The sequence below is a fragment of the Prionailurus bengalensis genome, chromosome B1 (genome assembly GCF_016509475.1).
Source record: "Prionailurus bengalensis isolate Pbe53 chromosome B1, Fcat_Pben_1.1_paternal_pri, whole genome shotgun sequence".
In the NCBI taxonomy this organism is placed as follows: Eukaryota; Metazoa; Chordata; class Mammalia; order Carnivora; family Felidae; genus Prionailurus; species Prionailurus bengalensis.
Genome location: NC_057344.1, coordinates 150,429,783 through 150,547,312, shown reverse-complemented (window position 1 = coordinate 150,547,312; position 117,530 = coordinate 150,429,783). Strand labels below are relative to the sequence as shown.

The 117,530-nt window shown below is 35.9% G+C and overlaps 1 protein-coding gene across 2 annotated transcripts; it reads right to left on the bottom strand.

Moving 5' to 3' along the window:
* Positions 1–16,528: 16,528 nt before the first annotated feature.
* On the bottom strand, positions 16,529–110,852 carry LOC122478843 (transmembrane protease serine 11F). 2 transcript variants are annotated; one of them, XM_043572567.1, is made up of 11 exons: positions 110,539–110,852; positions 92,036–92,116; positions 58,068–58,219; positions 50,564–50,682; positions 36,893–36,960; positions 35,177–35,340; positions 32,943–32,981; positions 27,740–27,941; positions 25,567–25,826; positions 23,245–23,387; positions 16,529–19,384 (listed from the first exon to the last, which is right to left on the bottom strand). In XM_043572567.1, exons 2-11 carry the CDS (start codon positions 92,044–92,046, stop codon positions 19,226–19,228), a joined length of 1,317 nt encoding a protein of 438 aa, XP_043428502.1. In that variant the 5' UTR covers positions 92,047–92,116; positions 110,539–110,852; the 3' UTR covers positions 16,529–19,225. The 2 variants fall into 2 exon arrangements, with proteins under 2 accessions (XP_043428502.1, XP_043428503.1); XM_043572568.1 differs by lacking the exon at positions 110,539–110,852 and having other exon boundaries at positions 92,036–92,306.
* Between the last annotated feature and the right edge of the window lie 6,678 nt (positions 110,853–117,530).

The following is a 117,530-nucleotide window of genomic DNA, read 5'->3' as shown; positions in this document are numbered from 1 at the left end:
GTCATGATCTCGCAGTTTGTGAATTCGAGCCCTGCATTGGGCTCTGTGCTGACAGCTCAGAGCCTGGAGCCTGCTTCGGATTCTGTGTCTCCCTCTCTCTCTGCTCCTCCCCTGCTTACATTCTGTCTCTGTCTGTCTGTCTATCTGTCTCTCTCTCTGAAAAATATTTAAAAAACAACAACAAACCTTGACAGAGTCTTTTTATGCCTATTGTTATAAAACCCAAACTTGATTTTTACAATCAATGTGGGAAAGAACTTAAAATCCATTGGTGGGTGTTACTACATGAAAAGAGACTCTAGGTGGTTGCCAGAGGCAGTAAGGGAGGGCAGAAGAAATGAATGAAGTTGGTCAAAAGTGGTCAAACTTCCAGTTATAAAATAAATAAGTCTTGGAGATGTAATGTATAGCAAGGAGACTATATTGCCTATTTGGAAGGTGCTAAGAGAGTAGATCTTAAAAGTTCTTATCACAAGAAAAAAAATTGTAACTGTATGGTGATGGATGTTTACTAGACTTATTGTGATCACTTCACAATATAGACAAATATCAAATCATTATGTTATACACCTGAAACTAATGTAATATTGTATGTTAATTATGTCTTAATTTAAAAAAAAAGAAAAGAGACTCTTATATGTCTGTGAGGCAAAGAGAAATGTAAAATTATTCAGAACCTCATTGTAGGAATGTGATAATCCAAGGAATCTATTTCATAGTTACTCAGTTTTAGGAAAGAAAATAAGGACTAAAAATTATAAATCTATTTACACCTGTTTATACCACTATATCTAAATACAGAGTGGCTTACTAGAAAAGTAAACAAAATTTTCAGTGTGAAAGAGTCTTTGAAAGTGATATGAAATCCAGCTAAGTCAAATGGAGAAGTTCCAAATAACCAAACCTGATAAATTGTTAGTCCCATATAAATTTGAAGAACAATCAAACAGCTCAATTCACATATTACATGCCAAGAATTCTACTAAGTGCTAACATGTACAACAAAGAATAGGTATATTTTCTTCACATTACCCACAGGTGACAAAAACTAATCGACATTTACCTGTATATTTCAAATGGAGAAAATCTTCTGAGATTTAACTACACTGAGGCATGGATTTCCAAAGGGAAGAACAGAGATAGTTTTTCAATACCTCCCCCACCCATCCAAACACCCGTACCCCTTATTACTCCTGGGAGCCACAAAACTAAGAAAAACCAAAACCAATATGGCAAAAATCTATACAGTAGATATAATCATTTATCTGAATATGGATAGGGGCAATAGAATTTGTAAGGATTTTGGACTTGGAGGGAAAATTTTGAAAATCTTAAGAATATAAAATAATAGGAATGGAGAGGTCTACATGGTTTCCTGGTCAATTGAGCAGAGGTAGGTCTTATGCTTTTCCTAGATTTTTACTTCAGCTTGTTGTTCCTGTCTCTATCCCTTTATGTCACTTTCATTTCTTTATGGTAGGTTTCTTTAACCAGCCCTAATACACAATTGACATTTACATAACCCTTAAAAGAAGCAATTAAAACTGTGTGTTTATTCATCCCTATGCCTCTGATGTCCCAAATGGTGACTAGTACATAGTAATTCTTGAATAAATTGAGGACTATTAATTGAATAGCATATTGAAGAGCAAAAATAATAATAATAATAATTAATTAATTAATTGGATTATCTTTATCATATGGAGTCACCACTTTTCCCCCTACAGAATGGAGAAAATTTTAAGTAAAAATAAAAATAATATTAATAATGATCATCGTCCCACTTCTATTACATTCCATTTAAAAAGTGAATCCTAATGTGTGCCAGTTCTAGAAATAAGATCAATTAAGTGTGAAAAGTTGTTTTTGTTCATTTCATGTTGTCTTTTAACAACCTAAAGTTATTAATGTGTAGCTCTATGGGGAGCAGGCAGAAAGATGAACATTTTGAATGGCTATTGAGAATTAAATCTGTTGGGAGACTGTGATCCAGAAGTCCATGTGTGCTTAATTGAGTTTTATACACAATATTCAATTATTACCAACAAAGGAAATAGTGCAACTCTAGAAAAACAGTATTAGGAAAGATATTTGTAATTCCCTCATTATTTTGAGTAATTTGTACTAATTGACTCATATTTGCAAATAAATAATTAATGTTAAAAATAGAAAAATGCCGAATGGATTAGACAGGGGAGTGGGAACTAAAAAACGTCTAAGATTTATTTTCCATAGACTTCCTTTCAAATCTATTAAATACAAAAATTTTAGGATTATTTTTTTGCTCTTATTTTATATTCTTGTGTATACATTATTCTTATATTGTTCTTTAACTTTTTATTTTAAAAAGCAAAAAAAAAGTCTCAAAAGGACGTTGTTTCCTTTTTTTTTTTTTGAGTTTCAATGATGTTGATCAATTTCAGAATGGGGGTAAAATACAATACTTGCTCTACAACTTGTATATTTCCTGTATCTTCAAGGTGTCAACTGAATGCATGATTTGGAAAGATCACAAACAGCATTAGATATTCTAGAATCTGGATACATGCAAGAATTGCCCCATCCTTTCACTCATACAAATTTACACAATGTTACCCCAGACTCTGTTTCTCCTTCCTGTCTCTGTGACTATCTCATTTTCACATTAAAATTTCCAATAAAAATCCAACTTGTTAAACCTTTCAAATCCTAAATATGAAATTGTTAGCATGGTTTCCTGAAATAAAAAACACTAACACGACCGTATTGTCTTCAACAACAGCCAAGGAAAAGAAAAACCTATTCAATTTCCAGTTCGCGATAATTTTCAGAAGTAGAAACGACAACCTGAAACAAATCTGTCAAACATGAAATAAAGTTAAACTTACTGATACATCATACTCTGCTGAGAACACAAACTTCTCCACCTCCGTGTTTCTTAAGATTTCTTGTCAAATGAGTAGCATCCTGGGCATTCTTTCAGACTTGTAAGCTAACTAAAGAAAGAATGCTTAAGGATTTAGAATAAACTAGTTTAACAAGTTGGGATGGGTACATTGTAGCCAATAGTAGGGTTTGAAGTGAAGAATCGCTTGATAAGTCTTTGTTGCAGGAAGTAAGAATTTCCTGGCTTTGGCTAATGAAAATAAATGAGAAACAGTATCGCCTACAAAACCTAAGCAACACCCTTGAAAACTTGGAGAAGTTTTGTATTTGTCTTTCAAGAGGTGTCACTCTTCCTTCTGAGTCACTACAGGTCTAGTCCTCAGGCCCTGCTCTTCCTCTCTTTCAGAAGCAATCGTGAAACAAGACCAAAGGTTTTCTTTTTTTTTTTTTTTTAATTTTTTTTTCAACATTTTTATTTATTTTTGGGACAGAGAGAGACAGAGCATGAGTGGGGGAGGGGCAGAGAGAGAGGGAGACACAGAATCGGAAACAGGCTCCAGACTCCGAGCCATCAGCCCAGAGCCTGACGCGGGGCTCGAACTCACAGACCGCGAGATCGTGAGATCGTGACCTGGCTGAAGTCAGACGCTTAACCGACTGCGCCACCCAGGCGCCCCCAAAGGTTTTCGTAAAACATTTGATAGCCCTTGACTTTTTTTTTTCTCAGGGCAATGGTACCTGTACTCGTTATGCCTGGCCCAGTGGTTAATTTGTGTGTATTCTAAAGGGGAATCCAGCTTCAAGGTAGAAAAATGAAAATATATTTGTGCCAACCGCCATTTTAAAAGGCTTCACCAGCTGATCATACTCTCTTTCATATGCTCTTTGTAGCTACGGCTGCATCTGCCTTCTTTGACTTTGAGTTTTCGTTTCTGTTTATCAAGTCCTTTTTTTTTTCCTATTGTGTCTTTGCCCACGTGCCTAAAATATCCTTTCCCTTCTTTCTTGCACAGTTCTCAATTCAAAATCCACCTCACTGTAAGATTCAAGTAATTTAATTAGAATCCGTCTACACAGAGTCCCGAGACTTTGAAAGCCTACATTCTCGGATGACTCCTCCAGATTTCCCTGGCTCTCACACTATCTGAGCAACCCCTCACCCATGCTTTCCCTTCAAGCTGGCATCTAGTTTTACTTTTTCTTATTTTCACGTCTATGGATCCATCTCTCCTGTTAAAGAGTGAAACATTTGAGGCTAGAAACTTTGATATCTTTGAATGAAAATGCACTTATCAGCACCTCTGCAAACACTTGAACATGTGGTACTGTCTTTCTTTTATAACGTTGATTTGACAATCCACATTCACTCACATTTCCATCCCTCTTTTGTTTTGAAAAAAAGTTTTTGGCAAGACAGGAACACACAATAATTACAATTGATAAGTGATATATGGACAAAATGTTCAAATTAGCTAATAAATAAAAATTCTATATCTTTGCCAATTTTTATATTAATGAGTAACAAATTCCTATAAACTTAACCACTTAAAACAACAGCCATTTGTTATCTGTTTTTATTCTGCTGATCAGAAGTCTGGGCAAGTTCAACTTTGTTCTCTGCTTTCTGTCTCATAGGTGGAAAGCAAGGTATGAGCTCAGCTAGGTTCTTTTGTGGAAGCTATGGAGGTAAATCATGTTCTGGCTCATTCCAGTCATTGGCAGAATTAAGTTCCTTGCAGAAAGGCTAAGTTCCTTTGCTGCCTGTCAGCTAAGACTGCTCTGCTCCTAAATGCTATCTGCAATTGATACACAGTTCTTTCCGTCTTCAAGCAAGAAATAGTGTGTCTTCTCATACTTAGAATCTCTGACTTTTCTTCTACCAGAAAGAGAAATTCTCTACTTCTAAAAGATTAGATTAAACCTACCTGGAAAACCTCCTTTTTTATTAATTCAAAGTCAACTGATTAGTAATCTTAATCATATTACAAAGTTCCTTTTGCCATGTAATGTAACATTATCATGGACATGTGTATCTCATTTTATTTACAATGAGATTAGGACAGAAGATCTTGGAGGACCATTTCAGAATTCTGCCTGCCTACCACAACATTAAAAGAAAATATTATTTTCTATCCTTTAACCTATATGTTTAATAATGTTAGTAGATTTTAGTGAAAATTTAACATCATATACTCTGGGAATATGGTCAGTTGGTATAACAGTTTCAGAAAGCACACTTGCTAAAATGATGGGGGTAGGGAAGCTTCTATGCAAAAGGGTTCATTTACGATGCAACATTACAGTGTACTTAAAGGACTAGCGGTACCTTTTTAAAAACTGAAGTGAAGAATGGCAAAAGGAAGAAGCCAAGATGGGAGATTAAAATGGAAAATAGGAAGAGTATAATCATGAAATTTTTTAACATCAAGAAAATGGATTTTGTTTTTTACTCTATAGGTCAAGGTCTCTTAATTTCTTTTAATGCCATGTCTATCTTTGGCTGTGGATCCCTTCTCCTAAAAATGTGTGGTTTTTTTAGATGCATAAAATAGAATACACAGAATTATAGGGAAACCAATATATAGTAGTATAGTTAGGGAAAAATTTTAAATTTGTAACAGAGTAATAAATATGTTTTTCCATTAACATATTAAATCACAGGATTTAGCAATGTTGAATAACATAGTTTCAAAGCTACAATGAGCATAAACATATTTTGATAAGTATGTAACAACTGTTAAGTGAAGTAAAAATATCTATAATCTCTCTTGGTGACAAAGTCACTGATATAACTTATGTTACTATTTTTATTTTTGTTTTTTGGGTTTTTTATGCCTATTTTATAATAGAAAGAAATAGCAAATTTCTGTTAAAAGTTAGTGAAAATAAAGTTAAGATTTTTTTTCTATCCAAGTTGTTGGGCTCTAAATTAAGTATCTCTTCTGTAGGAGATGGAGAAATTAGAGGTAATTGAAACATAAGTGCAGGAGAATGGACTAGAGGACATCAAGTTGGAGAAGGAAGATCATTTTGGAGTTCTTCCAAAAATCTAGGCAGGGGATTATGGAGGCGGGGTCATTTGGAAGTTAGAGTCATTTGGGTTTATGAGTTCAAAGAATTGAAACTAAGTGTGGATTATCCACTTGGCTGTTGAAATTGACTACAATGAAGACAGAAGTTAGGGGGGAGATCTATTTTGAGCAGACACCTAGTAAGTCAATAATTGTGAGGAGTGATCAAGAGGTTGGCAGTAATTAGGAGGCACAATGTGTGGAATAGATAGAGGTATGAGCCTATATACTAAAAATACTACATGTTTATATTTTATTTTATTTTATTTTATTTTATTTTTTTTATGAAATTTATTGACAAATTGGTTTCCATACAACACCCAGTGCTCATCCTAAAAGGTGCCCTCCTCAATACCCATCACCCACCCTCTCCTCCCTCCCACCCCCCATCAACCCTCAGTTTGTTCTCAGTTTTGTTTTTTTTTTTTTTAATTTTTTTTTTCAACGTTTATTTATTTATTTGGGACAGAGAGAGACAGAGCATGAACGGGGGAGGGGCAGAGAGAGAGGGAGACACAGATTCGGAAACAGGCTCCAGGCTCTGAGCCATCAGCCCAGAGCCTGACGTGGGGCTCGAACTCCCGGACCGCGAGATCGTGCCCTGGCTGAAGTCGGACGCTTAACCGACTGTGCCACCCAGGCGCCCCTGTTCTCAGTTTTTAACAGTCTCTTATGCTTTGGCTCTCTCCCATTCTAACCTCTTTTTTTTTTTTTTCTCTTCCCCTCCCCATGGGTTCCTGTTAAGTTTCTCAGGATCCACATAAGAGTGAAACCATATGGTATCTGTCTTTCTCTGTATGGCTTATTTCACTTAGCATCACACTCTCCAGTTCCATCCACGTTGCTACAAAAGGCCATATTTCATTTTTTCTCATTGCCACGTAATATTCCATTGTGTATATAAACCACAATTTCTTTATCCATTCATCAGTTGATGGACATTTAGGCTCTTTCCATAATTTGGCTATTGTGGAGAGTGCTGCTATGAACATTGGGGTACAAGTGGCCCTATGCATCAGTGCTCCTGTATCCCTTGGATAAATTCCTAGCAGTGCTATTGCTGGGTCATAGGGTAGGTCTATTTTTAATTTTCTGAGGAACCTCCACACTGCTTTCCAGCGCGGCTGCACCAATTTGCATTCCCACCAACAGTGCAAGAGGGTTCCCGTTTCTCCACATCCTCTCCAGCATCTATAGTCTCCTGATTTGTTCATTTTGGCCACTCTGACTGGCGTGAGGTGATACCTGAGTGTGGTTTTGATTTGTATTTCCCTGATAAGGAGCGACGCTGAACATCTTTTCATGTGCCTGTTGGCCATCCGGATGTCTTCTTTAGAGAAGTGTCTATTCATGTTTTCTGCCCATTTCTTCACTGGGTTATTTGTTTTTCAGGTGTGGAGTTTGGTGAGCTCTTTATAGATTTTGGATACTAGCCCTTTGTCCGATATGTCATTTGCGAATATCTTTTCCCATTCCGTTGGTTGCCTTTTACTTTTGTTGGTTGTTTCCTTTGCTGTGCAGAAGCTTTTTATCTTCATAAGGTTCCAGTAATTCACTTTTGCTTTTAATTCCCTTGCCTTTGGGGATGTGTCGAGGAAGAGATTGCTACGGCTGAGGTCAGAGAGGTCTTTTCCTGCTTTCTCCTCTAAGGTTTTGATGGTTTCCTGTCTCACATTTAGGTCCTTTATCCATTTTGAGTTTATTTTTGTGAATGGTGTGAGAAACTGGTCTAGTTTCAACCTTCTGCATGCTGCTGTCCAGTTCTCCCAGCACCATTTGTTAAAGAGGCTGTCTTTTTTCCATTGGATGTTCTTTCCTGCTTTGTCAAAGATGAGTTGGCCATACGTTTGTGGGTCTAGTTCTGGGGTTTCTATTCTATTCCATTGGTCTATGTGTCTGTTTTGGTGCCAATACCATGCTGTCTTGATGATGACAGCTTTGTAGTAGAGGCTAAAGTCTGGGATTGTGATGCCTCCTGCTTTGGTCTTCTTCTTCAAAATTCCTTTGGCTATTCGGGGCCTTTTGTGGTTCCATATGAATTTTAGGATTGCTTGTTCTAGTTTCGAAAAGAATGCTGGTGCAATTTTGATTGGGATTGCATTGAATGTGTAGATAGCTTTGGGTAGTATTGACATTTTGACAATATTTATTTTTCCAATCCATGAGCAGGGAATGTCTTTCCATTTCTTTAAATCTTCTTCAATTTCCTTCAGAAGCTTTCTATAGTTTTCAGCATACAGATCCTTTACATCTTTGGTTAGATTTATTCCTAGGTATTTTATGCTTCTTGGTGCAATTGTGAATGGGATCAGTTTCTTTATTTGTCTTTCTGTTGCTTCATTGTTAGTGTATAAGAATGCAACTGATTTCTGTACATTGATTTTGTATCCTGCAACTTTGCTGAATTCCTGTATCAGTTCTAGCAGACTTTTGGTGGAGTCTATCGGATTTTCCATGTATAATATCATGTTATTTGCAAAAAGCGAAAGCTTGACTTCATCTTTGCCAATTTTGATGCCTTTGATTTCCTTTTGTTGTCTGATTGCTGATGCTAGAACTTCCAGCACTATGTTAAACAGCAGCGGTGAGAGTGGGCATCCTTGTCATGTTCCTGATCTCAGGGAAAAAGCTCTCAGTTTTTCCCCATTGAGGATGATGTTAGCTGTGGGCTTTTCATAAATGGCTTTTATGATCTTTAGGTATGTTCCTTCTATCCCGACTTTCTCAAGGGTTTTTATTAAGAAAGGGTGCTGGATTTTGTCAAAGGCCTTTTCTGCATCGATTGACAGGATCATATGGTTCTTCTCTTTTTTTTTGTTAATGTGATGTATCACGTTGATTGATTTGCGAATCTTGAACCAGCCCTGCATCCCAGGAATGAATCCCACTTGATCATGGTGAATAATTCTTTTTATATGCCGTTGAATTCGATTTGCTAGTATCTTATTGAGAATTTTTGCATCCATATTCATCAGGGATATTGGCCTGTAGTTCTCTTTTTTTACTGGGTCTCTGTCTGGTTTAGGAATCAAAGTAATACTGGCTTCATAGAATGAGTCTGGAAGTTTTCCTTCCCTTTCTATTTCTTGGAATAGCTTGAGAAGGATAGGTATGATCTCTGCTTTAAACGTCTGGTAGAACTCCCCTGGGAAGCCATCTGGTCCTGGACTCTTATTTGTTGGGAGATTTTTGATAACCGATTCAATTTCTTCACTGGTTATGGGTCTGTTCAAGCTTTCTATTTCCTCCTGATTGAGTTTTGGAAGCGTGTGGGTGTTTAGGAATTTGTCCATTTCTTCCAGGTTGTCCAATTTGTTGGCATATAATTTTTCATAGTATTCCCTGATAATTGTTTGTATCTCTGAGGGATTGGTTGTAATAATTCCATTTTCATTCATGATTTTATCTATTTGGGTCATCTCCCTTTTCTTTTTGAGAAGCCTGGCTAGAGGTTTGTCAATTTTGTTTATTTTTTCAAAAAACCAACTCTTGGTTTCGTTGATCTGCTCTACAGTTTTTTTAGTTTCTATATTGTTTATTTCTGCTCTGATCTTTATTATTTCTCTTCTTCTGCTGGGCTTAGGCTGCCTTTGCTGTTCTGCTTCTAGTTCCTTTAGGTGTGCTGTTAGATTTTGTATTTGGGATTTTTCTTGTTTCTTGAGATAGGCCTGGATTGCAATGTATTTTCCTCTCAGGACTGCCTTTGCTGCGTCCCAAAGCGTTTGGATTGTTGTATTTTCATTTTTGTTTGTTTCCATATATTTTTTAATTTCTTCTCTAATTGTCTGGTTGACCCACTCATTCGTTAGTAGGGTGTTCTTTAACCTCCATGCTTTTGGAGGTTTTCCAGACTTTTTTCTGTGGTTGATTTCAAGCTTCATAGCATTGTGGTCTGAAAGTAAGCATGGTATAATTTCAATTCTTGTAAACTTATGAAGGGCTGTTTTGTGACCCAGTATATGATCTATCTTGGAGAATGTTCCATGTGCACTCGAGAAGAAAGTATATTCTGTTGCTTTGGGATGCAGAGTTCTAAATATATCTGTCAAGTCCATCTGATCCAATGTCTCATTCAGGGCCCTTGTTTCTTTATTGACCGTGTGTCTAGATGATCTATCCATTTCTGTAAGTGGTGTATTAAAGTCCCCTGCAATTACCACATTCTTATCTATAAGGTTGCTTATGTTTATGAGTAATTGTTTTATATATTTGGGGGCTCCGGTATTCGGCGCATAGACATTTATAATTGTTAGCTCTTCCTGATGGATAGACCCTGTAACTATTATATAATGTCCTTCTTCATCTCTTGTTACAGCCTTTAATTTAAAGTCAGTTTGTCTGATATAAGTATGGCTACTCCAGCTTTCTTTTGGCTTCCAGTCGCATGATAAATAGTTCTCCATCCCCTCACTCTCAATCTAAAGGTGTCCTCAGGTCTAAAATGAGTCTCTTGTAGACAGCAAATCGATGGGTCTTGTTTTTTTATCCATTCTGATACCCTATGTCTTTTGGTTGGCGCATTTAATCCATTTACATTCAGTGTTATTATAGAAAGATACGGGTTTAGAGTCATTGTGATGTCTGTATGTTTTATGCTTATAGTGATGTCTCTGGGACTTTGTCTCACAGGGTCCCCCTTAGGATCTCTTGTAGGGCTGGTTTAGTGGTGACAAATTCCTTCAGTTTTTGTTTGTTTGGGAAGACCTTTATCTCTCCTTCTATTCTAAATGACAGACTTGCTGGATAAAGGATTCTCGGCTGCATATTTTTTCTGTCTAGCTCCCTGAAAATCTCGTGCCAATTCTTTCTGGCCTGCCAAGTTTCAAAAGAGAGATCAGTCACGAGTCTTATAGGTCTCCCTTTATATGTGAGGGCACGTTTACCCCTTGCTGCTTTCAGAATTTTCTCTTTATCCTTGTATTTTGCCAGTTTCACTATGATATGTCATGCAGAAGATCGATTCAAGTTACGTCTGAAGGGAGTTCTCTGTGCCTCTTGGATTTCAATGCCTTTTTCCTTCCCCAGTTCAGGGAAGTTCTCAGCTATGATTTCTTCAAGTACCCCTTCAGCACCTTTCCCTCTCTCTTCCTCCTCTGGGATACCAATTATGCGTATATTATTTCTTTTTAGTGTATCACTTAATTCTCTAATTTTCCCCTCATACTCCTGGATTTTTTTATCTCTCTTTTTCTCAGCTTCCTCTTTTTCCATAACTTTATCTTCTAGTTCACCTATTCTCTCCTCTGCCTCTTCAAGCCGAGCTGTGGTGGTTTCCATTTTGTTATGCATTTCGTTTAAAGCGTTTTTCAGCTCCTCGTGACTGTTCCTTAGTCCCTTGATCTCTGTAGCAAGAGATTCTCTGCTGTCCTGTATACTGTTTTCAAGCCCAGCGATTAATTTTATGACTATTATTCTAAATTCACTTTCTGTTATGTTATTTAAGTCCTTTTTGATCAGCTCATTAGCTGTTGTTATTTCCTGGAGATTCTTCTGAGGGGAATTCTTCCGCTTGGTCATTTTGGACAGTCCCTGGCGTGGTGAGGACCTGCAGGGCACTTCTCCTGTGCTGTGGTGTATAACTGGAGTTGGTGGGCGGGGCCGCAGTCAGACCTGATGTCTGCCCCCAGCCCACCGCTGGGGCCACAGTCAGACTGGTGTGTGCCTTCTCTTCCCCTCTCCTAGGGGTGGGATTCACTGTGGGGTGGCGTGGCTCGTCTGGGCTACTTGCACCCTGCCAGGCTTGTGATGCTGGGGATCTGGCGTATTAGCTGGGGTGGGTAGTCAAGGTGCTCGGGGGCAGGAGGGGCAGGCTTAGATCGCTTCTCCTTAGGTGATCCACTTCAGGAGGGGCCCTGTGGCAGCGGGAGGGAGTCAGATCCGCTGCCGGAGGTTTGGCTCCGCAGAAGCACAGAGTTGGGTGTTTGCGCTGAGCGAGCAAGTTCCCTGGCTGGAACCGGTTCCCTTTGGGATTTCGGCTGGGGGATGGGCGGGGGAGATGGCGCTGGCGAGCGCCTTTGTTCCCCACCAAACTGAGCTCTGTTGTCAGGGGGCTCAGCAGCTCTCCCTCCCTTTGTCCTCCAGCCTTCCCGCTTTCCGAGCAGAGCTGTTCACTTATGACTTCCCAGACGCTAAGTCGCGCTTGTTGTGGGAACACAGTCCGTCAGGCCCCTCCGCTTTTGCCAGCCAGACTCGGGGGCTCTGCTTGGCCGGCGAGCCGCCCCTCCGCCCCGGCTCCCTCCCGCCAGTCCATGGAGCGCGCACCGCCTCGCCGCCCTTCCTACCCTCTTCCGTGGGCCTCTCGTCTGCGTTTGGCTCCGGCGACTCCGTTCTGCTAATCCTCTGGCGGTTTTCTGGGTTATTTAGGCAGGTGTAGATGGAATCTAAGTGATCAGCAGGACGTGCGGTGAGCCCAGCGTCCTCCTAAGCCGCCATCTTGCCGCAACTCCCTCATTCTTTTATTTCTAAAAATACTACATGTTTTATACTAGTGTGTAGCAGTAATTGTTGGAAGACTACACAAGTATTTAGAAGCTTGTAATTAAGAGTTGGAGGAATTCTGACTGAATAGTACACTCAGAGAAAAAGGACAATCACTTGGAAAGCCTAAAATGAAGGGATATGTTAGATAGGGGCATCCAGATTTTGGTAAGCTCTGGGGAGCATTCTGTGAAAAGGTTGAGGGTCTAGGAATATTTTAATAAAAAGAAGCAAGGAAGACTCAGTGGAATCAGCTGAGAAAGAGTGTAGTAAAGAGGTTTTAAACCAAGGAGGGAAGAAAAAGAACAGTATGAGGAGGAAAAGAAACCATAAGCATAACGGGAAAGAAGCAAAGGTGGAAAGGGTAGGTGATTACAGGGCTCTTCATTTGGTGCAGGGCTAGGGGATTCATGGAGTGAGGAAGGGAAGGATGCCTAGGTTATAGCTCATGACCCTAGTATAAAATTTGGTTGACAGTAGACTAACCTGTCATTCTGGGCAAGGTCTGTGTAATATAACAATTTGATGTAGCAACTCAAAGGTAGCCCTGAAAAAATAATTATACCAAACACATAGTCATTGAAAAATATATAATATGATCTCAGAAAAAAACCCCATAATTTTATATATGCTTTAACGTCAACTTTGTAAAATATACATAAGGATTAGAAGATAAAAACAGAAATAGTTAAGCCAATACAATTGTGTGCACTCTCTCAAAAAGTATAGTTATAATGTTCCTATAGTATTTTTTCAAGAGATAAATCAATCATCCCTTTACTTTAAAAAAATATTTTATTCAGTAGTCCAACTATTTTATTTTCTCTGAAACTTTTATTAAGTAGCTGGTACTTAATATTTGTCTTTCCAATGGCTTCCTTTTTACTTTCAGATTCTTTTGATCTCTCCTCTTCATTTTTAAATTCTTTTCTCCATAGTGCACTTCAGCCTAAGTTCATTTGGTCTTCTAATTCTCTTTCCCTGAGGATTATCACTTGTAGGACAAACACTAGTGGAGTGAATCCCAGGAGTTCAGTAATCTCCACTTACATCTAAACAAGAGGACACAGGTTTGAGGTTCGGCAAAAAGTGCTTGTTTTGAATACTGTGAAAGATTTCAAAGGTAAAGTAAGCATTGCTAAGAGAGTCATTCAAAATAGGGTTGGGAAGACCCTGAGGAAGCAGTTTATGCATGCCTCTTTCCATTTTTGGAGCACCACGGGTTTTTTACTTTTGTCAGCGGCAACTTGTCCATTACATGTGGACCGCCTTCTGGAACACATCCTGTACTTCGGACTAAAATAGAGATAAGGTCCCACCTATTAGCTAAGTAGCCAACAAGTGTGTTAGATAGTTTAACTCTGTCAGCACCAATCATAATTCCATTGAAACAAGTTGTGTCACCTTGTGGTTTTTGCCTTGATAACTCTGCACTCCCCGCTTGCACCTCCAGAGCACACTTTTTAATTTCTGTCCACTCTGTCTCCTGGATTGCAATCCTTAAGACCCCAAGTCAACACTTCTGGTTGCTTTACAGCCGCTTTTCCTTGGTTGACAATACAGACAAAGGGGGTTATTAAAACCATTAGGAAGGCAATCCCATGCATTTATGAAATTTCTCTTCCTGGAAATATTTAAAAGGGGGACATCTGAGCATCTCTTACAGACAATACCATGGGATGATCTCCTTATTTATGAAACTACATTTTTTAAATAAAAGTAGGGATATAGATTCTGACAATGGACCAAAATATATAAAAATAGAACTTCAAGGAAAGCTATGACAACTGGTTAGCTTACTCTTTATTGCATACCTTTGTTAAAGAATTTTTAATAATCCAAATATAGACTAACATATTACAAAGCAGACTCTTTAAAGTATACTTTGTTAAATGCTAATTTTGGAGTGCCTTTGATATTTTCCACTGTCAACTACACAATAGCTTTTAAAATGTTCCCAGCAGAGGGGTGCCTGGGTGACTCAGTTGGTCAAGTTTCCGACTCTTGATTTTGGCTCAAGTCATGATCTTGAGGTTTGTGAGTCTGAGCCCCTTTCAGGCTCCAAGCTGACAGCGCAGAGCTTGCTTGGGATTCTCTCTGCCTCTCTGCCCCTCTTCCCCTCCCCTGCTCTCTGTCTCTCTCTCTCTCTCTCTCAAAAATAAAATAAATAAACATTTAAAATCAAAATAAAATAAAATGTTGCCACTAGATTGATTATAGAGTTCTCTAACATGTTATAATAAAATATGCTTTATATGAAATGAATTTGGATTATAATCATTCTTAAAGCTATCAAGTGAACAACAATTTAATTTGCCTATTTTTCTTTTTGCAATAAATTAACAATAATAATACACATGAGTTGGATTATATATTATTTCTTTTCAAGAAAACGCTAAAGGGGCATCTGGGTGGCTCAGTTGATTAAGCATCTGACTGTGGCTCAGGTCATGATCTCTGAGTTTGGAGTTCGAGCCCTGCCTTGGGCTCTGTGCTGACAGCTCAGAGCCTGGAGCCTGCTTCAGATCCTGTTTCTCCCTCTCTCTCTCTCTGCCTCTCTCTGACTCACATTCTGTCTCTTTCTCTCTCAAAAATAAATAAAACATTAACAAAAAAAATACTAAATGTAATTCAACAAAACACTGGAATTTGCAAAATACACAAAGCAACTAGTATTGCTAAATGAAAATGGTAACACTGTATAAAAATTTATGACAATCTTAGTGCAAGTTTGGCATCAACCATGCTGGTATCGGTATCCAGCAATAAACTTTGCACTTTTCAAACAGGTTTTAAATATTCTCTGATTTTTAGATGGTATTATTCAACAGGAAAGTTTCATAAACATCATGAGGTAGGTAGATTAATGTTGCATTTCACAGATTGAAGCAGTTGGAAGCGAAGTTTTTAATTTTTATGACATGATTTTTAATTTTATGACATGATTGCATTTCTTATTAGCCATGTTAAAACTTTAAGGCAAGGAAAATATTGAAATCTGTAGAAGAATGTTTATTGTAAGTATTTACAGAAACAGCTTAGGGCACCTGGGTGGCTCAGTCGGTGGTTTGTCTCTGTGCTGAGTGTGGAGCCTGCTTGGGGTTCTCTCTCTCCTCTCTCTGCCCCTCCTCTGCTCATGCGCTCCCTCTCTCTCTCTCAAAAGTAAATAAATAAACATTAAAAAAAAACAACTCAATCAAAAATTTTAATTTGCTGAATTTTAGTTGGCTTTCTGTGTTTTATCTATTCATAAAACAGATTTTCTAATGAAGCAGTGAAAAGAGCAAAGAGAAAGACATTGGTTGTTTAGTAGAGTTCTTTTGCTGCTCATTATATAAAATATAACCTAGATTTTTAATTTATACCATATTAAGGTTTTAAATTTGCTGACAATTTACCTAGCCCTGCAACTTTGCCTCATTAAAATTATCCTCCTTTCCTTAGGTATAGTTGGATATACTTTTGTTGTTTGTCTTAACAGTAAAACTGTTTTGGTCCAATGAAACTTTGCTGAATACTATGTGAATTTAATTTTCCTCACTTTTTTTTTTTTTTTGCACAGAGAAACATTAGCTGGCAACAATCTAATTCCTGCAACTTCTAGAACTGTAATGTTCCTGGCTAGTGACAGCCACATAACAGATGAGAGTAGTGGCGGAAGACTAGACTGGCCACAAGGGTTCCAGTCATTTGTAACAAGGTTATTTTTCACTCTCATGAGTGCATGAAGGAATGCCTTAAATACATCCCCTCACCCTCAAACAAACATATTAACTAAGTGACAGATTTATTCAGTTGAAGAAGGTAGATTCCCATTGATGTACTTTTACTCTTATTGTTGAATTGTGAATTTCATTGAGAGATGGTTAAACATTGCAAAAATTTTGGTCCATTGTTGTTCTAGCATTAAAAACGAACCCTTTAGTTCTCATGGCACCCCAAATGCCATCAGGATTCCACAGGGATTATGTGCTGTATTGTTTACTGTCAGTTTAATGGATTTGACCTGTCTTTCAAAACAATATGTCAAGCAAATTTTAGTGGTTTTTGTTTGTTTGTTTTTTTAAGATGAGAGTATTACTATAACATTTACAACACAGGAGGCAAAACTCAGGTTTGTTTGTTATTTGTTTTTTTTTTAACCACAATATTTTTGCAAAATTCACAAGGCGATACTATTTATCAGTAAAAATGTGAACGCTATTTTAAAAAATACAACCTTTTTTTACAATCTTACTGTATTTGCACCATCATCTGTACTGATATCAGTTTACAATAACACACTTCACATTTGTTTAGCAGGCTTTAAACATTCTTTGACTTTTCAACTTATTATTCAACAGGAAAGCCTCACAACAATCCCATGAGGTAGATAGTTAATGTCCCATTTAGTAGATGGAAAACATGAGGTAAAATACATTGCATGACTCCTATAATACCACTCAACAGATCAGGTATCAAACTAAAAATAGGACATATGAATCCTGTTTTAAAAATCCACTTTTCCATTTCTCAGATTTACTTATGGCCTTTTGTATTTATTGCTCTCATTTGTGTTAAAATGTCACTGAATTGAATTTGAACTGAGCATTGAATCATTTAAATCAGTGTGCAGTTTCACAGGCACTTCTATGCAAAAAAGCTATCAGTCTTATGAAATGTAAATATAGTTACAGGAAAGCATATATGCATTGTTAGAGAACTTACACAGTAGAAATTTATTGATTTTGTAGACAGATTTGTTTTCCTCTTTCTACAAAAGACTATGTTTAGCTTTAATATAAAAAGGTCTATTCTGAATCAAATACATCTTAAATATGCTAAATATTCTCTAGGAAGCCTTTGTTTCTCTGCATAGAAGGAAGTATAAACATTCAAGTTTTTACTCTGCTTCTATTGATATTTAGTTATTAGCAGTCATCAACTCAGAAATGTGGTGACATTTTCCTTTTAAAGGAGAGTGTGAGTGGATGACCCTTTTGTGTTTATTGTACCTCAATATTAAGATGTAAATGATAACTAGGAAAGTTTTTAAGTTATATTTATCTTGTTTACATATATTACAGATAAACATACATACATGTAAATTAACAAAACTTTGTCATTAAAGAAATAGAAAGGCTAGATTTTTCTCTGATATATCAGAACAAGAAATCAAGCACTTTGGTCGTACATGTGAACCCTGAAGATGAATACTGCTGCATCTCTGTAGTCACAACCCCGGTGACTGATGACCACACACCCTACAACTATGTCTATAACCAGACATAGTCCTAAACATATTGAGATATCAAAACATGATTTTCAAAATCCGGTAGATCACTTAGGGTTTTTTTTTTTTACAGTGTAATTTAAACATTCTTAAATCAATTACATGATTTTAAAGAAGGGACTGCTTTTAAAAAATATACTGTTTTATTGAGTCCAAAGCACATTAATAATAATTGACAGTAGCTAGTTCATATTGAGAGACTACTGTGTGCAGACACTGTTCCAAGTGCTTTACTTTTACTAATGCATTTAATCCTCATAACAACCATGTGAGGTAGGTATTATTTTTATTCTAATTGTAGAGATAAAAGTGCTAATGCACAGAGATGTCAAGAAACCTGCATCAGGACACACAGTTCATACGTGGCAAAACCAACGTTTAGCCTGGGCAGTCTGGTTCCAAAGGCTGTGCTCTCTACCATTAGACTCTGAGCTGTATTTAAGTCTCAAAGCCATTCACTCATTCGACAAAGTTAATTTATCTTAAAACTCATGGAGGCATTCCTTTCCTCCACATACAGGAAATATCCACATAGTGCTTAATATATGTGAGGCACTGTCCGAAGTGCTTATGCAAATCAGTTCTCCCAACCTGATAGATATCTGACCTGGCAGAGAGCTGAAGACTTTACAATTCTATGCTTACAAAAGCACCAGTTACTGTATGCTGCTGTACATATTTCTAAATAAATAATTGGATAGCTCATTCCACCGAAAATCTAAGGTGTGTTTTTCTTGCTCTTACTCATTTGAAAGCAACTCAACTAGCCTATGTCCCATCAGTTCTTTTTATCCTCCTCGTACACGTGGAAAAATGCTCCCAAGATTCTTCTTTTTCTTCTTTCTGGCCTGACTTCAATTGATATATGGATGGCAAGATGCTGTTAAAGAATAAATCAGAAACACTCCTTCACAATACAGCTTTTATCCTGAAGCTAGTCTTTGTGTATGTAAGTGTTAACAGCAAGTTCAGGTACACCCAAACATCTTCTAAATAGCAAGTCTTATTAATGATAATGCTTTGTATTATTATTTAGAAACACAGGTTAGAGTTCAAGTTATATTGTAATTCCATGCTTCTCCATTCTAGCCAGTGAACGTCCAGCCATCAGTCTTTGAATGTTGAAGCTGTGAATTCTCAGGGAAGACAGCTGTTTGATACAAGAGTCACAGGTGCTCCAGGATATACTGTGAGTAAGTTTTTGGCAGCCCTGGCAGCTCGTCATATCCTGTGAAAAATGATGTTCCTTGTCTTCCACTGGGGGAAACCATTATAAATAGTCCTCTTATTATAAGTACCACAGTTTCCCTTGTGAGGAGTTGGTGCTATTGCCATTTGCTCTGTCTTCCTCCCACAGGGTAGAGAAAGAGTTCGGTCACTTGTGTGCAAAGACCACTTCATGATATTACATAGGTCTGAGTCAGAGGATTTCTTGACATCCAGAAAAAGCACTGATCCAAACCGCATGAATATAAATAATATACAATATGCAGGAATTTCAGCTTCATATGCCATGCATATAATTCATAGACAATTCACACTAGATACCAGTCTTTGAGGCAATCCATCCTCGATACTGAGTCACTCGTGTATAGACCCCAGGTTTCTTGGGAAGAGCACATGATTGTCCCCAACTTACTATACCAACTAAGTACCAGATGTCATGATTATCATAAACCAGAGGACCACCAGAATCGCCCTTGAGAAAAAACAAAAATATATTTAGAATTATAAACTCTTACTCGGGAGGTAGGTCACTGCAATCATCTCCCTTCCACAGACAAAAAGGAAATTGGCATGCAGAACATGCAGCCAGACTAGAGACAGATTAGATAATGTTTCTCTGAATTGAGTTAAAATTTTATTCTAAACTTTAAAGTGCAATGGTTACATTATTTCTGGTTCAGCATCCTTGTTTTTTTTAAGTCCTAGTTTTTTTTTTAAGTTTATTTATTTTGAGAGAAAGAGAGAGAGAGAGAGAGAGAAAGAGAAAGAGAGACGGCACTAGCACAAGTTGGGGAGGGGCAGAGAGAGAGGGAGAGAGACAATCCCAAGCAGGCTCCACACCGTCAGCATGGAGTCTGATGCAGGGCTCAAATTCAGGAACCATGAGATCATGACCTGAGCTGAAATCAAGAGTTGTATGCTTAACCAACTAAGCCACCCAGGTGCCCCCTTGCTAGTTTCATTAGACGCTTTTTCATGGGTTAGTAAGTATATATACAAAATATTAAATATGAAGTTAGTATATATGGGAATAGGTGGAAAGTTTTGATGATCTCCAAATATTCTTAGCTAGACTCAATGTTATAGACTAATTCTTGGTCTCCTTGGCTTTCATGCACCTAATTATAATTATGCTTGCTTGCTGAATTTTATATAAACACTCCTAAATCTGTTTTGGAATAAGGACAGTTAAGTACATAAACAGATATACATGTAGAGGTTAAAAGTGTGGTCTTGGTATTTGAACCGCTTATGTTTTAGGATTAGCTCTATCAATTACTGTCTATGTGACTTAGGGTAAAATATATAAGCTCTCTGTGCCTGTTCTACCTCATTCATTTATTCTTTTGTGAAGTACTTAATAAGTTCCAGCTATGTGTCCCAGGCTCAGGCCTGGAACCTGCTTCAGATTCTGTGTCTCTCTTGCTCTCTGCCCCTCCCCACTCATGTTCTGTCTCTGTCTCTCAAATTAAATTAAACAAGCCCACAAATAAATGCAAGGTGACTACTATGGTAAATGCTATGGAAACATACATAGGGGAATAGGACTGGTCAGGGAGGTCAGGAAAGTTTTCCTTGATGAGATGTAATTGAGCTGATATCTAAAGAATTTAACCTTTATGAAAAGGGAGGTGGCTATATAACATGTTCTAGGCAAAGGGAACAGTACTGAAAATGCTCTGTGACATGAAGAAACCTGGCATATGCAAAAGCCTGGGGCAGCGTGGATAAAAAGGAGTACTGGAGAGAAGATAACAAGGGGGCAAGTGACTGTGATGAGTCTGTAAAGGTCAAGAAAACTAGTCCTGGAGAAACCCTGAGGGTCTTGCTTAGAAGTTATATTTTCTATCTTAAGACTGAAGGTAAACCACTGGAGTGTTTTAAGAAGGAGGCTTACAAGATCAGATTAACATCTTGTAAATCATCCTGGCTTTCATTTGACTAATGGACTATAGGAGCATAAGTGTGAATATAAGGAAATGAGCTAGATGAATAATTCTTTTAGATCGGGGAGTGTGAGGAAAAAGTAGGGAAAAGGAGGTAAAATCCATGGGATTAGGTAATCTGTTGGGTGTGGGGGAGGGAAAGAAAGCTAGAATGTCTTCTAGTTTTCTGCTTTAACAGAGTGAAAAGGGATGCCATTCACAGAGACAAAATAAAGGAAGAGGGTCAGGTGGGAAGGGAAAAAGAACAGAATCAGGTGCAACATTCTGAATTTGAGATATCTTTGAAATATCCAAGGGGAGTTGTCAAGTAGGAGTTGAATATATAAATCTGGAGATAAAAGGGGAGGTTGGGGCTAAACGTATAAATTCATGAATCATCTGTCAAAGGATGGCATTTGAAGCTAAAGAGGAAAATCAGATCCTCTAGGGAGAAAGTATAGAGTAATAAGAGGAGCAGACATAGAATAGATCAAAATTTAATGGCTGAGATTAGGAGAATGAACCTGAAAAGGAAACAGAGAAGAAGTAGACAGAGGTGCAAGTTGAAAATCATTATAAGCCAAGGAAGACAAGAAAGAGGGAGTGGTAGGCATTATTAAATGGTGCTAAGAGGGGAAAAAAAAGGAATAGGACAAAAATACATTTACTGAAGGGCATTGATGGGTTAGTGAAAACCTCCGGAAGAGCTATTTTGAAGTGAAAGGGCAGAAATCATACTGAAATGGTTTGAAGAGTTAGTGAGAGGTGAGAAAATTGAGACAATGGATATAGACATTTTCCCAAATATTTCACGGTAAAGAGATAAGATGCAGTGCTAGCTGGAGGTATTATAAGTCAAGAAAAAGTTAGAGGTTTTTCCCCCCTAACTGGAGAGATATGAGTAGAGAAGGAGCTAGGTATAAGAGAAATGTTAACTATGTTAACTATGGGTTCAGATGAAGGCAGGTCTGCATTCATGGTGTTGGAAGATGAGGCAATTCTTCACTTACGATTTCTACTTTTCTTTGAAAACTGGGAAGCAAAATTATCAGTTGAAAATAAAGAGGTTGGAAAAAACCAGAAGTTAAGGAAAGTGGAAAATGTTGAGTAAGTTCAGAGAAAGGTAGATTTGGAAAAAAAATAGTAGGATTGTCACTTTTGTTATCTGAAACCTAAAGTGGAACCAATGTGTTGTGTTGTATTTTTTCCAGGAGCATTTGACATCCTTGGTGCAGGCAGAGAGAGAGAGTAGATTGTAAAGTTCTTCCGGTTTTGGGACTTTGTCATACAGAAGCACTGAAAAGACAGATCAACAAGAGAACTTAGGATATTAGCAAAAGTGTTCAAAAAATGATTAAGAGTGAAATCTAAATTGGACAAGTGGACAATGGAAGAAAGGATTAATGGAATGTGATAAAGCAGAGAAGCGATGGTCTATAGGTCTTTATGAAGTTGAAGAAAAGTGGTATTTTATTTGGCCAACAAATATCTGTGCCAGACACTGATTTAGGTGTTGTTAATACAATAGTGAATTAAATAGACTACCCCCCAAATCCGTGCCTTCTTGAAGTTTATATTCTAGTTTAGTGGGAGAGACAGACAATAAACCATCTAAATAAATTGTCTGTTGGATGGCAATAGAAGGTGAAGGTAAAGATAAAACAAAGAAGGGACATAATGTACATTTGTGTAGGCTGTGTAAGTTGGGGAGTGAAGATGGGTAGACAAGGGTATAATATAAAGGGTATGGCCAAGGGAGCAGGAATAGCTTGACATGCAGGCAGGAAGTTAAATAGGAAGATTGGGGAATCAGTGTTCTTAGAGATGAAAGGCTCAAAATGTGGCCCTAGAAATGTGGCTCAGAAGTGGAGATCAATGGGAGTAGGAGGTCTAGGAACTAAGGATCCAGCATTTAAATGAGCCAGTGTTAATAATGCAGGCTTGGGATGGACAAGAAACCTGTTTCAGGTGTTAACATCATTAATAGTGGGAGGGACACAGACACTTGGAGGCCAGGAGATGAAAGTAAGATACATGAGATATGATGCCAGAGCTGAAGAAGGTGATCTTCAGAGGAGATCTCTGTCTTTTGTTTCCAATTCTGTTTAAGAAAATAACAATAGAACAGAAGAGTAATTGTTTGAACCAAAAATAGGGAGCAATAGACTTTAATCTCCCAATTTGTAAAAATAGTACCTCTTTGATTTCACTATTTTAAATGAAATAAGCACTTGGCTTGACATACAGTAAATACTTAATACAAGAACTTTTTAAATTATGATTATTAAATAAGCTGAATTCTTGGTGAAATAGATGACTTTTTTCTGCTAGGGGAAATGTATGCCAAATTTATAAATAGCTAATGGGAATTTTCTTTTCAAAGTTTTGAACTTGACTTTGGACTTACCTTACACGCATCTACTTTTCCTTCCATGAATCCAGCACATAGCATTCCTGAAGTTATCAGGCCATCATACACATCCTTTCTGTTACACACATCCGTGCTTATGGTTTCCACCCTGGCTTGCCGAAGTTTGTTTTGCGTGGGTCCTATTATATAAACACACACATACAAACACACACACACGAGCAAAAAATATGTTCTTTGAATATAACTGTATCTAAGACATGGAATAACTATGTGTTGTATATTTCTAGGAACAAAAGCACAAAATCAAAAGATTATTTTATTAACATTAATTATAATTAATTATTGCCTTATTTATGTTCTGTATCATAAATGTCTAAATTCAAGGAACCATGCATATGCATACCCCAATATTATATCATATCTGTGAATCTTCAAGCCATTAGAAATCCTTGCAACTGGGGCGCCTGGGTGGCTCAGTCGGTTGAGCGTCCAGCTTCAGTTCATGTCATGATCTGGCGGTCTGTGAGTTTGAGCCCCTCGTCGGGCTCTGTGCTGACAGCTCAGAGCCAGGAGCCTGCTTCGGATTCTGTGTCCCTCCATCTCTCTCTGCCCCTCCCCCACTCATACTCTGTCTCTGTCTCAGAAATAAATAAACATAAAAAAAGGAGAAATGCTTACAACTACATGTAATAGTGTGTGTGTGTGTGTGTGTGTCTACACTTTTTTTCTTTTTCATGAGGAGAGGGTTCATCACACTGATCTTGACTAACCAGTAGCCTTTTATGTATAAGGAAATCAAGGCTCAGGGAAGTACATTGATTTTCTGAAAGATATTCAAGTAAAAACCAGTACATGAGCTGCACAGAGCTATGTTCCCTACTCTGTGCTGTAGCAAATTATTTACAGGTGCCTTGAAGCATGGGAAAAATAACCAATGCCCACAATATGCCATAAATGTGATGCCAGTACACAGTAGACTGGATTTTAGAAGAAGGTAAATAGCATATGGTTCCAGATTGAAGCTGCTGGTGAATAGTCTTAGACTAGTGATAAGAGAAGAGAACACAAAAAGAGACTTATAACAACATCTCACAAAGTCATGCTAGAGATGCATGGGGCATTTGGGAAATTTCACATATAACAGAGTTCTGTCAAGAAAAAAAATCCAGATTTAAATATTAGCAGGGGTGCCTGGGTGGCTTAGTCGGTTGAGTGTCCGACTTCGGCTCAGGTCATGATTTCGCAGTTCATGTGTTCGAACCCTGCATCGGGCTCTGTGCTGACAGCTCAGAGCCTGGAGTCTGCTTCAGATTCTGTGTCTCCCTCTTTCTCTGCCCCTTCCCCGCTCATGCTCTGTCTCTCTCTCTCTCAAAATAAATAAACATTATAAAAAATGTAAATATATATTAACATTTGTCTCTTAATTTTTTCAGGGTATCTTTGACAGAACCTTAAACATTTATTTCCCATTTTATTTTATCTGTTTTTTTTTTTAAGTTTATTTTGAGAGAGAGAGAGTATGTGAGTAGGGAAAGAGAGAGGGAGAGAGAATCCTGAGCAGGCTGCATGTTGTCAGCACAGAGCTCAACACAGGGCTCAAACCCAGTAACCAGGACATCATGACCTGAGCTAAAATCAGGGGTTGGACACTCAGCTGACTGAGCCACCCAGGCACCCCTTATTTCCCATTTTAAAATATTCAATTAATCTCTCTATTTAGAGTGAAATGAACTGGTACCTAGAAATATTAAATTCTGGTCTTCAATTTATGAAAGTTTAGAACTGATGTCTTTGAACCAACCAGGAGGTGACAGGTGAAAAGAAATGTATGTTAAATTAAATAATCAAGATGAAAATTCTCAAAACATTCACAAAACACTTTTATGTTTATGGTCATCATAAATCCCCATTAAATGAGGAAGTACTGAAAGAAAGAGAGAAAGAAAGAAAGAAAGAAAGAAAGAAAGAAAGAAAGAAAGAAAAGAGAAAGAAAAAGTTATCCGTAAGACTGTGATCTGAAATATATGCTAACTAGGAGCTTCTACATTGGGAAATATACAATTCAGAATCATTTACTCCCTTATAGTCCCATAGTATCTTGTCCCTTCTTGTAGCACCTAAAGTAGTCTGATATGCTGTTCTCAGTTAGCCTCACCCCTTTTTCATCATTGCTCCAATTAATTGTGAACTCAAGGAATGGGACTTGATTCCTTTGTAACCTACAAATTCCTGTTCTGCTCTGGGCTGTACACATTGGAACCATCATTATTTTTATGAAAAGTCTAAAGAGATTCTCTAGGACAGCTTGTTAGAGCTCAAGACAATTGTGTACTAAGTATATTAGGTTGAACCACTCACCATCATCTACAATGGATCCAAAACCTGTGACAAATACACTTGTTTTAGGTGGCAACTTTATAGATGAATCTGGGAGGCAAACTCTCTGGACTATATTTGAAAACTCAACTCGGTTGGTAAGCTGAGCCAAGGCAATGTCATTTTCATTTGTTTCCCTATGGTAATTTTCATGAAGGATAATTTTCCCCAGGCTTCGTTGCACTGCAGGTGGTGTAATAGTTGTACCAAAAGTAGCAATCCATTGACTTGGGTCTTTATTTCTGCAAAGAAAATCACAGGGTAAGATTTGTGATGCTTACCTGTGTCATCTAAAAAAGATTGAGACTGTATTTCTCTCAACTATTGGGATTATGCTCCTGAAAAATCTGTCTGGTGAGAGAATTTGCAGTTGTTGGCCTTAAGGCAGAGAGTTTAAAATATTAATGAGACAAATGCGAGTGCAAAAGCTCTTGAAGATATTTTGGAATTTCCATGCTTTGTTTAGATTAATAATAGTAATGGGTATTTTATAATTAATTGTCAATCTTCTAATTCCTTGTTCATTAAAAACTCTTCAGATTCTCTTTCTTCTATAATTTCAATGAAATGTGTAGAAAATCATTTTGTTTTGGGTAATATGGATAGTAGGAGGCATTTTCCCTGTGTATCAGATACTTCATCCATTCTAACTTTATGACTCACTTGTTGGCTCTTGTTTCTGGGTCTTACCATGATCTTTGGGACAAAGTATAATCTGGCCTGCTTCACAAACCCTCATGTGTATACAGGTTCTTTTTTTTGCCCTCTGCCCATACACAACCCCAATATTCAAGGGCTAAGCAGATTTAACTCCATGTCAGGCTGTTAGAGGTTCTTTCCTACCCCCCAATCCCTTTGATCTGGCTTTCTCAGTCCCTCTTAGTATTTTTCAGGCTCCCCCTTCACACAGAAGGTTTTCTCTCTCACGAGCTTGTATTACAAGGAAATTCTGTCTAGTCCTATTATCTCTTTACCTCCCTATTTGTCCTCAAAGTCCAGTTCCCTCTTTTTCTAATTATTCCTGTGAGGAATGACTAGAAATACTGTATATATAAACTTGAAATTCTCTATGTAAAGGGAACTTATGTAGAAGGAAATCACACAGAGGAGAACTCATAAAGGGGATTTCCTCATTCATACAGGATTACAATGCTGGTGAATCATAAACTTCTTAGTGAAAAACCAGAAAGATCAGTGATTTTCAAAGTACTCTGCACTGCTTCAGGATGAGCAGGACTGGTGGGTGTGGGAGTGGGGAGGGGGAGGAAAGGGACATGGTGGGGAGCTGGAGATGGGGAAGGCTGTTTTACTTATTTATACTTTAAAGGAATGTTTTATTTGATGCAGAAATCTTAGGGCTGAAGATTTCTTTTGAAAACTAGAATTCTGGTAGATAAGAAGACATATGTGATTTCAGTCCTTAAGGAACTCATAAACCAATTGAGTAGATCAAATAGAGATACCCTATCCCGGGAGGCCTGAGTGGCTCAGTTGGTTAAGTGACTGATTCTTGATTTCAGCTCAGATCATCATCCCATGGTTTGTGAGTTCGAACCTCACATTGGGCTCCATGCTGCCAGCACAGAGCCTGCTTGGGATTCTCTCTCTCTTTCTCTCTCTGTCCCTTTCCTACCTGATATCTCTATCTCCTTCTCTCAAAATAAATTAATGAACATTAAAAAAATAAATTATAGGAATACCCTATCACTCCATGCATTATGTGCCAGAAAGGAGACCTCATTTAAAAGGCCCAGCTCAATCCATACTTTATGGATAAGGACACTGAAAATCAGAAGTTAAATGGCTTGCCCAGGTATGTGATAGATCCAGCTGGTTAGTGTCAGAGAGAGATGGCCTGGGGCCCCTGACATGCTGTCAAGAACATTTTCATGATGTCAAGGACATCCACACTGGTTCACAAAGGTTGGGATAATTTTTCATGAACACTAAGGTACAAAGATTTGTCTTAAACACAATTTTTAAGATTACACTATTTCTGTAGAAAAAATACACTTATAAAATTTTAAAAGCTATTTGGATAATTGTAATATCATCTTCAAAGTACACTGTATTTTTTCTTCACAACAATATAAGGCATTGTGCAATTACATGAAATTGCACTAGGGAAAGACTCCCAGCAGCCTCCAGAACTTACTTGCGGAAGCAGTGAGCTGCTGTGAGCAGCCACGTGTTACTGATGAGGGTGGCTCCGCACTGATGGCCAGAACCTATGAGCTGGAGGCTGGCCTGCCATGGCCACTCGCCTTCCATGGCTGTTTCCCTCCCTTGGACAATCCTCTCAGTAGAGGAGGATGCTGGTAAAGGCATGTTTGAAGATGTCATCCTTATTCCGCAGCCTGTCACAGAAATGTATGTTAGCTTGTTTTCGTGAAAAGGGAGAGAAAAGAAGCATATCCTGATTTGCATAGGGTGCAGATGCTTTGGTAGTCCATTGTGCCTGCTCTTTTTTTTCTTTAATTTAAATCCAAGTTAGTTAGTTAACATATGGTATAATAATGATTTCAGAAACAGAATTTAGTGATTCATCACTTACATATAACACCCAGTGCTCATCCCAACAAGTGCCCTACTTAATGCCCTTTGCCCATTTAGCCCATCCCTCCACCAACACCCCTTCAGTAACCCTCAGTTCGTTCTCTGTATTTAACAGTCTCTTATGGTTTGTGTCCCTCTCTGTTTTTATATTAGTTTTACTTCCCTTCCCTTATGTTCATCTGTTTTGTATCTTAAATTCCACATATGAGTGAAATCATGAGATTTGTCTTTCTCTGACTGACTTATTTCACTTAGCGTAATACACTCTAGTTCCATCCACGTTGTTGCAAATGGCAAGATTTGATTATTTTTGATCACCAAGTAATATTCCATATTCCATATTCCATATACTACATCTTCTTTATCCATTCACCAGTTGATGGACATTTGGGCTCTTTCCATACTTTGGTTGGCTATTGTCAATAACGCTGCTATAAACATTGGGTGCATGTGCCTGCTGTTCTTTAACCCTTTCCCAGTACTCAGTGTCTGAGGTTAATCTATAGGGATCTTCCTGATCCTGTTGAGGTTCAGAAGAAATATTTACTAACATGTCGAGGCATCCAGTCTAGGAATTAACTTCTGTCTCTCTATATTAAGCATATATGGATGGGTAGAGAGGTAGATAAAAATTTTATTGAGCATCAAAAAAAAAAAAAGAGAGAGAGAGAGGTTAGAGTGGGAGAGAGCCAAAGCATAAGAGACTCTTAAAAACTGAGAACAAACTGGGGGCTGATGGGGGGTGGGAGGGAGGGGAGGGTGGGTGATGGGTATTGAAGAGGGCATCTTTTGGGTTGAGCACTGGGTGGTGTATGGAAGCCAATTTGACAATAAATTTAATATATTTAAAAAAATAAAAAATAAAAAGGATTTTACACCATGAAAAAAATATATATAGAGAGAGATCCTCTGCTAAGTGTTTTAGATTTATTTATAGCAAGCCACTTTTCAGATGAGGAAACTGAGCCTTGGAAACATCATAAAGTGCTAGATGTCATCCAGCTGGTAAGTGAACGAGTTGGACATAAAATTAGGAGGATCTACATCAAAGCTTGTGTTCTTGCTCCTGAGAGAGAGCCTAGTACCAAATGCAGGTCATGATTCTCCCTTGACATGAATTTATACACAGTCTTTGCAAGTCCTGAATTTAAACAGTCTTAAACAATAATGACCTTTTTTGGTTTTCTAAAATTTGAAAGACTAGTTTTAAAAAACATACAGGAATGCCTAGGTGGCTCAGTCGGTTGAGCATCCAACTTTGGCTCAGGACATGATCTCATGGTTCGTGAGTTTGAGCCCCATGCTGGGCTCTGTGCTGATAGCTCAGAGCCTGGAGCATGCTTCTGACTCTGTGTCTCCCTCTCTCTCTGCCCCTCCCTCACTTGTGCCGTCTCACTCTCTCTCTCTCTCTCTCTCTCTCTCTCAAAAATAAATAAACATTAAAAAAAATTTTTTAAATCAGATTCCCTGACAGGAAACCCTCAATTTGTTAGAGTTCAAATCAACCTTAAATAAGACTAGAAAGCATATTGATATATTTTATTAATGTGTCTTTCTTTTTTAATTTTAATAAGCTTTCACCCAAGTTGGGGCACAAACTCATGGCTCCAAGAGTCACATGCTTTACCAACTGAGGCGGCCAGGTACCACTATTAATGAATGTACTTTTCAATTATTTATATTTTTATTAAAAATACTAGGTTTTTTTCAAAAAGGAATATTTTTTCAGAAACAGGTTAAAAATAGATGCCTGTAATCATGTTTATAGATTCATCATAATTCCCTCTGAGTTAAATAGCTCCAGTTTAAGGTGACCATGAAATTAAACAGATGGGATTTCTAGGCTAATATATTGGTAGTACCTAATAGATACTTCCTCTCCCAAATTCCTCTTAAAATATGCATGAAAGTAATGCTAATATAAATACTATGTAGTAGTTGTAAGCCAGGCCCTTTATGTACTGTTACATATATTTTCTCTAATTTTCTCAATTCCTATGCTAGGTGTCATCCTCATATTGCAGATGAAAAATCTGAGTCTGGTATTTTTTCAAAGGCAACGGAGCAAAATCACCACAACATAAGGAAAAATAAGAAAAAAAATATATAAATTCTGGTAGAAACTCCAATAGCCAGTGGGGTTTGAGAGCAACTTCTTGGACTATATAAGCTCTAGCTTGTGAACCAGAATGGTGTGGAGAATCCTGGTAAGATGACAAAGCCATTGTCTTACTGCTATGGCGATTCCCCAGTCCAGGAAATTAAGCTACACTGCACTTGTTCCCAGCCAAGCAGATACTATAGGTTAAGCCATCCCACTGTGTGACTCATAAACTCTTTTCTTCCTATGTATGTATGTATGCAGAAGCCACATTTCTGGCACACCATCCAGATGTGGAAAGATGAGAAATTCTATGAAAATGTAGTTAATCTCATGCAGTGGTCTGAATGTGAACCTGTCAAATTTATGTCAAAACCTAACTCTTAGAGGTGATGGTATTACTAGGTACGGCCTTTGGAAGGTGCTAAGTCAGGAGGGCAGAGCCCTCATGAATGGGATTAGTGCTTTGGAAGTCTCCAGAGAGATCTCTAGCCCCTCTACTCATGGCATGATGATTCTTTAAATCTGTGAGTTGGAAGAGGGTCCCCACTGGACCACTCTGGTACCCTGGTCTCACACTTCTAACCTCCAGAATTGTGAGCAACAAATTTCTGCTGTTTATTAACTACCCAGTCTATGATATTTAGTTACAGCACCAAGAACGGGCTGAGATGCCTCATAAAAAGTATTTAAGCAGTGAAAGGAAGAGCACTGGCATCAGCGAATGCTACATTTGGTGGTGCAAAGGGGGAGACTGATGTAGTTTTCATAAACTCTGCTTGTAAGATCAACCTTAAGCCTGCATCTTACTGTATAGTATGGTTAGGGACCCCCAAATCAGATGATATAAAAACTCAGAAGACAGACATATTTCTGAAAGTTATCTTCCACAAAAAATTTTAGGAAACATGTTTGTTACCAGCCAAGTTGTGCAAGTAAACATGATCTTAATGTAACAAAAGCAGCCAAACATAAGAGGGAAAATATGCTGCGAGAAGAGTACACATAACAAAAGAGCTGTCGGTAATCAAATAAAATTCTAGATATCACAGGCATATCATAGCAGATATGAAATCCACATGGAAGAGGAAAAGTAACACCAGACAATGAGATAAGTGGTTTGGGGGAGTACAGAATTGATAAGATCTTTCGGAATGTGGAGGAAAGTGACCTGAACTGTAACTAGAACTAATGACGGATATGGGGAGCAGAAAATGGAATTCAAATAAATCATTGGTGTTCCTGAGGGAGAAGAAAAAGAAAAATTGGAATGGAAATCAATCATAAAATGTACAATGGAATATTTTTCCAGAATAAGAAAAAAAAGTGTACAGATTGAAAACATTCATAATGTCCTAGTCAAAATTCAGTGCAAAATATAATTGTCTAGATTACTTGACAAAAAATTTAGGATAAAGATTTCCTACATTCATCCAAGAACAAAAAAGTTAACCTATGTAAAAATAAAAAATGCAGCAGCCTTAGACTTTTCCTCTACAACAAAACACTAGAAGAAAACGGAATAATGTGTATAGAATTTATAGGGGAAAGTGTATGACCCAATAATCCTATAAGAAATTGAGATAAAGGAAATTGAGAGAAGGCAGAAAGTGTACACAGCAGATATTTTTTTTTTAATTTTTTTTTCAACATTTATTTATTTTTGGGACAGAGAGAGACAGAGCATGAACGGGGGAGGGGCAGAGAGAGAGGGAGACACAGAATCGGAAACAGGCTCCAGGCTCCGAGCCATCAGCCCAGAGCCTGACGCGGGGCTCGAACTCACGGACCGGGAGATCGTGACCTGGCTGAAGTCGGACGCTTAACCGACTGCGCCACCCAGGCGCCCCCACAGCAGATATTTTAACAAAAATGAAAGAAAACAGAAATTTAACAGGAAAAACCCTAACTAGTTACCGCTTTAAAACATTCTCTTGAATTTGAGAGAATAAATATTAAAATAGAAATATTTAAAGAGAATATGAAAATACAATATTAGGTGGCATCTGGGTGGCTCAGTTGGTTACGTGTCCAACTAGGTCTCAGCTCAGGTCCTGATCTCACAGTTTGTGGGTTAGATGCCCACGTGGGGCTCTGTACCGATGGCGTGGAGTCCGCTTGACTTTCCTCTTTCTCTCTCCGCCCCTCCCCTGCTTGCATGCACACTTTCTCTCAAAATAAATAAATACACCTTAAAATGTTCAAAATACAATGTTAGAAATATAGTCACAAAAAGCATAATATCAAGAAGCTATGAATTTTCTTTTACTACATTCTGCAAGTCATAAAACTTAACTGTATTTGGTGTAAATTTATAAACTTAAATGTTTTAAATATTAAAAATAACCAGCAATAGGGGTGCTTGGGCTGCTCAGTCAGTTAAACGTCCAACTTCAGCTCAGGTCATGATCTTGCAGTCCATGAGTTTAAGCCCCACATCAGGCTCTGTGCTGACAGTTCAGTGTCTAGATCCTGCTTTGGATTCTGTGTCTCCCTCTCTCTCTCTGTCCCTCCCACACTCACGCTCTTTCTCTTAAAAATAAATAAGCATTAAAAAATAATAACCATTAATAAAACACTAGGTGGTTTACAAAAACGTAAGATGAGCAAAAAGACTTGATGAATTCTTCTTCTAACTTTTCTGTGACTTTGATTCATTATCTTTGTTATGAAATAGACAGTGGTGGGTTTTGGAACTTACGGCTGTTGAGAAGATTCCTCATCCTTTTGCTGTCGATAGCTGCAATAAACAAAAATTGAATTAGTTGGTCAAAGAATATGTTCTGTTTATATGTGATTTTGTTCAAATTATCACTAGAAGAAATGCTTATTATCCATCTTTCAAGAGGGCATTAGATTTTTCAGTCAAGGAATATATACATAACTCAGATCTGATTTGGTCCAAAATGTATAATTTTACTTAGAAATGAAAAGAGAGCATTTTTGTTATTTTCTGATTTTTGCTATGAAATCTGCAAAGGACATTGGGAAAGAATGGTAAGGATAAATATCCCTAATTGCCTTCTTTGAGAGCCCTAGCATAACTGGAAGAGGCAAACTCTGATTCCCATGCAGCTGGTGCTCTCTGTATTAGGTGCACCAGACCATGCGTGTCAGGCACATGCCTGGTGGCCAGTGTAAAGGGGCAGCTCCAGGGAGCCAAGGGCATCACAGACTCTTCACAGCCCCATTTCCAGCCCTGGTCTATAAACAATAGGAATTCAATCAGTACGAGTTGATGGTCTTCTCTCACTGGGGATTCTTCCTCCTGGTGAATATTGTAGAAGGTTGCTGCTCAGGCAGCAGGAACTAGAGGCATGAAGAAGCTCTGATATACAGCCTGTCCAGGGACACTCTCCCCATACCACTTTATGCCTCCCTTCTGTGACATCTTTTTCCCTTCAAACTTTTCTTCACGTTCTTTTAAGTTCAATTTCATTGCATTTTTTTTGGTTTGATGTTTGTTTTGTTTTGTTTATTTGTCAGAGAAAATTGAGAGGTATATAACGATTTCCTCAGGAACACTGACTTCTCCACAAGAAGGGATATGAACCCCAAACTGTACTAGAGGTTTCCTGGGCGTTTCACTTCTCTTTATGTAACAGGAGATATATTTGTGGCAGAAGAAAATGTTTGTAGCAGAATTTTGGTTATGGAGTATGGTTATAGAATATAATTATTTGATATTAAAACAATAACCCGTAGGGTAAAAAGTCAGTGTGCATGACCAAGAAGTCTGAAAAATTATTTTTTAAAATATTGGAAAAATTATTTTTAATTCTAAAAAAAAATCCCTTTGACATGTCTTTTATGATGGATATTTTATTTTAGCATATATGATCATGCATTAGGAGAAATTATATTATCAGGAATTGAAATTTAATTTGAGATTGCCCTTTATGGAATGCTGAAAAATATCATCTTTTACTTTGGAATATAATTGATTAACACTTAAGGTAGATAGTACACTCTTCATTATATCTAATTCATGAAAGTTGTCATTACTGTGTGTGAGGATTCTATCTCAAAATGGATTTTAAGGGGGTTTCCTGATTTCTAAAAACAGAGAAATTAACTTTAAATAATCTTTTTCTTAAATTCAGGGATACTTTAACGGGAACAGACTTTCTGGTCCAAAGGGCAAATCAGGAATCTCTGCCTTTGGTGTACTTAATCAGAACAATGAACAGAACCAGAGCACCTACCGCATGTGAGACATCTGCTAGTGTTTGTGGGGAGGGGGTAAGGAACTAAAAAGCCACAGTACTCGACCATGAAACTTATCATTGGAACCCCATGGTTATGCATCTCAGTTTAGATTCCAACTAGCTAAAGGTAGTTTTAATTTCTTAACATCTTTATTTTTGTCTACTTTTGGGGGAAAACAAAATAACTTTTTTGATTTTATTTTGTGAGGAATAAAGGAGGAAATGAACAAAACATTGTTTTAAGTTGGAAATGATTCAGAGAACTTCTTCATAGATCATGGCAATGGTTCTTCCTACAGTGGTAAACCTTTCTAAAGATGTTCGTTTTCTTGATACTATGGGTGCTCATCCCCAGAACTGACCTGTAAAGATCTCTGGGAGTCAGAACACCTGTGCTTTAATTTTGGCCCCCAAGGCTTGCTAGTGCCCTGTCTTATATCTTCCTTGAGGCTCAGATTCCTTACAGTGGTGAAAATACTTTCCCTCTCATGCTTTTGCAAAGATCCAACATGATACATGGGAAAAATTTTAGAAACCTTAGCAAAACACCTAATCAAATATGAAAATAAATTCCAAAATTAAAATTTGCCTTATAGTGAATTTATATTTTAGATTTACATTGCTATATCAGTGGTGAAGTCTTAAAATGGGAGAAGACATTGATCTAAACTCTTATGAAAAATAAAGAGGATTGCCAAGGAACCACAAAGATGATAAAAGGACTTACATGTGAGTGTGAATGATGATTTGTTTATAGTCAGAGGCAACTGTTTTGTCTTCAGACTTTGATATAAAATCCTCTCAATTTTTTTCTTGATTTGCTCAGCACTATCAGTAGATGGGTATCGAAACATAAGCACCATAAGGATGTTCATACCTTGTTCATCTGGACTAAAGAGCAAAAAAGTAGATAAATAGAGATAATAACAACAAAGCCACCTCTCTATTAACTATTTTTACCTATTAAGATTCCCACTAAAGTTTTAAAAATGGATGAAATATGTGTGTATCAGATTTCTAAATTATCTCCAGAAACGCTGAGTAGGATACAGAGCTGGAAAAAATTGTTCTTTCTCCTTAATTAGGTCACAGTCTGCAGGCGGTAGTGAAAGGAAGACATGTTCATGAAATCATGCTTTATATGCACTTAAACAATTTGCTTTTGAAGACATTATAAGCCACGGTAACCAACACCATTTTTCAGTAGTGGTGTGGCAGAGACAATGCTTTGTGCCCACGAAACCCAGTTACCTTTGCCTCCTGACCACAGGGCTAAATTTCATTCCCTAGCCTCCTTTGCAGTTTATTGTAACTCTAGTGAATTCTGTGGGCAGAAATGATGTATCCCACTTCCAGCCTGGCCCCTGAAAACTTCCCATACCACCCTCCCTGCTTTCACTCTTCCTGGATTTGCCAACCAGATACCAACGATCTAGTGGGCAATTCCATTCTGCAGTCCCTCCCAGTACCCATGTCCCCTGTGGCCACTTCTGACTCTTTGGACTATGTCATGGAAATGAAGTAAACCTTTATTGTGTTAAGTTATTTATGTTTTGGAATTTGATAGTTTACGTATGTTTGGTAAGTGGATAATTAGAGAAAGCACTTATTAAAATAAATGTTTTGATAAGAGGTTCAAAGATATGCATTTATACCATGTATAGGTCTAGAAAGCCTCTAGTTACCTTTTGAGAATGAATTTCACCTTGAAACATATAAAGAATCAAAGTAGGAAGGAAGGAGAGAGAAAGTAAAGTAAGAAAGGAACAAAAGTGGAAGAGAGGAGAAGAAAAGGCAGGTTCTTCTTAACCACAGGTATTTTTATCGTCAAGAAATGAAGCAGACTACTAAGTATTACATGTATTTATATTTGTACATTGATTGATAGCCACCGAAAAATTTTAAAATTTTTCACCAAAATGGGTAGAAAACAAGATACATTATTTCAGTAAATGCTAAGCCTTTTGGACATCATATAAAAAAGTATATACTAATTATTAGATGGATTCTAATAATTTGTTTGAGACTCATAACATATGTATGTTTAATTTATGCATACTGCCTCTCATCCAAAAATAAAAATGAAAAGGTATTAGAGATAATAATAAAAATGCAATGGCTTTAAAGAAAAATCTTACTGCAGAGAGAGTCATAGTCTGATTATTGGATAGCCCTACAAAGAGGATAACCAAAAAGAGCTCATCTAAATTCTACTTAGCCCAGTACCAGTGCCATTCTTCCCCTTCCAGCGTCTAATGACTGGCATTGCCTCCAGACATATTCCTGTCATGACTGGGAAATGTCTGTGCACCATAAGCTGACTACTCAGGGTTTATGAAATCTTTGTGTTCCTGTAAAGATTTTCCCAAGGGAGCTGGGCAGTCATGTTGATCCAGTACTTCTTAAGGATACTGGCTTGAAGTTGCAAACTACGTATACATACCTCAGTCTGATAACATGAGATTTGATAAACCGACCTCCTCCAGAAGAACGTCGAAATATCCTAGACATCTGATTAGAATAATTAAACAATAGAAGTATTAGTCATAAGAAAAATGTTACTCCTTTGTCTTTTCTAGAGAGTTGAGGCAAAAATAAGAATTTTGTTTTTTTCCCAGATGGGAACTGGTTTATCACAGTGGTAAGACTAAAAGAGGTTCTAATTTTTGCAGAACTGAATAACTTTAACAAAACTGTATACTTTTGTTCAGCTTCTGTAAAACAGGATAACAACAATATCTACCTCAGAGTTGTTTTGAAGATTAAATGAAATAATGTTTCACACATTTCACACCTTGCCCGTCATATAACAAACTATTGATAATGTTCATTTGATCATTGTCAAATGAATTTAAGTATCTGTGCTATTTTTAAAGGAAGCATCCTCACTTTTAAGAAAGCTCATCCTAAGTTTGTGGTATTTCCAAATATGGCATCCAGTCCATTGTTTGTTTCAACTCTTTGCTTTCTCTTAAGATTTTTTTTAATGTTTATTTACTTTTTGAGAGAGAGAGAAAGAGACAGAGCCTGAGCTGGGGAGGGGCAGAGAGAGAGGGAGACACAGAATCCAAAGCAGAATCTAGGTCCCAAGCTGTTATGACAGTACAGGGCCCGACGCGGGGCTCTAACCCATGGACCATGAGATCATGACCTCAGCCGAAGTTGGATGCCCAACCGACTGAACAACCCAGGCACCCCTCAACTCTTTGCTTTCTTAAATAATGATCCCATTACTAGAGCATTTGACATAATAAGTAAGGACGTGTCATTTGACTCTGACACCCTCACTTGTTAGTCATCTTTCCGTGGCAGGCAGGCTTCCAATTGGTACCAGGTCCGGAAATAAGTTTCACCACACTCCATACCATCAGCATTTTATTACTCAGCTTCTCCAGCCTGAGCCATTGAGGGATTTGAATGTTCAGTGAGCTGATTTCCTGGGACCTAATTCCCAAAAGACTGTTGAGGCACTGCCTCACAGTAAAAAGCACTGGACTGAGCGTCAGAAATCAGAAATTCCAGGTCCACATAAGTTTACAGAAGGCCCACCACCATGGTAAATCTTTCCCCTCAAATACTACATCCACTGGGAAGAGGGGATATTGTCTCCCTCTCCACAAGATTTCTCCCTCTCCTTGACGCCTTTAAACTAATAACAATGCTCAGTAGATTTTACCTACTCAATATTGAATCTCTCTCCTTTCTTCCAACTCCACGGCTGTAGTCTAAAATCAGCTCCTTTGAAACTTGTGCCTGGGTCTCTGCAGCATCCCCTCACTGGCACGTTTATGTGGTTCTACTCTGTCTTTTCTCCCCTCAGTTGTTCCCCCACAATAGTACCAACCGGAGTGATATCCCCAAAGTGCAAATTTGAGGATGTGATCCTCCCACTTCAAGCCCTCTGTCTCCCTCAGCATGAGCTCTGCAATCTTATCCCTTCAGTGGCCCTTGAGCCATCCCTACCTTCAAAGCCTATTTTTTCATCTACTGAGTTACTTGCTCTGTCCTAATCCCACTAGACTGATTCACACCTCTATGGCTTTGCACATTTCATTTCCCTCTTTCTACAATGCGCTTTTTCCCTCTGCAATTCCTTTAATTACAGTTCTGATACTATTCAGACTCTCCAGTGACAAATAAGTTATCTTTGACTTGCCCTCCTCAAAGTTCAATACTCCTTTATTTGGGCCACCCCAGCAACTTGCACATGAGGCTGTTATAGCAATTATCACACCCATTTACAATTGTGGCTTTCTCACTGTAGACTGTGAGCTATATGATGGTAGCTATATGATGAATCAGTGTGTCTGATTCATCTTTGTATTTCCAGTGTTTGGAACACTGCCTGGCCCACAGTAGACACTCAATGCATGTTTGATGAATTATGGTGAAAATCCATGAATGAATAAATGAATTAAAAATCAGCAATATGGTAAAGGGAAGAAGAGAATAGCACATTGTTTTGTTTTATCTGCAAATCTTATTGCAAAGTAGAAGTAGAAATCCTTTGAGGCACCTTGGTGGCTCAGTTGGTTAAATGTCCGACTTTGGCTCAGGTCATGATCTTGTGACCCGTGAGTTGGAACCCCATGTCGGGCTCTGTGCTGACAGCTCAGAGCCTGGAGCCTGCTTTGGAGTCTGTGTCTCTAGCTCTCTGCGCCTCCACCACTCAACTCTGTCTATCGCTCTCAAGAATAAAGGAACATTAAAAAAATTAAAAATTTTTCCAAAAAGTAGAAATCTATGGGAATATAAATCAAGGTGGGAGGCAGGAGACTCTAGTGGTGACCCCCCTTTTGTATTGTCATTCCAAGGGTTTGGATCAGTTTTGAGTTATGTCACTTATGATTTCACTAAGCTTCTCTGAATTCATTTTATTTTCCTATATCAAGTAACCTGGAGAAAAATATGATTTTAAGGTCTGCAAAAATTTACATAAATGTCCCCTGAAATTTTGAACTGTGCACATGATGGCAGTAGGGGAAAGGATCAGGATTCTGTCATATCAAACAGATATAAGAAAGTACTAAGAATCTGTTCAAACTAGAATGTTATTGTTAACAAGCCTATCATCTCCTGAGGAGTTGACCTCTGTTTAAAAATGGGTACAGTACAGGATTGATGTGACCACAAATAATAGTTTACATGTACTAAAGTCCATACTACAGAGTATACATTGACCCAATTCCTTTGTTTAAACCTCACACCATCTTAGGAGTAAAGTATTTTTAAAATTCTCATCACCCTCATTTTAAAGATAAAAAAAAAAAACTGGATGAGGACACTTAAGTACACTGGTCTGAGGTGGCATAGGAAATGCTGATTCTGGCATTTGAACTCAGGGAATCTGGCCCTAGATCTGGTGTTCTCAAGTATATTAAGTAACACTGACAACTCTGAGCAATTTATATAGCTGATGACAGATGTTCAGGTTGGTGGAAATAGAGAGGTCCTAGGGCAAGAAACTTTTAAAGAAGACCTCAAATACATCTTTTATGTCCTGAATCTAAACCTTATAAAAGATCATCTCTTGGGAGGTTGCTTTTTTTTCTGCTTCTGAAAAACGGTTCCTTTTCAGACACCTAATCATTATTGTAAGCAAATTCTAGAGAAAATTAATGTTTATATTTTTCTACTGAGAACTCAGTAATACTACATTTAGTCCAAATTACAAAAACAAATTGTATCTTTCCCTTTTCATGTCCAAATCAAAGAATAGTTGCTGTTGTCGTTGTTTTTTAGAGATTATTCTATTTAAAACAAGATAGAGGTTAAGCTAAAATGGGGGAAAAGTTAACCTTAAAATCAGATCCCACTTGTAGTCCTTGGCTTGAACTCCAGCATCAAAAAACAAAATGACGTGTTTGAAACAATACGTGTGACTCTGACTAATAGGACATCCAGTTACTATCTTTCACAAGCTTGAGCTTGCACCTTCCCTCTGGCTGGGAACTGCATTCAGATTAAGTCCTCATAAAGATCAGTAGTTACTGGATGCCACCTAGGGAATCCCTTTCCAGGTCCACCCACGAAAATAAGTCAGGCAAGTTTAAAGATTTTCTGCTACTGTCAAAGGAATATATAATAACAGAGGGTGAAAACACCAATAAAACAAATCCTTTGTCCCTTTCCTCTCCAAGAAAACTTCCTCTTAGCTTAAAAGAATTTTTCCTTCCTCTGAACTCCTAGAATACCTTTCATTCACATCATATATATTTGACAATTACATTCTGTACTGTGGAAGCTTTCATATTACCAAATCATCTTCTTGTCTAATTTTTCAGTTTGTATTCTTTTACACGCACAGAATTTTATACATAAACTATATTATAAACTACAATAAGCAAGAGACTGTGCTATTCAAATCTTGGCATTCTTCATAGTCTTACACAAAATAGGTACACAATAACATTTTCATTAACTGATTGATTCTCCAGCTGTGGTTAATCATAAACAACAGTGTGAAGAAAAAAAAAATGCTGGCTTTTGCATCTCTTCATGTCTTTTTCACTATATTCTGTCCCCTTCCTTTTTTTTCTCATTTACTTATTCATTCAACACAATGGATCAAGAGTTTTCTATGTTTAAGGCACTGTGACAACACTGGATAAAAATTAGTAAATGAGGTACCTGGGTGGTTCAGTTGGCTAGGGTTCAACTCTTGATTTTGGCTCAGGTCATGATCTCACAGTTCATGAGTTCAAGCCCCACATCAGGTTCTGTGCTGACAAGGCGGAGCCTGCTTGGGATTGTTTCTCTCCCTCTCTCTCTGCACCTCCCCCTTGTGTTCGCTCTCTCTCTCTCTCTCACAATAAATAAACATTAAAAATTAGTAATTAAAAAGTTGTGGTCCCTGAACTCATAGAATAGAGGGACAGCAATAAGCAAAAATAAATTAATTACAAGAGGCAACTCATATAGTTAAGTAAGATAGTTTTATGGTTGGAGGGTCTATAATATGTAAGGGCTTTCCAAGGAGGGACATTTAAGTGAAATCTAAAAAATCAGAAAGAGTAAGCAAGAGCAAGATCATGGGACAATCTTCCAGGTAGAAGAAATAGAATGTGCAGAGCATCCTCCACCCCTCAAAAAAAAAAAAAGTCAATATGATAGAGAACAGTGAGAAAGAAGGAGTGTAGAAATTGGAGGAATAGTCAGAGGCAGAGCATTAAGCTCCTTAGACGACTTTGTAAAAATCTTGGATTTTATTATAAGTACATAAAATGACTTATTCTAAGCCACTTATGAAATTTTAACCAAAATAAAACCTATTGTATGGGGTTTTTAGTTTTTTAATTTTATTTATTTTGAGAGAGACAGAGACAGTGTGAGTGGGGGAGAGGCAGAGAGAGAGGGAGACATCCTCTGCAGGCTCCGCACTGTCAGCACAGAGCCTGATGGGGGGCTCAAACTCATGAAACCATGAGATCATGACCTGAGCCTAAACCAAGAGTTGGACGCTTAACCAACTGAGCCACCCAGGTGCTCCTAACATCTGGTTGCTATGTAGACGGATATTAGAGGTTGCTATGTAGACAGATATTAGAGGGAGCCTGAGTGGAAGCAATGATTATGGTGAGCTGGCTATATGAATGATTATCTAGGTCCAGGATAGAGATAGTGAATTAGAAGTAGAAACATCAAATGTGAATGGATTAGACATGAGGATAAGGAAAAATATTATTCTAGCAACTAGATGGACAGTGATGCCATTTGTTGAGTGGAAAAATGTAGGAAAGAGAGAGTGAGAAGGCAACAACTTTCAAAAACTGGATTTAGTTATAACTTCAAGATGCCTGTGAGAAATCCATGTGGAAATGTCAAGTAGACCATTGAACGTACAAGTCTAGGGTTCAGAGATATCTGGGTTAGAGATAAAAATTTTTAGAATTAGAGTTATTGTATACCCATTGGTACTTCCCCTTTTTTTTCTGCTAAGAGATCCCTGCTTGCCTACAGAGAACTCATTCCATATGATCCAGTTGAAATTAAACTTGCCCCTTCTCCCACCTAACACAAGGTGGCACAGGTTTACTCTCTTGGTCACAGTGATTAGTGAAGGGTTGAGGAGGTATTCCAACTTTAGCCAACTATATTGATTCTTCAAAATTTCCTTCAAGGACTATTACAGAAAAATTTCTTTTCTTGCTTCAGTTAATAACCTGGTAACATGTGAATATAGAATAAATGTAAGCTATTTTGTCTGCCACATGGAGAATAATAATAATAGCTTGAAGACATTGTTTGAGCCTCTGAATCCCACCATATCTGAAGTCAAATGAATCTCTAGGTTTTCCCACAGTCTTCTCTCCCTCCCTCCCTCCTTTCCTTCCTTCCTTCCTTCCTCCCTTCCTTCCTTCCTTCCTTCCTTCCTTCCTTCCTTCCTTCCTTCCTTCCTTCCTTCTGTTTGACTTGTTAATTGGGTTTCTGGTACTTTCTACCCAAAGTGTTCCATTTATTATGGGAATAGGAATTTACAGAGCAACAGAGCAACAGAAGAAGAAGAAGCAAAGTCAGGATCATGTCTCAGATGATCTGGAGGCCTAGCCAATGGGAATTATATGTCTATAATCACTTACAAGCAAATATTTTTTTCCTCTTTCTTAAGGAGTTTCTTAAGAAGCTGAAATCACTTACAGATGATGAATTGTGGTAAAAGATGAAATGTAGCATACTTGTAGCATACTTCCCTATCTAAACTGAATTTATTGGGAAGGTGTACTCATAATCCAGCTTCTAGAAATATTGATTGGTAACAGCTTACACCTGTACCTCTCCAGAGGCCTGCCTTGTCTAGCCTGAGCACCTCACTTATTGATGTCTGGGAGCTTATGCTCCACCTTACCTGGACAGCTCTAATTGGTATAACATAAATAGCCCAACCCTCTTACCTCTGGGTGCGATCACCTGTGAAGTAATTTGGTAATAATCTTTTGGATTATTCTGAGCATTGATTTTCAAAGTGAAGCTAATGATTCATAGAGGATGTGAAAAATATTAGAACTTCTATTTATATTTATTTTTCAATTAAAAAAAAAACAAGTTTTCAGAGCACTGGCCCTAAGGTGTGGAATCTTTCCAAGAGTGCACTGATTAATTACCTAACATCTCCAAGGGGAAAGTGAAGATCAGTCTGTGTTAGAATATCTAGCTGAGTGCTAGTCTTAGAAAAGGTACACAGTAATTCCTTGCTGCATTGCATTGAATTAAATAGTCACTCTTCAGTGACTTTTTAACATAATTAAACTAGCAATTCTTAGAATGAAAACAATTATTATCTTGTTTTAATTACTATTTTTGTTATTTTTTAAACTCTGCCAAAAACAATGGAGCCCACATCAAAATATAAATCTGTTTTCTAAACAAAACAGTTTTGTGGCAAACCCTACTACACATCTTGCTCTGGCATTTCAGATGGGCCTTAGGGCAGAGAATGACACTAGAGAAAATAACTATCTTAAATTTTTTTTTGCTGAACCTAATATTGGAGCACCTAAATATATAAAATAAATATTAACAGAAATGTAGGGAGAAATTAGCAGCAATACAATAATAGAGAATTTCAATAACCCACTTGACACACTGACTAGATCATTCAGTCAGAAAATCAATGCAGAAACAGTAGAGTTGAACACAATAAATTAAATGACCTAAAAGACATATACAGAACATGCCCTACAATAACAGCAGAATACACATTTTTCTCAAGTATGCATGGAACATTCTCTAGGATAGATCGTATGTTAGGCTATAATCAAATTTCAATAAATTTAAGAAGATTGAAATATCAGTTATCTTTTCTGATCACAATAGTATAAAACTAGAAATCAATAACAATAGGAAAATAAGAAAATTCACAAATATGTGGAGATAAAACAACACATTCCTGAGTAAGCAATAAATCAAAGAAGAAATCAAAAGCAAAAACATTTTTAAAAAGCAAAAAAAAAAATCTTGAGACAAATTGAATATTGATACACAACATACCAAAACTTAAGTGATACATAAAAAGCAATTATAAGAGGGAAGTTTATAGTGATAAACACCTACATCAAGAAAGAAGAATCTACAATAAAAAACCTAACTTTATACCTCAAGGGACTAGAAAAAATAAACAAATAAAGACTAAGCCCAAAGTTAGCAGAAGGAAGGAAATAGATCAGAGCAGAAATAAATGAAATAGAGACCATAAAAATAATAGAGAAGATCAATGAAACCAAGAATTGGCTTTTGGAGAAGTTAAACAAAATTGACAAACCTTTAGTTAAACTAAGAAAAAAAGAGAGAAGACTCAAATAAATAAAATCTAGAATGGAAGAGGAGACATTACAACTTATACACAGAAATAAAAAGGATCGTAGGAGACTGCTATGAACAATTACAGGCCAAAAATTGGATAACATGGAAGAAATAAGTATATTCCTGCAAACATGCAACCTATCAAAACTAAGCCATGAAGATACAGGAAATCTTTAAAGACCAATAACAGAAAGGAGACTGAATCAGTAAACAATAATCTTGCAACAAAGAAAAGTATAGGACTAGATTGCTTTACTGGTGAACTCTACCAAACATTTAAAGAAGTAATACCAATCACCTCAAACTCTTCCAAAAAATTGAACAGGAAGAAATACTTCTAAACTAATTCTGTGAGGCCAGCATTACCTGATACCAGAACCAGAGAAGACTATAGGAAAAGTACAGGCTAATATTCCTGATGAAACATAGATGCAAAAACCCTAAACAAAATGCTAGCAAACCAAATTCAACAACACATAAAAGGATCATACACCATGATCAAGTAGGATTTATCCCTGAAATACAAGAATGGTTCAACATAAGTACATTGATAAATGTAACACACCACATTAACAGAATGAAAAATAAAAATCATATGATCGTCTTAATGGAGACAGAAGAAGCATTTGATAAAATTCAACATCCTTTCATGAGTAAAAACTCTTAACAAATTAGGCATGTACCTTAACATAGTAAAGGTCATATATGACAAGCCCACGGCTAACATCATATTCAGTGGTGAAAAGCTGAAAGCTTTTCCTTTAATCAGAAACAAGACAAGGATGTCCATTCTCACCACTTCTGTTCAACCCAGTGCTGAAAATCCCAGCTATTGAAGAAGACAAAAATCCCAGGTAAGAGAAACAAATAAAAGGCATCCAAATCATAATTGAAGAAGTAAAATTCTCTTAGCAAATGAGATGATCTTACAGTAGAAAACCCTAAAGATTACACATGTTTCCTCCCCACACACCTCACAAACCTGTTAGAACTAATCAATGAATTCATTGAAGTTAGAAGATACACAATCAAAATACAAAAGTCAGTCACATTTCTATACACTAATAATGAACTATCTAAAAAAGAAATTAAGAAAATAATATAATTTTCAATAGCATCAAAAACAATAAAATATGTACTAGTAAACTAGTAAACTTAACCAAGGAGGTGAAAGATTTGTACACTGAAAATGATAAAACATTGATAAAAGAAATTGAAGAAGACACAAATAAATGGAAAGATATCTTGTGTTCATGGATTAGAAAAATTAGTATTGTTAAAATGTCCATTCTACCCAAAGCAATCTACAGATTCAATATAATACCTATCAAAATTACAATTTTCCACAGATAGAATTTTCCACAGATAGAAATTTTCCACAGCAATTTTCCACAGCAATTTTCCACAGATAGAAAAACAATCATAAAATTCATATTGAACCACAAAAGACCCTGAATAGCCAAAGCAATCTTGAATAAGAACAAAGCTGAGGGCATCATACTTCTTGAATTCAAATTATATTACAAAATTATAGTAATCAAAACAGTATGATACTGGCACAAAACCCAATATATAGACTAATAGAAAAGAATAGACTACCCAAAAATAAAACCATGCATATATGGTCAACTAATCCTTGGCAAGGTCACCTAGAATACAAAATGGGGAAAGTATAATCTCTTCAATAAATGGTCTTAGGAAAACTGGTTTTTCACATGCAGAAGAATGAAATTAGATCCTTATCCTACTCCATATACAAAATGGATTAAAGTCTTACATTTAAGACCTGTAGCCATGAAACTCCGAGAAAAAAAAAACATGGAGAAAAAGGCCCTTGACACTGGTCCTGGCAATGATTTTTTGTATATGACACCAAAATCAGGTAAATAAATAAATAAATAAATACATAAGCCAAAAATAAACAAGTGGGATTACATTAAATTAATAGCTTCTGCATGGCAAAGGAAACAATCAACAAAATGAAAAAGCAACCTATGGGATGAAAGAAAATATTTGCAAATCATATAGTCGATAAAGGGTTAATATCCAAAATATAAGCAATGACAAAAAAAGAGCTTTTACTATTAAATCTAACCAAAGATGAATAAGACCTTTAAGAAAAACACTTTAAAGCTTTATTGAAATATAGTAAATATGGGTAAATAAATGAAGATATCAATTATTTCTCTAAATCTCTCTATTTGAAGCAATCTGAATAAAATCCCAATATAAATGTTTGTATGTGTGCATATGTGTGTATTATTTGATATGAAAAGAAAAGGGTTAAGAATAACTAAGACATACCTGAAGAAGATGGTGATAAATTCAGGTGTACTGGGTTGAATGATGGCCCCCTAAAAAGATATGTCTAAGTCTGGGAACATGTGAATGTGATCTTATTTGGTAGAATCTTTGCAGATCCTATGTTAAGGATTTCAAGATAAAACCAATGTGGTTTTATCCAGGAAAATCCTGAATCTAATGATTTTCATTTAATAATCCAATGCCTTTATTGGAGTGGAGAAGCACAGAGCAAAAGGTCAGATGAAGATGGAAACACAGATTGCAGTTATGTAGCTATGTCAGGGAGTGCCTGAACCTACCAGAAGCTGAAAGAGGCAAATAAAGATTCTTCCCTAGAACATTTCAAGGAACCCAGCCCTGTTAATACCTTGATTTCAGATTTCTAGCCTCCATAACTGTGAGAGAATAAATTTCTGTTATTTTAATCCACTAGTTTTTGGTAATTTGGTACAGCAACACTAAGAAACTAATATAACCAGTATCAACACTTACTGTCAAACCGCAGAGGTTAAAACATTGTGGTACTGACACATTGCAAAACAAGCTGATCAATGGAACAGATTAGAGAGCCCAGCAACATCCAGATTCACATATGGAAACTTGATTTGTGGCAGAAATGGCATGGCATATCAGCCAAAAAAAAAGACTGCTCAATCAGTGGTGCTAAGAGAACTGCTTACTCATATGGGGGGGGGGGGTGGAAATGAAATTAAATCTCTAAATCAAACACATATGCAAATATCAACTCCATGTAGAATGAATGCTTAAATGCAAAAAGGAAAAAGGATTTTTTTGACAGTGACATAAGTATCAGAAAGGATTTCTTTTATAAACACAAAGGGCACTAATAACAAAAGAATGATGTACTTAACTATATTAAAACTAAGAATACTGTTCATTAAAATATGTTATAAAGAAAATGAAAAGGCAAGCCACAAAATGGAAAAAAGGATCGAATTGAAAGAATTTTTCAATAATATAATGAACAAAGTATTCATTTCCCAAAAATGTTTCTAAGAAAAAATTAAAAACCAAAAATACAAGAAGACATGGTCATATTACACTGTATGTTAACTAAAGAAAAAAGAAAGAAAAAAGAAAAGTAATGGGAAAAAAATCATGAGTAGATATTTATAAAGGACAAAATACAAATGGTTGCTAACCACTGGGGAACCTTATTAATAATCAGGAAAATGCAAATTAAATCCACAATGAGTTACCATTTTTACAGATACCAGTTTGGCAAAAGTCAATTTTGTAGAAAATTTTGGTGAGTAGGAAGGGCAAGATGAACTCTCATGCCCTGCTGGTGGTGGTGTAAATGTCTACAAACCCCCTGGAAAACCATTGATAAAAATCTGCTAAAGCTAAGTATTAGCATAACCTATAACCCAGCAAACCATCTGCTTGGTTCATGACCTACGGGAGGCTCTTGCACATGCACTAGGAGTACATGCGCTAAACTGAAAGGATGTTAATTAGCTGCATTATTCAGAATTAAAAAGTAGCTCAAATGGTTGTCAATTGCAGAATGAATTAATAATTAGTAGTATATTCTTTTTAGGGCATTCTACACTGAAGTGAAAATAAATGAGCTATAGCTACATGCATCAAAATGGGAAAAATCTCAAAAATATAATGTTGAGTGAAAGAATGAAATCACAGAAGGATATAATATGATTACATTTACATAAAGTTCAAAAGAGGTAAAATTGCATACTATGCTATTTGAGTATGCATAAATAGGTGATAAAACCACAGAATGATTAAATCCAAATTCAAAATAGAAATGTTTAACTATGAAGAAGAGAGAGAGAGAAGAACATATAGAGGTTTCAGAAGTACTGGTAAAGTTCTGAAAATTGGTGGTGGGTTCTTGGATATTCTTTGAAATGTTTTACACACTTTTTAAAGTATGATGATATCCCAACAAAAATGAATGAAATATCAAATATCAAATACCAAGACACATCATTATGAAATTTTAGAAAACAAAAATTAGAGTACAAAATCTTCTAGAGAAAGAAGACATTTCCTTAAAAGAAACACCATCTCTCATCAGCTGCATGTGATAGAATAAAAAAAAATGAAGCAAGGTTTCAGATGGTCTGAAGAGAAGTGATTTTCAATTTAAAGTTTTATATTCGAACTGTTGCTTGAGTGGAACATAGGACTTTTTTCCAACATAAAGTAATTCATAAATGTTACCTCCCATGCACTTTTTCCTTAAGGAAGGTGCTTGAGGACATAACCCACCATATCAAGGAAAATATGGGATTCAAGAAGCAATGGATCTCACATGCTAGAGCAGTCCTGTTTTGACCCAGGTTACCTCTCTGAAGTGGACCTAGAAAGCAACCAGTTCAAATTGAAGCAGAAAGCACAAAGTTTTGAGAAGAATGAAAGAAATAAAGAAATATTGAGACTTTGGACATATCTGAAGATATAGCAAAATGGTGGAGAACTTTAAAAAAATAAGTGAGTTGTATTTAAAATTGCTTCTGGGAGCATTCTTCTTTGAATAGCATAAGAATTGCTGCAACATGATTATTATAAACACTTGTTAAATGACAAACACTATTTAAACAACTATGGAAATGAAAAATACTTTCATTGGTTTTCAATAGTTAGAATCAACCTACATACAGATATATAACTAAATAAAATGCAAATACTTTCCCACATTGTTAATAAATCAGAGAAAGGAAAGTAAAATGAGTGAAGGGTTGGAGTGCTAAGGTCATCTTTTAATTGAGCTAGTATTTACAGCTAATCATAAATAATCATACTAATTCAATCTCCTTTCTACAGAGCTATTGCTCTGTTGTTCCAGAATAACTCTCCTAAGCATTAAGGAGTACACTTTAAGCTAATATACTGGGTTTTGCTAAACAAATCTGTGGTCTCCGTGGACATGCTTTTCATGGGACAAAAAATAGAAGACTATTCTATTTGACTTTCTACTAGGATAGGTAAAGATCTAGCTTGTCTTATATACTTTAAAAATTAGACATGCCTTGATAAATGTGTAAATTTTCAAGGTAAACCAAAATATTTGAGGGGCAGAACTAGATTTGAGATTGGTATCAAAAATTGCCAACATACATCCTCATATGTGATGCTTTACATAATTTTAAAAGCAAAATAAACAAAATGATAAGGCAAAATGGCAATCCTATATTCTTATGTTGAAAAAGATTATGGAAAATGAACCAGGAAAGAAAATCAAGAGTTAAAAATAGGAAGAACATCTATTTGACTTATCAGGTTTTTTTGTTGTTGTTAATTGGTGGCCTACTGTAATCTACATATGCTTAATGGTACATAACATTATTCTAAATATTTTACATGTATTAAGTTATTTAATCCTCACAACCATATGATCTATATATTATCTACAGTTCACAGAAGAAGAAATTAAGGCAGGAAGAAGCTAAGTTCTTATAGCAACCATATTGAAAGTGAAACAGAAAACACACTCATAAACTTTTAGAATTTCTATTGAACTTACCATTCTCTCAATCTGATGACTCCTTTCTATAAACTCTCTTGAGCTTTTCATTCCATAATTTTCTTTGTATTTTATATTTGTTACTTTAAAAGAGGCAAGGTAATAGAATGACTTATCATCTGAAAGGTAAAAATAAATAAAAGGTCCATGCTTAAATATAATCAGTTTTGTGTCCCCCAACCCCAGGAAATAGATTTACCATAGTGCAGTTTATTTCTTCTTGGTGCAAAAATTATTGTGGACATTTTTCAAATATTTCATAATTTTACCATTGTACCCATCTAAAATAGAAAATTCAGGCCTCCAAGTATACTTTCAGAATACCTCATTTACAGTGTTTATGCATATCAAAATTTTCATACAATTGGACATGTAACATGGAAAGTAAATATTGAAAGTGACTACTGAAAGTCATATAAAAATTATCAATTTCCTCAAAGAATTGTAGCATAAGTATATCTTAGCTGAGCTGTATTATGAAGATACATTGAAGAGGCTATCAGTTTTTTCCATGCTATTAATAGGTACTAGTATTTATTGTTTTCACTTTCTTTTTGCCCATTTAACTCTCAATTCTCTGTAATCTACCCTTGACACACCAGTGTAACTCCCATTGTCTAGGACAACAGTCATAATATCTAAGAGCCACCTTTTTGGGGGTCTTTCTTCTTTTTAATCTTGATTTCTTTGCCGCCTTAATCATATTCCTTGAAACCCCATCCTAGACTTTATGGAGACATCTTCTAACTTTCTTTCTACCTGGCCACTCCTTCTCAGTTACCTTGGAGAGCTCTTTATTTTTACTTCTATCCTTAGCCACTTAGCATTTTATCCTTGTCCTGGTTATGTTAATGTTAGTTAACTCCTTCTGGGTGATCCTAATGGTGATGGCCTCAAACATCAAGTATTTGTTGATGTTGAAAGATCAACTGGGGGACATTTACACTTGCAAGGGTTTATTTGAGCAAAGGGCAATTCCAGTTGGGCAGCATCAAACCAAGTGATTAAGATCCCTCCACTGACAGAAGTGAAGGGAAATCTGTATAGACAGGATGTAAAAGAAAAGCAAGGAAATCATTTGATTGCCTGTAGCTTAAGCAGTTGCCTTATAAAGGAAAGCCTACTGAGCTGTTTGTGATAGTTGTTCTTAAGTTTCATTTTCTGAGATTTGAGTGCACTGACTCTGGTTTAGGTTTAGGTTTCCTTACGTAGGCTACCAAGGCATTAGAGCCACCTTAGTCCAATGACTTCCCTGTTTAATTATTTTAACAATTGATGACCCCTAAATTTTTATCTTCAAGCAAGATCTTTGTCATGAATTTCAATTCTCTATCAAATAAGGAGACTATTTATTGGACATCAAATAGGCACCTTAAAAATAATATTTCCAAATGGAAATAATCATTTACTTCTTCCTGTACCCAAGCCTGCCCCACCTCCTACATTTTCTATCTTCATTAACAGCTCCATCATCCACAGTCACCCCAAACTTAGCTTCATCCTCATTTCCAACATCCAGTCTTTCCATCTTTAAGTTTTATGTATTGAATCTATTAATATATCTCAAATCCTTTCTCCCACCCAGAGAAGCTACATCCTTAATTCAGGTCCTCATCAACCACCTAGCTAGCATCTATCCAAAACAAAATGACTTTTTTATTAAAAAAGAAGTTGCCCATCTAGATTGTCTATCTTAAATGCTATCATCACAATGATATCATTACAACCAGACTAGAAATCTTAGACATTAAAAATCTTGATTTCTTTCTAATTAATCAGCAAGTTCTGACAATTGTTATCTAAATTTTAAAAATCTATCTTCTATTCACATGTTGTACTGCTACTAGTGCTGTAGTTTATTCCCTTATTATTTATTGTCTAGAAAATGTAACAGCTGGGGCACCTGGGTGGCTTGGTCAGTTAAGCTTCTGACTTCGGTTCAGATCATGATCTCCTGGTTTGTGGGTTTGAGCCCCATGTCAGGCTCTGTGCTGACAGCTCAGAACCTGGAGCCTGCTTTGGATTCTGTGACTCCCTCTCTCTCTGCTCCTCCCCTGCTCATGCTCTGTTTCCCTCTGTCTCTCAAAAAATGAATAAAAATGTAAAAAAAAAAAGAAAGAAAGAAAATGTAATAGCATACTAATACCCTGCCTCAAGTTCTGTTTTTCTCAAATCTATTCCCCACATAGTAATCTTAAAATTGAAAATTTGACAAGATGACTTCCCCAATTAAAATGTTTCCACTTTTCTCCGTTTCTTATGGGAACGTGTCTTAACTCTACTATGATCTCCAAAAGTTTTCCTTGACCTAGATCCTACCTGTGCCTTTGAGCATATTCTTTGCAACATTCCCCTTAGGATTTATGTTGAAACTACAGCAAACTGGTTGCATTTGTCTACATTTACCATGCTGGGTATTTGTTTCCCCCTAAGATTTTGCTTCTGTAAACCCTTTGCTTGAAATGCCATTCCAAAGGCATTTCCATGCATAAATTCTACTCATGACATTACTTCCAAATGGGGAAAATGTCTGGAATATTCAGCCTTAGTTAGATAAGGACTTCACAATTGTGCCACTATAACCATCCTGTGAAGAGCTCTATTTGGTACTTGCCACAATATCATAATAACCTATAGATTTTAGTCCACTGTAATGTCAAGTCTTTGAGCAAAGTATTGTACCATTTTTGCATTTGAAGAGGAAGTACCATTTTAGGTAATATGAGTAAAAAGAACAATACCTTAAGCTTTTTACAAGTCAAGGAAAAATAATTATTTCAATAGTCAATATTTCTTAAGTATATAATAGATCAGACTCTGTGCTAAGCATTCTAACTTTTAATTTAATTTATTTTTTTAAATTTTCAGACTATAAGTGCTTTATTAGAAACTCTGAAATGAACAGAAGTATATAAAAAAGAGTAAAAGTAATCTATAACCCTAATATCTAGAAGGAACTAATATTATTATTTTGACTTATGTTTCTTTTTCTAAAAATATTGTTTTCATTGACTGCAACTTAGTGAATTAGGAAAGTACCCTGCCAAAATGACCCAGCTAGTATATGATGGGCCTGAGATTAAAACCAAGGTTTTAATTTGACTCCAAATCCCATGGGAGTATATATTCCCCACATTCCTGGAACTGGAGCCAGTCTTGTAGAATGGGAAGACAAATGATGCTGTTTCAATCCAGACTTAACTAAGAACACTTAGGTTTTCAAGAAGTCAAAATATTAAAAATAGCTTTAGAGGAGTGCCTGGGTAGTTCAGTCGATTAAACATCTGACTCTTGATTTGGGTTCAGGTCATGATCTCACGGTTGTAAGATTGAGCCCTATATCAGGCTCCTCACTGGATGGGGAACCTCCCTTTCTCTCTGCCCCTCCCCTGCTTGTGCATGTGCACATGCAAGCAGTCTCTCTTTTTCCCCTCTCTCTAAAAAACAAACAAACAAAAAACTAGAAAATTGAGTTTCTGGATTTTTTGAAAATATAATTCTAAAGGCAATTCTTCAAAATATTTCATGGAATTCTTTATAAAAGATATGTTTTTACCCTATAAGAAAAGATATAAGTAATTCTAAATAATTCTGAAAAAATTAATCTGGATAATGAAACTATTTGTTGAAAAATATAATTTACTATATAATTCTAGGTACCTAAAAAAAAGACAACTTGAAAACTCAGTGTTTGAATTTTTCTTGTTAATATTTCATGAGAATGGTGGTGGTGATGATTTTATTAATATTAAATTATCCTCACACAATTATGAAGCTATCATTATATTTTTGGTATTTTTCACTGATATTTGATATTTTTCATTGGTTGAAGATATTTGCAACATATTCAATAGATCATGGATATATATATCCAGAATATAGAAAGAACTACACAAATCAATTAAGGACTTCAATAAAAAATGAGAAAAAGATTTGAACAGGCATTTTACAAAAAGAGAAATCTAAATTATAAGTTAATACATGGATAAGTGCCCGGTGTTATTGGCAGTCATCGGGCAGATACAAATTAAAATTATAGTATGTAATAAGTCAGATACAAATTAAAATTACGGGGGCACCTGGGTGGCTCAGTCAGTTAAGCATCCGACTTCGGCTCAGGTCATGATCTCGAGGTTTGTGAATTTGAGCCCTGCGTCGGGCTCTGTGCTGACAGCTCAGAGCCTGGAGCCTGCTTCGGATTCTGTCTCCTTCTCTCTCTGCCCCTCCCCCACTTGTGCTCTGTCTCTCTTGATCAAAAATAAATAAATGTATAAAATTGAAAAAAATTTAAATTACAATAACACTACAATCTATACCAAATTAGCAAATATATAAAGTATGGCAATAGCAAATGCTGGTGAAAATATGGAATGCAGTGGGAACTCCCATACAGGACTGATAGAAAACAGCTTGGTTTTATCCATAAAGTTCAAAAAGCATATGCCAGTGATGCAGCAACTCTACATCTGTTTATGTTCCCTTGATAAACTTCTCATATGTGTACCAATACATATGCATAAGAAGGTTCATAGCTGTATTGCTTTAATGTCTAAAACGTGGAACTACCCAAATGTCCATGAACATTAGAATAGATGAGTATGGCATGTGTAAGACAACAGAATATTAGTCAATATTGAAAATAAATAGACTAAAGCTAACTACAAAGTGGATGACACTTATAACAATATTGAGTAGCAACAAGGCTCAAAAGTATGTATAATTTACTATTCAATTATGACTTCATTTTTAAATATTTAATTTACCTTCATTTAAATAAAAAGGGAGGATCTAAATCGAAATCTCAAGGAAAAATAAGAATCCAACATTTCATCAGTCTTTTTATCATGATGAGTAACAAAAAGGTAGCTACATTAATTCTGTTAGGCACTTAATATTTAATTAATAACACAGAAATTTTCTTTTAAAGGGATACCCAAGAATTTATGGAGTTGTAAATATAAAACCTGAGAAAGAGGAAAAGTGGCTCCTGACATCTAGGAACTGGCCTGATACTATCGCCTGGGCCCTGGTATTCTGTTACAATTTTGTAGAACATCAACATTAGACAAGGCCACTCTGTGACAATATAGGTGATGACAAAAATGAGATCATCTATAGATATATCTGAGCTCAGACAAAAACACTGTTCAAACAAATAATCAAACAAGACAGAACATTCCCTTATTCTGGCTATTATAAATGAGTGTTCTTTCTCCAACAGTTAACAGCGTTAGCCCCACTTCATTGCTGTTGTTGTTCAGGTAAGATTTATCAAGATACCAAATCACAGCATTATTCCAGCTCTCTGACAGCATCCAATGAAGGATGCATCCTACTTCCTTGAACCCTCCCCAAATCATTTAATACACCGTTTCCAACAATCTCTGACTGCCTCATGGTCCCCCATGGTGTATGTTCTCCTCTGCTACAAGAATAAACCCACCTTGTTCAAATGCAACTGTAATTTTGGCGATATTTAGTTGGAGGGCACTGACAAACCATTCATATTCTACAAGTCACTGAATTATTTTATAATCCTTATTTGAAAATTTCCCATATGTTAGGGAGTAGATAATTCATCAGAATGATAATACAGTGAAAGCTAATCATTCATAATTATTGAGATCCCTAGGATAAAAATAGCTTCCTCAAATATACTTCAATCCTAGTGATGTAAATTTTATCAAGTATGCTAAAATCCTTACTTCTGTTTTGATTATTTCATATATTTCATTTTTATTTTCCTGCCTTCTAGATCCATTTGTTTTCACTCTTTAAAATTATTATTTTTTAGATACTTTTTCTTCTTGGTGTTATCCTGGTCACTATACTGTGAATTCATTTCATTTTTATTTCTTTATGCTATAAAAATATGTGTATTACTTTTTTGAAATGTGTCTATCATCTTATCTTTTGAAATGTATATGTTATTACCTCTATCTTATTCCTTGGATTCATTAATCCTTTGTCACAGACTATCTTCTCTTTTGTTTTACTAAATTTCCATCTATAATGATGCAGCTTTCAATTAACTGCAGGGAAGTTCCATGTAATAGATTTCTGAAATTCTTGAGTATTAACCCCTGTATTAGTTTCCTGTCGCTGCTGTCACAAATAACCACAAATTCGGAGGCTTAAAACAACACAAATTTATTATTTTACTGTTCTGGAGGTTAAAAGTCTGAAGTGAGTTTTATAGGACTACAGTCAAGTCCTGTTTTCAGGGCTGGTTCCTTCTGGAGGCTCTAAGGGGAGAATCTTTTTCAGCTGCCTTTTTCAGCTTCCAGAGGCTATCCTCATTCCTTGGCTTATGGTTCCATATCACATTATTCCTTTTTGCCCCTGCTTCTGTCATCACATAGCCTTCTTCCTTCTTTGACTTGCTTGCCTCCCTTTTATAAAAACCTTGGAGTTACACTTAGGACCCATCTAAAAAATCCAGCATAACTTTCCTTTCTCAGAAACCTTAACTTAATTACATCTGTAAAGTATTTTTTGCCATATAAGATAACATCCCAGGTTCCAAAGATTAAGACATGGGTAACCAAAGTGGGAAGGGAGGCATTATTCAGCCTAGCACAACCTCTATGACATTTTAAAAACACTATCATGCCATTATTTTTATTATCCCTTCATTTTTTTTTTCTTTTTTGAACACCTGCAGTATTGGGGATGGAGGACATTTTACACACAGAACTACTTTACTCCTTTTTGACCTGGGGATATATTAACAAGAAAGACATAATTACAGAGGACAATTTTGTTTATCCTTTTTATTTCATGAAAGTCAAAAAAGGGATATTTTCAATCCCCCAATAAAGTGGGTAGGAAGGTAAACTTAGCATGTTTGACAATATTTCATCACTTCCTGATCTTTCAAGTGTGACTTTATTGTTGTGAGTCATATGATTCTGGAGAATTTTAGTCAGTGACTCAGTCACATGAGTTTATAAATACACATGCCAAAGTAAAGGTAAATGAATATTGGTTGACTGTCATCTGGTTTAATTAGTATTATCCATTTTTGCACATCATGCAAAATTGAGTTTTCCTTTCTTCCTCCAGTCATGAAACAATCTCTTTTTCCTTCAAAGATAATGTTTGATTTTTAGCCCATTAAAGATTCTTTTTTAGGTAACTTTTCTCTTATCATCTTTGCTTGGGGAACTCATTAATATATTGTTTTTGAAAAACAAAAACATATTAAACTCAGCACATGATGTGATTTGTATCTATTCTAAAGATTAAGCTTTCATTCTTCTTTCTCATTTTAAAACGATTGCTTTTAGATGTCTATCCATGTGATAAGGTATATTGCAAGCTTCACTGGCTGGAAATATGTAACCCTGAACTCAATAATGGAACAAACAATAACTTAACATCAATAAGAAATTAGTAATTAAAATTTTAATATCATGCAAATAGCATTTTTTATACAACAGAGAATTTCAAGATATTAAGTCATAGAGCACTTAAGCAATAAAAATGTGACCTGGATACTTACCCTCAACAACAAAATGAGTAACAATACCAATTGCAATTCCTATGATTGCTACAATTGCCAATGTGAAAAGAGCTAGACGTATAGGATCCCAAAATTGTTGTCTTCTTTGATATTCAACTTGTGGGTAATCAACTTCTGAAAGCTCAACTGGTCTGTGAAAACAGAAAGAAACAGTAAAACAATTTAAAAAGTCATTATGGTTCTACTTTATGTCCATTTGTTATGTTCCTCTAAGAAAATCCTTTATACTGCTAAATAATAGGATACTTGGATCTTGAAAAGAACACAAGGCTTTAATTTGCATCCCCTCTCCCAACACCCGATTCACAGCATAAATTTTGGTTAAAGTTCTACCAATGTTGTCATTCAAGTGAGAATATTTTCTCACTGCATTTTGTCTGACATATTGGCAATTTGAAATTTGAATGGGGAAGTGCAAAGACTCACTTAATAAAAAGACAATTTATAAATAACATTTCAACAATTTAATAAAAAGTTTCTAGCAACAGTTATATAATAACCTCATCAGTTCTGCTTGATTAAAAGTAAAAAAATAATATTAATACTTTTTAATGATTTGTTTTAAAAGTGGCAACACTGCTTTAAAAGACCTGATCATGGTTCTTTGAATATCATTAGCACCTCCCAATGAAATCACCAATTGTGACTTCTTCTTGATAAGACTCCAGTTCCCAGGAAGAATGTTTATTTCCACTTGACTTTTACCTGTCTCTACTCATGCACTATTTCCCCACTCAAAATATCTTAAGCCATTGAAATTATCTTTCTCTAACTTGAAAGTTGGCATTTATTTATTTTCCAAATCCCTGAATAGCATTCAAAGTTTAATATCTTGCAAGTGAGATATTTTTATAAGTTTTTATATATTTTTAAAATTGTTTAATGTTTATTTATTTTTGAGAGTGCTGTCAGCACAGAGCCTGACGTGGGGCTCAAAACCACAGACCCTGATATCATGACCTGAGCTGAAGTCAGACACTTAACCAGCTGAGGCACCCAGGTGCCCCATGTTTTTATATTTTTAAGTTTATCTAACAATATTTATTACAAACTTTATTCATTAAATGAGATATAGAAAGTTCTTAGAATAGTACCTACCACATTACAAAAATGTTTCAGAAACAGTTCTAGATCCCTAGAGATATGAAGATTTTAAGATACACTCTTTGCCTTTAGGACGTTCACTCTTTAAAAGAGGATACCAATGTGGAAACAAGTAATTAATATATAGCATGAAATGTACCAAAATAAAACTTTGTGCAAGAAGAGAAAACAATTAACTTTTTGGAGGACTGTGTCAGGAGATTTTGTCAAGAAGGTGACACGATTAAATTTTGAGTGTGAATAGGGATATGTTCTGAAACCCTCAGTGGATGACTAGAATTGTGAATAGTATCAAACCCTATGTTTTTCCCTATACATACATAAGTATGATAAAGTTTAATTTATAAATAAGGCATAGTAGGAGATTGACAGCAATCTCTGATAATAAAATAGAGTGATTGTAACAAGCTATTGTAATAAAAGTTATGCAAATGTGGTCTCTCTTTCAAAATATCTTACTGTACTGTGCTCACCCTTCTTGTGATGATGTGAGATGAATGACATAAGCATTGGGACTAGCATTAGGCTACTGACTTTCTAACAAGTCAGAAGGAGGATTATCTGCTTTAGGTTGACCACAGGTAACTGAAATCACAGAAAGTGAAGTCTCAAATAAGCAAGGGGTGGGGGGTGATGGTACTGATGTAATTAGTACTGGGATTGAAAATAGATACGTGCTTTTGTCCTCAAAGAACTTATTATGGTCTCCAAAGTATGTTCATGGTTGCATGTTTTCTCAGCACTGCTGTACTAGAAAGAGGATATGCTAAGGCTGGTGGGCTGATCAGCTCATGAGGAGTCCCGTAACCCAAAGTAAAAAGTTTGAAATTGACTCTGCTGAAGATGGGGAGCCAAAAAAAGTTTTAATCAGGCTGAGAATTTAAGATAATCACAGGATAGGGATTAGAGCAAGAGTGCAGAGAGAAAGACTAGTTTAAAGGTTATTTTGAAGGTCCCGGAGAAAGATGGTGAGGACCTGAGCCAAGGCTGGAGCAGTGGGATGGAGAGGAGGAGATGGATTTAGTCAATTCTTGACTTTTGCTGGCTGATTGCTTAGCTGTGGGATAAGCCATTAATTAATGGCTCCCTTGTTTTAGTGTTTAGGTAAATGATTGTGTCTCCTGGCAAGATGAGAAAGATTAAAGGAAGAGACAGTGATTTCAATTGAGACATCAATGTTGTTAGTAATGAACAATGTGCTGTCCTTACACTTGGTTCTGAGCTAAATGGAAAGTCCTTATTTTATGCCCTTTTCTCTTTGACTCATTTTATTTTAGTTGTGTCGCTGATACCTGTTTGCATGCCTCTAATAAAAGCCAATGTTAAAGTTGGCACCACAGACCCAGAATAAAAAAAAATGATTAATATCCCCATGTGCAATACCTTCTTCCTCACCCATAATTGAAGTTTCCATATACAAGATCTTTGACATTAAAAATTCTTGATTATTTATTTTGTGGATATTTTGGTTGCTGCGGTTTTTCTCACTTTCTTTTTTCCTAAGTTTTATCAATTTGCTTTGTTGTACCTGACCCCTTCAAGATGCAAGAAATGGCCAAAAACAAATTCTGTCAAATTTGTGGGAATTATAGCCATATACTAAGCCATGATAACATTGCATCATGGTGAAGAAGATTTTTTGAATCATGGCCGTATTTAATTTTAAAACGAATTTAGTCTAGTCATCAGTTATTCTCAGTCTGATGTAATTGAGATGTTGACTTTTGTCTCACAGAAGTTGAAGTAAGTTTTACCAAATACTCATTTCCATGTTTTGAGGTAGAGCTGGCAGAAACATTATGCAGATACCAGCTACGTACAAAGGAAGTGGTCTTTAGCCTAATTGGGAAAATAAGGTTATAAAACCCAACAAAGCATTAAAAAAAATTGTAAATTTGTTGGCTAGTCTGTTGTAAAATGTTTGTGCTGGGCATAATAAGCAAAACAAAACACACTCAAGTCTTAAGTATGCAATAACTAGAATTTGGCTATGAAAAGTTAGAAAGATATTTTAAAATACGTAACAGGTTCAAACTTTGAAAAAGATTGTTTTATTTTGATGGCATTTCAAATCCCTTTGTATTTTCCTATATGTTTATTCTGATTTGTACATGACAATTATTTCTTTAAATCAGAATATGAGTCTGATGCTAAATGGAACCTTTTAACCTTTTTATGGGACTTTGTATTGTATTTATTTCAAAGAGAATTAAGCCTTTGTTCCCTTCATTTTTGAGGAGGAGGGTTGTTTGTTTTGCCTTGTTTTATTTTCTTCATGTTAAAATAAGATTAAAATTAAAATTGGGAAATATCTAAGTGGAGAAGGAAAATACAACTCAAATATATTCCTCCATTGAAGCAAATTTTTTAAAGTTAAATGGAAAATGTTGGTACATGCTCCAAAGGGGTAACTACTTTTTTTATGATGGACATAAACCCAGATAAACTGGATTTAATCCTGGTTTTGCTCATAATAGCAAGTTAGTTAAATTCTGAAGCTCAGTCTTCTCACCTGTAAAATGCGGAAGCATTTTATGGCTTTGCTAGGATTGAAAACAGTACAAAAAGATCAAGCTTTGAAAACCAGCAAGGTTCGCCTCCACCAGACTCACAGATTTGTAGCAAACTGAGAATAGCTCTTAAAGGTTCCCAGGAACTCACCTGCCCCAGCGCCTAGCTATTTCATTCTTATGATTTAACTCAGGTAGATATAGCTGACTAACTACAGTATCCCAGACCAAAAAGATGTCTGTAAGAAAGTTCAGTCTATGCCTTTCTCTGCAGACAGCCTCACAAATGCTCTGATGAAAAGACCAAACATAACCTCTCCTCCAAAATGCCATTTGTTTAGATTAGCAATTAAGTTCAGAGTTATGTCCTCTTTTAGAGGCAGGTTCTTTGGTGACAAGTGCTGTAATCATACCTAAATAAATAAGTGAGAAAGCTTGCCTCTCTCAAAAACTCGTTGTAATAAGCTCTATGATTACTGTATCAAAGATGGCTGACTGTTGGACATATGATGCTTACCAGAGTTCAGTCATGCACTTTTAGAAAATTTATTTAAGCAGTTGAAATTGAGTTGCTTTTCCCCAGTTTCTTTTACAGAACTTTTCTTAAAATGGAGGCATTTATAACAAAATAATTCAGATTCTAACTAGTGTAGTGTAAGTAGAAGTATGCAGAAAGAAGCATATCTTTGTGCATTAAATAGCATGTGTATTTTTCTTCTATGTTAGGCACAATGGGGGAGATTATTGTATGGTTAAGATATCTCTCAGTCCTTCAGATCTCAGTCCCATATATCTTTAGGCTATAGATCTTAATATGAGAATCATTGGAACAAAGCTGTTCAAAATCCATGAAATATGGAAAAATTATAGTATTTTTTACCAGATTCAGGAATAATGAATTAGAAATAAGTCATGAAAATGAAAATAGCCTATTAGTGCCTAAATTACTCTTATTCCAGAATTCTCAAAGTTAATCCATTTGTATCCTTTTAAAGAGTTAGGGGCAGCTGGGTGGCTCAGTAGGTTCAGAGTTGGTCTGATTCTTGATTTCGGCTCAGGTCATGATCTCACAGTCATGAGACTGGGTCCCGTGTAAGGCTCCACACTGGCATGGAGCCTACTTAAGATTCTCTCTCTGTCTCTGTCTCTCTCTCTCATTCTCTCTCTCTCTCTCTCTCTCTCTCTCTCTCTCTCTCTCATTCTCTCTCTCTCTCTCTCTCTCTTCCTCTGCCTCCCCCCACTCACACACACACTATCTCAAAAAAATTAAATAAATAAATAAATAAAAAGAAAAATAAAGAGTTAATTGAAATATATGTAAGCCTATATGGTTCAGGGGGATTATACCAGTCACAGAGGATACTCACATGATAGACATTCCCAAGCTAGAGTAAAACTTTCTTACTCAGCAAACATAACTACTAGATATTATCTAGATGGAATAAAGAGTCAGGTGGCAAAAAGGTTAATTTTTTTTTCAACGTTTATATTTATTTTTGGGACAGAGAGAGACAGAGCATGAATGGGCGAGGGGCAGAGAGAGAGGGAGACACAGAATCGGAAACAGGCTCCAGGCTCTGAGCCATCAGCCCAGAGCCGGACGCCGGGCTCGAACTCACAGACCGCGAGATCGTGACCTGGCTGAAGTCGGGCGCTTAACCGACTGCGCCACCCAGGCGCCCCAAAAAGGTTAATTTTTAAATTCATATTTAGGATTTATCTTCTGCCTGTCATTTTGCCTGATAGGACTTAAACCACTAATTTGAGACCCTCAATAGCATGTGTTTTGGTACAGTACCCTGCCTCTTTTTAAACTTTAATCTGTTTTAGTTAATTCAGTTATAAAATTGGGATTTTAGTTAATTCACCATATTTCATTACTGAAATATACTGGCATTGCTTTTCCCATTTCTAGACTTCCTATTATAGTTGTATGTGTGTGCGTGTGTGTGCGTGTATGTGCGTGTGTGTGTGTGTGTGTGTGTGTGTGTGTGTTTGATTTTCTAAGTTTATATCACTGGAAAACATTTATGCTATTATTGAATAATTATTTCTTGGTTTAGCATTGGTGTTGGTATTAGTGTTAGCATTGATAGACTAATTCTCAGCTTCTCTGAACTAATTACTAATTATAATCTTTTCAGGTCATATATATATAATAGGCATTTAATAATAACTAATAGAGATATAATTAAAATATCTGTATTATTTATACTATAGTATTTTATTTGTAGATGCTGAGGCAAAGCTTGGTTTGTGCTTTGAAAATGTGGCTATTATCTACTTTCTCTGAACTCCACATAGACTAGAAGTTTTTTCAATACTTTTTTTTTCTCCTATAGTCTTACTATGCGATTATTGAGTTCATGGTAAAAGATCCCAACACTATATTATCACATTACCATAATAATATGACAATTAGTTTATTGATGTGAAATATGTCAAGTGTTTATCTCTAGACAAAGTTCTGCTACTACTGAATTTGGAACCCAGATACATGATTCATGATCTGGCCAGTGGAACCGCTATATGTCCTTTTGTTATACTTAATTCAATTCTATTTAAGAAACTTATTATGTGCCTAATATATTCCAGCATATATCCAAGAGGCTTATGGTAGAGTAGAAAGATATAAAATAATAAAATGAATATAGTGTCATAGGAAAAATAATAGATTTACCAAGTACAGTGATAAGTAAACATGGAAGATTGAATAATGAAGGTGTTTGGGAAAGGGATAGAGAGGCATACAGGAAAGACATCTCAGACATGACAATTGAGCAGGACCTTGATGGATCAAAGGAGCTCTCCAGCATGTGATATGGGTTAAATACATCCTGCTCCTGTTTACTCCTTGCTTGCAAGCAGAACAACTTCTCATTATTATAAAAGCACCTTTTTATTTTTTTTATTTTTTTTAATTTTTTTTTTGTGCTTTATGAAATTTATTGAAAAATTGGTTTCCATACAACACCCAGTGCTCGTCCCAAAAGGTGCCCTCCTCAATACCCATCACCCACCCTCTCCTCCCTCCCACCCCCCATCAACCCTCAGTTTGTTCTCAGTTTTTAACAGTCTCTTATGCTTTGGCTCTCTCCCATTCTAACCTCTTTTTTTTTTTTCCTTCCCCTCCCCCATGGGTTCCTGTTAAGTTTCTCAGGATCCACATAAGAGTGAAACCATATGGTATCTGTCTTTCTCTGTATGGCTTATTTCACTTAGCATCACACTCTCCAGTTCCATCCACGTTGCTACAAAAGGCCATAATTCATTTTTTTTCTCATTGCCACGTAATATTCCATTGTGTATATAAACCACAATTTCTTTATCCATTCATCAGTTGATGGACATTTAGGCTCTTTCCCTAATTTGGCTATTGTTGAGAGTGCTGCTATGAACATTGGGGTACAAGTGGCCCTATGCATCAGTACTCCTGTATCCCTTGGATAAATGCCTAGCAGTGCTATTGCTGGGTCATAGGGTAGGTCTATTTTTAATTTTCTGAGGAACCTCCACACTGCTTTCCAGAGCGGCTGCACCACTTTGCATTGCCACCAACAGTACAAGAGGGTTCCCGTTTCTCCACATCCTCTCCAGCATCTATAGTCTCCTGAGTTGTTCATTTTGGCCACTCTGACTGGCGTGAGGTGATACCTGAGTGTGGTTTTGATTTGTATTTCCCTGATAAGGAGCGACGCTGAACATCTTTTCATGTGCCTGTTGGCCATCCGGATGTCTTCTTTAGAGAAGTGTCTATTCATGTTTTCTGCCCATTTCCTCACTGGGTTATTTGTTTTTCGGGTGTGGAGTTTGGTGAGCTCTTTATAGATTTTGGATACTAGCCCTTTGTCCGATATGTCATTTGCGAATATCTTTTCCCATTCCGTTGGTTGCCTTTTAGTTTTGTTGGTTGTTTCCTTGGCTGTGCAGAAGCTTTTTATCTTCATAAGGTCCCAGTAATTCACTTTTGCTTTTAATTCCCTTGCCTTTGGGGATGTGTCGAGTAAGAGATTGCTACGGCTGAGGTCAGAGAGGTCTTTTCCTGCTTTCTCCTCTAAGGTTTTGATGGTTTCCTGTCTCACATTTAGGTCCTTTATCCATTTTGAGTTTATTTTTGTGAATGGTGTGAGAAAGTGGTCTAGTTTCAACCTTCTGCATGTTGCTGTCCAGTTCTCCCAGCACCATTTGTTAAAGAGGCTGTCTTTTTTCCATTGGATGTTCTTTCCTGCTTTGTCAAAGATGAGTTGGCCATACGTTTGTGGTTCTAGTTCTGGGGTTTCTATTCTATTCCATTGGTCTATGTGTCTGTTTTTGAAAAGCACCTTTTTAAACACGAATATGACTACAGACTTTATTTGGAAGTCAAAGAAAACTCACCAATAAATGATATCACTCAAATGAAAATTGATAAAATCAACAAAAGAAAACAGACATAAGGTGATATTTCATTGTAGTTTTGATTTGCATTTCCCTGATAATTAGTGATGTTTAGCATCTTTCATGTGTCTTTGGCAATCTGTATGTCTTTGGAAGAATGTCTATTCAGGTTCTCTGCCCATTTTTTAATCAAATTTTGGGTTTTGTGGTGTTGAGTTGTAGAAATTCTTTATCTATCTTAGATATTAAACTCTTATATATAATTAGTAGATAAGGAAGATATGGTGTGTGTGTGTGTGTGTGTGTGTGTGTGTGTGTAAAATGGAATATTATGCAGCCATAAAAAAGAATGAGGTCGTGCCATTTGTGACAGCATGAATGGAACTAATGGGTATTATGCTGAATGAAATACATCAGACTGAGGAAGACAAATACCATATTATTTCACTCATATGTAGAATCTAAAGAATAAAACAAATGAATAAACAAAGAAACTACAAGCAGAATCAGGCCTATAAATACAGAGAATAAGCTGATGGTTACCACAGGGGAGAAGGGTGGGGGCAAAATGGGTGAGGGGAGTGGGAAATACAGTCTTCCAGTTATGGAATGAAAAAGTCATGGGAATAAAAGGAATATAGGGAATATAGTCAATTAAACTGTTGTAATAGTGCTGTATGTGACAGATGGTAGCTACACTTGTGGTGAGCATAGCATGATGTATAGAGAAGTTGAATCACTGTATTACACACCTTAAATTACTGTAACATCGTATGTCAACTATACTTGAGTAAAAAAATTACAATAAATAAATAAATAGATAAATAAATTCAGTCATCTAAGTAGTAACGACACTGATATATTCATGATGAGGCAAAATTTGCTTCAGACTTGATAAGAATTTTAAAGACTAGGAACACAAATCAAGGGACTCTAGCAAGAAATGCCCCTGGTTTTTTTCAAAAGGCGCATGAAAGCATATTCTAAAAATGTGATGATAATAAGTGACTACAGTAGCATAAAGAGCTAGCAAAGTGATGAGAACCTGGGGGGATTTCAAGTATGAGTTAGTCATAAAATTGACTGGTTTGGCAGGTAATGGAAAAGGGCAAAGTTGCAGACTGGGCAGAAAATGGATAGCAACCTGTTCCTTTATTGTAGTGTGGAATAGTTCTGTACATTGCAGGGAGACAGGTATGTTAATCCTATTAAATCCTATTTACATAATGCAATGTAACATAAAAGCATATAGGACTTCCTAGGATATTGCTGATAAGAATTTCATGTGCTTTCCAAAAATGCTTTAAAAAAAAATCTTTTAGACCTATGATTTTTAGATCCAACATGAGATCTGTCCCCCTTACAGCTTATTTTCAAAATCATGATTGCCATCTTCTAAGCACTCAAAGGCCACCTTCTCCCTTGCTATAATATTATCAAGGTCAGCTCCATCTCTGTGAAAGCAGCTACAAGAACAACAATATTTAGTATTTTAATTTAATTCTTACACATATGGGTAACATAGCTATAGTTTTCATATGTCCCTCAAAAATATATCAGGCTCTTCAAAATCTTTTATTTTCTGGATAACTACAAAATTTGCATTAGAATGATCACAATTCCTGCATGGAAAAGATCTTATGATTATTATGATTTCCAAGCATACCATTAATATGCTTTGGCTTCATCCTGTCAACATATGTTCATTGTCCACTTGTTTCAGGCACTATTTTAGTAGTAGGGATATAGTAGGACTGAAGGTATATTCTTTGCCCTCATGTCTCCTGGTGAGGAAGAAAGGCAGTGAACAACACATAATCTATATATAAATGTAAAATGTCAGGTAAGAGAATAGAGAATGAATGGAGGTGGGTGGGATTAAGGCGATCAGAGGAGACTTCTCTGCAAAGATGACATCCAAGCAGACATGAACAAAGTGAAGGATGGAGTCGTGCAGCTGTCTGAGGGGAAAGTACTACAAGCAAAGGGAACAGAGAAGTATGAGTGTCCTGAAGTGGGGGCAGATGTGGTGTGTTGGCCGAAGAGCGAGAAGGTCAATGTGGCCAGTGTGCAGTGAGCAAGCAGAAGAGAAGACGAGGTCAGAGAGAGTCACACAGCAGATCATAACCTAGCAAGCCACCATAAGGACTCCTATATGTTATTCTGAGTGAGAAAGGAAAGCTTTATGGAGTTTTGATTGGTGGAATGTAAGGGTCTTTTCAAAAGGATCACTCTGTAGAGAACACATTGTGGTGGAGGGAGGGGGTAGCGTGAAGGGTAAAAGCAGGAAAACTGGTTAGGGGACCACTGCAGAAGTTCAGGCTGGAGACGATGGTGGCTTGGACTAGAATGTGAGCAGTGAGAAGATCAGAATGCATTATTGGATTCAGAATATATTTTGCAGGCCTTGCTGACAGACTTTGTTGATGAATTGATGCAGAATGTGAGAGAAAGAGTTAAGGAGGATTCCAAGGTATTTACCTTAAGCAGGGAAAAGAAACATGTCCAAGGGGGTGAGAACGCTTTTCTCAAATTAATGCTTACATGGAACTCTACCGTAGAACACTGATTTTTTTTTTCAACATTTTTTATTTATTTTTGGGACAGAGAGAGACAGAGCATGAACGGGGGAGGGGCAGAGAGAGAGGGAGACACAGAACCGGAAACAGGCTCCAGGCTCCGAGCCATCAGCCCAGAGCCTGACGCGGGGCTCGAACTCACGGACCGCGAGATCATGACCTGGCTGAAGTCGGACACTTAACCGACTGCGCCACCCAGGCGCCCCTAGAACACTGATTTAAAACAGAGCTGTTCTGGAACGGAGAGGATATATAGAACTCTACTAGTATGTAATCTCCTCACTGAGACACATTCACAAGAATGAACTGCTGACTTTCACACTGATGTACAAACTCTTTAGCATAATCCTGAAGATGCCCCAAGATGGAGACCACTGTAGCCTGATCTGTCACACAGCCTCTAATCACCTTCCTCACATTCAATTCGCAGCCTTTATCTGTCGTACACCCAAGGAGAACCTTTTCAAGGGGCACCTCTATAAAGTCTTTTCATCATTGGAAACTCCTGAACTGGAGCCGGCTTTGACCTTTAAGCAATCAGCAGGCAGGTGGTAGACACAGATGTGAGTCCTTTGTTCCCTCTCTGTCGTAGGGCCTCAGAAGAGGTAGGAAAAGCTGGGATCTCGAGAGAGAGTCTTGATAAAGGGAACTGCTTCCAATGAAACTGGTTGCAGATACAAATGTATCTGCAAGTATGGGGGTAGGGATATGAAGACCTCTTTCTTGATTTTACCAAAGAACACATATAGTTTCTCAAAATTCATGGTTAAATATAACATTATTAATCCACTTCAATCACCAATGCTAAACTCTCTTTTATTATGTCACCACTATAATGTTTTCCAACCCGTTCTTAAAACCCTTCCTTCCTAATTCTTTGAGGAAGCTCCTTTTACCTTTAAATAACCTTACAATGGTTTAAAGGAATGCATTCCTAAAGTTTACATCTATTACACTAGTTATCTTTCCTTAGGTTCATATAAAATGGATCTAATCCTTCTGCCACATGTAATTTATTCAACAGTTTCTTATTGAGCACCTACTGTTTGTCCAGCACCATTATAAGCACTGGGTATTTGCTGACTAACAAACCTATCCCCATAGTGTCACATAAATTAAAATCGGGTGAGCATGTCAATTTCTTCCACCTGTGGGCCAAACCAAAGGGTTAAAGCTCTTTACTGCCTGGGAAAGACATGTTGAGAAAACACTTCCCAAACAACTTTCAAGAATTAAAGAAAATATTGGGGTGCCTGGGTGGCTCAGTCAGTTAAGCGTCTGCCCACTTCAGCTCAGGTCCTGATCTCACAGCTCATGGGTTCAAGCCCCGCATCAGGCTGTGTGCTGACAGCTCAGAGCCTGGAGCCTGCTTCAGAATCTGGGTCTCTATTTCTCTCTGTCTCTCCTTTGACTGCACTCTGCCTCTGTCTCTCTCTCAAAAATAAATAAACATTAAAAAAAAAGAATTATAAAAATATCAACAGGAACTATATATTAGGTGAATATAAATGATGAAAGCACAGGTCCCAGAGAACTTTGTAAGTATGCTTTTTTTTTTTTTCATTAAGAATTTAAGGCTTTGCCTTTGATTTCAAATCAACCAACTAAATGATGCCTTTCAAAATTAGAAACAGAGCCAAGAGTTTATGTTGAATAAGGTTAGTTTGACTTAGTAACACAAGGGAATGAGAATGAGTTGGCTAAGGGTTTATGCACAAAAGAGAAGTTACTTTGTAATGATTATATAAACATCCTTTAACAGAGTATGACCAATATTATTCAAAACTTTTTGATCACTCTCACATAACTTCCTCATTGGGCATATTTCTGTGTTTGTTCTTAATGCCATTAAAATGTTATAAAGAGACTCTGTACAATTAATTTGAAGTGGATGAAGTGAATCCATCAGATAGCCGGTGCCATCAGAATGAGAATTTAAATATCTGATTATCCTTGGTACTAAAGAAATGTGAATAAACCAGCTTAAGATAAATGATGTACACTCCTCAATGTGCAGCATAATTTATTTGCTAATCAGGTGTTCTCACAGCAGCAGCCCCAAGGGAAAATTCTTTTTATGTCTTACACATGTCTTAACGTATTTGTATTCAACCTGAAGCACAGATACACATTAGATATTCTGTTTGGAAACAATTCTCTCTACTTCTTGCCAAAAAGCCTTCATTTCTGGTAATTCCTGTGATTAGTAATACCTCTTTAATAACATGGGTTAACTGAGGTTAACAACCTCCCCTAAAACACACACGTAGTGATGCACACATGTTAATGGAGAGAAACAGCAACAGAAAACAAATACAATATTCATTTTTTTTGGGGGGGGGTCAAGCTTTTTTTAATGAAATTTATTGTCAAATTGGTTTCCATACAACACCCAGTGCTCATCCCAACAGGTGCCCTCCTCAATGCCCATCACGCACTTTCCCCTCCCTCCCATCTCCCATCAATTTATTGTCAAATTGGTTTCCATACAACACCCAGTGCTCATCCCAACAGGTGCCCTCCTCAATGCCCATCACCCACTTTCCCCTCCCTCCCATCTCCCATCAACCCTCAGTTTATTCTCAGTTTTTAAGTCTCTTATGATTTGGCTCCCTCCCTCTCTAATTTTTTTTCCTTCCCCTCCCCCATGGTCTTCTGTTAAGTTTCTCAGGACCCACATAAGAGTGAAAATATATGGCATCTGTCTCTCTGTATGACTTATTTCACTTAGCATAACACTCTCCAGTTCCATCCACGTTGCTACAAAAGGCCAGATTTCATTCTCATTGCCAAGTAGTATTCTATTGTGTATATAGACCACAATTTCTTTATCCATTCATCAGTTGATGGACATTTAGGCTCTTTCCATAATTTGGCTATCATTGAAAGCACTGCTATAAACATTGGGGTACAAGTGCCCCTATGCATCAGCACTCCTGTATCCCTTGGGTAAATTCCTAGCAGTGCTATTGCTGGGTCATAGGGTAGATCTATTTTTAATCTTTTGAGGAACCTCCACACTGTTTTCCAGAGCGTCTGCACCACTTTGCATTCCCACCAACAGTGCAAGAGGGTTCCCATTTCTCCACATCCTCTCCACCATCTATAGTCTCCTGATTTGTTCATTTTAGCCACTCTGACTGGTGTGAGGTGGTATCTGAGTGTGATTTTGATCTGTATTTCCCTGATGAGGAGTGACATTGAGCATCTTTTCATGTGCCTATTGGCCATATGGATGTCTTCTTTGGGAAAGTGTCTATTCATGTCTTCTGCCCATTTCTTCACTGGATTATTTGTTTTTTGGTGTGGAGTTTGGTGAGTTATTTATAGATTTTGGATACTAGCCCTTTGTCTGATATGTCATTTGCAAATATCTTTTCCCATTCTGTTGGTTGCCTTTTAGTTTTGTTAATTGTTTCCTTTGCAGTGCAGAATCTTTTTATCTTCATGAGGTCCCAATAGTTCATTTTTGCTTTTAATTCCCTTGCCTTTGGACAGGAAACCATCAAAACCCTAGAGGAGAAAGCAAGAAAAAACCTCTCTCTTACCTCAGCCGCAGCAATTTTTACTTGACACGATATTCATTTTAAATGCAGTTTCAAGTCTGCATTCCATCCACATCCTGATGGCCAACAGACACATGAAAAGATATTCAACATCACTCATCATCAGGGAAATACAAATCAAAACCACAGTGAGGTACCACCTCACACCAGTCAGAGTTGCTAAAATTAACAGCTCAGGAAACAACAGATGCTGGCGAGGATGTGGAGAAACGGGAACACTCTTGCACTGTTGGTGGGAATGCAAACTGGTGCAGCCACTCTGGAAAACAGTGTGGAGGTTCCTCAAAAACTTAAAAATAGAATTATTTTTATAATATAAATTAATATAATATAATATAAATATATTATATTATAATATATAATAAATATATATTATTATTAATATAAATAATATAATATATAAATAATATAATATAATATTTATAGCAGCACTTTCAACGATAGCCAAATTATGGAAAGAGCCTAAATGTCCATCAACTGATGAATGGATAAAGAAGATGTGGTTTATATATACAATGGAATACTACTTGGCAATGAGAAAGAATGAAATCCTGCCATTTGCAGCAACGTGGATAGAACTGGAAGGTATTATGCTGAGTGAAATCAGTCAGAGAAAGACAGATATCATATGTTTTCATTCATATGTGGAAGTTGAGAAACTTAACAGAAGACCATTGGGGGAAGGGAAGGGGAAAAAATAGTTACAAAGAGAGAGGGAGGCAAACCATAAGAAACTCTTAAATACAGAGAACAAACTTAGGGTTGATGGGAGCACGGGGGAGATGGGAAATAGGTGATGGGCATTGAGGAAGGAACTTTTTGGGATGAGCAATGGGTGTGGTACGTAAGTGATGAACCATAGGAATCTACCCCCAAAACCAAGAGCACACTTTATACACTGTATGTTAGCCAACTTGACAATAAATTATATTAAAAAGAAAAACACTAAAAGCAATAACGGAAGTGGTTATGTTAAGGAGATGACAAAAAATAATAAAAAAATACAATACTTAAAAAAAATACAATCTAAATAAATAGATAGAATTACTTTACACACACAAAAATAAATAAATAAATAAATAAATAAATAAATAAATGCAGTTTTGAATGCACAAAGATACCTGTGAAACAAATATCCATAGACTTAGACCCTTTCTCTCTAGTGTTTAGCCATGGATATAAGGTACAGTGAAATTAAATCCCCAACAATGGGCTATCATTATGGTCTGCTCTATGGTTACTTAAAAAGCATAACGTTTGTTTTGAGTGATTTGAGTTGAGATATAGTATAGTGTTCAGAAGCACCCTATGGAGTCCAGCTATTTGCTTTATATCCCACATTAATGCTTATCAGCTGTGTGACCTTACAGAAGATACTTAACTTTTTTGCGCTTCGGTTTTGTTTTGTTTTGTTTTTATTAGCAAAATGGATGTGAGAGTATCTACTTCATAAGTTTTATGGAAATAAAATGAAATTCTATATGTAAAGTTCCATGAATGCTATAAATGAGCTTGCTATTGTTAAACTGCCATTAGCTTGCTAATTTTTATTTAAAAAAGAACACAGTGTTTTGTCAGGTATAATTGAATCCAATGTCTTTCCTCCCTTACAGTATGTTAATTTAATTTTGGTTCTCACTCCAGTAGAATATTTTTCTGTATTCTTGTCAGGCTTTCTTGCCTTAAAAAAGAAAAATAGCTCTAGTAGGGGTCCAAGGACAGGAATGAAGAGTAATAATTCTTCAATCATTTTTCAAAGAGACTATTAAGTCACCTCAAAAAAAAACTAAGACCATCATGCATTTTGATCCCATGCCATGTTTCTTTTATGCCTCATTTAGGTTAAAGCTCAACAAGTAGAGGAGGTTTCTATATGAATTCTGTGTTATATTAGGTGTGATACTATAATATAACTAAACCTCAGCACTGTAATTCCAGAACACAGCTATTTTCCCTTTCTTTACCTTCATTGCCTAAGTCCACATTTTACAGTTGAAGTTTACACGTCTATCACAATTTTAATATTTCTGAAATTATTCTGTCACTTTGAATCTCTAATAAACACATTCTCCTTCCAAAAATTTTAGGAATATTCTTACGACAGCTGAGACATTCCTGCCTGCTATATTAAGAGAACATGAAACAGATTGCCTAATACTTCCAGCTGGCAGATAACTTTTTGATAAAATGGGGATAATGACTTTAATTTTATGGACTATATTAAAAGATAATATAAATTAAATGCTGAGGCACAGTGTCTGACATATAATGAGTAGTCAATGAAAGGATGATATCCCCCAGATGTCATCTTGAGGGAGGCAGATTTGTGTATTTTCTACTTTGCGACATCTCCTCTCTGTCAGTCATGGTGTTGGGCAGTTGACACATCTTATCTCAAATTTTCCAGCAATTTACCATGTAGTTACTAATAGCCTCATTTAACGATGAATTAGCTAAGATTTAGATTAATTTGGGCAAAGTAAAATTGGCAAAATTTGGGATTAGGATTTGAATTCAGGACTATGATTCCAAATCTCAAATTGTTTCTGTATTTTACACACCTACTTTTGATAATTGAACCCACAAACAATTAAACCCAAAGATTTGGGTTAAGTTCTGCGTCCCTATGTCCTTACTGAACAATCATAATAGAGTCTAAGCTGTTCTCTTTGTTTTCACTTTTTCTTCCTGATAATCTATCTAACACCCTGTGAATAGAGATATTTATAAAGTACTTTTCTGGTGGTGTTTCTTCTGCTTAAACATCTCCAGATGCCTACTGTCTACTGAATCAAGAACAAAGGGATAGAAAATGATATGTGTATAATTACATTTTCAAATATTTTATAATTCAGTCTGTCATATCTCCCAGTTATTCTGACCAGTTATTCAGAGTAATATTTTACTCTGAGTCATTAAAAAAATTAAGTCTGCATCTTTGCATTGAAAAGTCCTTTTGCTTAAAATATTACTCCACCAGACATCTGTATGTCTCATGCCTTTATTTCATTCAGGTGACCACTCAAAAACCATTTCAGAGAGGACTTCTCTGATTAACTTAAAATAGCCCATATCACTTTCCAAGCAACCCTTTTATTCTGCTTTGTTTTGTTATTTTTGTTGTACTTATAACTATCCAAATTATGTTATATATTTACTTATTTTCTACCTCTTCTGGTAGAATATTTTAACTTAATTCCTGACACATGGTAGCTATCAATTAACCACCTGATAAATAAATGAGCTTAACATTTAACTTAACAGTCATCTTCCCATAAATGATCATTATTACTGTTATTGCTCTTTTAGTATTTAATAACAGAAACCTCTATCAAGTTGAACTACAAGCTTGTGTCAAAGGTGTATTCAGCTTGTTTTCATTATTTTTCAAATATGCACACAGCTAAACAAGAGACACACCCACATAGTGTACATTTCTCAAGGGAAGAAATCAAGTCTCATATTGATTTAACATAACATTCCATTTTTTTCTTATTCACTGCAGTGAATCAGCATCTAGGGAAATAAAAGCCCTTATAAATTCACCCAGACAGATAGATTCTAATTTTAAAAATTTACCTAGAAGCAGCTTATGGATTATCTGCATCACAGCCTTTAGTTGGTATTAGAACAATCCCAAGGAGAGGTAGTCATGACACATAAAAGACTTTTCTTCACAAAGAGAATTTCCCAACATAGTTTTATCACCATTAATTTGTATTTAAATATCTTAAAATCTAACATAAAGGGTAGAAAAGATTAGTAATAAAACTATTCATTCCATCAATGAGCATTTTAGTAAAATTTTTGTTATAAATTAATAGTTTCAGTTTCACTTGATGGAACTACAGATGGAAATAGGTTAGTCATGGTAATATTAACATTGGAAATTCATTCTTTCAAAATCTATCCCATAGACTTGTAATAACAACTAAAGTAATGTCATTTTGGTCTTTTTAGATATGCCTCCATTTCATTATTAAAAACAGAGTCATGCAAATAATGTTCCATTAGTATCATTCACCATCTTTTTTATTGAGTAGTCACCTACTGTGTGCTATAGGCCTAACAATATGTCAGTCATCAAAACAGATAACCCTATCCTCATGAAGCTTACAATGAATGTTCTAGAAGAGTCAGACAGAAAAATGAGTAAAAAATATATAGCATATTGGATGGTACTAATTCTTATAGGAGGAAAATAAAGCAGTTTAAACATAACAGTGAACTAAGTTGCAGGAGCAAAACATTTAATAGAGTAGCCAAGGAAACTCTCACTGTGAAGCAAGACCATAATAAGTAAAAAAAAAAATGATACATACACATGGCAGGGAAAGATAACCTTAGGTAGAGGCAACATCTTGTGCAATGAGTCTAAATCAGGAAAATGCCCCATGTGTTTAAGAAGTAGTGAGTGGTAGATATAAGACAACTTCATTATTTTTAATTGCTTCAAAAGATAATTGTATAAAGCAATATTAGTAACCACATATTGTGGGATTTTTATACATTATGGGATTTATAACATACAAAAAGTAAAATGTTTTCCAGGAATAGCTCAAAGGATGGGAGAAAGAAACTGGAAGAATACAGCATTAACGTCTTATACTGTATGAAGTGGTATAATATTATTTGAAAGTAAGTTGTAATAATTTAAAGATGTAAATCATAGAAAGATACTTAAAACTTTTAAGAAACGGTTATAAATAAAATCCAATAGTAGAGATAAGGTGGGGAAAAAATAAATAATTGATTAATCCAAAAGAAGGCAGGAAAGAGTAAAAGGGGGAAAAGCACAGATGAAACAAATATAGAACAATTAGCAAAATGGTTCGATTTGAATACATTGTGATGAACATTGCATGCTGTGTGTAGATGATGAGTCACTAAATTCTACTTCTAAACTTGTATTACACCATATGTTAGCTAACTAGAATTCAAATAAAAACTTGAAAATACATACATGCATGCATACATACATACAACCATATCAAAATGACATTAAATGTAAATTATTTTAAAAACCCAAATTAAAAGGCAGAGATTATCAGATTGGTTATAGAAACAAAACCTAACTATATTCTGTCTATAAAAAACCTATTATACATATAAAGCCATAAGCTACAAGTAAAAGGATAGAAAAACTTTCTACTATACAAACACCAATCAAAAGAAAGCTGTAGTGACTCTATTAACATTTGACAAAATTAAACTACAAATTTAAGGAATTTATCAAGAACTAAAGAAGGTAATGAATAATAATAAAGAGGTCATTTCACCAACATAACTATGCTATAACAATCATTGCAACTAATAACAGAGCTTCAAAATACCTGAAGCAGATACTATTAAAATCAGAGGAGAAATCCAAACTTATAGTTTGAAACATCAACATTCCTTAGTAGTATATTATATATTCTCCTTAGTAGTATATCCTATTTATAGAATAGGTAGACTGAAAATCAGTAAGGAAGGAAAATACCTTAGGAACATTATCAACCATCTTGCCTTAGTTGACATTTCTAGAACACTCCACCCAACAACAGCACAACATATATTCTTTTCCACTGCATATGGAACATTTACAAAGAAAAACCACAATCTGGTTACACCTCAACAAATTAAAAATAAATCTTAACAGGAGAATTAACCTACAAATTGATAACAGGAAGATGTCTGGAAAATCCACCAAGTATTGAGAAATTAAATAACCACCTTCTAATGACTTATAGATTAAAAAGAATTCACAATTAGAAATACTTTGCATTGAAAGAAAAAATATCTACCATATAAAAATTTGTGGGATACTCTTAACACAGCTTAAGAGAAAATTTTATAGCTTTAAGTTATTTTATTAGAAAATAAGACAATAATTTAGCCTCTACCTTAAGACACTAGAAACAAGAAGAGCAAAGTAAACCAAGAAAAAGTCAAAGAAAGGAATAGCAAAGAGAAAAATAGAAAACCAGTAGAAAAAAAATAAATCACCAAAAACTTCAAACATTCCAAATATCCATCAGCTACTAAATGGATAAAGAAATCGTGATATAGCCATGCAATGTATTCTTTCTCAGCAATAAAAATGAACACACTTACATATGCAATAACATAGATAAATCTCCCAATGATTTTATGATAGACACACACACACACACACACACAAATAAGAAAGAAGCTGGGTACAAAAGACTAAGTACTATTTGATTCCATTTATATGACATTTGAAAAAGGTAAAATTACAGGAACAAAAACCAGCCCAGTGACCATCACAGACTGGAGCAGGAATAGAAGATTGACTATCAATGAGCACAGGTAACTTTTTAAGGTAATAGATATAGTCTTGATTGTATACATTTCTCAAAACTCATAGAACTGCAAAACTAAAAGAGTAAATTTTCTGTAAAGGAAAGTTAGGAAGGAAAATCTCATGAATATAAAAGGCCAATCAATCTTCTGTAACACCATGTATAATAATTACAGTGACTGCACTGAAGGAAAATGCTAATGGACACAGAACAGGCCCAAAGAAAGGAAATTAAATGACCAAGGGGCTCCTAGAATTGTCATATGATCCTAGAGTAGAAATATTAAACTCTAATCTGGAAAGAGTAAGAGTGAGCAGTGTCATTATCAAAAACTCGTTTAACAAATCCCAAAGTGTTAAAAAGAGTGAGCATCCTTTTAAACTAGAATTAAGCCAAATGGAAACTGGGATGTCTGAAAATAGATAATAAATTTATGAAACTTATTCCAAGAGGTTGTGCTGATAGGAAACATGGTGGAGAAAAAGAGAATTTGTACATGTTTATAAATACTGAAATGATAAATGGCAACTAAAAAATGTTGCAGTATATTTAATCTCTAGTGTTGATAACAGAAAGGCAGTGCAGATTATTACATGTTACACTTCCTGAGGTTGGATTGGCAACATGTTACTAGGCTGGATGGGCTCCTATGAGTGAATTTCATGACCAGACAAACCTTCTACAAAAATTATTTATTTAAATGTAAGAAAAGAATAAGAGTTAATTTTTTTCTGTAACAAATATCTTGGTGGGGTCCGTGTTACTGTGGCACGTATTCTTGGAATATTTTGCTTGCTGTTTGTTCCTGTTAAGACTCTCTTCAACTAGGACCCCCCTTCTTAGTAAGATTATCACTGGGTGAAAGGTTCAGCAAGGCTTAGGCCATTCCACATCCACATGCTAAACTATAACAAGGGGAGAGAGAGAAATCATAAAAAAAAAATCACTTCACTTAAATCTTACACTATGACCTAAGAACGTTTCAGTGTTTATTACTTTGAAATGTCTATTTTAGAGAGTAGAGGAAACCTGTCACTTTCCCAAATGGAGAATGGAATTTTGTACTTAGGAATTTTTATTTTTCAATTATCTTGAGTATCAAAGGGTGTCCCTTGAAGATCCCTTGACATTACTCTCAAGAGGAAAGAAACAGTATTCACATAATGTTCACAGACTGAACAGTAGAATCTTCGTATTATTCTGTTAACATGTTGGTAAAGAAAGGTGACTTCTTGAAATTTTGAACAAATATTTGTCATAATAAAGGATAAATGTCTCACCAAAAAAGGAATCTGAGTACTAATACAAGTAATATCCAATGATTATTTAATGTTATCTTGAGTAGAAAGTTGGGCATCCTCACTGAAAAACCTTTCTAGTTCATGTTTTTGCCTCTTAGAATTCTCAATCTTCAATTCACTGAACTATAAAAAGAACTACTAATTACCATTGATCCTTGGGCAAAAGTTCTCTTAAAGAACATCCCTACATTTATTTCACTCCCATGTGATTAGTGTTAGCTAAACTAGATGGTTCCACCCCCCTGACCAATGGTTGTTCAAGAGTGGACATGCCAATTCAGTTCTGGCCAAGTATATGGGAGGGGAAGTTGGCTGGAGGACTGCTAGCAAAGGCTTCCTTTCTTTTAAGATAAGTCAAACCAGGGGTGCCTGAGTGGCTCAGTCAGTTGGGCGTCCGACTTTGGCTCAGGTCATGATCTCACAGTCTTTGAATTCGAGCCCCATGTCAGGCTCTGTGCTAACAGCTCAGAGCCTGAAGCCTGCTTTGGATTCTGTGTCTCCCTCTCTCTCTGTCCCTCCCCCACTAGTGCTCTGTCTCTGTCTCAAAAATAGATAAATGCTAACAACATTTTAAAAATAAATAAATAAAATAAGTCAAACTAAGAGATCATTTCTTTTCTTTTCCTCTGCACATCCTGTATCAATCTGACACATGGGACTGCTATAGCCATCTTGCAACCCTGAGAGAAGCCAACCTGAGGGCAAAGCTGAGTCACTAAAAACAGCCTAGGGGAGACAGAAGGAATCTGGATCTTACCTAACACATTTGAGCTGCTATATCAAATAGGACTAAGACCAGCTCTGCTTTTAGAAATCCTGTTATGTTAAGTAATTTTTCTTATTGTGTAAGCCAGTTTGAGGCTGGATTTTTATTTATTTTATTTTGTTTTATTTTACTTTATTATTTTATTTTATTTTATTTTATTTTATTTTATTTTATTAATGTTTATTTACTTTTTGAGAGAGAGAGAGAGAGTACAAGCCGGAGAGGGGCAGAGAGAGAGAAGGAAACAGAGGATCTGAAGCAGGCTCTGCTCTGTCAACATAGAGCCCAAGGCAGGACTTGAACTCACGAACAGTGACCTGAGCCTAAGTTGGATGCTTAACCTATTGAGACACCCAGATATCCCCAGAGGCTGGGTTTTTTTTTTATTAAATTTTTTTTTTCAACGTTTATTTATTTTTTTGGGACAGAGAGAGACAGAGCATGAACGGGGGAGGGGCAGAGAGAGAGGGAGACACAGAATTGGAAACAGGCTCCAGGCTCTGAGCCATCAGCCCAGAGCCCGACGCGGGGCTCGAACTCACGGACAACGAGATCGTGACCTGGCTGAAGTCGGACGCTTAACCGACTGCGCCACCCAGGCGCCCCCAGAGGCTGGGTTTTTAATTGATTGCAATTGAAAACATCGGAACTAATACACATATTTAAATGTTAATTCTTCAGCCTCAGTATCTTCCAAGAATATGGAAAGGATGTTTTTTGTTTTTTGTTTTGTTTTTCCCAAGCTTAAAGATTTGATTCAGGCTCTATTGTAACTCTATTTTGGATAGTTCAGACACGGGCTCTCGTATTACATGCCTACAGAAATATTTAAAAAGAAAATTCTTTTTAACCCACTGCTTTGTCTGTATTTTATGCAATTTGGAAGCACCCAATTACGAATCCTTGGTATACTAATTACAAATATTTCTAGCAATTCTTTGAAATCGGGTCTTCAGGATTTTCCTTGGTGAGGAGTTCTGATAGTTATATATTCATTGAAAAAATAGTTCTTGAAAATTTTTACTGTTTGGGGTAGAATGGTTAAGCAGACATATTCATAGAGTTTATAGCCCAGGGGGAAATGCAGACTTAAAAAATATTATAAGAATATGTATATAATTACCATAATGAAAATGCTAAGAGAAATGCAAGGTGCTCATCTATGTGTATAATACAAAAATTTGATCTAGTGTAGGGGATCAGGGAAGATCCCCCCAAGAACATTTAAACTAAAACCTGAAGCATTATCTAATTAAGTGAAGCTTAGAAGGAAGAGCAGCACAGGCAGAGGAAGCAACGCACGTGGGTGAGTTGAAGTTTGGCAAATTCAAATACAAAATAAGACCAGTGTGGATGAAACACAGTGAGTGTGAAAGAGAACAGCCTAAAGTCACTGCAAAAGATAAACAAAATAATTCCACAGATGTTTTTGTGTATGAGTGAACAAAATTCGTTCCACAAATCTGGACAATATTTTTATCATAAAAAGTTCATTAATGAATAAAAATAAAAATATACAGAGCTCATCATAGTACTCTGAATATTTGTAAAATTTAGTCATGTAAAAATGTTAGAAAACCAGTATTAACATGGATACCTTATAGGCAAAAGGTAAACGAATTACAGAAATACTATCTGTGATCATTAATATAAACATCCTAGTATATTAACATTCTTCTGTTTTTTTCTACCTATATTTTACAGTGTACTGCTCTATTCAGCCACCAGTTACATGCTGATTTATTTTTTGCTTATGTGTATAAAGTTTACTTCTCTAAGATTATAAACTCCTAAAGCATCAAGGTTTGTCTTCTGCTTTCATATTTCCAAAAGGCTCCTGCATGGCAATTATTTAGGAAGTCTGGTTGACTTGAAAAATTTCAAATATGAATAAGTCACAAGGAACCCAATCAACAAACTTGCCAGTATTTCCTGAAGACAAGGAAGACATAAATCAATATTTGACACAAAACAATTGAGAACAACCATAATAACTTCCCAGAATCAAATCAAGAATCCCTGGTCTGAGGTTTTTATTTTCTCCCCTGAAGCTTCAGAAAAATAATAACACATGTTATCTAATAGTAAGAACAACAAGGTTTTCCATTAAGGTTTTGAACTTCAGGTCAGGTAATAGGCAAGGTGTTTACTTTTTTCCTCAGGTATGATCCTGGAATTCTCTTTTAAAATATGACATACGAGAAATTGAAAAGAAAATTCCTAAATTACAAGAAAGTGAAAAAAATTATAAGAAAGTGCATATCAGCCTCACCTCCCCTTCTATATAGCACATCCAGCTGACTGGATCCATACTGGAGCCATACCTCCTGTGTCAATTCCTTTTTAAGTTTTACGAAATAGCCCAATGAACTCTCAACAAATTTTCTTTTTAACTCAATTCCATCTGTTTCAACGAAAATAATTTTACTCATCTTCACTTAACACAGCATAATATGCTTCCATTGAAATCACATTCTGCTACTTGTGACTGAATTTGGGAGAATATCTTAGAGGACAGAATTAAAATGGTCATAGTGACTGAATAATTTCATAAACTGCTAAGCATACACTCTCCTGACAAATATTTTGTGTATTTGTTGATGTGAAACATTTTTGGATGCCAATCTTAAAAAGCCTTCAGTATGTTGTCTACCATTCAAAAAAAAATTTTTTTTAACGTTTATTTATTTTTGAGACAGAGAGAGACAGAGCATGAACAGGAGAGGGGCAGAGAGAGAGGGAGACACAGAATCTGAAACAGGCTCCAGGCTCTGAGCTGTCAGCACAGAGCCTGACGCGGGGCTCGAACTCACGGACCGTGAGATCATGACCTGAGCCGAAGTCAGACGCTTAACCGACCGAGCCACCCAGGTGCCCCTGTTGTCTACCATTCAAAGACTAAATAGTTACAGAGTTCTGTTAGTTACAATAAATTTGGACTTGCAATGTTATATATATATATATATATATATATATCTCACAGATACCAGATATATCTCACAGATATATATATATATATATATATATATATATATATATATATCTCACAGATACCAAACAGAATGTGCTATTGATTTGCAGTTTTTGGCAAAATAAATAAATGCATATATGCATGTATATGTACTTTTAAAATGCAGTTACTTTCAGTAAGCAGCCAATGCTCTTTGCTTAGCTTCCTGTATGATTGATATAAAGGTTTGTATTTCAATGGTATTTTGCAATCCAGTTCAGTGGGAGGATGTATGATTAAGATATAAATGTCCTAGATAAAGGACATCAACAGTGTTCTCATTTGCAATTAATATAATCTGCATATTAAATAAACAAAATTAACATGTCCCAGAATCTTTCTGTCACATTTCTGAGGTGTCATGTGTGAAAGAGGTAATGAGTAGGTAAGAGTGCTAGACTGGATACAGAGTTTAAGAGCTTCTCATTCTTAGAATTTTCCCCTCAAATGCTCAATTGCCTTATCATTGATGAATTTACTAAAATACCATGCAACCCAAATGCTATTTCATTAGATTTGTATTTTTTTCAAACAGCTATTTTTTATTTTTTGAAGGTCTGAGTATACATTAAATGGCTCATTGATAAATTTTTAAAATATTTATTTATTTTGAGGGGGGAGACAGAGAGAGAGGGAGACAGAGAATCTCAAGCAGGGCTTGAACTCACAAACCATGAGATCATGATCTGAGCCAAAATCAAGAGTCAGAGGAGGCCTAACCAACTGAGCCACCCAGGTGCCTCCACTGATAATGAACTAATTGCTATAGTCAAATAATCTAAGTCCCAGTGGTTTAAAGAAACACTATGTAGCTATGGAATCACATAAAATAATTGGATTTGAACTTCTGAACTTTTAGAGAGATCCTACAAACTATGTATAAAGTTTAAACAGTGTAAATATTAAATTTTGTTTGGATTCCATTTTTGTAGGACTCCATTATTGAATTTCATATTCTGATAGATTCTACTTCTATTTTTATAAATGAATCAACAGAAATTTACTTCTATATTTCCATGAAAGTCCATTAATTGACTTATCATGGTATTGCATCCTGCCACAGATAAAACTCTGAAAAGGAATTAGAGTCAGAAAAAAAGCTTATTTCATAGCTATGTGAATAATAATAGCCATATTTCATTATAAATATTGCAGAATTTGGAATTCAGCTTCTATATATCTTCTCCTATGCTATTAAACAATTAAGTATTATAAATACAACATTAATTTATGAATCAAAGAAAATGCAATTCTGGTAGGTAGATTCCACTCTAAATAATGCTTATTTCATTTACTCTAATGACTATGTAACACATAATTGAAGCAGAAAATCCCATTTCAGGCACCTAGAACAACTAATACATCAGTCTTGAATCAAACTACATTTTATTTAAAATGCATTAAATCATTTCCAGAAAGACAATCATGAATCTAGCACCCTTTATCCTCATTAGTTTAGAGATATGCAGTGTGCTCCCTGAGTGCCTGATCCACTTAAAAAACTTTTTTCTGAGGGAATGTAGGTTGATCCTTGAACCTGAATTCCAGTTTACTAATAAAAGGGGTACGTAGCTTAGCTTATTAGAATTGTGTAGTAAGAATACAGTCAGTTGCCTTTGCTATGTTCCTTGATAATAAACTGCAACTCTACCTCAGCCACGCAAATTTCCAACTAATAGAGAGCCTTGAAAGAGTCAGGACAAATCACACAATACAAATAGGTGTACACAGCAGTACTAAAAATTTGATTCAAAATCCAGAAGTTTGTGAACGAAGTCTTTCTCAGCTAATAAGCTATATCCTTCCCTGTTGCCACAGGGTTGTTATAAGCAATGTTTAATATTCTTTTAAAAGCTGTTGTCAGCAAGAGAAAGATGGCAGCTGACCAGTTAAATAAATAGCAACAAAGGAAAATGAATGGTTTTACCAATTTTAAAGAAGTAGTAAATACTGACTAAATTTTTCCTGCTCTTGTTGGACCAAAGGGTGAAGGACACAGGAGCGGTCCTAAACAAGAAGTAGTTGCTCCAAAAAAGATGAATCATGAAAAGCGAGGATTCTAAGTTTATGTTTTCCTCTAAAGAGGGCATATTTCTTCAGTTAACCTTATCAAAAACGTGAACAGGTGATGGTACTTGTCTGAACCATTTTATCTGATGATAACCCAAGTATCCAATCACAATATCCCATGAGTTACATTTTATCTGATGATAACCCAAGTACCCAATCACAATATCCCATGAGTTAATATGTTCTTAAAAGTGACATGATATATACGGAATGGAATACATTGATCTTCCCTCTCTCTTGCCAGTAGCAGACATGGTGGCCAGTACCACCAAAGCAACTGAAGTTTGAGATTGAAAGTAAAGGTATAATCAGAGGCAAGTAACCGTCAAGGAGAAAAATGATTATGGAAGGATGAATGATAAGAGGGAGGAGAAGTTAGAACATAATTGGGCAGGAAATGCTTCATTGACATAGTAGAGAGGAGAGATAAAACGAAAACACTGACGTAGTTTCGAGGAGGTGTCTGGGCTAATATGCCCAACACTATCTTTAACAAACAACTTGTTCATGTCTGCACGTATGACCAAAATCAGGAGTTGAGTGTGTAAGATGGGAGTAACATAACTGACCTGATTTTTAATCTATCTTTAAGAACTTTTATCAAGATAAAGCTGTAGATTCTTGCTTTATATAGCTTGTCTTATGACTTGACACTGCCAGGTTGTACTAAATGTCTCATTCATTTCAGGTCCTTTTATTTATTTCGGTTTATCTGGTTGATTATGAAAAGAAGCAGTGCAGAGCATATGCAAAAATCTGTCAACAGGTGTAAAAGGGGGACATGTAAGAGTTGTTGACACCTTGTAGATTAAATAAATAACTGGATTTCCCCCCCCCCCCCGTTTGCTTACAATAGTGTATAGATACACCCTACACTCTGTTTTGCACTGGATTTTTTTTTCCAGGAGTTAATTTTTGTCAGCTCGCTCTACCTTATCTCACCTTTTAGGATGTGTATTCAAGTTTGTTTTACATTCTAGTATCCAAGTCTGTGGTTTTTAGATAGTATGGAGGATTTTTCAAATGTTGTCTTCATAGGTTTTTAAAATCATGGAATTTTAAAGTTGTGTCAGTCATTCTATATGTGTGTTTATATGTGTGTATTTATAAACAAAATAAGACTTGGAAGAGATTTGAGTAGTTTGAACCATGTGAAATTTCTGGCTCAGTCATTTTTAACCTATAAAAGGGCAACTTCATATGGTTCCCACTAAAATATCACACTACTGTATGTTCTACAGTTATATTTTAGATTAATTCATTTTCATTTTATATAAAATACCAAAGTTGTGGGCTGCTCTTTTCACCCAACGAAAATATTACATAAATTACTGAATGCCTGAAAGTAGCCTGTTTTCAAATAGTGAGCAGTAATAAACAATTAATTATAAAATCTTAAAAACTTTGTAAAATAATTCAAAGACAAATACATTTTAATACTGGCAACTACAAGGAATCAGTTAAAAGTCAAAGTTTAGTTGTATACATTATTGGAAGAAAATTTAATGTACAGAGTCTAAAACAGCAAATGAAAACTTCTCTCATATCTCTTTGAATTGACATCTCAACTTGGATTTTGATGTGAATATTCTTGAAATGCTAAGGGTTCGAATGCTTCATAAATAATGAAACCATATAATGAATACATGATTCAATAGCATGAAAACCATCTTGCTATTTTTCCCAAAAATCCATCCATTACCATACTACATCTAACCCCACAGTACTCCAAAGACACAATATCCTTTTTTTAAAACTCCATCCTTTTGTTAATTTTATTTATTTTCCTTTTCATCCTGTTTTTAAATTTAAGTTTCAGTTAACATACAGTGCAATATTGATTTCAAGAATAGAAGTCAGTGATTCATCACTTACATACAACACCCAGTACTCATCATAACAAATTCCCCCCTTAGTACCCATCACCCATCTAGTCTATCCCCCACCCTCCTCCCTCCATCAACTCATTGTTTGTTCTCTATCACTAAGAGTCTCTTGTGGTTTGTTTTCGTCTCTTCTCTATTTCCCCCCATTCCCATATGTTCATATGTTTTGTTTCTTAAATTCCACATTTGAGTTAAATCATATGGTGTTCGTCTCTCTCTGATTGACTCATTTCACTTAGCATAATACATTCTAGCTCCACCCACATCATTGTAAATGGCAAAATTTCATTCTTTTTGATGACTGAGTAATATTCCAATACGCGCGCACGCACACACACACACACACACACACACATACACACCACATTTTCTTTATCCATTCATCAGTTGATGGACAGTTGGCCTCTCTTCATAGTCACTGGGGTACATATAGCCTTTCAAATCTGTATTTTTGTATCCTTTGGGTAAATACCTACAATACCCTTTTTAAAGACTACTGCAAACAACTGCACACAGCACTATCTTCTTGGTCAAGATACTGGTTTCCATGCTGTCTTTCTACACTTGTTGAAGAATGTTAAGAGGCCCTATTTAGATCTTCACAAGGCTTTTTTAAGTATATAGGAAAATATTTAATATTTTCAAATGCATTTCACAAACTTAGCTTTCATTTATTTGCAGATAAAAGTAGGCTGTAGAGTGTTATCATATAAACTGAAAGTCTATTTTTTTAAAAAGCCAGCAGTTATCACTGCCAACATTATCACTGATTCCAGAAATAATTGAAAGAAATAAAGTGAAGTATAAAAAACTTTTGGAAAAAAATTAGCTCATACTTATTGTATTTGTCTTTCATAACCATTTGTTTGTTTAGTTTAATATGGTGTCTCCTCAGGTTATAAACACCAGAAAAGTAGAGAATGTTTTTATATTCCTGTATGTGTCTATATGTACGTTTATGTGCATATGATACGTGTATGTATGCAAACATGATATATACTCACAATGCATATGTAGTACATGTATATATGTGTCTATATTATGTGTGTATATAATGTGCTACTGGTACACTATAAGCTAGGATAATAGGCATTTGTTGAATTAATGAATAAATGAAACTTTAAAATCTAGTCTGTAGGCATTATGTGATGCTTTCATCTCTTTTATAATAAATCCCCATCAGCACCACAACACAAGTTTTCTTCTCTCCACTGTTTGGCTTTTTGTTTACCTTCTGAATTACTCTACCTCAAATATCTCCTAGACCTTCTTGAATAGATATGTAATGAAAAGTAACCTTGAAATTTTCATTGACTCCAACCGTTCCTCCTGTCTCAGTCCCTGTTCTTTGGCTTTAGGCATACGTTATCATAGGTCACCAGACTAATGTTGAGGGTCTCCAATGGGCCAGGCAATGTGTTTGGCACTGGGAATATAGAGAGCTGTCTGTTTGACTGGGGGCCATAATTGTAAAATACTTGACCATACAGAGAAGTGACAACAGTAGCATATACAATGTTTATGCGAGTTTTTAATAGGATGGCTGTGCTTCAGGAATAATTAACACATAAAATGTAAAGTAAGAAAAAATTCACAGCGATTTTGATTAGAATCTTCAAGGAAGATATGGAATCTCATCAACTGTGAGAAGGAACATTCATTTTAGACAGAAGAAACAACCTGTACATGGCAGTCTCCCTGCCGTTCCCTTCATGCACATGTATATATGTGTCTATGTGCATGTGTATATGTGTATATGTGCAGTTCTGCAACTACACCAGTAGAGCCCCCCTAGACTGCTCTGTCTACCTGAATGGTTCTCAATAGCAAGTTTTGTCATTCCTTCCTTATGCCTAAAGTTTTACTCAACTCTCATAATACAGCTCAGTGATTTTCATCTGGTACAAAATGTCCTTCATCGTCTGACCAATTGCTCATTTCATCTGATAATTTCCAACATCCATTCACCAGTGTATGTCAAGTCTCATGACCTTTGCAAGAGCTGTGTTCGACCAGTCCAGAATCCTGACTTCCTTCTCCTCCAACTGATTCTGAAGGTTTTTTTTAGACTAAACTCAATCATTATATGTTCAGAGAGGCCTTTATGAGGTAGAGTGGGTATCCCTATAGCATTCTGTTTATACTTTTTTTTTCACACTTGTCAGATTGTGCCCTCAGGGTGTGGCACCCTGCCACTAAAGTATCTGTATTGCAGGTAGCCATATCTCATCTCTGCCTCACCTGTGGGAGGCACCAGATATAGGGACTAGTGAAAAGAAAAGCTCTACTCTGGGATAATTTAAGTGGTTCTCTAGTGCCTTAAGAAAGTTAATGTCCTCCATATTAACTAGCTATTAACACTTTTGAAATCATGGAATCAAAAGACTTTAAGGCTAATGCAGTTTTTTAAAATATTTTTTGCCATGACCCACAGTAAGAAATGTTCTGCATCATAGCATGGAACACACACATAATCATGTATCTAAAACAACAGTTCCACAATTCAATGTCTAGACTTACTAGGTATGATATGGTAAAAATATAACAAAAACCCCAATATCAGATATTACTTCACAATTATTTAATTTAACCAAGAAAAAAACCCAAGATAAATAATATCAAAATAAGCCAAATAATAAATAAAATAGCTTTGTACTTACTCACCAAAAAATGATTTCTAGTCCCATTAATAGTGACAACTACTCCCCCATTTCTGTTAGTGTAAACTCTCCTCACATTTTACACATAAAGGGAGTGAAGTCTTGAGAGATAAGTGACTTTTCCAGACAATGCGTCCAAAGCTGGATCTAGGACACGTCTAAATGTCAGGCTAGTGCTCTTTCCACTACACCACAGTGAGAAAGACGGAGCTGCTGTGAAGAAGCTATAGCATCTAAGTCATTCATTCTTTGAGACAAACTCTTTGCCCATAGGCAAAATATCTGTACTAAGGAAGTCAATAAGCCTGCTATCTACCCTTCTTACTTTTGTGGCACAGCCCACATTTTTGAAAGAATATCTATGTTAAAAATAATACTGATATAGAATCCAATTAGAAAAAATACTTAAAATCCTCAGAATTATAAACTCTGGGTCGGAGTTGATGAGGTTTCAATATATAAATTTGACGTGTCTGTAATGATACTTTTAGAGTGGGAAAAGGCGTGAAAAGAGATGATACCAGAAGTTGGGAAGAGAGGAACCAGGCTGACAGAAAAGCCATACTACAGAATTCTGAGCAAAATGAGAACAGGAGAACTTCAAGTTCTTTGTTAATTGTTTACAACTGAAATTGTGAGCATAGCATGTATTTGTGAATGTTTATTAAATACAAAACTAATTTTTCCTACTGCACATTTTGTCTTACTCTGTCCTTACCGTGGTGAATTAGAAATAATACTTTCTCATATTTAATAAGAAGTACACCTCTCATATTTAATAAAAAGTACATATAATATGCTGTATCAGGCTGTCCTTAAAAGGCCTGTGGGGAGAAGCTTTATGCATGAAATAGACAGTCTTCCTCAGGCTAAGGCTTTTATTTCAGAGTAATTTAGGAAGGGTAAGAACACTCATTATCTAAGAGCACCAGAGCCTACAGGCTTAAAGTACTAAGTTTCATTGAAGACAAAATCAAATGACTGCACAATTATAATTATCAAAGAATCATGATTAAGTCTGAAACATCAGTCAATGCAAACCTTGTGGGAAATTGGTGTCTGTAGAGGGGTCAAGAATCTCTTTGAGAAGCAAGGTTAGACTAAGCAGGTGTTTGAATGAAATCACTCACATAAAATATTAGTTATTTATATCTGAGTCTGTTAAACAATAGCTGAAATTACCTAAATGTGTATATATATACATACATACATACATACATACATATATATATGTCTATCATGACAAATGTCACATAGTCTAGATTTTGTTAATTCAATAATTATTTATATATGAATTTTAATTTTCATCCTTCATATATACACATATATATATAAATCTTACTGCTACCATACTTTCTATTATTTAGAATTAAAAATTGAAATTACAATAACCTCTCCTCTTATATTTCAAATCTTCCCAGAATATACTTCACAAAGCAACATAAGACAAAAATTTATTCCAAGCTACTGATCATACCAAAGAAATTAACTAAACTGTATTATAGATTACTTTTTGAAGCATAGGTTTTTCTAAATGTTTAAATATAATATAGTTAATATATTACTGCATATCATTTCTATTTCTGTTATTTAGAAAGAAAGGATCATATTGGCTCCTTTTGTTTTAAAAAAAATCTTATATTTAAACATAGCAACAAAATAAAACTTTAACAGAAAATATAGTAACACATTTTTTTTAAAAAAACCTCTTAGTTTTAAAGCACCGTCCACTAGCCGTTTGTCCTGCCCATCTCAAGAGTTGTGAACCTCTGTCCCTGTTGAAAACTCTGACTGAGAAAAGCTGCGTACTTACGCGTACATCATGGATCCAGGACTGGGGCAGCTTCTATTCAGTCACCATCTGATCTCTATCAGCCAGGTCAAGGCTGGGAGGCTGGAAAATAATAAGAGTCACTGGCAACAAGAAAGGAAACGAGTCCTACAGGTTTACTGACTGAGATCTGCTGTCCTGATGTAGCCTGATAAGAACATGATCAATTTTGTGCCAGCCAGTTCAACACAGTGAAGTAATTATTAATACTTCATAGCATAGAGCAGCTCCAAGCAGTGGACGGCACAACGTGCAACTGCTGATGATTCAGAAGACCATACTTTTCCGGTTGGGGAGGTATGATCAGGATTGAGGTGTGGTTCCAATTTGTTTAAAAAACAACAACAAAACATTAGAGCACCTCAATGGTACTTTTTCCTTCTTCATGAGAATTGTTGTGTCTCTTCCCTTTAAGAGAAGCTTTATGGTGTTGTGGTGAGGACCTGGGCTATGGGCCGGGGTGATTATCTCCACCACCGTGGTAGTATGACCATAGGCATGGTACTTAACTCATTGGAACTATTTTGATCATAAGTAAAATGGCAATACTTGTGTTAACTTTTTTGTGCATTTTAGCTCTAAAGATTATATATTTTATGGAAAGAATTTAATTATCCCCCAAAAGGCAAAAGAGGAACATTAAAAAAAAAAAAAAAAACAAAAACAACGAAACAAAACTTTTTTCTTCTTTCTCATCATTAAGAACAGCTTAGTTCATCTTAACTGGGTATGAATTCCTCAGTGTTTATACTCACTTCATTTTTTTAATTTTTTTAATTTTTATTTATTTATTTTGAAAGAGAGAGAGTACAAGCAGGGGAAGGGCAGAGAGAGAGGGAGAGAGAGAATCCCAGGCCGGCTCCACGCTATCAACACAGAGCCTAATGCGGGGCTTGAACTCACAAACCATGAGATCATGACCTGAACTGAAATCAAGAGTCCGACATGTAACCAGCTGAGCCACCCAGGCACCCCTATTGTCACTTTAGATAATTGCATTCGTTCACAGAGATTCTGGTCCCAATATGTGAACTTCTAATGAAGATCAGTAAAGTTTCAGAATGGATATGACAATTTTAAGAGCTGCTTTTAAAGGCTTAGAGCCAGGAAATATTAAAGGAAAAAAATTAAACATGCATTTTTGTTGTTCATACAGAATACCTTTATCTAAAATGCTACAAACAATATCAATCTAATTCCAACGTTTTTATTATAATATTCCACATAGTCATGAATATGAAATATATTTCTCAAGACATATTATGAATGGAAAAACTGGCCAAATTGTCAGTTTGTGTAATCAATAATCAACAAAAAAAAGACATGTGACAATAGAATTTTGAAAAGGAATAAAAATTTCTGAATAAATAATTTAGAAAAGTTACTGAATCACTTTACCTATATTGAAAATTATAACTTAACTTGGCAAAAAGTAATTTTGTTCTTTGGAGATTTGATTTTTTTCAAGAGTGAAAAAAATCATAAAATTATAACCAAAAAAAATACTAGAAAAATTATACTAATTTTAATATACAATAAAGACCCATTATTGTTTCTGTATTATAGTACCATGCTAACTTGAAATTAGTGGGGCATCTGAGTGGCTCGGTCAGTTAAGTGTCTGACTTTGGTTTGGGTTATGGTCTCATGGATCATGAGTTTGAGCACCGCTTTGGGCTCTGTGCTGACAGCTCAGATCCTGGAGCCTGCTCCAGATTCTGTGTCTTCTTCTCTCTCTGCCCCTCTCCTGCTTATGCTCTATCTGTCTCTCTCTCTCAAGAATAAATAAACATTTAAAAAAAGTTTTAACTTGAAATTAACATCATACACATATGTTTTTAAAATTGTTTTAATGTTTACATTAAAATATTTCTCATTAATAAATTAATATATTTGCATAAATTAATATTATAATATTAAAATATTCTCAGTTCTTTTTAAAAATTTTTTTCTTAATGTTTTTATTTATTTTTGAGGCAGAGAGAGACAGAGAATGAGCAGGCAAGGGACAGAGAGAGAGAGAGAGAGAGAGAATCTAAAGCAGGCTCCAGGCTCTGAGCTGTCAGCACAGAGCCTGATGCGGAGCTCGAACTCACAGACTGTGAGATCATGACCTGAGCCGAAGTAAGATGCTCAACCGACTGAGTCACCCAGGTGCCCCTCAGTTCTTTATGTTAGTAGATAATACAGAGAACACAAAGTCTGGCTTAAATGGAGGAAATTTTTCTGCACAAGAACCTTATAAGTACAAGAATCCACTTTGAGGTTTCTGGAATGAGTCATGTGGTAAGCATGTATTTCTTACATTCATATATATGCAAAACTAGAGGTTCAATTGTTACAGGGTCAGGAATCTTTCTTCCTATTCCATGCTCTCAAATTATCTTCTGATTTTAAATGTTCTATTTCTTTAATTGTTTTCGTTTTTTCCCCCTCCTTCTACTTTCAGTGAATATGTAAAATAACTCCATTTACTCTCTGAGGTAATGTCTTTGCCATGGTGCGGTTGCAGTACCCTAAGCTTCCAAGTAAGATGGCTGGGTTCATTTCCTTCTGCTGTCATCAACTAACTGTATAAACTTTAGGAAAAGTCTTAAACTTTCTACATCCCAGTTTCTCCCTCTGTGAAGTGAGGATAATACTTGTACATAGTTTAAATGAAATAATAAATGTAAAGGACTTAAAGTAATGCCTGGTTCATAATAAAGCTCACAAAAATATTAGGTACACTCTTCTCTCCAACTCTCATTTTTTTCTAAGATTAGTCCTATATTGCTAATTGTTTTCAACAGACTTCAAAAGTGCTATTTCCAAACTCTTCTGTTTATATGGTTCTCTTTTCAGCAATATATATTGTGTCTACACAATTTTTTTTAATTTTAATTAAATTAGTTTTAATTGTAATGCATAATTAAAGATATTGATGTATTGGATTCTAATTAATGTAGCATATGCAGTTTTTAAATTTATTTTTGAGAGACAGCGTAAGTTCAGGAGGTGCAGAGAGAGAGAGAGACAGACAGACAGACAGAGGATCTGAAATGGGCTCTGTGCTGACAGCAGAGAGCCCAAGACAGGGCTTGAACTCACATGAGATCATGACCTGAGCCAAAGTCAGATGCTTAATGGAATGAACCATCCATGCACCCCACATATGCATTTTTTTAAATAAATGTTCCGTATAAGGCTGAATAACTATCAGCTAATTCTGAAGATTGGCAGGCATTAACAGTTTGTACTGTAGAAGTGAAATTACTACATGTGAGTTTTATTTAATTGGTTCTCAGCACCCTCAGCACACCTTGCTACATGTGTGCAGGCACAATACTGGTTTCTATTACTGCATTGTTGATTGATTTATTATTGGTCAAAACACAATGAGTGTATGTTGCAAAATGTCTATGGAGAAAGTCAACAATAAGATGACATTACATCATGACATCAAGGGGAAAGTTAAGATACTCCCAAACTGATCATGTTTCTTCAGTGTCCAAAATAAAAGAAAGGAATAGAAAAAAGAGAACTTTTAGAATAGAATCTATAAAAGGTTTTTATACATTTCCCTGTAGTTGCAGATTTTGTAATAAATTAAATTTATGAATTTAATAGCATTATCACATACAAATAAATTAGCCTCATACTTGCTAACAGCTTAAGGTTTGAGAAGTGGCCTTAAGTTTTATCTTACACTTATTAAGACAATTTTAATTCAATTTTACCACTGAAGAAAGAATGTAAGGGAGTTAATGTACGAGCACTGCCAAAGGGTGATAACATGGAAGAGGCCACCCTCAAAGGAAACAATGAGTTCTTTGGACTAGAATGAATGTATCACTGACCTAAGGAAAAGAACACCGAATTGAATGGCCTCTCTTTAATATATATAAAAACTAACAGATATCATTTGCCCAGACAATTGGGGTGACAAAAATTGGAGACACTCACTCTAAGATCAACTCATTTCCATGTATCACTTCCATGTGTTCATTAAATCGTGGAACTGAGATCAAAGGATAATATATGAGATTTTTTTTTTTCATCTCAAAGAATAGGTCTTGGAGTTTTTTGAGCCAATGTTCAAGTCAATAGTTTTTTTCTTCTCTATTTTGGAGAGAGAGAGCACATGAGTTGGGGAAAGGGACAGAGAGAGAGTGAGAGAGAGACAGCGAGAGAGAGAGAGAGAGAGAGAGAGAGAGATCTCATGGAGGCTCCATGCTCAGTGCAGATCCCTATCTGGGACTTGATCCCACAACCCTGGGATCCTGACCTGAGCTGAAATCAAGAGTCGGACATTCAACAGACTAAGCTACCCAGACGCCCCTAGAAAACGTTTATTTGTAGGCAAAATATGTATTTTACATATAAGAGAAATTATTTTATTTCAATACAAATAGCTTAATTACTTCATTATAACCATCTTCAAAGTTGTAGAATATTCTATCTTCATTCAAATATAAAGTATTAAATGATTTCCTTGCTGTATTTATTTAAATATTTGTATTTATCTAAATCTATAAATCTAAAAGAATTTATCAGTCTCTATATTTAAAAATACTGCTACTGGGGCGCCTGGGTGGCGCAGTCGGTTAAGCGTCCGACTTCAGCCAGGTCACGATCTCGCGGTCCGGGAGTTCGAGCCCCGCGTCAGGCTCTGGGCTGATGGCTCGGAGCCTGGAGCCTGTTTCCGATTCTGTGTCTCCCTCTCTCTCTGCCCCTCCCCCGTTCATGCTCTGTCTCTCTCTGTCCCAAAAATAAATAAACGTTGAAAAAAATTTTTAAAAAAAATAAATAAATAAAAAATAAAAATACTGCTACTCAAATTATTTTACAAGTAATTATAAGATATATTTCTGCATTTTATATAGAGTTCTTTTATATAGAGTTCACTTTTTTGTGCTTTGTGATCCATTTATCACTTAGATAAATGTTGGGGAATAGAAGATATTTAAGTGTTTATATGGAAGGGGAATTGTCTAATATCAATAGCACTGCGATTGTTTCTAATAATCGAAAAGTAATTTATTTTCATTCTTTGGGTGACATTACTGGAAAATAGTTTATGTACAAGCTGTTTAACTCTTGGGGAAAAATTAGTAGGTTCTGTTGAGATAGAACACTTCATCAACTTCAACTCAAATTTTGGAAATTCTTTTGTTACACTTTCAGTATATCTATAGTTCACACATATCTTCTTTCATGATACTTTTAACTCTGGCTTTCTAAAATGAATAGGTCTTCTATGTACATAAATGGCTTAATAACATCTATATGAACTTTTTCACATGATAGGAAGTCTAAAAATGTATGTTCCTGGGGTGGCGTGGTAATAGTCTGTAACTACTGATTAACTAAAACCTGTCGTCTTTAGAAAGAAAAAAAAAAACTTGACCTTGATCTCCAACCTGATAAGAAGTTTGAATGCTAGATGAAAGGATAGTCTATAACAGAAAAATTGAAAAAATATGAACTTCTTAAAGCCAAAGATCTTTCCACCAAAAGAGTCTTTCTTTAAAAATTCTTTGAGCATAGGTATAGCATTAAAGTCAAATAGCCAAATGGCCAATAATATGATGCCAAAGCTATACAAGGAAGGATTTCCATGTGTCCCAACAGGGAGTGTGTATGCTTCTCTGTTATCAAATGATCAGATAATTAGTGCACTGGGTCATTGGAATGGCCAAAGAACAAGGAATGACCAAACTCATGAAAACAGAAAAACAAAACAAAACAAAACAGCAACAACAACAACAAAACCATGTTGAAAAGCTTTCTGGATGATATGTTTGATGTAATCATGCAATGCTATGAAGAGTATAGCTTGTGGCTACGGGTGAGATTGCATTTCTTCCATGCTGATTTCCCAACATTAAAAAACATTAAAGAAAAGAAATATATCAGGGCGCCTGGGTGGCGCAGTCGGTTAAGCGTCCGACTTCAGCCAGGTCACGATCTCGCGGACCGTGAGTTCGAGCCCCGCGTCGGGCTCTGGGCTGATGGCTCAGAGCCTGGAGCCTGTTTCCAATTCTGTGTCTCCCTCTCTCTCTGCCCCTCCCCCGTTCATGCTCTGTCTCTCTCTGTCCCAAAAATAAATAAACGTTGAAAAAAAAATTTTTTAAAAGAAAAGAAATATATCTATGGGCCTTGGACCTAGTCCAAACACTGAAATTATCTATCTATCTATCTATCTATCTATCATCTGTCATCTATCATTTGCCTACCTACCTATCCATTTATCCATCAAATATATATAAAATGAGATCTAGAGATGTTATCTACATTGTTCAGACACATAACTCTGAGATGGCAGTCAGTTCTGTCATCAGGACACTTAGCTTCCTGATCAAGTTTTTTTTCTATTCCTTATCCTGGAAAGATTACATAGACAGATGAGTGGTAGGGGGCAGTTGTTGTTTATTTCTTGTCTTTTTTTCTTCTTTTTTGCATTCTCATAGTTCTCCTTTGCCTTCTCTGGCATTCTCATAGTTGTTTTTAAGCAGTTACACCCATTGTGTTATTGAGTTATTGACATGTAGAGTATATATAGGCTAGTCTGATATAGTTTAGTCTTCAAAGAGAAGGGCTCACACTCTATAAGGTGGGTGAGGCACAAGGTCATTAGAAGAGGTATGGAAGGAAACTGCTAGAACTGATTTTACATGTATTTTTAAATCTACAGAATATTAAGAGAGAAGCAACACATTACTTGTGTTTAATTCCTTGATTGAGATTGGCATCTTCACTCAGCCTTGGATGTCAGGTCATTAGATGGCATCCTAGGCTAAGGGTTCAGTTAACAGTGACACTGGTATTTGTTGTTTGGCTTTTATCATATTTTGATGTATTAAAATTTCATGTATTTGATTAGGTGAACTTTTTATGAGTAAATATACCTGGTTTTATAAACATTCCTCAAAAAATGGGAAAGGTTGAGTATAAATAATAAAGAAGTATGAAGTTTGACCTATTGGGAAGGTTAACTCTTTCAGAGAAGCATGGGAGTAAGTCATGCTCTTGTTTCTAATACTTTTAAATAATATATCCAGCCTCTTAAATATCAAAGATATTACTAAAGTCTCTTTGGATTAATACCTACTCTTCTAGTCTCTTTTATCTCCCCATACCACTCAGAGTTAACCACTGCCATTGTTTTGATGTATACCATTCTCAGATGATAAAACATGACCTCAGAATATGATCTAACATTTTACAGTATATGCCATTTTTTTTTAAGTTTATTTATTTTGAGGGAGAGAGGAAGGGAGGGGCAGAGAGAGAGGAAGAGAGAGAATCCCAAACAAGCTCCACACTGTCAGCAGAGTCTTTCTTGGGGTTCAGTCTCATGAACCATGAAATCATGACCTGAGCTGAATGAAGAGTTGGATGCTTAATTGACTGAGCCACCCAGGCATCCCTCAGTATACACTTCCAAAAATTCATTAGAGAGATAGAGTTTCCCAGACAAACAAAAACTAAAGGAGATTGTGACCACTAAACCAGCCCTGAAATTTTAAGGGGGACTCTTTGAATGTTGAAAAAGCAAAACAAAACAAAAAAGACCAAAGAAACAAAGACTAGAAAGAACCAGAGAATATCATGAGAAACACCAACTAACTCTACAGGCAACACAATGATACTAAATTCATATCTTTCAATAACCACTCTAAAGTCAATGGACTAAATGCTCCAATCAAAAGACATAGGGTAACAGAATGGATTAAAAAAAAAAGACCCATATATATATTCTGCCTACAACGGACTCATTTTAGATCTAAAGACACTTGCAGATTGCAAGTAAGAGGATGGAAAACCATCTATCATACTAATGGATGTCAAAAGAAAGCCTCAGTAGACATACTTATATCAGACAAACTAGACTTTAAAACAAAGAATGTACTAAGAGATAAAGAAGGGCACTATATCATAATTAAGGGGTCTAACCACCAAGAGGAGCTAACAACTTAAATATTTATGCCCCCAAATCAAAAGCACCCAAATATATAAATCAACTAATCACAAACATAAAGAAACTCATTGATAGTAATACCATAATAGCAGGGGACTTTAATACCCACCCCCCTTACACCAATGGACAGATCATCTAAACAGAAAATCAGCAAGAAAACAATCGCTTTGAATGACACACTGGACTGGATGGACTTAACAGATGTATTCAGAATATTTCATCCTAAAGCAGCAGAATACAGTGGACCATTCTCCAGAATAGATCACATACTGGGTCACAAATCAGCTCTCATCAAGTACAAAAAGATCAATAACATACCATGCATATTTCAGACCACAATGTTATGAAATTTGAGATCAATCACATGAAAATTTGGAAAGACCATGAATACTAGGAGATTAAAGAACATCCTACTAAAGAATGAATGGGTTAACCAAGAAATTAAAGAGGAAATTAGAAAGTACATGGAAGCCAATGAAAATGAAAACATGGTAGCCAAAACCTCTGAGATGCAGCAAAGGCAGTCATAAGAGGGAAGTATATAACAATCCAGGCCTCCCTAAAGAAGGAAGAAAGGTCCCAAATATGCAACCTAAACTTACACCTAAAGGATCTGGAAAAAGAACAGCAAATAAAGCCCAAAACCAGCAGAAGGGAATGATAAAGATTAGAGCAGAAATCAATACTATAAAAAAAACAAAAAATAAAAAACAAAAAAACAAAACACCAGATCAACGAAACCAGGAGCTGGTTCTTTGAATTCTTTGAAAGAATTAACAAAATTGATAAACCCCTAGCCAGACTGAAAAAACAAAACAAAACAAAACAGTAAAGGACCCAAATAAGTAAAATCAAGAATGAAAGAGGAGAGATCACAACCAATACCACAGAAATACAAACAATAATAAGAGAATTTTATGAGAAATTATATGCCAACAAATTGGGCAATTGAAAGAAATGAAAAAATTCCTAGAAACATATCACTACCAAAACTGAAATAGGAAGAAACAGTAAATTTGAACAGACCCATAACCAAAAAAGAAAGTGACTCAGTAACCAAAAGTCTCCCAGAAAACAGGAGTCCAGGGCCAGATGGCTTTTCAGGGGAATTCTACCAAACATTTAAGAATTAACACCTATTCTTCTGAAACTCTTCCAAAAAATAGAAATGGAAGCAAAACTTCCAAACTCACTCTATGAGGCCAGCATTACCTTGATTCCAAAACCAAAGACCCCACTATAAAGGAGAACTACAGACCAATTTCCCTATTTAACATGGATGCAAAAATTCTCAAAAAGATTCCAACAAATTGAATCCAACAATACATTAAAAGATCTATTCATGGGTACCTGAGTGAATCATTCAGTTAAGCTTCCAGTTCTTGATTTCAGCTCAGGTCATGATCTCACGGTTCATGGGTTTGAGCCCCCATCAGGCTCTGCACTGCCAGTGAGGAGCCTGCTTGGGATTCTCTCTCTCTCTCTCTCTCTCTCTGCCCCTCTCTCTATCTCTATCTCTATCTCTCCCTCCCTCCCTCTCTTCCCCTCCCTGCCTGTCTTAAAGGAAGGAAGGAAGGAAGGAAGGAAAAAGAAAGAAAGAAAAGAAAGAAAGAAAGAAAGAAAGAAAGAAAGAAGAAAGAGACAAGGTAGAAAAAAAGAGAATTATTCACCATGAACAAGTATTCACCCTCAGCACAAGTCAGATGACTCCTCCTATCAGTGCCGGCTACACATCGCACCCGTCGCTGTCCAAGCACCTCTTCATCATGCACAAGCTGAAGGAGCCGCAGCTGGTGTCCAAGCAGAACAGGGCCGGGGAGGAGAACCAGTAGGAGAAAAAGCCCAGTCACAAGGACGAGGTGCCCGATGGCACGGTGTCAGACCAGAAGTGCAAGGTGTGCACAGGGATGGTTCAATATCCACAAATCAATCAATGTGACACATCACATGAATAAAAGAGCATAAGAACCACATGAACTTCTCCATAGATGCAGAAAAAGCATTTGATAAAATATAGCATCCTTTTTTATAAAAACCATCAAGAAAGTAGGAATAGTAGGAACATATCTCAATATCATAAAGGCCATATACAAAAGACCCACAGCTAATATCATCCTCAGTGGGGAAAACACTAAGGTCAGGACCATGACTGGGATGTCCACTCCCACCACTGTTGTTCAATGTAGTGTTGGAAGTCCTACCCTAAGCAGTAACACAACAAAAAGAAATAAAAATCATCCAAATAGGCAAGGAGGAAGTCAAACTTTCACCCTTTACAGACAACATGATACTATACATGGGAAATCTGAAAGACTTCACCAGAAAACTGCTAGAACTGATATATGAATTTAGCAAAGTCACAGGATATAAAATTAATGTACAAAAATCTGTTGCATTTCTATATACCAACAATGAAGCAGCAGAAAGAGAAATCGAAGAATTGATCCCATTTACAATTGCACCAAAAACCATAAAATACCTAGGAATAAACATAACCAAAGAGGTGAAAAATCTATACACTGAAAACTATATAAAACTTAAGAAACTGAAGAAGACACAAAAAAATGGAAAAAGATTCCATGTTCATGGATTGGAAGAACAAATATTGTTAAAAAGTTGATACTACCCAAATCAATCTACATATTCAATGCAATCCCTATCAAAATAACACCAGCATTCTTCAGAGAGCTAGAACAAACTATTCTAAAATTTGTATGGAATCAGAAATGACCCCCTAATAGCCAAAGTAATGTTGAAAACGAAAACCAAAGCTGAAGGCATCACAATCCCAGACTTCAAGCTGTATTACAAAGCTGTAATCAAGACAGTATAGTACTGACACCAAAACAGACACATAGATCAATAGAACAGAATAGAGAACCCAGAAATGGACCTACAAATGTATGGCCAACTAATCTTTGACAAAGCAGGATAGAATATCCAATGGAAAAGACAGTCTCTTCAGCAAATGGTGTTGGGAAAACTGGACAGCGACATGCAGAAAAATGAACCTGGACCACTTTCTTACATCATACACAAAAGTAAACTCAAAATGGATGAAAGACCTAAGCATTAAGACAGGAAGTCATCGGGGCGCCTGGGTGGCGCAGTCGGTTAAGCGTCCGACTTCAGCCAGGTCACGATCTCGTGGTCTGTGAGTTCGAGCCCCGCGTCAGGCTCTGGGCTGATGGCTCGGAGCCTGGAGCCTGTTTCCCATTCTGTGTCTCCCTCTCTCTCTGCCCCTCCCCTGTTCATGCTCTGTCTCTCTCTGTCCCCAAAATAATAAACGTTGAGAAAAAAAAAAAATTAAAAAAAAAAAAAAGACAGGAAGTCATCAAATTATAGAGGAGAAAACAGGCAACAATCTCTTTGACCTTAGCCGCAGCAGCTTCTTACTGGCCATGTCTCCAGCAGCGAGGAAAACGAAAGAAAAAATGAACTATTGAGACCTCATCAATATAAAAACTTCTGTAAGGTGAAGGAAACAATCAGCAAAAATAAAAGTCAACCAACAGAATGGGAGAAGATATTTACAAATGACATATCAGATAAACGGTTTGTATCCAAAAGCTATAAAGAACTTACCAAACTCAACACCCAAAAAACAAATAATCCAGAGAAGAAATGGACAAAAGACATGAGTAGACACTTTTCCAAAGAAGACATCCAGATGGCTAACAGACACATGAAAAAATGCTCAACATCACTCATCATCAGGGAAATACGAATCAAAACCACAATGAGATATCACCTCACACTTGTCAGAATCACTAAAATTAACAACTCAGGCAACAACAGATGTTGGCAAGGATGTGAAGAAAGAGGAACCCTTTTGCACTGCTGGCGGGAATGCAAACTGGTGCAGCCACTCTGCAAAACAGAATGGAGTTTCCTCAGAAAATTAAAAATAGAACTACCCTACAGCCCAACAATTTCACTACTAGGTATTTATCCAAAGAATACAAAAATGCTGATTCAAAGGGGCACAAGTACTCCAATGTTTATAGCAGCACTGTTGACAGTAGCCAAAGTATGGAAAGAGCCCAAACGTCCATCAACTGATGAATGGATAAAAAAGTGGTGTATATACAGAATGGAGTGTTACTCAGAGATCAAAGAGAATGAAATCTTGCCATTTGCAACAATGTGCATGGAACTAGAATGTCCCATGCTAAGTGAAATGTCAGTCAAAGAAAGACAAATACCATATGATTTCAGTCACATGGGGAATTTAAGCAACAAAACAGATAAACATAGGGGAAAGGAAGCAAAGATAAAGTAAAAAACAGAGAGGGAGACAAACCATAAAAGACTCTTAAATACGGAGAACAAACTGAGGGTAGCTGACAGGGTGTTGGGTGGGGGGATGGGCTAAAAAGGTGACAGGCCCTAAGGAGTGCACTCATTAGGATGAGCACTGGGTGTGATATGTAAGTGATGAATCACTAAATTCCACTCCTGCAACCATTACTACATTATATGTTAACTAGCTTGGATTTAAATAAAATTTTAAAAAATTAAAAATCATTACATGTTTCTCATTTGTAATTAAGCAGACTGAGATATTCCCATTGTCATCAAATGATACTGGATCTGAGTAAGACAGACTAATGTATTTTTTACATTCTTGTGTATTAGTTACATGTCAGTGTCTTTGACTGAATGAAAAAATATGTCAAACTAATCAACACACCCCCAGTAGGGTTACATGCGAAAAGACTGTTTAGTGGCACATGCACTAAATAAGCATTTATTTTTCTTCATAATTTCTAAATTGAAAGAAGTCCCTTAAGACCTCAAGTAGGAGGTTTCTATACCAGGTCCTCTAGATTTTTTTTCAAAACAATTTCTTTCATGAATTAATTAATTCTCATGACTCTAAAGGACTCTCCTCTATTCAGACCACTCCTTAATCTGTATCCCCAATTACTCCCTCATTAAAGTTGTAGTCCTATAGATGCCTATTGATGTTTTGTTTCATTGTCTTACCATAACTATATTCAATCATATATTTTAAGAAATATTTTCTTTAGCAACTACTATGTGCCAGGCATTGAGCCTGTCAACTTGCTAAGGCTAAAATGGTAAATATGATACCACCCTGCTCTCAGAGAATTTTACAGTCTAGTCAGTTATCTCAAACTCAAATCTTTGTGCCTCCAAATTTCTCTGTCATTGTCAATGGCACCTCCAAATGTCTCAATCAGCTACACTCAAAATTTGAAATGTATCTTTGACTCAGTGCTCACTTTAGTTCTCTGTATCAAGCCAATGATTTTGGTAATTATTCCCTCAAATTATTTCTTTGGTCCATATATTCCTTTCTCATGACTATTATAATAGCTTTCCAGCTGAATTTTATGACTTTTACTCTTTTCTTCTTTTATTTCACCTTCATGCTCATTAAAAACTAATTGTTTATAAACATGACTTTCATCATGTCACTATTAAAAAACCTTTTAATAGCTTCCTTGTTTTCTACCTCATCAAAAATATGCTCAATGAAATTCTAATCCTCCAAGAATCAAATTCATCCCACCTTTAATTCCCATGCTACATTGCATCATGAATTTTAAGCCTAATTAAGCTTTGTCATTCTTAAAATGTGTAATATTCATTCTGACTTTGTAATTTCTATTACTATAGACTCCTTCCCATTGGAGTGTTCTCCCTGTTATTTTCTGTCACTTAAGTATGACACTTTGTAAAAGCTCAACCCAATTACCACCTCCTTAACGAAATCTCTGACAGTTTAGGGTAGCAATTTAAAGTGCAATTCCTGGGGCTTCTGGGTGGGTTAGTCAGTTAAGCGTGCAACATCGGCTCAGGTCATGATCTCACGGTTTGTGAGTTCGAGCCCCACCATCGGTCCAGGCTGAGAGGTGGGTGTCACCCCAAAATCCACCCCCCACACACACCCTTGTTCTTTGGAGTTTCCATTTCCAAATCTGGCCCTGACCTGAGTACCTTCTCTCAATCTCTTCCTCAACCCTGTTCCCCATCTCAAAACATACTTATTCTCATTGAACTCTGGCCAGTTTCTAGTTCCATTCCAAATTCACTTAACACTGAAGTTCATTAATCTCCATCCCTCTTTATACCATGTGTCCTGTTTTATTCATCTCCAGTGAGTGTACTAATTCCTTAGGTATTTCTATAATTATCTATGCATAATTCAAGTACTTCTCACCGGAGGAGTTATTATATGCCCGTAATTCATTAATGAAACCAGTCATGATGCAATGTAGGCTGGCCAGGATTTCTTCATGAAAACTATGGTTAGATGCCTAATTAACAGTAAGATGAGAAGTTTATATTTAATGATACATTTCAAATATTACAAATTATTCTCCCTTATATACTCTTTGGTTTATGATAAACAGGGATTTAATCATTAGTATAAAATTTCCAAAAATGTATTCTAAACAGCTAAAATTTATGAAATATATTTAGATAAAGATTTTAAAGGGGATGATTTATTCTGAGTTCTACATAAATAACCATTCAGTTATTTTACACCATGTGAGAAAATTATTTTAAATCTGTTTCAGTAGGGATTGTAGGGATTGATTACAGATTAATATGCATACTTTTTTCTAGCTAGTATAAATATAGGTTATCATTTCTTCTGAAACATGGTTTTTCCCATTGTTATAATGAGGGATTTAAATGCTATTTAATAGTTTTCTGTAATGCTCATGATAATATGATATGACCACAATTATAGAATGACATTTAACTATTAAAAGGTTGCTAGGTAAATTAATATTTGCATACAATGTGATTTTCTAGATAGAGTATCGAAGTTAGTTAAGGATTAATTAGTTAATCTAATAAAAGCTTTCAAAGTGACTTGATTTGAAAAGTAAATATAGCAAACAATAATTTTATCAGTATTAGCCAGTTGTAAATAATAAAATCTTTTCACAAAAGCAAAACTAATTAAATGTAACTAGTAATAGCCTTAAGAAATGTGCAATACCCACATAAAGAAAGCTATACACATTTTAAAGAGAAAAAAAAGGGGAGCCTGGGTGGCTCAGTCGGTTAAGCGTCCGACTTCAGCTCAGGTCACGATCTCGCGGTCTGTGAGTTTGAGCCCCGCGTCGGGCTCTGGGCTGATGGCCCGGAGCCTGGAGCCTGCTTCCGATTCTGTGTCTCCCTCTCTCTCTGCCCCTCCCCTGTTCATGCTCTGTCTCTCTCTGTCCCAAAAATAAATAAATGTTAAAAAAAAATTAAAAAAAAAAAGAGAAAAAAAATACTACAAAGATATACAGAAAAATATTACAAAAGAAAAGCTAAATGGATGATTTTTTAAATTTTTTTAATGTTTATTATTTATTTCTGAGAGAGAGAGAGACAACCTGAGCGGGAGAGAGCAAAAAGAAAGGGAGACATAGAATCTGAAACAGGCTCCAGGCTCTGAGTTGTCAGAACCCAATGCGAAGCTTGAATTCACAAACCATGAGATGGTGACCTGAGCTGAATTCAGACGCTTAACCGACTGAGTCACCCAGGCACCTCTCAATGGATGATTTTATATGTGAAAACCGATAATACCCAATTATTGAATAAATGGAATATTTTTTAAATGTGAAAATTCATATTGGATTTGATGATGAGGAAGGGGAGAAGTAGAGAAGAGAAAGAAGAGAATGGGCAGAAAACAATAAAAAATAATGAAAATGAGAGAAAAAAACCAGAAAATTAGTAGATTTTAATGCTCAAATATTCCTATAGGTATAAACTTCAGAATGTTTTCAGCTTGTGGCTCTTCAAATGCTTTTTATCTATAGTTTCTCAGAGGCTTCAGTTTAGTTATGTTACCCAAATAATCATAGTAAAAAATACATGTTTTTTACAAAGCAGGTATGGTAACAACTAGAATAATACTACCTGCAAAGTTAAGCTAAAGTTCCAAATTTGATTTTCATCATTGGATTTTTCCACCTCTAATTTAATACCTCAAAACATTAACTTAATAAAATTGGGCCCTTTTAGTGGACTGAAGGAGTGGGTGAAAGTTTCAAAGATCAGCAATTTATGGAATTATAGTAACATCATAATTCATTATTTTGCACTCAAGATCAAATATTTCACATATCAGAAAGTAGGGAATAAATAGCAGTACAGTGAAAAGAATATTCAACTGGGAAACCAGATTCCAGTTCCAGAATTAGTCACATGCTGACCTTGTATGTTATTTATCCTTGTCTGGGCCTCTGTTTCTGTTTCTGCCAAAAGAAAGTTTGGACTACCTCATCCCATGTCTTTTTCTAGTCTAAAATAATTATATCTCCATGATTTTAATCACGTGACCTATAACAAACCTAAGACTATTTATAGTAGGGTCACACAAAGCTCTGATCATCAAAAATATATCTTGTTAAAGATCCTCAGTGTGACTGTGGAAATGATTATGTTAAATGCCAGGAGATAAGTATTAATTAAACAAGCAAAGTATATATATATGTATATATATATATCACCCAGAGCACTAGAATTATACATGTTAAAGCTTCTGATCTGCACAGCTTCTGATCTGCATATGTATAATCACTATGTTAAATATGTCATGGACTGAGTCACTGAATGAAAAAAGAAGAGATAACATTTTTTGTGGGCTTATATATTTTTAAAATCTAGCTTCAAGGCTAATGAATTAGCACCCTACCATTACATAAATCTGTTATGGCTGGCTTCTTCCTTGCAAAAAATTAAATCAGTGATACTCAGACATTTTGGTCTCAGGACCACCCCATACCCTTAAAAATTACTGAGGACTTTAAGCACTATGGCTTACATGGACTATCTATCAATATTTAATGTATTATATATTAACACTAAGAAACTTGAAACATTGTTTAAAATAAAAATAATAAGCCATTTAAATGACATTTTTAGGGGCGCCTGGGTGGCGCAGTCGGTTGAGCGTCCGACTTCAGCCAGGTCACGATCTCGCGGTCCGGGAGTTCGAGCCCCGCGTCGGGCTCTGGGCTGATGGCTCAGAGCCTGGAGCCTGTTTCCGATTCTGTGTCTCCCTCTCTCTCTGCCCCTCCCCCGTTCACGCTCTGTCTCTCTCTGTCTCAAAAATAAATAAACGTTTAAAAAAAATTAAAAAAATAAAATAAATGACATTTTTATTTTTAAAAAAACTATTTTCAAAAAAATGTGAATTTTTTAATGTTTATTTGCTTGTAAGCTCACTGTATTGCCATGTGTTGTTCTGATTGAAGTATTTTAGAAAAATTCTATCTCACACAGAGATGTAATTAGAAAGAAGGAACATTTTGATAGCCTTTTGAATAATTGTGGATATTCTGATTTTATGATAAAACTTGAAAAATGGTCGCTTTTTAGAGATTAGTTGTTGCCGTGTAGAATCTGAGACCACATCAATGAAATTTTTATACTTTGTTATGTTAAAATCCATCAGTCTCTGTCACACTTGAGTGGATCTCTTAATGTGTATGATTTTGTAATAGCTTGCTATTTATAAAGTTCTGATTCACTTAATTCACATAATCATGCACATCTCTCAAGTGTTGACACATTTCATTATGTAATATCAAAAAAGCCATATTTCTTAATATAACGCCAACCTCATTATAAAAAGTAAGTATATTGGAAAGCTGTAAAATTTAGAGGATTATACAAGTTTTTTAAAATTCTAATTAACACTTGTGAGTCTGAATTTTATCACAAACAACAAATTAGTGTTTTCTTTGAAGTGGCAGGCTTACTTTATTAATTTCACCTGCCAAAAAACTGAGTCTAAGTAACCCTAATTTGTCATCAGTCGCTCTTGAAAGTAAAAATGGTACAATATGTTAAATAGTAGCTTTTTCAGTTTTTTTCAAATCTCCAAGAACTCTCCTCAAGATAACTGCACTTCAGTATTGCATCAGAAGTGTTTATGCATGGTTTTCATTTTGTCACCCAGCATATTAATAAAGCTCTGTACCCAATGGTCAAGATTTAATAAAATTAATACTTTTTATTGCTTCATCAATAACATTCTTAAGTGAAAAGGGAATTCTTTTTTTCTGGAATTCCTGAAAGCAAAAATATGATGGCAGTTTGGTGCCATTGTCTTGATTCACACTAAGGTGCCAGCAGTTTTAAACGCCATTGCTTTTGCTTCAATCAGTACAAATGTCAACACAGCAAAACTACTAGTAGTACTTTAATTTTGATATTAGCAGTCCATGAGAGTTTCAGGAATTCCCAGGAGTCTTCAGTACATACTGAATTAAAGTTTTCAAACAAAATAAATGCCATTTTAAACCTCCCAAGATATTTTTAAACGACTATAAGTACATTTTTACACAATAAGTTGAAATGCCTAATCATTCAAGGTTCAAGTAGAGAGAATAAAATTTGAACAAGATAGATTTAAAATATAAGCATAAGGAGTAAATTAAAAAAAAAGCATGTCATAGGAAACTATAATAGGGCATAAGGAAGAAAGCAAATCGATTTTTACATATGTGTTTAATCCTTTTAACCATTGCTTCCATACCTTGTAGTTTATAGTCTGAACTGGTTTCATCATTAGAGAGTTTCTACTTCTTTGGCTGGCAGCTGTTGGAAATGGTCCTAGGATACAATCTGGAATCTTTTCTCTGACATCCGAAATATATTAAAGACAATGCAGAGTTAACCTCCTTCTCCCAGGACTTAACCCTTTAAATCTGAGTCAGACATGGGCCCAATTTCAAAAGGGTTCTTGCCAATTTGAAGCTAGTCACATGCCATCTTTCTTCAGCCAATCATAGGGCCATGCTAAAAACAACAGCTGGTTAATTGAGATATCATTCTAACATATCTATATAATCACCACTATCATTAACGCTGACTCTGTACCAGAGACTTCTGAGGACAGTACACCATCCTATCAAGACTTATAGCTTCCAACATGTAGCAAGAAAAAATTAAGCTCACTCTATATAAGAGTTACGCAGTTTGACCTAAGCCTCACATTAAGTCAGAGGTGAAAATGTTGATGAAATAACTTGGATATGGGATCTTTATTTCAAGGAATACATTTCTTATTCATATTCCCTTTTTGCTGCCAAAGCAAATGAATAGGAAATATCCTCTACAGTAATAATTTTTAGAGTGTTCTTTGCTAGTATATAAAATGGTTTTGTGACTATTAAATATCTGCCAACAAAACATTACAGTATGAAACTAATAGTTATTTGGCTCCTACTACTATAAGGCATGCTTTTAGGCACTAAAGACTTGAGTGGTTTGGCAGACATTATTATTACATAAATTAAATTACAGTACTTTTAGTGTTTGATTGAAACATCTAGTTCGAAAGGTTATTGAACAATTACCCAAGAAAATAATTTGTAGATACCTTTTGGCTTTAAATTATTGCTAATTAATAATGAAAATGTGTTCAAACTACCACACGCCATGCTCTTAGTGCACCTGTGGCAGTAGTAGATTGTATCTAATACTTGAAACATGAATCAGCTAAGAGTTAGATGACTTCTCAACAACGGCTAATTACAGAGCAATGACTGAGAAACTTCTTGCAAAATCCTCCATTCTGTTCAACCTGTAAATCTTGCACGTTCTCAGGGCTCAGCCTTCAAATATCTTCTCTATCACATTTACTCTCTGACTTTTATGGTCTTTTTTTGTTTCAAATATACTCTCTGTTCATGATTCCCAAACTTATATTTCCAGTCCTGATACATTCTCTGAACCCCAAACTTGCATATCTAAATCTCTGCGGAACATACTCACTTGTATTTCATGCAGGCATCTTATACGTAACATGTCCCAACCTTAACAGTTAGTTCTCCCTAAACCTCCTGACTGCTTCTTCCCACTCAATCTCAATCTTAGTAAATTGCACCATTACTCACCCAGTTGGTTGTGACAAAACCTCGAAATGATCCTAGACTTCTCTCCACATCCAATCCATTAGAAAATCCTAGAGTTTCAACCTTCAACTATATATTCAGATCTGACTGCTTGTCACCATCTTCACCAATACCACCCTAATCAATAACTTCATCATCAGTCATCTGAAATACTGTATGACCTCCTAACTGGCATCACTGCTTCCATAATTGGCTCCATCTAATCTATCCTGTATACAACAATTAGAGTGATCTCATTGAAATATTAGATTATATTGCTCAAATGGCTTTTCAGCACAGTTAGAATACTACTGTTTTATCTTAGCATACAAAGCCATATATAATCTTGCCCTACTAATTCTCTGTTCTTTCTAACTTCATTTTCACTCAGTTCCAGCCATGTTGTCCTCCGGGTTTGTAATTTCTTTTTTAATTTTTTTTATTGTTTTTTTTAGCATTTCTTTATTATTGAGAGAGAGAGAGAGAGAGAGAGAGAGCATGAGCAGGGGAGGCGCAGAGAGAGAGACACAGAATCCGAAGCAGGCTCCAGGCTCTGAGCTGTCAGCACAGAGCCCGATGCGGGGCTCGAACTCCCAACTGGTGAGATCATGACCTGAGCGGAAGTCGACCGCTTAACCACTGAGCCACCCAGGTGCCCCCCGGGTTTGTAATTTATGTTCTCTCTCTCCTTTGAAACTCTTCCTAGAGATACTTACAAGTCTTGATCCTTTATTTCTTTCACATCTCTGCTCAAATGTCACCTCATCAAAGGTAGTTCTCTGACCATGTTCTCTAAAATAGTGAATCCTTCACTCTCCATCCTCAACCTTTGCTTACTTATTTGTCTTAGCATTTATAGCTTGTTATCTCTGTCTCTGTATACATATATATCACATATATATGTATATATATATGTACCTATATGCATATATTAATTCATCAATTTATTAGTAGATTGAAAACAGGGATTGTTGCCTCTTTAGTGCTTACAACAGTACTTGGCACATAGTTGTAAATATTATTGAAGTAACAAATTAATCAAGTACACATGCATAAGGACTTTGTGCATAAACAGTATACATAATATCTATTTTTTATTTTTAATTTTTTAAATTAATTAATTTCTTTTGAAAGATACAGAGACACTGTGAGAAGGGAAGGGGCAGAGAGAGAGGGAGAGAATGAAAGAATCCCAAGCAGGCTCTGCACTGTCAGCACAGAGACCAATGCAGTGGTCAAAGTCACCAAACTGTGAGATCATGACCTGAGCCGAAGCTGAAAGTCAGATGCTTAACCAAATGAGCCACCCAGGTGCCCCCATAATATCTAATTTTTGAGATATCTTCACTAGCTATACCTAATGGCCAATTATTTAATAATAAAGTGCTAGAAATTAATGTTGGAACCACACTACATAATACATTATAAATTCCCTCTCTCTCTCTCTCTTCTCTCTCTCTCTCTCTCTACACACACACACACACACACACACACAGTAATAAACAAAGACTAACCAAATGAGAACAGGTAAAGTGCATTTATTCAGAGTTTCTGTAGGAAGGGAGTCAGCCATTGTCATTTGTGTCTGGCAGACTCAAAGATAGGCAGAGCAGAGGAAAACTGTAGAAGGGTTAAATAAAAGTAAGGCATCCTACTTGATTGGATAAAGGTGCATATTTAGCTTCCTGTGATTGGTCCTAAGTTGGAAGCAGAGGAAAATATTAAGGAAGTTGTCAGCTATTAATTAAATTACTAATCAAATTCTAGTCACCTGGGACCAATTTCTTGTTGAGCCTCTTGGATTGATTGTCACAGATAGTGAGTTGGTTTTCTGGGCTGATTGCTGAAGGTAATGGGTCAGAGTTTTACATTTTTATATATAATCTGCCTATTGCCTATTTGTATATTCAGCCTATAACCAGGTAACTTTTAATAAGCTACATATAATCCATTATGTATTTTTAAAACATTTTATAATAACATTTTTAAATAGTCTCATTTAATATTTGCATCATGTTCTAAAAGTCTATAAAGAACACCTCTAAGTATTGCTGTTGATAAACATCTAGAACAAATAAGGTTCATTTAGCAATGGTAGTTAAAATGCTGAGCCCAAGAATTTCTTATTTAAAAATGGCAAAGAGGATTACCTAAAATACCTATAAAGGTAAAAATAAGATGAAAACATATTCCATAGGATCTCATAAGGATATTATAGAGTGAGACAACATTATAAGAAATAATAGCCAATAATTTCTAAGAACTAAAAACATAAATCTTAATAATAGAGAACCTAACAACTTGAAAGTAAGATAAAGTGCTTTTAAAAGTTCTCATCTATAAAATATTTCAATAAAATTTAAGAATATCAATAACCAGGAAAAAAATGAAATCAAACATATAAAAATACAGCTTACTCTTTTACAAACACAGGATGCAAAAAGAAGAAAAAAGAGCAATACTTTAAAAAATATAAGAAAATAATGTATAAGCTAGAACTCCATTTTTCAGATACATAATTATTTAAGGGGAGGAAGAAATTAAGATATTGTCATGCATTCACTGCCTATCTCTCCAGTTCACTTCCTCTAGTAACCTGACTCCAACAATTCTTGGACCCCACTCAGACCTTCAGTCCACTGAACCCCTTTACATGGTCTTTCATCCAAATCAAATCTGATTTATTTTGCTTATGCAGTTTAATTTTTTTTTAAGTTTATTTATTTACTTTGAGAGAGAGAGAGAGAGAGAGAGAGAGAGAGAGAGAGAGAATCCCAAGCAGGTTCCACACTGCCAGTGCAGAGCCTGATGCAGGGCTTAAACTCATGAACCATGAGGTCATGACCTGAGCAGAAATCTAGAGTGAGATGTTTAACCAACTGAGCTACCCAGGCACCAGTTTAGATTACATGGTCCTTCTCTATAAGCAATTTCCTGAATAAACTTTCAACTCTCTTCTGTCTTTACATTCATGATGCTAACCTCAAGTAGCCCCCAAATGCTATTTAATAATCCTACTATACATCTCTATTCAATTCTTACACTCTCCTAGACAATTATTTCAGAACTTCTGTTCTTTTCAAATAATTCCTCCTCATTCTCACCCAACTGATGGTCTTATTACTTATTTCTTGAAGAAATAGGAGTCAAGTCCCACACTCATCTAGTGGCCTGCCTTCATCTGAATCCACACATTTTCTTTCTCTGACCCATGGATGCATGCATCAATCGTTCTTATCTGAGACTCTTCCTTTTGGGCCCTAATGCTGACCTCCACTAGTCTATTAAGATGTCATTCTAGCAACTGATAGCCTTTCTCTCCTGCATCAATAATTTTTCTACTTTGTACTGGATTGTTCCTTTTAGTATACCAAAAGGTGAATACACCCATTTTTAAGAAAGAAAGAAAATCCTTGATAAGTTAAGCCATTGTCATTTCTCTATTTTGCTTTACAGCAAAATTTCTCTAAGCAACTATTACTTCCTATCAAATAAATAATACCAAAAAAGGAAACAAATGATCAAATAAACATGGGAGAAACTATGCAATCTCAGTAGGAATCAAGGAACTCTAAATAGAGATGTATCATTTGCACCCATTAAATAAGCATTTAAATATTTTGTAATACTAGACCTTAACACAGGCCATGGAGAAAAAGGCGGTCTCATATACTGCTGAGGGAAGCATAAATTTTTCCTAAAGTCTTTCTAAATGTTAACATGATCTTGATATAAAAATCAATTAAGCCTATGCTCCTCTCTTCCTTACTTGCTTCCCTGTATTCCTCCTTCTTTCCTTAATTGTTTCCTCCCTTCTTTCATAATTCACTTGAAAATCCATTAAACGGGTGAGTGAAATAGGTGTTCAAATGTGGCAGCTTAAAGAGAGCCTAAGTGGAATGACACATATCCATCCAAGGAAGTGGCAGTGGGAAAGTATGAAAAGAGCCCAAATGTCCATTGACAGATGAATGGATAAAGAAGATGTGGTACATCTATATATTATATATACACAATGTAATATTATTCAGCAATCAAAAGAATGAAATCTTGCCATTTGCAACAACATGGGTGGAACTAGAGTGTATTATGCTAAGTGAAGTAAGTCAGCCAGAGAAAGACAAATCTCATATAATTTCACTCATATGTGGAATTTAAGATAGAAAACAAATAAGCAAAAGGGAAGGGAAGCAAAAATAATATAAAAACAGAGAGGGAGACAAACCATAAGAGATTCTTAAATACAGAGAACAAACTGAGGGTTACTGAAGGGGTGTTGGGTGGGGGAATGGGCTTATGGGGCAAAGGGCATTAAGGAGGACACTTGTTGGGACGAGCACTGGGTGTTACATGTAAGTGATGAGTCACTAAATTCTATTCCTGAAATAATTATTATACCATATGTTAACTAACTTAGGTTTAAATTAAAAAAAAAAGAATGAATGAATGAATGAATGAATGAAATTTTTAAAAAGGAGGTGGCAGTGGGAGCAGCCTAACTCAGGGTGGGACCTCACAGAGTGTGTTCATGTGGGGGCCCAGGATTGGGAAGTAGAAGACAGAAGCAGCAGCCTGTCAAGGAGTCAGATTACTCAGTGGTAACTTGAGTAAATAAGTAAATATTTTGAGGATAGTAAGAGCCAAGCTTCTCACAATAGAAGGAAATTACAAATATTAAAAGGGATAAAGGTTGAGTGAACCTTGTGATTTTTCTTTGACATTGGGCATATTGGTATGAATCCATAGTTTTCAATACATTGATAAAGAAATATAGATGCAAATATGAACATACATATATATAGTTATAGTTCAATAACTGTATATAGATGTGGATATACATATGCATATATTCTTTAGTTCTGTCCACCAAGAGGGCTTGGGAGAAGCAATACCCCAATAGTAATGATCACACCTAGCAGTCAGGTCTTGGCTTCTAAATACCATTCTTTATTAAACAGGTATTTGGAGAAATGATTGATTTCAAGGCTGACTCACACAAAGCCAGAACGTATGGAAGTATTCAAAGAATTATAGGAACATGCCAAAAAGGCACGGAAGCCAGCATGAAGGGGTTCATACAGGCCAAATCCAAGACAATTTTAGTATCAAAATAAATAATAATAGTAGCATTATAATCTGAATAAAATAGGAGGTTACAAAGCAATATTTTTATAAATAATTAAATGAATAAAGAAGCAGAGAAAAGAAATAGTCTTTCATTACAATGGAATGTCCATCAACGAATGTAAGTAGAATGATGGAATTGGGAACATTACCTCTTAGCAAACATCATAACAATGATTGATTAAGCCAAAAAATCAGTGGATGTTAAATTTAGTAAGGGAAAGGCTGATGACGAACAAAGTATTTGCATAGAGTCAATACATCTTCCACAAATTGCTCATTAGTTACAAAAAATACTACAGTGAAGGGGTGGCTGGGTGGCTCAGTGAGTTAAGCATCCACCTTTGGCTCAGGTCGTGATCTCCTGGTTCGTGAGTTCAAGCCCTGTGTTGTGCTGACAGTTCAGAGCCTGCAGCCTGCTTTGGATTCTGTGTCTCCCTCTCTCTCTGTCCCTCCCCTGTTCCTGCTCTGACTCTTGCTCTCTGAAAAATGAATAAATATTTAAAAA

Coding starts and splice junctions, on each gene's coding strand:
- LOC122478843 (XM_043572567.1), bottom strand. Junction 36,961..50,563: donor GTCATCAGATTGAGAGAATG/GTAAGTTCAATA, acceptor TATTCTAATCAG/ATGTCTAGGATATTTCGACG. Junction 23,388..25,566: donor TGGATCCATTGTAGATGATG/GTGAGTGGTTCA, acceptor TTTATATAATAG/GACCCACGCAAAACAAACTT.